Source organism: Melanerpes formicivorus, unplaced genomic scaffold (assembly GCF_026170545.1).
Source record: "Melanerpes formicivorus ecotype bairdi unplaced genomic scaffold, bMelFor1.0.p_v2 SCAF_5, whole genome shotgun sequence".
NCBI lineage: Eukaryota > Metazoa > Chordata > Aves > Piciformes > Picidae > Melanerpes > Melanerpes formicivorus.
The window spans coordinates 26,203,670-26,314,875 of record NW_027142357.1 but is presented as its reverse complement, the minus strand read 5'-3'; the positions used below and the strand labels follow the sequence as shown (position 1 = coordinate 26,314,875).

General features: G+C 47.2%; 2 protein-coding genes and 1 long non-coding RNA gene across 5 annotated transcripts; all 3 read left to right on the top strand.

The window, feature by feature from the left end:
* Positions 1-4,498: 4,498 nt before the first annotated feature.
* On the top strand, positions 4,499-8,881 carry RPL37A (ribosomal protein L37a). Its single transcript, XM_068138911.1, has 4 exons — positions 4,499-4,605; positions 5,165-5,293; positions 6,865-6,947; positions 8,741-8,881. Exons 1-4 carry the CDS (start codon positions 4,603-4,605, stop codon positions 8,802-8,804), a joined length of 279 nt encoding a protein of 92 aa, XP_067995012.1. The 5' UTR covers positions 4,499-4,602; the 3' UTR covers positions 8,805-8,881.
* Positions 8,882-21,088: 12,207 nt separating this feature from the next.
* Positions 21,089-42,869, top strand: LOC137441029 (uncharacterized). 2 transcript variants are annotated; one of them, XR_010987295.1, is made up of 3 exons: positions 21,089-21,155; positions 30,349-30,486; positions 41,987-42,869. It is a non-coding gene; the product is annotated as an uncharacterized lncRNA (long non-coding RNA). The 2 variants fall into 2 exon arrangements; XR_010987296.1 differs by lacking the exon at positions 21,089-21,155 and adding an exon at positions 27,200-27,245.
* Positions 42,870-43,999: 1,130 nt separating this feature from the next.
* Positions 44,000-109,427, top strand: IGFBP2 (insulin like growth factor binding protein 2). Of its 2 annotated transcripts, none has more exons than XM_068138902.1 (4): positions 44,000-44,444; positions 103,138-103,361; positions 104,822-104,962; positions 107,993-109,427. In XM_068138902.1, the coding sequence occupies exons 1-4, from the start codon at positions 44,042-44,044 to the stop codon at positions 108,158-108,160; spliced, it is 936 nt and encodes a 311-aa protein (XP_067995003.1). In that variant the 5' UTR covers positions 44,000-44,041; the 3' UTR covers positions 108,161-109,427. The 2 variants fall into 2 exon arrangements, with proteins under 2 accessions (XP_067995003.1, XP_067995004.1); XM_068138903.1 differs by lacking the exon at positions 44,000-44,444 and adding an exon at positions 45,258-45,330.
* The last annotated feature ends 1,779 nt before the right edge of the window (positions 109,428-111,206 follow it).

The following is a 111,206-nucleotide window of genomic DNA, read 5'->3' as shown; positions in this document are numbered from 1 at the left end:
GCCTTGGCTAAGTCTAACTTCTCTGCTCCTTTCTCTTGTCCCTTTTGTACAGAGGGGTGAGGGGAAGGCAGGGAGGGAGAAGCTAGTAGCTCCCCCTGGTCCTTGGCCGGGGGGAGGGAGGAACTTCAAACCTACCACAGCCAATGATCAAATCGCAATAGGCAAGTAGCATGGTGCTTTGTTTCAGCATGTCAGCTTTCCTGGTTGCTTTGTTTAACAAGCAGATAATGGCTTCTGTCCACAAGGCAGAACTGTTGTGAAAACTAACTTCTTAGCAACGGAAGAGGGCTTTTAACAACCAGGTCAATCTCCAAGAATTTTAGTCTGTATTTATGATTCATTGGCAAATTTTGGCTTTTACTCGGGTCACTCACAAACCGTGTCTCTGGAATTCAGCTTGACAGTGGGGAGAAAAGATCCAGACAGACCTTGATGTTTTGTGAAGGAGAGCCCCGGAGTTTTTGTCTCTGCAGAGCAGTCAGTACCTTGAAACAAAGCAGTATAACTGCCTGCCAGGAGGTGTGCGCATGGTCTGCCTGAGCACACCGATCTCCGGCCTCAGCTGCTAAAAGCTTAGGACCTGCGCCATGGCACGTGCTGCCTGGGTCAGTGGAGAGCGAAGCTTGTGCTGACTGCAAAGGATGAAGCGCCTTTGCTCAGGAAGGAGGCGTGAGTGTGCTTTCTTCAAAACTTGAAACTGATTTCCACAGATGAGTGAAGAAAGGGGGTCACGTGCTGGCTCCTGCCCTTGTTTTGTACGAAACCGCTTCTGGACCGAGCCATTTAAAAGCTGTTTTAAGTCCTAGCTCTCAAGGGGAGTTTTGGGCAGTTTTTTTTTCAATTTAGAATTGCATCTCCCATTTGGATCTTAAGCTTGAGAAATAAGTGATGCAGTGGAAATATTAGCATTAAAAAACAAACCCAAAACCTCACAACATTTATTGGCTGAAAAACAGGGTTTTTTGGGGACGCTTCCTTTTGTACTTTCTAAAAGCCTCAGCTTTCCAAAGGGAAACTCCCACGATACTTTGCTTTTAGATGAATCAACAGCTACTTCCATAACACATTTAGGCTAGCGCCTTAGGACATGTTATCTGTTCCCATTACAGCTCTGTGCAGGTTACAGTGAGAATGCCAAAAGTAGCACTGTTACTTGATGCAGTAATTAAAATGCCTGGTTTTGATTTGTGAAGCCTCTTATCATGCTTTCAGCCCTGTGAACTGGGAGACCTTAACTCCCAGCCTTGGTGCTGCCTGAGGAAACCTGCTTTTTGGTTCCTTTCAGGAGATCGTGACGCAGTTGCTGTCCCTTGGACATGGCTTGATTCCATTTCACAGTTGTGATGTCTCTGCAGTAACTCTGGAGGCTACTTTTGCTGTGGTTTTGATGTGAAGGCAAATGGCTGTTTGTCACAACTGGTCCTCTCATGCATCTCTGTATGGTTGTCTTTAATTTGTTTCTGTGTTATTGCCAGTGTGATATAGTGTAGTCATAGGTTAATGTCTTTCGTGCTTCTGGTCTTAGTACTAAAAGATACTTGGAGGTTAGCTGGTGTTAAGCAAATGTGACTAGGCAGTTCAGGAAAACATACAATTTCACAAAGGCACCAGTTATTTAAGTTTTACAACCATAATCTGTAGAGAAGAATGAGGGAAAAGTAGGCTGAAGGCTTGCATTTAGTTTCTGGAGGCCAGGAGCTAACGTGCTATGTTTGGTGGTGTGTAGATACCACAGACGCTGGAAAAGACCCCTCTTTGACAGTGAAGAAGGAAAAGATTTGTCCCCAAAGATCAACCTGATAGTAACTGGGATATTTTTTCCTTCATCAAAGGGTTCGATTATCCTACTTCCAGCAAGTGCCATCATGGAGATGCCCTGCAGGCTGTGTGTGCAATTGTGCTTTTCATTCCTGACTGCAGAAGGTGTGTTGCTGCGTGTGCACAAGTGAAGGGCAGTAAGACTGAGGGTTGTGTGCCTGGCCAACTGGAGGAAATGCTTTTATCTCTGGATTTGAGTCAGAGAGTTACTTGCTCCAACAATTTTACAGGAGATAAATACAGCCTTTTCAACATTTTTTGATGTCTGTCTTCTTGAGCATGGAGCATTTAATCTGTTCCTAGGAGACGTCATCTTTCTACTTGCAGAGAGGACTGTTCTGAGTAAGGGGTGAGAAATGTTGCTGTCTGCCTAACTGAAACAGACATTATTTGTGTACTCATTGTCTTCTCCTGTAGGAGTAATTATCTTCCTCCTTGTAAAACTGCAGCTACCTGAAAAGAATATTTTTCTAAAATCTGCTGAAATTACCCTTGGGGAATTCTGTTTCTCAAACTCAATTTATCTTATACATAAATTGATAAACCCCAGCCCTGCAGAGGAATGCAAGGTGCGCTCTCTTTCCTTGTTAGGACCCATAAATTCTCAGCTGGTTTGCTGCAGTTATACAGAGGCTCTTCAAGTACACTTGAAGTTCACTTTATCCTTGCTAGAGGTACAAGGGGAGAACAATCTTGCAGGAAAGTGCTTTTAGTTGTTACATCAAGGGACTGGAAAGACTGTCCAGGCCTTAGCTGAATTACGCCATTAGTCTGTCGTTAATATGGTGAGGAGGTGGCTGGGAAGCTGCCAGCAGACTCAGATCTCCAAGGCTTGCTGATGAGAATTTGTGCAAGGTAGTGTGCAGGTTGGCAGTGAGACCCACAGGCAAGCTGAGGAGCACAGAGTGTTCTTGCAATAACATGGGGCAATTTGAAATGCATCTGCAAAGCATGAAGCAGACCAACCTGAGGCATGCAGGAAAGAGTTCAAGGTGATGGACTGTTGAAGCCAGGCTTTTGGAGCTGTGCTGGTCTGGCTGCATCCATCCATCTTCTAGTCACTTGTAAACATATGTTTATTTTGGCAGTGCTGGCAATGGCTGTTGTCTGAGGAGGCTGGATTTAGTTGCTGGCAGAGTTCTCTGTCATAGGTGAAGGGTATGACCATGTGCTGTACTGTCACAGTGAACTTTGTAGATACAGAGTGGAAAATAGCAGTAGCTGATCTGCCCCTGATGTATTGTCTGGCAAGTTTTATTGTATTTTATTGTATTTTAATTTACCAAATAGTCACAAAGCAGCCAAAGAAACGATTTCCTTCCTTCCTTTTTCTGTGTTGTTGGTTGGTTGGTTGGTTTGTGGGGTGGGGTTGGTTTTGTTTTGTGGCTTTTTTCTTGTTTTTTATTTTTTTCTTAAATTTCAGTACATTGGTATCAAAGATGTGTCCTGTGAGTCACCATTCTGATGAGGATATGAAAAGGGCAATATGTTCCTAGAATATAGCAAATAAGACTTTGACTCAACAGAGGGAGGTAAAAATACCTTTGCCTAAAGCCCTGCTAAGCCCTCATCTGGAACGAGGCTCTGGCCCACCAGCTCCTGGGAGGACTTGCTGTAGGGGAGAGCTTGCAGAGATGCTTGAGGAATAGCACAAAAGAGGGCATTAAAAATCTTGAGTATTCAAAGCAGTGTGTGTTCCTGAGCATCTCTAAAAGTATGGACCTTAGCCAGGGAACAGCTAACATACGGGCAGAGTACACTCTAGTTGTAATTCCCTATTAATTAAATAGACTGCAAATGAAGGGCGGGGCTGCCATGGATAAAGGTAGCTGGGGTGGATATGGGGCTGTTAAAGGAGAAAAAGCACCTGCAGAAAGTAGCCAGGGATGGTTTCTCCAGGTGGGCTGGGCAGCCCTGGCTCCTGCCTGGCGGGAAGGAGGGAATGAGCCGCAACCTGCTTTGCACATTAAACCTTCTCATGCTAACCGGATTACATTGCATAATGGAGGTTAATGGATTGTTAATCCCATTATGAGCACTGCAGCTCAGCACTGTTGGGACGTGTTTCACTTGCCCACACCAGGTCTGAGCGGAGTGGGAGCCCTCCTGGCTGCCAGCCCCACACTCCAGTGCTGGTGACAGTCAGCTCAGGTGTCTGGGCATCTGGGGACACCATCTGGGTACTAGTCCCCTTCTCTGGTAGCACAGGAAGGCGTTTATGGCTGGTTGTCTCAATCGGGGGATGACCCCCACAAAATCATGTAGCTGCCATAGTTGGACCTTTCTTTGAACCTTTTAAGGCTCGTATGTTTAATGATGGTAATTCATCCTCCTTTATTTATACTTATATATACACATACACTTTTAATGGTTTGCTGACCGGTTTTAAACTGTGGCATCTGCTTACTACTATTCTCTTTAAAAACGAGGTAAATGGGTGTAACTGCTCCATTTCTTCTCCGTGGGTGGAAAGGCAGGACTCTTGAGCTCCCGTAGGCGCTGCCGGGGTTGAGGTACCGCTCAGGCTCCATATCAATAGGTGCTGTTTGGTAAGCGATACATCTTCTGCCATCACGCTGCCCCTGCGTTCCGGGGTGCCTGCTCCAGGCTGCGGATGACGCTCCTCCCGCCACGGCACAGACGCACAGCGCCGCGCGGGCACACGCGCTGCCATCACATCCGCTGCGCGCTCCGTCGCCTCTGTCGTCGCTTCCGGCGGCGCCGCCTCACCCTGCGCCTGCGCACTCAGGACTTCCTTTCTCAGCGCCGGCGCCGGGCAGGAAGATGGTGAGTGGGACTGGGGCGCCGTGGCGCATCCGCCGGCATCCGCCTTGAGGCCGCCGCACCGGGGCTGTGGGGCGACGCAGTGAGGGGAGGACAGTGCGGAGACGGCTGCGGGCGCGGCACGGAACGGGAGAGCCTGTGGGCCCTGTCCCAGGGGCGAAGGTGCTGGACGAGCTGTTTTCCGCCTGGACGGCCTCTGGGCAGTCGTCCGAGAGCGAGGAATGGCAGGTCGAGGTGGGGTGGGGGTGAGACGCTGCAAGACCAGACAGTAAGCGGGTGGCAGTGCTTAGTAGCTGTGCCGGCAAAAGGAGGGTCCCGTGCGGGATCGGGCTGGCCTTGAGGAGGAACCTGTCCGTGCTGGGGCTCGACTGCCGGGCTGCGGCCCGCTCTACCTGAGCCTTGCCGTTTCATAGCTGACACTCTGTGTACAATGTCAGGGAGAGGCGTCGGTCAGCTACAGCAGCGCTGCTGAGTGCTCTGCTGTGGTGTCAGGAGAGGGGAGCAGCTGAGGGGACAGCGATGCCAGGAAATTTGAAGCTTCTTCTCTCTTGTTTCCCAACAGGCGAAGCGTACCAAGAAGGTTGGGATTGTGGGTAAATATGGTACCCGTTATGGTGCATCCCTTAGGAAGATGGTGAAGAAGATCGAAATTAGCCAGCATGCCAAGTATACCTGCTCCTTCTGTGGCAAGGTGAGATAGACCTGCTTCCCTAGCCCTTAAAAAAGACTTTACTATTGATGATTGAAACACAGTTTGATGCTTCAGAAATTTTTCTGTTGAAGAGAACTCAACTCATTTTGAGACAGTGATTCGTTTATTGTGAGCTTTAGGCTACTGCCAAAGTCTCTTACAAAACAAAAAGACTTAGTGGGCATTTCATGTGGATGTTTAATGGTAGTGTAGTGAAAACGAACATAAATTACATTTCATTACCCAAAACAGCAAGAATGTTCCTACACTGTACATTTTAGGTATCAAATAAAAAGACTTGACAAAAAGAGTGATTGGCCATTGGAATGGGCTGCCCAGGGAGGTGGTGGAGTCACCATCACTGGGGGTGTTTAGGAAGAGACTGGATGGTGGGGTGCTTGGTGCCATGGTTTAGTGGAATGGAATGGGAATGGAATGGAATGGACAACCCATCACCCAGCACCATCTAATCAACTAAACCATGGCACCAAGCACCCCATCAAGTTGGACTCGATGATCTCAAAGGTCTCTTCCAGCCTGGTTTATTCTATTCTAATTAAAGCACACTTGTTGCCCTGATAATTAAGGCATGACTTGGGATTTTAATTTTTTTTTTCCTTGCAGTAGCTTTACAACACACCTGGAGGAGGTGGAAACTTGCTTTTCCCACTTTTTGATTGCAGTTAGATGTATAACTTTGGGTAGGGAAGGATTTCTGATAAGTAATCTTGCCTGCTCATGTACATGATCACAATTCACATATAGATCATAGAATCAGTGAGGTTGGAAAAGACTTCAAGGATCATCAAGTCCAACTTGTCACCCAAGACCTCATGACCACTAAACCGTGGCACCAAATGCTATGTCCAGTCCCCTCTTGAACACTTTCAGGGATGGTGACTCCACCACTTAAAGATATATTTTGTGAGAGAGAGGCCTGGGAGCTTGTGCTGTATCCAGTTAATGGTTGCTGGTACCTGTCAAGTAGGTATCTTTCAGTGGCTGGGAATTAAGGAAAAAAAAAGCCAAACAAATTGTTAATACATAGTATCTTGTGCACTGAGAATGTTAATAACCACATTGCAGATCTACTTAAATCCAACTTGGGTCTAGGCAAACGCGTTGTCCCCTTTGCAAGGTGGTAGGGTCAGTGCTCATTACTTGCTCTTAGGATGCCCTCCAAAGAAGAAGCAGTTCAAAGCAATTTTGGGATGTCCAGGGAGCACCAGTAAGATCAGTGCTACACTGGTCATCCATCCATGGGGGAATATCACGTACTATGATGGATGTAACTCCTTACAGTTTTTCTTGTTCCAAGTGAGCTGAATTTTTGATGATGTGCCTAGAAATGACCCACTTTCTATCTGAATGAAAAACTGGCTGTGAAGAATCTGAATAAACACATTCCCCAGTCTTTGCCTGAATTAACTATGGCTGTAGCTATGTAGCTATTCAGCTATGGCTGAATTAACTATGCTGAATCTTTAGCCTGAAGTTTGTTTGACTTTTTCAGTTGATGGAGAATGCTTTTTTCCTCTTCTTTTTCCCTTTTTTTACCCCTCCTGTTACAGACCAAAATGAAGAGGAAGGCTGTGGGTATCTGGCACTGTGGATCCTGCATGAAGACAGTTGCTGGTGGTGCCTGGACTTACAAGTAAGGGAATGAAGAGGCTTCTGTCACTGTTTATTCTCACATAGTTGAGGCTTTTTATTTTAATTTTCTAATTTATTTTAATCTATTAGGTTAATTTATTTTATTCTATCGTAGTGTCATCATAGTATTAGTCAGGGTTGGAAGGGACCACAAGGATCATCTAGTTCCAACCCCCCTGCCATGGGCAGGGACACCCCACACTAGATCAGGCTGGACAGAGCCTCATCCAGCCTGCTCTTAAACATCTCCAGGGACGAGGGCCTCAACCACCTCACTGGACAACCCATTCCAGGGCTTCACTACTCTCATGGTGAAGAACTTCCTCCTCACATCCAGCCTGAATCTCTCCAGCTTCATTCCATTCCCCCTAGTCCTATCACTGCCTGAGATCCTGAGAAGTCCCTCCCCAGCCTTCTTGTAGGCCCCCTTCAGGTACTGGAAGGCCACAATTAGGTCACCTCGGAGCCTTCTCTTCTCCAGCCTGAACAGCCCCAACTCCTTCAGTCTGTCCTCATAGGAGAGGTGCTCCAGCCCTCTGATCATCCTTGTGGCCCTTCTCTGGACACTCTCCAGCACCTCCACATCCCTCTTGTTATAGGGGCTCCGGAACTGGAGGAAGTACTCCAGGTGGGGTCTCACCAGAGCTGAGTAGAGGGAGAGAATCACCTCCCTTGACCTGATGGCCACACTTCTCTTGATGCAGCCCAGGATGTGATTGGCTTTGCAGGCTGCAAGTGCACATTGAGAGCTCACATTGAGCTTCTCGTCCACCAGCACCCCCAAGTCTCTCTCCTCCGGGCTGCTTTCCAGCCAGTCACTGCCCAGCCTGTATTCTATTCTAATTTATTTTACTCTACTAATCATTAAGTTGGTCTGTCTCAGGTCAGTGATACATGGTGGGGGGGAAGTTTTGCCTGCATTGTTAAAATTCAGTTGAAATGGATCAAACTGGATTTGATTGCTATTCTTTGCAGTAGCTGTCGTGCAGCTCTGTGGATTTTGTACCACCTGCATTTTATACATCATACTAATTAGAGTTGTTGTTTATACAAGGTGTTATGTTTGGGCCAGTTTTTCGGTCATGTTGGAATAAAATGAACAGAGAAAATGGCTGTTTCATCCAGCCATCTCAGGATGGAATCAGCTCTAGGCATGACACCTGACAGTTGTCCCTCTGACCTATTCTAAGAAGAGCTTTGACAGCTTTTAATAAATATGCCTGTGACCTGGGGAATATTTTTTTCCTGCTTTAACTGTACAAAAATCTTCATAATGTGAGGGGACTCTTAGCCCTTTCTAAGCCTAAGCAGCGGGGGTTTTTTGTGGTTGCTATCCTAGCCTTTTCCAGCTCATAGATGCAGATTCAATAGGTGAAAGCAGGTTTACTCCCAATAAAAAAACACCTCCATGTGTTGCTTTTGTTCTAAAAGCGCTGAATCCCTGCAGTCATCACTGTGACGGTGCCCTCGCTTGCTCCCTCCCTTTACTCTCCTTCCCCCGCAATTCTGGTAGGAGACGCTGCTGCCCCACGCGTCACAGTCGCTAGGAGCCTGAGCCCACGCGCTCGCGCATCTGGTGGGTGCGTGACTGGGTACTTGGGGTTGAGATGCAGCTTGTGGAGTTGGGTGTGCTGCTGCAGACAGGCCCACGCTTTGTCATGAAAACCAAAGGAATCGGCCCCCTGCTGACGGTGCAGTCAGACGACAGCTATTGGAAATGTGTGCTTTCTCAAAAAAGTAACTGGCATGGGCTGCTCTCTTGCCTCATGGAAATGTCTCTGCTTCTTCTTCCAGCACCACCTCTGCAGTGACAGTCAAATCTGCCATTAGAAGACTGAAGGAATTGAAAGATCAGTAGAAGCCACACTGCTGCAAAACTTTTTTTCCCCCCACTGTCAAGACCTGTCCTTTTAACAATAAAAAGGTGATAATGGAGTGGAGTCGTGTTTCTCTTTCTGCAAAAAGCTCTGTCTTGCTGTGCTGTATTTATAGTTATGACTGTGGAGATACTAATACAGAATTAACCAGGTTGGAGAAGACCTTCGAGGTCATCAAGTACAAGTTATCACCCAACACCATCTAATCAGCTAAATTATGGCACTAAGTGCCTCATCCAGTCTCTTTTAAAAAACACCTCCAGTGATGGTGACTCCACCACCTCCCTGGGCAACACATTCCAGTGACCAGTCACTCTGAAGAATTTCTTCCTAACATCCAGCCTAAACCTCCCCTGGTGCATCTTGAGACTGTGTCCTCTTGTTCTGGTGCTGGTTGCCTGGGAGAAGAGACCAACCCTGACCTGGCTACAACCTCCCTTCAGGTAGTTGTAGACAGCAATAAGGTCTCTCCTGAGCTGCCTCCAGGCTAAACACCCCCAGCTCCCTCAGCCACTTCTCACAGGGCTTGTGCTCCAGACCCCTCACCAGCCTTGTTGCCTTTGTCTGGACACATTCAAGCAACTCAACATCTTTCCTAAACTGAGGGGCCCAGAACTGGACACAGTATTCCAGGTGTGGTCTAACCAGTGCTGAGTACAGGGTCAGAATGACTTCCTTGCTCCTGCTGGCCACACCATTGCTGATACAGGCCAGGATGCCATTGGTGTTCTTGGCCACCTGGGCACACTGCTGGCTCATGTTCAGCCTATTAGTAGTGCTGTCCAGTAGTTAAGTGGCTTTCTTTTTTCATTCTCCTTTGTAGTTAATTGTGTATTTTGTGGTTTGATTGTGCTGAGGTGAGCCTGAGGAAAGCTTACATACAGCTCATGGGCTCATCTTCATACATCCTTCGTGTCTGTGCCTTGAATAATGTGTCCTGTTACCAGCAGACCTTGAGGTTAGTCCACCTGAATGTGCTGTATGGCTTGCTCCTAGGTCTGGTAGCAGGCTCCCATGTCTGTATGTTGCTTAATCTGTACTGAGTTGCAAGAACAAATTGTGCTGAGCCAACTTGTGGGACATTCAGTCTTGGGAGGGGAAAAGCCTTCAGACTGTCAAGATGCTGAAACTTGGGTTTGGGTGTGGTTTTTAAAAAGGTGAGTTCCAAGTTGTTTTCACATTGGTTTTTGTCTGGGTAACTAGCACCTCTTAACCATAGAAGTGAGAAAACATGAGTCTTGGAAACAACTGACAGCTGCTGGAGGAAAAATAATAAGCAGGTAGCTCCAGCTTCAGCTTTAAATGGATTTGGGTGGTGATGGGCTATGGCAATACCATTGGTGAGCTTGACATCTTTGAAAGACTCAGAACTGGACCTGAGTAGGAGCCTTTTCCCAGGGTACAAGGGGTGTGTGTCTCACAAGTTTTCCGTGTCCCTGAACTCGTTTCCTAAACTTTGTTGTTTCTCTGTGGTGGTCTTGGGTTTGAGGTTTTGTTTGTTTGGGGGTTTTTTGTTCAGTGCTCTAAATTTCCTTTACTAAAATCATGTGTTCAGCTATCCAGTGTCATTCATACTAACGTGTGTCCTTCAGGCCCTACCCCAGCAGAGATGATGCTCATTCCTTGGGACAATCTGCTTTCTGGGAGAGACATCACTGTGTTTCTCTGTTGGCACACCTTGTTCTGCCTCTAGTGCAGGGTGAGAGATGGGCAGCAGGCTTGAAGTGGAGGTGGCGGTGGATGACTCCTTACAGCTAAAGGCTCTTTTGTCTGCGTAGGTAAACGTCATCATAATCTTCTGCATGTGTCTTATGGCAGGGTTATGAAAGAAATCTTTGATTTCAAGAAACTTAGCTCATTTTTCAAGAAAATGTTTGCTGCTGCTCTTCTTACATGACATGCCTACAGCAGCTTTCTCTAGGTATTTGTCAGACCTCCCAGCTTAGTCCTGGGTGCTGCCCTTGCTACTCCTGGTTGGTGCTAACCAGCCTTCCTGGAATGCTTTCTCCAAGCTGCCTTGAACTTCCAGTTAAGATATTTCTTCTCTGGTGATGCATTGCATACTGGTGTGTAGATAGCTGGAACAGCTTAAGGAGCCAGATTTTCTCTTGCTGGCTGCTCCTACCACTGAAGATGGGGTGAAGGGTGCAAGAGGATGGCTTTTGCTACTGTGAGATCTCTGCTGCCTGAAAAACATCTGCTGACCTGCCTCAGTCAGTTTAAGAGGCAATGACCCTAACTTTGGCTTACCTTCATATGTAGGTTTATGAAGTACTGTGTTCCAGGAGCTGCTTTGCAGGTAACTCAGCAGTCCTTTAGGGAAACTGAGAAGGAAGAGTTGGGGAGCTGGTATAGACTGGATGTCCAGAAACAGCTGTGTCCTAATTAGACCGCCAGGAAAAATGGGTGAAGCAGATGAAGGGAGCCACTCCAGTTGACAGCTTTACATGGAGGTTAGTGAGTTCAGGAGATGGCACACATCAGTGCATTGCCTTGGGAGAGTGCTTTTGAGGTGGTTTCTGAGCAATGACAACCCTTAAACTGCAGCAAAATAAAGACAACTTCCATCACACTAAAGGTGTCTTCATATGAGTCCTGTTGGGAAATTGTGATGAATCCAAGTGAGCACTGATGGCTTTGCTTGCTGCTTCATTGTGTGAAAGCTTTTGTTGCTAAAACATTTGGTATGTTGGTTTTGGTGGGGTTTTGGGGGTGGGGGAAGGTTCCTCTGGTGATATGACCATACAGCTTTGCTTCCAGAAGGGACGCTGAGAGGCTGTATTGCTCTGGAGGTCCACATTTCTACAATGAGACACCATGAAGCCACTTGAAGCAGGAGAAGCCTGACAGCTTGGAAACAGCAGACCATCTTCCTGTGTACTGGTGGGCTTTGAGGATGGGAGAAGGAAATCCTGTTTTCATTTAAACTGCAGAAGCACCACTTGCATGAGGTGTTCCTACTCAAGCAAACCTTCACAGAGAACTGCAGTGATACAGGGGCTGGGGATGTGGCTCATTTGCCACAGGAATGTCACTGCTATGGCTCACCGATCCTTCAGAGAAAAAAGTACTGCTCAGTCCTTGGAACACCTGCAGGTGTCCCTTGGTTAATCATGTCCCGTTTCCTGAAGTTTTTGCGCCACTAAAACCAGATGAAAGTGGCAAGCTGGAGAGTGTGATCCTGGCAAATTAGGATTTAGCTGCTGTCCCAAAGGCTGGCAGCTGGCTGTGACAGCTGCTGCGTGGAGGTGGGTGTTGCCAGCTCTTACTGCCCCTGAAAGCAGGGTAGTGGTGTTCCATATGTTGCCTTTTCTTCTGGACTCAGTGTGCTTGGGTCACATTTCTGTGTCACTTTCCCCTCCCAGTTCAGGGTGCTGAGACATGACTGTACACTTCTGTGCTTCCTTCATTAGAATAGAATAGAATTAACCAGGTTGGAAGAGACCTTTGAGATCATTGAGTCCAACCTATCATCCAACACTATCCAATCAACTAAACCGTGGCAACAAGCACCCCATCCAGTCTCTTCCTAAACACCTCCAGTGATGGTGACTCCACCACCTCCCTGGGCAGCACATTCCAATGGCCAGTCACTCTTTCTGGGAAGAACTTCTTCCTAACTTCCAGCCTAAAGCTCCCCTGGTGCAGCTTGAGACTGTGTCCTCTTGTTCTGGTGCTGGTTGCCTGGGAGAAGAGACCAACCCCTACCTGGCATTAAGGCAGAGCTAGTCATTAAAGTGCAGGTTTCTGATTAAAGCCCACTTAGCTGCTATGGAGTAGCCATTCATTAACAGGTGATTGCACAGGTATCTTATCTAAGGTGACTTGTATTCCTGACTTCTATTCCTGATTAACAAATTATTGATTACCTTTCGGATTAGTAGTAGCAGAGAGTGGAAAGTTGGACCGGGTGGAACTAGGAATAGAAGGTAAGGATGTGAGATGATCTTTTGGTCTGGGCTGTGTGGTCTTACTTGCATCCCTGCAGAGCTCCTGGGCTTGTGCTCTCCAGAGAGCACCGTGGCATCCTGTCCTGCTCCTGAGCAGAGGCGTTTTGTTCTGGTGAACCTTCAGGGTTGCCAATCTCGCACGTTTCCCCAAAGGGAGAGAAGGGTGGAAGGTGGGAGGAGGCAGGATGCCGTGGTCAGGGCACCGTCACCTGGCAATGCTGCGAGTGGCCAGCGGGCGGCGCTGCCGCTCTGCTGCTCTGCTAGGCTCCATCCTCTGCGCGTCCCTTCCCATCCAGGCTTTGCTTGCCTCTGCGCCCATTATAGCTTCCTAGCTCCGCGTTTCCTGCTTCCCTCCAAAACAGACCGTGACGATGATTTTTAGACTGAAGCAGGAGTCAGTAAAAAAAAGAGATCAGGAGGTAAAAATAGGAACAGGGAAGTTGGAGTTGGGGGGCTTGTGGTCACTTGTCACCTCTAACAGAGCTGAATATGTGCCCTTGCTCTGTCCAACCCCTGAATACAGGGTATCCTAGGAGAATTTCTTGTGTCAACCACTTGTGATTTAGCCCAGGTAATCCTCAAAATGTGTTGTTTCCCCTAGGTTGAAACTTAGGGTGAAAACAGGAATTCTTAACAATTTTACTTACTGGTTTCAGTATTTTTGCTGTTATCTTAGTCAAGAACTTGTACTGGGATGTCTAAAATGCTGTAGAAGCAAAGTGCTGGCACCTGTCTTGGAGGATGTGAGCTTACAGCAGTGTCTAGCCCATCTGGAATGCTATAGCTATGGAAAGTGGAGGAGGGTTTGATAGAAACGGAGTCTTCAAATCTGAGTGAATATTCTGTAGGTGTTGCTGAGCAGGTTGGTTGATCTTGGCTGCTTTTGAAGAGCAAGTGAGGAGGGGACCTCTTTCTCAGAGCAATCTGTCAGTTTCACAGCATTTTTTATTTTTTTTTCCCCCAGGATCCTAAGGCAAAGGTAGCTGTAACCAAAGTGATACTTCAAGGGCCCAAAGGTGTTTTAGCAGTGCAAAGGAACTCAGAAACCGAAAAGTGAAAGAGCTCAGGGCTCTGTCCTCATTCTGATTTCTCTGTTAAGCATTTGTCTGTTTACAAAAGAAAAGGATTGCCCTAGCTTCACCTTATTTGTGCTTCCTGCTCCCTCCTGCTCCCTGACAGCCCGTTTGGCCTTCAGGGGATCATGATACTAAGCCTTGGGGTCACCATTTGTTTGTGTTATGCCACATATTGAAGATTGATGTGGCTTAGGGCTCATGGTGGTAAGAATCCTCTGCCACAGGCAGTTGTTGTGCCTTCTGTGTGTCCTGAATTAAAAGCAGTGTGAACTCAGCCTGTGTGCAGGTGCTCCCTTCTGGATTTGTGTCTGTCTTAGGGATTTGACTGTAATATCACCTGACAGTTGTTAAGTGATGGGCACGATGTTTTAAGGAGCATATCCCAGGGTGATTTCTAACTTCCATGAACAGCAAATGTCTTGGCCTTACTGTATGGTCAGCCTGCCTTCATTTTAGTGCACAATCAAAGGCTGCATATTGCTTTTCTGAGCTCCTTCATGTTGCATCCCAAGGAGATTTCAAATGGCAATTCAGAAACAAGAGAGAGTGGCACAGCTGAATCACATTCCTGGGACAACTGTACCCTGTCCTGGGATCATTTTAAAAGTCTCTCCCTGGGAAGAAAGGATGCTGGCTTTTGCACCTCAGAGTGTTGGACAATGAGGAAATCAGCCAGAGTTGGTGTATGATGTGAGCACCACTAACAGGCTGCAAGTCACCATCTAATTTTACACACTGTCCTAGCTTCCACCTGCTGCTCATCTCACCTGGATGTTCAGTAGCTCCACTTAGGAAAATGTAACTGCAGAGCTGGCAGTCCAGCTCCCACCAAAGAAGTGGGAAGGCAACACATCTCTGCTTCCCGGCTGTGCAGCGTGGTTCACAGCTTTTCTTGGAGAAGTAATTCCTTCAAGGATGCTACAAAGTGATACACAGTGACATGAGGCTGTGTGATCCTGCTTGAAACTGGCCTCAGTGCTCTGGAAGTGGGAAGTTGCCACCAGGAACCTATTGCTACTCCAAGCATTCGATCCTTAGCGGATGTCTTTTGAGGGCAGGGAGTGTGGCAAAGATGTGGACATGCCTCAGGTGCCCTTATTAGATGCCTGGGTGCATTTTGAAAATGGCTGCTTAGAAAATGTCTAATTGCTATTCTACATACTCAAAATGTGTTGTGTTTTTTTCCTTTCTTTCTCCCCCCCCCCCCCCCCCCCCCCCTTCTTCTCTTGACAAGGCTTTGGCATGCCTCAGATTGCTAAATATACTTTCCTGTTGCAAATTCTTGGCAAGGTTCTGTGCAAGGAATCACGCCAAGCAGTCTCTTCAAATGTTAACAAGCTCATTGGTGTGGCTTTCCCAGTGCAGGGTTTGTGCTCTTTTTTTTTCTTCTTTTTTTTTTTGCCACCTCTCTTCCCAAAAAGTCCCAACCCTTCTCCTTTCCCTACACTGTTGCTCTGAGCACATGAACTATGGCAGCACTGCAAGAAAGGATCTTTCTAACCAGAGCTGGGAAACGTGCTTGTTTTGTGTTCAATGGTTTGGTGTCGCTGCTCTGCTCAGCCTCCTGGGTCTCCTGTTGAGTTGGAAGTGTGGATCTTGGGGTGTTTCTGGAAAACCTAACCCATTTCCTCTCCTCTTGCACTACTTTGCTTTTTCCTGTGCTTTCAGCAAGTCAGACTGTGTCCTTGCATGGCAGTCATAGATTTGATGTCTTTCTTTGGGTAGTCTATTAGCAAGTGAATGAGGCAGTAGTACTCCCCTTTTGTTTCCTTCCACCAGCGCATCAAGCGGTTCTGAAGCTGGTGCCTACAATCAGGCAGGGACCTGCAGGCCCTTTCTCCTTAGGAGAGAAACCTTGCCCCAGGTCAAGAGCTGTGATGCTCTGGCATCTGAAAGTGTCAAAAGAAAGAAAGGTGGAAGAAGATAAAGCAGCATCACAAAGCCCCCAATGACTCCTAAAAGAAACCTTCTGTTAGGCTTCTGACATTGGTATTTCAGACTGCAAACCTCCCCAGGCTTCACTGGAGACAACCTTACCTAAGGAGAACCAAAGGGATGGCTTCCCTTGGCTTTTGCCCACCTCTATTTCTTCTCTTGCTCTCTCTCACTCACTTCCTGACTCAGAGTGTAAGCAGTGTCACTGTGGGAAAGTATTCAAGCTTCCTGGTGCCCCACCAGCAGAAAAGCATGGTCAGCCCCACAGGACTGCATACCTCAGGCACCTCCACCCAATTTCTCAGAAGACAAAATGGGCTGGAGCTCTGCTGTGGTGCGCATGGTCATGGCTGGCCCCTGCCCCTGCGGCAGCAGAGGTATAGTTGACCTGAGCTTCTTATTTTTGTGCAATTACAAGCACAGCTGCCCAGTTACACCAGATGAGGCTTTGGGCTGTGCTTTTAAAATGTCAGTTGTGCAAATGATTTCTTGGGTTTTGCCACTGATGTGTTCTCCTGGCCTTCAGTCATCGAGACACACCTTGGGAACAAGTGTTCGTGTTGGGACGTTAGATTCCCTGTGCTCAGAGTCCTACCTGCTCTTCACAGAAAGAGCTCAGTAAGGGATGCAGGGAAGCTACTGCACAGGAAATCTGGTTCTGGGGCCATAGAGCCTGCCTTCAGAACATTATAACCTGGGATGTGCAGAGGCCTGGAAAGTAATGGGCAGACCTTGGCACAGAAGAGGCCATACTTGAGACAACTGGAAGGGTAACCCAGGCAAAGTGATGACTCCCCATCTTGCCATTAAAATGCTTCTTGTTCACACTTTCTCTGCACAGTGTTGTGACTTTGGCCTGCTTCTGTGAAGTAGGCTCATTAACGTGGGCAGCACAGAACTGCTTCTCCTGAACCTGGTAGTTCTCCCATCAATGGTGACTTCTTTTGTGTATTTTATTCACCAAAATGGGATCTTTTCAACCTTGATTCAGTGGGCTTTTCCAAAGGCACCTCTGCCCACACCAGAGAGTATTTATTCATAACTCATGAGTTTGGTTTTGGGAATTTGCTCTGTGACCTCTCTTCACCTTTATAATTAAATCTCATGTCATAAGAGGAACATTTTTTCTTGCTCTGCAGTCCTTGCCTACCCTGAGAAATATCTTCTACAAGTTTCTGCTTTTCTCACCCAATCAGGCGGTGCTGGATCAGCTGCAGGTCTTTGCAAGGGTGGAGAGATGACCCAATTCCTCCAAATAAATATTATGTAATGGTAAATGCTAAGTGCTAGGCACTACTTGCCTCTTTACACTGACTATAGTTCTTAGAAGTACTCACCTTTGGAGGGAGAAGTTTTGATGCAAAGCAAGATTGTCTCCAATACCCCAGATGTGAGGCCAAATTGATTGCTTGAAGATAAGATCTTAGTCTCTATCAATCATATCTGGTCCATTCAAGCTGTTGATTTGAGATTAGAGGGCAAATCTGTAAAGGAAATAAGGAGAATAAAATAAATCATCTAGGCATTAAACAACTAACTTTTAACCTTAGTCAGCGGAAGATGTGTTCTCTGTAGTGCTTGAAGAGCAAGAAAGAAATAAATGCACCTTCTTCTTGTAGCAAGCAGAGATTTATTCCAAAGTAGGTCTACCTCTGACAAAAATATTGGTTATGCTGATAGTCCTCATGAGCTTCAGTACCTCTCAAAGTGAAGAAGCAAGCACTCAAAGGTGATAACCAATCAGACAGGTATGCAATCTTAAACTGGTTTGTGATCTCCATCAGTAGCTTGGCCATTGCCAAAAGCTTTGCTTTGGATTATTGTTACTGAATCAGTGCTTAGCATCTTAAGACAGAAATGTTTGTAACGACATGGACCATGAGCACTGTTAAGTCATTGCACATTGCTCACTTGGAGAATCCAAGGCATTAGATATTGCAACAGAGCTGACAGTTCACAGGATCACAGGATGTTAGGGGTTAGAAGGGACCTCTGGAGTTCATCAAGTCAGCAGGAGCAGGGAAGTCATTCTTCCCCTATACTCAACATTGGTTAGACCACACCTTGAATGCTGTGTCCAGTTCTGGGCTCTTCAATTGAAGAAGGACATTGAGATACTTGAACGTGTCCAGAGCAGGGCAACAAGGCTGGTGAGAGGTCTTGGGCACAAGCCCTATGAGGAGAGACTGAGGGAGCTGGGGTTGCTTAGCCTGGAGAAGAGGAGGCTCAGGGGAGACCTTATTGCTCTCTACAACTACCTGAAGGGAGGTTGTAGCCGGGGGGTGGGTTGGTCTCTTCTCCCAGGCAACCAGCACCAGAACAAGAGGACACAGTCTCAAGCTGCACCAGGGGAGGTTTAGGCTCAAGGTGAGAAGAAAGTTCTTCCCAGAAAGAGTAATTGGCCATTGGAATGTGCTGCCCAGGGAGGTGGTGGAGTCACTGTCCCTGGAGGTGCTCAAAAAAGGATTGGATGTGGCACTTGAAGCCATGGTTTAGTTGTCATGAGGTGTTAGGTAATAGGTAATAGGTTGGACTTGATGATCTCTGAGGTCTTTTCCAACCTGGTTGATTCTGTGATTCTGTGAGTCCACCCCCCCTGCCAAAGCAGGAGCATAATATCTAGTGCAGGTCGCACAGGAATGCATCCAGATGGGTCTTGAAAGTCTCCAGAGAAAGACTCCACAATCTTTCCAGAGAACCTGTTCCAGTGCTCCTTGACCCTTACAGTAAAGTTCTTCCTCATGTTGAGATGGAACTTCCTGTGCTGTACTTTACATCCATTGCCCCTTATCTTATCACAGGGCACAAGTGAGAAGAGGCTGTCCTTTCCATCTTGACACCCAGCCCTCAGATATTTATATACATTTATCAGATCCCCTCTTAGTCTTCTACTTTCTACACTAAATAGCTCCAGGTCTCTCAGCCTTTTCTCATAAGGCTTAGTCATCCTTGTAGCCCTCTGTTGTACTCTCTCAAGTAGATCCCTGTCCCTCTTGAATTGGGGATCCCAGAATTGGATGCAGCTATATTACTTCTTTTATTTCCAAAGGGCGGAGGTAAGTCATCAGAGTGGTTATATGTGACGTTCAGGCTACTTCATATGGCCAATATGCTGTTCTTCCCTTTCCCACTGTTTCCATTCTTTTTTGATACGTTCTCACTTTACATGCATCCTCCTGGATGATGTGAGTTCCCTGAGATGGAATATCTTCTTGTTTTGTCCACCTGTGGAGAGCTGAGCACACAGGATCCTGTATGTGTTGCCTTTTACCTCAGCTGCTCATCTGTAGGATGGAGATCATCCAAGCCTTTGAAAACACGTTTCAGGAACACTCCCTGCAGAAAGATGGTGCCTTTGTCAAAGGGAGAACTTGCTATCACTTGCAGAAAAAGGGTTTGCATGGGAATGAGAGAAGCTCTGGCCTGTGGTCATGCTCTAAAGCAGCTGTATTTTTAACATTCAGAAGCCAGCAAAGATGAAAGATTTCTGGTTAACCTCTTTACTCCCTTGGAAAAAAAAAATCTACAAAGACTTGATAAATATTTTGCATTAATAAATTCCATTTGTCTTATAAAACATAGTTTGCCAACTACCAAAGCAGGGAAAATATTTTACATAACTCTTCAGTGAAATGTCTAAAAGGTTGCTACAAGCCTGGTTTGAACAACTCTTTCCACAGCCCAGAATGTGAAGGAATGCTAATCTTTACCCAGGCTAGGACCAAGAGGTGGGTTGACTCTGGTTGGAGGCCAGGTGCTCATTAAAGCCACTCTTTCACTCCGCTCCTCAGCTGGACAGGAGAGAAAAAGGTATAACAAAAGGCTCACGGGTTGAGATAAGGACAGGAAGAGATCTCTTAACACCTGCTGTCACATGCAAAACAGACTTGGTTTGGGGAAATTGGTTTAGTTTTATTACCGATCAAATACGAGTAGGATGATGCCTTCCCCACACCTCTCCCTTCTTCCCAGGCTCAGCTCCACTCCCGATTTCTGTCTTCTCCACTCCAATGGTGCAGAGGGACAGGGAATGGGGCTTGTGGTCAGTTCATCACATGTCTTCGCTGCTCCTTCCTCATCGGTGGGGAGGACTCCCCACACCTTTTCTCTGCTCCAGTGTAGGATCCCTTCCACCAGAGGCAGTTCTCCATGAACTTCTCCAGTATGAGTCCTTCCCATGTCCTTGAATGGATCCACTTGATGCTTTGCATCATCCTGTGCTGGTTTAGCATCAAGCTGTGAGGATGGCAGGGATCAAGCACAGCATCCAGGGAAGCTGTAGAAGGTTCATCTTGCCACTTGCAAGCCCACATCCTTGACACTGGTTAGTACTTCCCAGCACAGAGAAATATGAATTTTTAGGGTTGGTAGAGGGAAGGAACACCCTGAGATGAGCAGGGTGCAGACGAGGTCAGGTGACGTTCCCAAGACTACTCAGGCTTTGGCACTTGGAGCACTCCAAGCCAAGCATGGTTTTTTAGTTTTGTAGGATGCATGTCATCACTGCTGATAAGCCTCCCTTCACCTTTTCTGTCAGGCCTCTTCTAGCCTATTCCTGGGTTATCAACTTGGCCTGCAGGAGCTGGGGTAATTTCTCTGTTTAGTTTAAGTCTATCTCTTGGCCACCCATGCCTTCCTCATTGTTGATGATCTATCTGCAGATTTTCACATGCTTATGCTTCTTGAGCCTTGCTTTGCCCTAGGCCATCTGCCACCAGGTAACCTCTTGGAGATGAGGATGCAGCAACCAAAGGCTTCCAAGTCTCTGTCAGGGCCAGGGCCAGGCAATGCTGGGAGTTAAACCATGCAGAAAATGAGGGATGCAGCAACTCCAGGTGCACAAGCATGGTCTGGAGCTCAACCCCTGCAAGTATGAAAGCCCCTCAGGTCCCTGCCTGGCATATGCATGCCAGGAAGATACACCATGGTTAGAGACACATGGGAAGTGGCAGTTCCCTCTTGGGAAAGCATCTGAAACAATTGACTGAAGAATTTATCCTGAATTGGGGTGGAAATTTATTTATGAAGCCCAAACAATGTCTCTTGTGGAGCTGTGGAAATGTTGCTATAAAAGGCATGAAAGGCCCAGCTGTCTACAATTATTGTTTTGTTGTTAACTTTTAACAATGAGGGTAATTACCCATTGGAACAGTTTCCCCCCTGGGATGTTTGTTGGTCTCAAGTATTTAAACTATGAGGTCCTCTGTGCAGAGATATGTCTAGGGCAAAGTGTAGCACTGAAAACCTTAGAGCCTTCAGCCACAGCCTGTGCAAACCTCCCTTCAGTTGTGCTGCAGCAGGCTGGGAGGACACCACGTGTGGCCAGACATACTGACTCATCACAGAAGCCTCAGCTCCTGCCTGGGTGGTGGTAAGTCTTAGGAAACCCTGGAGAGGTGGGTAGCTCTGAGCACCTGAAGTTTTTCTCAATTTCATCAGACTGGTATTTTAGAGCAGGATCTCTTCAGTCAGACTATTTATAACCAGCACCTAGGTAAGAACAATTAGTATTTTGCTTTAGCAGTGGTTGACGCTCTTAAGGAAGAGTTTCAACAGCTGAAGTATCAGCCCTTGGACATCCAGAGTGGGTTGTGAGTTTGTTATTTTCCCTCTCCTTCTCTCCCTCCATATACTCTGCAAGTACCTTCTCTTTTAAGAATTGGTTCTGGAGCAAATGGTGATGCACCACTAAATTATATGTCTGGGCAGAAGAGCAATGCCAGGCCAGCGCATTCGTTTTGTAACGCAGGACACAGCCCCTTTGCCCTGCGTGCCGTCATGCACAGACTCCTTGGCATCTAATTAATAATTTGCAGTTGAGCAGCAGCTACTTTCTTGCATCATTTTGAAGCGGTTGCCAAGTGGAAAATTGAAAAGCAAGAGAGAGCCAAGGAAACAACGACGACAGCAACAACAACAATAACAAAGGTTTAAAGTTCTAGGAAGTTTCACTATGTGAGGTCAAAATTCCTTGTGTGTTCAGGGGCTGGGCTGTCGGCTGGCAGGCGCCCCCAGTTAACATGGCAAGGCTCTTTCTTTTCAGGGCCCTGTTCTCCTAAAGCACCTCCTGTTTGACTGCAGTTTCTCAGCCCTTAAATACATGTGTGTTTGGAGAGGAAGGGTGGACGTGGGGAGGATGCAGGACTAGGGCAGGTTGAAGAAAAGTAGATGAGGGTTTTTCCTCATGGCTAGAAGGTGACAAACGTTCTGGGGAATGGGCACAGGCAAGGGTGGCAAAGCAGAGCTCCCAGGACAGGACCATGAAGGGGCTGGGGTGACACAGTTAAGGGATTTGCAAAGTAGAGGATGCCTACAGCCAAGAAAGACCTTGTCCTAATGTTTCTTGAGGAACATCTATGCATTTTGAGGAACACATCTTTACTGTATTCCTCTCCTCCCAGTCTCCTGGTCAGCAGTAGGACTGTTTGGCCTGTTCATGGAATAAAAGAGCTTTCCTCTGGGTGGAGGGGTTTGTAACACTGTTCTATTATAAAATACTAACTGAAACGTCTCTTCAGTTAGGTTTTCCACACTTCTATGCTGTGAGCCTGGGGGAAAAGCTGCAGCATGCAACTTTGTTGGCACAGCAAGAAGTACCACAGCTATCAACAGCTGAACTAAGCACTTGGGGGGGTTATGTGTCTTCATGCTCTGATGTTGTTGATGTGAGGAGAAGGGGCCTGAGGGAAGGCTGGTGTATAGAGCATCTGATGAGCTGTTTCTGATTTGCCTGCCTTTCTTCTGTCTTCTCCTCTCCATGGAGGAAGCCTGAGGCACATGCTTCTAACTCTTCCCATTTATGGCCACAGTAATCTTCATGAGGTCGGCAACTCCAGGATCAGTGTGACTGAAGACTAGATATTATCTGTGGGTATCTCATCTGTTTCCTGTTCCTATTGCAGACCTGAGAAGAAGTGATGGTTGAAACTGCAGCAAGAAAGACACAGGTTAGGTGTGGTTGGGCAGCATCTGGCCAAGTTGATCTTGTTGGCCTTACTTTGAGTTTGGGTTGGAGCAGAGACTTCCAGAGGTCCTTTCCAGTTACAAAATACAGCAATTCTGTGATAGAAACAATTTCCCTGCAATAAGGAATGTGACATAGATATGAAGTGAGGTGCTAGTAATGTCACCTCTGTAAGTTACAAGTTGGAGATTAGGCAAACATTTGTCTAAAATGGCTCAGGGCGAGCTGGCACTGTTTGGAGGACTGAGAGTGTTCTTGATATCCCTCTGTCTTTGATTTGAAAAGCAGCAGTTCCTACCTTTCAAGTGCTGTCTGAGGGCATCAGGCTATGCATTCTCCACTTCTGCTTGAAGGAGCTTGAGGCTTACAGATACCTAGCATGAGAAAAGATAGGGGAACCTGGGAGGCTAAATAGTTTTATCAAGAAAGATGCCGTTCCCCCATGTTCACCCTCCCGAGTTGGGGGCTTTCCAGAGAGGGAAAGAACCAATGGCAGGGATGACTCATGGCCTGCTTCTAAAAGACCCCATAACACTGGGTTGAATCACAGAGCAAACATGGTCAGAGCTGCAAACAATACACAAGAAGTCTTGGCCTCCTTCCTCTGCTCTCATTTCATGACTTTATTACTACATCTAAACCCGAGGCTCAGAGTCCTTCCCTGGGAGGTGTGTTTAACAGCACGCACGTATCATTAGCTAGATCTCTCCATCTTTGCCCTGAGCCTCTGCACATGAAGTGATGATAGCGGGGCTTGCAGCTTCTTGCAGCTTCTTGCTTCTGTGGGATTCTCGTGGGCTGAGTGTGACTGAATGGCCGCAGTCCTGTGGAGGAGAAATGCCTCACACCCTGCTGGCATCGAAAAAGGATTACTGCTCCCCTGCTTAATGCCTTTGTTTAATGCCCGTTCCATGAGGCTGTTTCTCAGGCTGTTTTCTGTGCAGGATATGTCTCTCTGTGTGCAATTAGCTAAGAGCCATTAGCTTAATGACCTGTGTGTGTCTGAGCTAGGCTTGGCCCCATCTTGGATTGCTGCCTTTTCCCTCACCTTTCTTCTGTCTGGAGACTTTTAATTCTCTGCAGCACAAACTGCTCTGTCATGCTCATCAAGGGGGTTGGATGAAGACACTGTTTCTTGCTGGTCCTCAGCCAAAGAAACCCTGCTATCACATATAAATACCTCCTTGACTCATCATGACTTTTATTGCCTTTCCATTTTTTTTGTTTGTTTCATAAGTCTGATTAGCTCTTTCAAAGCTATTGTTTCCAGCCCTGTATTCCAGTGGCTCTGGAGCACTGCAGTGTATTCATGCAGGAATTACTGGAGCAGTCTGTGGTCTGTTTTGTGCAAGAGCTCAGACTGAGTGATTGTTTTGGGCTCTTTTGGATGATTTCTGAATTGATATGTTAGGTAAAGGGAGAGAAATATTTGGCCAGCAAACTGCATTGTTCATGAGAGTGGCATTGAAGCTGAGTCCCTCATGTTACACTTCCAGATTTGAAGTTACATCTCTGAACCTGTCCTTCCCCTCCATCATTCCTTCTCAGTAATTTTGCTTTCCTGTACAGGCCCAGCTCCAAAACAGACCAAAAAATGCCAGTGAGGTAGATGACAGGCTCCTCTTTCTCTATTCCTGGCTGGATTGAAGCTTGTGTGCTGGCTCAGCTAGCCAGCTTCTCCTCTAGGCACAAATGGATGAAGTTTCAAAGTCCAGTAGTGTGGAACTGTTTGCAGTGATCTGGCCTGCACAGCAGCATTTGTGGGAAGAAAGACAAGCAGGTCTGGTATCTTATGGGTTTCCTGATGTTAAAAGTAGAGTCACATAGTTTTTTGAACCCGACATTTTCTGTCTAATGCAGCCTCTAGTCCTTTTCTTAAATGTGGGGACAGGGTGGATTCTGTATATTTTGGACATCAATAAATCACGTTATTGGCATCACTGGCCCTGTGAAAGGTTTCATTTGGCCTGCAGAAGTGTCAATATCCTTCCCAGTTCCCCTTTTCTTGCTCCTACCCATAGGTAAGATTCTTAAAGTCATCACCTTCAGCTCACACTCAGAAGAGACCTATATTGACACTCTTGAAGGGAGCTGAAGATAAAAGGGGTGTTTGGGTGAAGACTTTCTTCAAGGATTTCTCTCTGGGTAGCAAGCACATGCCACAGAGCCAGCTGCTCTGGAGAAGGTAGTTTGAGATCCTGTCTGGAGCAACAGAGAAGTACACCACATGAACCTATCTTTCACTGCATTTCCTCACCAATTTGCACTTCTGTAGTAGATTTGGCAAAGCAGCAGCGTCAGACTTGGCAACAGAAGGAACAATCCAGATTAATTTACTTTATCCCTGCTTTATAAACTCCCAGATCTACCAGTTTATTGTTATCCTAGAAAGCACTGCAGCATTTCTCCTGTTGCTGAATACATTGCTCCTATTACAACATGTTGCTGACCATTTTTCACGTAGATGGATGTAAATCAAGTGCATTCCTTTCATTGATGCAATTAATGAGGAGAAGGCATGGGGGAATTGTTAAGGTGTTGAATACTGCAAATTAAGGCTTTCAAGAGCAACAAGAAATCCCTGTTTATAACAAAAAGAGCAAAGACGTGTCAATCTTCTTGAGTTACCTGCTTATAGGATGTAGGCTCCTTTACTGACAGCTTCAGGAAGAGTGTGGCAGAATACCAGATCCAGTAGCTCCCAGTGAATCAAACCATGTCTCATTGGTCACACTAATTTTCTTACAGAAACTGGTTTTTTTTCTTCTACAACGAAAATCAGTCCTTTTTGTATAACTGAGCATTTCAACAGAGCACATCTCTCTCTGAGGATTTTTTTCCCTAGACTTTTCATGGGAAACTGACCAAATAATAACCCCAAATCTGAGGTTATTTTCTTTTAAAACAAATTTATGGGCTCTTGCTGAAAGCCTTGGAGATTTTGTTTCTTCATTTTAAACCTGAGAAACATGTTAAGAAGAGGTCAAGGATAATCACATTTTTTAGCAGGGAACAGTAACAACATTTTAACAGCCTTTCTCCCTGACCAGCTTGGCTAATTGTTCATTAAACTATGATTAAAAATCTTTGTACAGAGGAACAAAACCTCCCTGCTTAGGTGTCACCAATGTGTGGTCACTCTCAAAGAGCCTGATGACAGTGCCACAACTTTCCCAGTCCAAATTTGCCATCCTAATTCATTTAGTTGCCAACTCCCTTGACGCAAACCTTGGGGTTTTGGCCCCAGTGGGATTGATTTGCACTGAGGTGAGAAACCTCAGGTTGCACATTTTTGTGCACCTGGGAAAGGGTGTGAGTACAGCTAACCTGGGAGGTGCGAAGGGAAGCCACCAGCAACGGGAACTAGACTGATCCTCATCTGCTTTGTGCATCTTCCTCTTGTGGAAGGCATTGAAGGCCATCACCATGCCCACTTCTCAAGGCTTGTTTTATTGTTGAGCACATGGACTTGGATTTTCTATGTCTGGGTCTGGTTGCAGGCTCTCCCTGACCCCTGGACCAAACAATTTCCACAATGAAAAATCCAGAAAAATCCCATGACTCAGGCCTTGAAGACAAAGCTTCATTTGAGCCTGTGGCCATCTTTAAACAATTAGAGCTGTGTCAAAAGCTGGGTTTATCTCTTCGTTTATTGGGCAAAACAGACTGATCTCTCTGTTTTTCAGGTCTTGTAGTAAAGCTTCCCAAGCCTTGGACATGGCTAGCTGAGCTGACATTGTGCCTGGCCTCATTGCTGCTGTGATGTTTTGAGTTATCAGTGAAGAACTGAGAACATTAGATGCACAGAGATGAACTTGTGCACAGGTGTTTCTGGTCTAGCAAACACCCCAGGCCAGGTCACCCTGCTGCCTCTGGGTTTTCTCTGTCAGGCTCAGAGTGATGGAAAGGGGAAAAGGGCTGTAGCAAGCCAGGAATAGAGTCCAGCTGACCCAGGCACAGGCCTCCAGGGCTTTAACCTTCAGACCATAGTGCTGAGCTCCTTCTGAAAAAGGACAAAGCCGCTCAGCAGAATTGTGGAACTGGGAGGCTTGCAGGCTGAAATGAGTCCAAAAGACATATTAACAGGCATGAGAGGCCTGTGATGAAATAGCTAAGGTATTAATGCAGCCAGAGGCTGGTAATGGATACAAGAAATACCCTCATTTACCCAAGAGGTTTACCCAAAGGTCTTTTGGCCAGAACATTGTGATCCTTGAAGGAATATTAAGAAAGATAAACCACAGGGTTAGGGTTCCAAGAACAAAATCTGGGCTAGTATGGTCTCCTAGCTGCTCTGACCTCTTGGCTGATGAGACTCTGTTTAGGAGTTTTATGCATTTTAAAGAGCATGGGTATTATCCTCTGGGGCTTGTCACCCACACATGTGAGTGAGTCTCCCACTGTGCCCTGTGGCTATAATGGGGGTAACCAAGTTTGGTTCTTGTTTTTCAGATGAGGCTCTGTCACCTCGTGGCAAGTGAAGTCCTGAATGCTGAGGTATTACCTGGTGATGCACAAAATGCTCTTCTTGTGCTTTACTGCTTTTCTCTATCTCTCAGCTGCTGGATGAAACCTATGAAGTGCACGGGCATAGGCCAGTGCAGGCTAAACTGCTATCATCAAAACATGACCTTTGCTTCTCTTTGTTGACTTGTCTCATTACTTCTCTAATACATGGAGGGCCTGGAAATGGTCCATCAGTACTGTGAAGAACTGGGCTGGAAGGAGAAGATGGGAGCTGTAGATTGATGAGAGCAGACATTTGTTGGGTGGTTGAGCATCCCTAGGGCTGGATATGATGCAAAGAGCATGGTAGTGAGGAAACCTAAGCAGGTTTTGTGGATCTTCCTCTAAAGCTAATTCCAAACCAGCATGCATTTGGCTGGGTTTTTGGAGGGGATGAATCCACCTTTCAGGAGTCATTCACTGGAGTCAGGCACCTTTTTGACCCATACAAGGGAGACAGTCTTACTGCTGCTGTGGGCGAGTTCTGCCTGTCCTCAGGGCTATACCCACGCTGCTCATCCCATGTCTGGGTGTTCTTTAGCATCTCTGTCCCTGATAATTTTTTCCTCTTTTCTGTGGAGTTTTTCCCATTCAGTATACTTCAATAAGGAAGGGCTGGTGAGTGGAGGTCTCGTTGTGTGGTACTGAGCCTCTTGGCATGAAAACACCACCATGTGTCGTTGTTTTCTGCACCTGATGTGCACAGCCATTCTTCACTTCCACCAGGCCTGATTTTAGTCCAAAACAAGCTTCCTTGAAATAAAATAGTCATTCTCCAGTCTTCCTGTAGAAGCCAAAAGTATTTTAAGTTGGACTAGACTGGCTTAAAGACAGGGTGGGGAGGGAGTCAGTAGGTTGGGGACATTTTAATAATGAAAAGAAGAATGTGAAAGGAAGGATTAAACACGGTGTTTTATGTGTATTTATGGAGCCAATTTATAAGGTGCCTTTTGCAAAAATATCTTGACCACTGCATGAAAAACCACAAAGCAAAATATTTGAAAAATTTGGACATAAAGCCAATGTGTCCCAGCATACAGTCAGGCAGTGGAGGAGAACCTGGCCCTGGGAGCAGCTCTCTAATCACCAGGCACCAACAAAAGGAGATCTGTGTCTGAAGGGCAAGGTGAGCTGCCATGAGAAGAATCTGTAGGCCAGCTAGACACTGGTGGGTTTCTCTGGGCAGCCTTGAAGATGGAGTAGCTCAGCTGATCAGATCTCCTCCAAGCAGAGAGTCCTGGGGTAAAGAAACTTGTTGGGGATGGGATGACCCTGGTTGATTTGGAAGGTCTGAAGTAATCCACAGACCCCAAGGACCCCAGGAATCAGGCTGGATGGGGACCATGTAAGGGAGTGCAACCACTGCTCCTCCTGTACTTCACAATCCCCACTACTGCTGCCCCTGGAGCAGTTTCAGGGAGATGACAATTAGCATCCCATTACAGCAATTTCACCTGGCCCTGATGAAAGCACAGATGTTTGTGGTATGGTCTCTGTTATGGGATTTTCTTGCTTGCAATTGAAGGTCAGCACAAGTGTTGACTCTGGCACACTGCCACATTGATGATGTGATCCCATGAGAGGTGTAGACCTTTGCTCTCCAGCTGTGGGGCTTTGTTCAGCCGTGCTGAGGGGATACCAAGTGCTGCTATAGGATGACTGCCTCCCTGAAACCCTTGGGAAGCACTCTGGGCACCCGTGGGGTGAGGAACACCACAAAGAAAGCAGTTAGGAGTGCTTTGAAATCACAAGTAGCTGGGTGAGCTTTTGAATGGTGGACTGCTTTTGAACAGGCATGTGCAAAACACTCTGTCAGGATTTAGCTGAGTGAAAGAGGGGGTGAAGAGCTCAAGACAGAATTGCAGCACCTCTATTATGTACCTTTTTAAGGGTGGCAAGAAGCTGAAAATGAGCAGAACAGAAAAATGACCATGCTGATTGCTTCCAGCCATGCAAGACACATTTTTAGCATCTGTAGTGCAGTTCATTTCCTGATGCAGTATTTTTTCTGAAAATATTTTGCTATCATAAAAATGGAGAAACACCATGCCTAGGGAACAGGGATTAATTTGCTGTACATAAGGACATTTCTTCAGGGGAGGAAACATAACCTGCAGGAGAAGGCTCGCTGCAGAAAATACCAAAATGAGCAGTGAATAAAAGAATACTAAATACAAAAAGAGGTGGTTTCATCTTACAAATCTAACTTGTGCAGTATCTGATGTGGCTCAGGCTGGGGGAAGTGAGTGAGATCAACATAAGTGAGGTGAGCTTCATCAAGTCCCTACAGTCAACCACTTGCCTCTCTTCCAAGGAGGAGGAGATGAAAATATTTTAAAACCCAAGAAAACTGGCTCATAAAACTATGTCTGTTGGCAGATAGGATTTTCATCTGGTCTTAGGTCTTGCTTTTGTCACCAAATCACAGAACCACAGAACCAGGTTGGAATAGAGCCTCAGGATCACCAAGTCCATCTGGGAACCCTACTCTACAAGGTTCACCCCTAAACCATATCCCCAAGCACCACATCCAAACAACCTTCAAATACACCCAGGGTTGGTGACTCAACCACCTCCCTGGGCAGCACATTCCAATGCCTGACCACTCTTGCTGTGAAACGTTTTTTCCTAATGTCCATTCTAAACCTATCCAGTTCTAGCTAGAGGCCATTCCCTCTTGTTCTGTCACTTATTACCTGTAAGAAGAGACCAGCACCAGCCTCTCCACAACATCCTTTCAGGTAGTTTTAAGAGAGCAATGAGGTATCCTCTCAGCCTCCCCTTTTCCAAACTAAACAGCCCCAGCTCCTTCAGTCACCACTCATAAGATTTATTCTCCAATGTCAACTGACTGGAGCCCCATCCACAAAGCAGGCCTTTGATTGGTTGGGACAATTACTGCAAATAAAAAGGCTTTGGCCAGTCTCTGTTGCAAAAGTGGGTTTGGATAGGTGTCCCTTCAGAGTGGTCCAGGGTCTTTTGGGCTGGCTTCCCAGTGGGCAAAGCCATGGTGAAGAGTCAGAGGTGATGTAAATGTGATCCATCTTACTGAAGTATGGTACACTTGTCTTACTTACTCATCTGTCTGCTCCAGGCTTGGAAGAGAGTCCTCACAAGAATCATGAAGCTCAAAACTTCCACTGAGATCCTGAATAAGAGGCATGAGCTGATGTACCTACATCTCCATGTGTGAAAGACAGCATCACCCTGCTTTCTGTCACATAGTTTTCAGGTATTATTTGCACACTTTCCTTACCTTGAGGACTTCACCAGGTTAGAGAGGAACTGATTTACAGACTTGTATTTTCCAGAAATATGTCTGTGCCCAAAGCAGAGAGATACTTATGTGGGAGATGTTAGAATAGGGGCTGATACTTGGCACTGCTGCAAAGCATTGCCAGAGGAGCTGGTTTGCATGCAGGAGGATTTGACCTTGAACTTTCTTCTGCAGTTCAAGCCAACATCTTCTACCCCCTAGGCCTGAAAAATGTTCCTCCCCCTTGTTTTAAAAATACATTTGTTATGTCTAATGTTCCTGGCCAGGGCAATGCTACAGACTTTTGCCTGCAGAGCTATGCGGGTCAGGGGTGGGAAGTGATTTGTGAGTGGCTTTAGCAGGGCTCACTGAAGTCCCCAGTGTAGTTACACCAGCCGAGCTGTTCTTTTCTGAGGACAGTTTATTACTGCCTCAGAGGATGGTGGCCTTATTGCCCCAGTGTGAAGTACTAGACTTTCTGGGCTGACACTAGGCTTTGGCAGCCACAAGGTAGCTGTCATACTCATGTTGCTGGTTCAAGAGTAGGACTGAAAGCAGATACTGAGAGCTCTGACCCCCCCATGTTCAAAGGACCTGCCAAAGAGCTCCGGCTCTGAGTGTGTGTCCAGGACCAGAACAGTGTCTCTCATCATTCAGAGCACATGAACCAAGTTTTGGATCTTGGCTACAGGGTTTCAGGTCTCACATGGGGCATATGCTCATGTGTGAGTAGTGTGACTAGCAGATGAGTCCTGTTCTGGCAACAAGCTCAGGTAGAGTAGTCATGTTCCCATGATCCCACAAGTTAGATACAGAACAGGACATTGACAGAAGCAGTGATGGTGTGGGTTTGTCTGCCTGAACTCTCAATGCTGGGTGCAGAGGTTGCAGCTGGTTTACCTGGTCCTCAGCTGCAGCATCTTAGCCCCCTGACCTAGCTGCCGACTGGACTGGCTCTCCTCAGAATAATGCACAAAACCCTCCTCCACCCCAGCTTCTGGGTTTTGCAGGGGAGAGCAGAGGCCACTGCCATGCTATCAGGTACCTAGAGCGAGTCATGGACTGCAACAACCTTTCTTCCCCAAGTCAGTCTAGACACAGGGGAAGTCCAGCTGCCTGCAAATACCCCATCCCATCAGCTTCCTGGCCAAGCTGTGCTGTCCTGGCTGGCTTGGGTAATCTGGAAGGACTCCAGTGGAGGATTTGGCAGGCTGATCTCTCACAGCCCTTCCCAGTTCAGACCAATGTGGTGAAATGGTTTACCAAGTACCTCATGCTGTTCACTGTGCTTTTGCCCTTTTTTGAGTAATGACTCTGTTTACTGGGAAAAAGGCAATGCACTTGCTGTGACACCTTTTGTCTTCACATCAGAAGTTGCTCCTGTGCTGAAGTGGGAGAAAAGTGGGTGTAGAGGCCAACCATGCTGGTTTTTTGCATGTTTGTTGTTGGGTATAGGAAGTCACATGGTTGGATGTCATCTCTGCCATACCAGGGTAGGTTTGCCAGTGGATTTCCAGCAGTGAGGGGATCTGAATATTGTCTGGAAGGATGCAGGTGAAGGAGTGGATATCATAGTGCCATGTGGATCATGCTGAACTTGTTATCAAACCTCTCCAGGTGCTTTTCACTACTGTGGTCTTTTTGTTTGTTTGTTTGGTTGTTTTGTTTTGTTTTGTTTTGTTTTGTTTAAATGTGAACAGTTTGTCTAGAGAAGCTGACTTTTCCCCATGATTGTGATTTAAACCTTATAGGAGCTCATGTGCAGGTGGAGTGCATATACAGGAACCCTGCCTGACTCCCATGGTTCTCCCTGTCCTGACCTGTCCCATGAAATTAAGAGATGCAGAAGCTGTTTCCTAGGAGATCTTTTGTATGTGTGCTCTGCTGGGTTGGGCTGGCCCGGCCCACAAAATGTGTTGGGATGGGGATTGTTTCTGCAGTGGCTAAGTGGCTGGAGGCATTTGAAAGCTGGATGTCTTTTCATAGTGCTAGTCATGCCCCTATCCCCTCTCTGTGGGGCAGGGCAGTTCTGCTTGGACAGAAGGATAGCAGTACCCTCCTGACATCCACCTCTTGCTTTCACAGGCGCATTAATGCAGCACTAGAAAGCAGTGCTAATCTCTGTCAGGCAGACAGACACCCAAATCTCGAGAACCTGAACTAGAAAAAAACTGGATTCATTGAGATGTTGGGCAATTCAGACAGGAACAAGCAGCACAAGGAATATGTTTAGTTCTTTTAAAACTCACTCTTTCTGTATCCATTGCAGTTTCTAGCTCTGCTATACCTTGTGTTCAGCTTTTCCCCTAACCCCTCCCCTTGAAGTTCCCAGAGGATGCAGCCCTGTAGAAATGCAGCACTGGGCTGTAAAAGAGCCAGCTTTAACTTCTGGGGATGAATCTGGGCTCATCAAACTCCTGCATCCGGCAGAGGGCAAGAGAGCTGAGAGCCATCCTGTCCCAGCGCTTCTCTCTGGGCTGATCATATCAGGCCCAGAGCAGCAGACACCGAAAATTGCTGAGTACAGATCTTTGGGATTATTTTGGGCTCTCCAGCAGACAAGTTCACATTATCCAACCCCTTTTTCCCCTCTACACCTGGCTACATCTTGCCATAATCTTTTGGCCAGGAACATAATGTGTCCTGGTTGGTACTGGGATGATCTTCTATTAACAATGTTTAGCTATTTTCACCCTTAGTAATGTGGCTAGATGCAAGAATTATTTTTTGTATGGGTTGGTTTTATTTCCTATGTCTCTTTCCTGCTGCTTTTGGAAGACATCCTCCTCTTTATTTTTTTTAGGCCTCTTTGGAGCATGAGTCCTGGGGTCTCAAAAGCTGATTCCTTGGAAGAGCTGCTGTACCTCAGCCTGCCTGCCATAAGCAAGGCACAGTTCTGCCCAAGGTGTGCACGAGCATTGCTCAGCTTGTGTATGCTGCTCCTTTACAGCCATCCATGCTGTTCCAGCTGGCAGATAGAACAACCCCACATGCTGCAGGACAGAATTTTCTTAATCATGTCCCCTTTTTTCCTAGGGATGTGCACTGTTTACCCTTATACCTGGCTGAGATTTAAGATTTAACCAGCAATTTAATTTTTTTTTTTCAAGTTTGAAGTGAAGCAGGTAATTATTTGTTACTTTTTTTCCCCAGGGGGGATGGGGGTATGCTCTCTCTTTGTTTTCAGGACAAATCAGTGTGTGTTCATCATTAAAGAGATTTAAAGGATAGTTCAGCTCTCAAAAGACACCGTGGAATACCAGCACTAGTTGTACATTTGCTTCCTCTAAAGGGTCAGAACTGGGTTGTGCTTGCTGCTCTAAGAAATCATGTATTCATCTGCTTTTGAATGCCTGTAGTGCACAAGCTCCTGATTCTCTTAGGCTCTTCTGAAAATCCCTAGCAATGAAGGTAAGCAGGCTTTACTCCAGCTGCTCTGGTAGGTAAACAAGTGAGTAACTGCTTTATTGCCTAAGAGCTGTGCTTGCTCTTGACTGCTCTCCATACCCCTTTGCAGCCACACCAGCACTGCCCACTGGGACAGTGGATGCTGGAAGAGAAGGTTCCAGCACAGAGCAAGAAAGCAAATTAGCAGGTTCTGGTTGTTGTGGCTATTGCAAAAGCCAGACTGTTACATATGATTTGGAGAGCTAGATTTGGAACCTCGTTTTAGAGCTGATGGGTGAGTGAGAAGAACCTGAGTTTGCAGAAGGCACATCAGAAAACAGCTCTCTCTGTTTGGTGGGATGGATTTCATCTGGAATCTGTGAAAGACAATAAACAGGAAGTCCCACAATGACATTTTTATAGAGCTGCTTTGTAGAGTGGGGCTGCACTTAAAATCCAAATTTAGTTTATTTGAGTAGGAGCGTCCTCAGCCCTAATGTCCACTTGCTTTCAAAACAACATGATAGAGCTTGGCTCATGCAGCTCTGATGTTCAGGCAAACCCGTGATCTGAATTCCTCCTGTTATCTTCCTAACAGCCCTCTGCCCTGTCTTTGGGCTACACTGGTGCTCATGCTTTGAGACCTTAGCTGCAGTGTTTTTGTGAAGGGTTAATTAGCAAGCTGTATTCTGCAGCAGAGGTGACTTCATTCTAAGGTTTTAGTAACTTTGTACATCAGGCCAGTAAAGTATTCTTGGAAATAGACACAAAGCTATAAACTGAAAATCATGCTCTACTGCTGAGTGAGACACCAGAATCTCTAATAGAAGTCTGATTAATAACCAGCATGTGATAGCAAGGGATGAGGAGAGGTTGTGTGCTGGGTTTGTTCAACCCGAAGAAGAGAGGGAAAGAGTTAATTGCTGTATTTGACTATCCAAAGGGAGACTTCAGAAAGGATGGGGCAGATCTCTTCTCAGCGGGGCACCACAAAAGAGACAAGAAGGAACAGGAGCCAGTTGCTGAGAGGGAAGATCTGACTCATTACAAAAAATAAGCTTCTTGGGGTGAATGGTTTCACCTAGAGAAGCTGTGAGATCTCCATCCTTGGAGATATTTAAAACTGGACTGGAACAGACCCTGAGCCACCTTTTGCAGCTCTGAAGAAAACTTCTGGAGGTCTCTAGTCAAACCATCTGCTTTGCATAGCATGTTTGCTTGGGCAGAGGTTGGGGGATGACTCCAGGAGTTACTGGTTTATGGGGTCACATGGGGACCTTTTCTTGGCATGGAAGGAATATACAGCCTTGGGCAGTTGTGGACCATCCCTGTTACTTTTGTCATGCATTTTCAGTAGCAGGGTGTCCCTGTGAGCAAGGAAGAGGAGAGCTTGTTAGTCTAGCTCCAGCTCCTTTTGTATAACAGGAATCACTGAGGGTCCAGAGGGGTAAGCCAGAAACAAGCAGTGATGTTTGGGCAGAAGGTCAGGGAAGAGGTCTTGCCTGTGGGCTGCATGTCAGTGCTTATGTTCTGAGGCTGGTACATGTAAACACACTGAAGAAATGAAAAAACTTGCTGCCATGGATGTGTCCTGCAAGGGAAAACCCACCTGCCAGGTTGCCTGGCTCTCTCTGCAGGACTGGCCCTGTGCAGGAGGGCTTATTGTGTTATCATGGAGTAGGATCACCCAGACCACCCCATTTCTTGACAGGTAGTGTGCTTTAAAGCAGATGCTAAATATTCTGAGTTGAGGCCCTGTGTTTTTCTGCTGGCTTCTTGGTTAAGTACTGACAGTGGTCAAGCAGATGTGATGCTCACAAGATCTGCTCATGTGGTGCTGTTGGCAGAAAAAAGACACTTTTATACATGGTCTTCTCCTGTGCTGAGGACAGCAAGAAAGTTTGTCTGAAGGCAGAAAAGCAGAGTTAGTGTTGCTCCATGATGCCCTATGAGTGGTTTCTGCCTTTACCAATAGGCAGGGACAGAGGTGGGACAGAACCTGTCTGAGACCAGGAATACTGTGGGTACAAGGACCTGTTTCTGCAAGATGCTCTGTCCCCTCACCTCTTGGCTCTGTCTCCCCATCTCAGCCACATGCAGAAATGAGTCAGACTCAAGAGAGGCATAGACACAGAACCGGGGACTAGGGAAACTCTTGGCTTAGGAGTTGGTAGGAGGTCAAAGGCAGCACAGTCTTGCATGCTCCCTAGTCCTGGAGTAGCTTCTGTTCCTCAACAGCCAGGAGATTGCAAAGGCCTGGGGTTTCTTTTTTATTAGAGGTAAGTATCAGTGTACCTTCAAATACTTACCTTGCTGGAGGAGAGCTATGTGCTCTGGGTTAAGATTTGAATGGTCTGTCTTGTCCCCAGCCAACACAAGACTGTTCCTTGTTTTTTCCTGTATTTAATTATCCCAGGAGATGAATTAAGTTTCTTCCCCAAGAAGGCTTTGACATAGACAGCTAGAGACCAGCAGCTGGAGTCTTTTCTTGATATGTAGTTGCACCACACTTTCCTTTTCTTCATCCTGTTTCATCCAAGCATTTCCCATGGGCTCATGTAAGGAATCTCTGCTCCTCCGGGGGCTGCAGCCCCCTTACACTCTGTTCCTGCAAGCAATGTTGTTACTCAAAGCAGCATCCCAGCATGATGCCTAGAAAAGGGCTATTTTTCTCCTGAGTAGGTTCTCCAAAGCTGTTATTACTTTTCCAACAGTAAATACAAAGCAAATGGAAGTGTTGGCTGGTGCTGCTAATAAAATTCTTATGCATCTATGTGTGCTTTGAAATGCTTTCATCCCGCTGCCCTGCTCAAGGGGTACCAGGCACCAAGGGAAAGCCTGTCAATGCAAATGTCAGAGGGATCTTTGGATTCTCATATTTGTCTGGGGTACTATTCTCACTATGTCACAGGGCTGGGAGGCTGTTCCAGCCCTCTTCAAGTATCTGGACTTACTGAAACAAAGGGATTTTGAATCTGATTTTTATCTGCAGATATAAATCCCCATGGAAACCAAGGCACACACTGGAATACTCAGTAGGTATAAGCAATGTGGTGGCTCTTAATGCCCAGGCTTGTGAGTTTGCAGGATCACCTCTACCACTGAAGGGAAATCAGAGTGGAGTGACCCAAAAGCCAATCACAACCTGGGCTTCATCAAGAGAAGCATAGCCAGCAGGTCGAGGGAGGTGATTCTCTCCTGCTACTCCACTTTGGTGAGACCCCACCTGGAGTACTGTGTCCAGTACTAGACCCCCTATTACATGAAGGATCTGGATGTGCTGGAATGTGTCCAGAGAAGGAACATGAGGATGATCAGAAGGCTGGAGCACCTCTCCTGTGGAGACAGACTGAGAGAACTGGGACTATTCAGTCTGGAGAAGAGAAGGCTCTGAGGAGACCTTATTGTGGCCTTCCAGGATCTGTAGGGGGCCTACAAGAAAGCTGGTGAAGGACTTTTTAGGATGTCAGGTAGTGATAGGATCAGGGGGAATGGAGCAAAAATGGAAATGGGTAGATTCAGATTGGATATTAGGAAGATGTTCTTCACCATAAGGGAACACCACTGGAATAGGTTGCCCAGGGAGGTGGTAGAAGCCCCATCCCTGGAGGTTTTTAAGGCCAGGTTGGATGTGGCTCTGAGCAACCTGACCTAGTGTGAGGTGTCCCTGCCCTCAGGGGACAGGGGAGTGGCAGAGGGGGTGGAACTAGATGATCCTTGAGGTCCTTTCCAACCCTGACAATTCTGTGATTCTATGACCTGGAGAGCAAAGGTCTCTGAGGCCAGAGGAGCAGGTCCTCAGGCAAGAAACTAGGGCTGTTGGCCTCTAAATAGAGAGAGTATTAATCCCCATTCCCTATAGGAATTTTGTAGCATCTCAAAAGGTGATGAAATTTTAGAGTCTTTGCAGAGAGGTCACCTTCTGCTGATGCCCTCAGGACTGCAACTGGGAAACTGTAATAAAGAAGCCGTGAGTAGTACCAGTCCTTTAGCCACTCTGCAAAGATGTGCTGCTAGCTTGGACTGAAATAAAGGCTCTTCCCTCCCCTCCCTCAGCCACATCTCCCTCATCCTGAATAGGTTATCTTCCAACAGCATTTAATCCTGGTACCAGCTGAAGTCAAGGACAATCTCCACATGAATTCTCTGTGGCCTCGTTTTATCATCCCTCTAAGCTGAACCACTGTGTCTGACCAACCTATGTCAATATTTAACTCTTTTTACACCTCCTCCTCCAGGTCAGCTACTTGGTTTCAGATTGCTTTGTACACCTGAGACTAATGTAGGCATCTTTGAGGGATACCTAGGGACAAGTTTGGCTACCTGGGTGTGCAAGTCCAGAAGTCTCTGCTATGCATGTCAACTGCAGACCAGGCAAAGCTGCAGCATACTGCCTCCCTCCCCTGCATCTTTGCTGGATTCCTGCCATGCCTGGGAGATGGGCAGGTATTGAAGCACCTGGCCCCTGAGCCTGAAAACCACCACTGTTTTATGCCTTCCAGCTAATATGTAGTTTTAGAGATTAGCAGAGCTCTGCTAATCTCCAATCAGTCCTGAAGAAACCTAAACAAACTAGGCTGGACCACTCCGAAAGCATTTGTAATTACTGGATCAGGCTCATAGATAATGCTTTTAGAGCCTCACTAAAAACATCTCAGATTCAGTAAATGTAAAGAAAGTGGCCTATAATTGACCCTTCTGCTGAATCTGAACTCTGGCTGGCCTGAGGCACCTGGAGAAAACAATCTGAGGACAGAGAGGGGGGGGTCTAGGGCATTAAGTAAGTTCAGACCTACCTCTGAGTGTGACCTGTGGAGCAGCAGAGCTAAGACTGCAGCTGCAGGAGCTCACAGGGTATCTCTGCTCCTCACACTGGAGCCGACCAAGCTCCAGAGAGCAAGTGCTGAGGGAAGTATAAAACGTGCTGGATGAGTTTTGGTGGGGGAGGACAAGAGGCTGAGTTGTAACTGCAGGGCAAACAGAAGTGAGTCACCACCAGGAGCGAAGGCTGGAGGGCAGGGACAGGCAGAGGGTGTGCTGGGAAGACACGCAACAACCCAGGTGGTGCTGCTCTGACCTTGTCTTGTGTAGGGGAAGTGCTCAGAGTGTGCTCATTTCTCCAAGTGAGAAATCATGAGCTTCATTTCAGATAAGAGCCCTTCCTGTTTCCATATTCAATCACCTCTGCTAACCAAGCCTAGCAGGTGGGCAAAATCTGTTTTTGTACTACTCAAAACTTTGCTCCCTTCTGCAGGCTCTGGCAATACAGGTAAGGTTTGCAGCAAACATCTAGGCACCTAACCCAGAGGAGTTATTGGCAGCTTATTCTATTACCTTGAAAGTCTGCAATTTTCATCATGATTGTCTTGGGGAGCAGCTAGTGCTGTGGGCAGACTAGACCAAGTGGGCCTTACAGTACCTCACTCCTCCTGCAGTGCCCTGATAAAATAATTCTCCCACCCCAATTCAGTGGGTGAATGTGGGTGTCTGGAGCTAGGTTAAGTTTTGCTCTCCATGCTCCTGTAGTGGGGGAGCAAGGCAGCATAGGGCTGGAGCATCAGGGACCTGCAGTCTTATGGAGCATGTACTGGGGTCCAGGGAGCCATTTACCCACTGCCAGCATAAGGAAAGGGAGCTGAGCTCTTAGGTGAAGTGGGATTTCTCTCCAAGAGTGAGGATCTGACCCCCAAAGCTTCAGCAACATGCTTGACCTGCTGCTGAAGGGATAAATGTGCTGGCCAGCAAAGGCAGGGCATCACCTGAGACTGTGAACAGACACATGCCTCGTGACAAGACTTGGCATCTCTGTAATAGGATTTGTAAGGGTATTTTGTTCCTTTTGATGGAGAGGTGGGTTCCTCCTTGCAGAGGACAGAGATCAGAGCAGAGCTCCTCCTGACCCCACTATTGACTCACTCTAACCTCCCTTACACCTCTGGGAGGGACCAGGGCAAGGGAAGGCAGACCCTTCACTGCCCCATCCTGATGCACTTTGCCATGAGGCAATTCCTAGGCACCAGTCCTTCAGCAAACCTTTACTCATGGCTGAAGTTGGCCATATCTCCAGGAGGAAAGCAAGATCCTGGCCACCAAATACTGACATCAGGCCCAGCTTGCACCCTCACAGCCTTCCTCCTTGAAGCCTTCTCTTCCTCACCACCTGCCCCTCACTGTGCCAGCTCTGGGACATGGGAGGCTTTCTCTAGCATTCACCATAAAGCACTTTGTGTCAGTCTATTGAAAAGGAGGCCTTTAAAAGTAGTAAGCCTGGTTTATTCTTCTTTCTTCTTCTTCTTCTTTTATATTTTTTTTTCTCCCTATTACCCATCAAGCTAAAAATGAGGGAAAGAAAAACACAGGAGGACACATTGTTTCTCACCCCCCACAACCAGAGCTGTAAAATACTTCTTAATCATTGGAAGCAAGAAGATCTCTGTGCTGGGCCTCCACTTTTTGTTTGTGAGTTTATTTTTCCTAATTCATCCTTGACAAAGGACAGAGCCATAAAAGAATCGACCAGCACGTCTGTGGGAAAAAACTGCCCTGAAAAGGGTCGGAGGAATACTGTAGCATTTCCAAACAATTCCAAGGGCTAAAGCCTCTGTGAGATGCAGCTTCAGCTATAACTTGCCTTTCTAGGAACAAGCCTACATCTGTTTGGCAATGCCATATTTTGTAGGGTAAAATAAACCCTTGAGAACAAACAGGCCAGCTTATCCAGAGGGGTAAATGCCTGGGAACAGAGCTCACTTGTTAATCCTAAAACTGTCAGCAAAGACCCACTGGAAAAATTACAGCTGGCCACGGGCACTCAAGCTGTTTTCCCTCTGCCTCCCCGCCTCCCCCCATCCCCACAACAGCTGTAAAATCTTCTTTATTGTTCTGCTGGAGTTGGAGAGCAGCACAGAGAGGTCTCCCGGCTGAGGGCTGCAGCAGCAGGGGCAGGGAGAACGTCTGATCCATTGTATCTGCACCAGCATTATTGCTTTGGTGGCAGACAAAGAAAATGACAGCGATAAAAGAAGGAGAACAGCTCGAGCACCTACTAAAGAGGCATATGAACAGGAAATCCTGGCTCGTTCCCACATCTGAACTGCGTACGGTTCCTTTCCCTCCAGGATCATTATGTTTTATGTCCTCCTGCAATTCAGGCAGCTGAGCTGAAGGAGCCCCCTTCCTCCCCCTCCTCTCTCCCTTCCCTTCTCTCATCAGATTTTGAGCCCTCCCTGTGGAAAAATGATTTGTGCACAGGCAGCCTACACGATGGTGCTCGTACAGAATTTGCCCTGCCAGGAGTTATTAATGGCACCCCAATAAATGCCCCCAGCAAAATGGGCCACTGCAAGCATCAAGTGCGTGCTGAAAAATTGGGTTTAAATTGTCCTTTGGGGAATGACCTATTGGCCACCTGAAAAAAAAGAGCAGGACTGGTTAGCTGCATAATTAAGTTCAGGCCATCTCTTGTGCTTACACATGCAGAAACCCAGATGTCAGCTTGGTACGAGTCAAAGCATTGGGCTGCTTTTAAAGCACCAGGAGAAGACAGACGGTAGGGGCATAACATTTGCCACAGGAAGAAAACCTGCTTTGAAAATTTGCAGTATTTAACTAAACGCAACAGATAATTAGACAGACCCTCTTATGCCTCCAAGTATAGATTCATTAGTCATACGAAAATATCTCATTGGAACCAAATGTGAATCATTAGTGAAGTCAACGTCAGATCATAAAAAAAGGTACTGAGAGCCTCCTCCCCACCCCCCGTCCCCAAGAAGTTGTGAGTGTGTGGTGAAACTAACGTGCTCCATTTTCTATTGAACATCTGCTGGCAAATCTGTTTTGAGGGGAGGCTTTCGAGGGGCTGCTTGTGTGTGGGGCTGTGCATCCCTTCTTCTCACTGTGCAGTTTGTGGGACTAACGAATGCAGAGCCTGTACTGGGATTTTTTCTTCATAGGTTGGTTTTCTTTCTTTTTTTTTTTTTTTCTGTTTTCCTTGAGTCAGGCTAAAATTTGGGTTCTGCAATGAAAAGAGGAATTTTCTAATGTGAAGTGGAATAAAAAGACCTTTGTTATTTGATTCTACTTTCAGGGGAACATTTTGTTTGGCTTGGAGTTTTGGAGTCCCCCTCCGCTCAGAGCAATGTGTGCTGCGACCATCAATGAATACTGCTGCCGGAGGGACCCCAAAAGGAACTGTATCCCTTCAGAAGTGAAACAGGGACTGTGAAATCACCACCCAGCTTAAGCAAGAAGCAATGTTACTCCTCAAAAAAAAACCCAAAACACCCCAGCCAAAACCCACCACCAAATGGGCAGCTTTTACGTGAAGTATCATCTCCAGCATGATGGACAGCCATCAAAAGGGACCCCAGTTGATTAAACTCTTATAAACCCCTAGTTAATGCTTGGGAAAACCCAGGGACCAGGACAAGACTGTGTGCTTCGTCCCATGATGTATCACAGGGATTTCATGGAGTGTGCTGAATGCTGCATCCCCTTATCCCACCCTGCATTTGTTGATCCCACAAAGAAACAAAGACGTTGTATAACTCCAGGGTCATGAGTAATCCTGTGCCAAAAATGATGCCACATGAGTCCAGCAGCATTTCGCCTTAAAAAAACCCCAAACCCCCCAAAACCCACCCACCAACAAAAAAAACCCAAACAACAAACAAACCAAAAAAACCACAAAAAACACCAAACAACAACAAAACAACCCACAACCAAAAAACCACAAAAAACCCACACCAAAAAACAAACAGCCAACCCAACCCAACCCAAAGCTACAGCACCGAATGTTAACTTTGTGTCCCAAAGCTGACATTCCCACAACTGTGGGAACTCAAGCCTGCCTCAGTACCTAACTTTAACCATAAACCCCCACAATGATATTAACCAAGTTTCCCAGCTTCATTAGTTTGTTTACATCCCCTTGGCTTTGTTATTTTTTATTGGTAAAAAATTTTTCTTTCCTGTGATATCCTTTGTACTTAAAATCCTCTGGGTAGTCTGTGACACTTGGACAGGGTTTGAAATGAGTGTTTTGCACCAAAACCCCTAAGCCTGAAGAGCTTTACCTCTGCACCCCTGATTGTGCTGTGTCCTCACAGGGCAGTGCTACAGGGACGGCATTGACCCTGCTTCAGATGGCTTCAGTCTGGCAGTGTAAATGCCATATGGGTAGCCAGGCTGGAGACATGGGCAGCCCTATGGGCGTGGAGCCCTGAGTGTCCAAGTGGGCCCACCTGACTTTGAAGTCCTGCTCTTATGGAGGCATGGTGGCTCCCAGGCCCAGTGTTTGGTGTGGGGGCTGGATGCTGAGCCTGTCCCTGTGCCCAGGTTTTGCCCCTCCATCCCCATGATGGGAGCGGATTTCAAATGTAGATGCCTGTGCCTGGCCTAGCCCTTCTGGAGCAGTGTGGGAAGAGTAGGCTCAGCCCCTGTTGTCTCTGTGGATGTGGCGATCACGCAGTCCCCTTTCCCAGCACAGTGTCCCTGTGACACAGGACCCAAACCCTCTTGTGGGTTGGATATCCACCCCTTTCTGTACTATGGGAGGGGCAGGCCCCAATGCCTTGCTCCCGTGGGTCAGACCTCCATTCCCTGTGCCTATGGCCTTGCTGTATGCATTGGGGCAGGCCTCAGCCTACTTTCGAGGCAGATCACTGTCCCCTGGGGGGCAGACCCTGACTTCTGCTGCAGCAGGCCCTTGCCCCGTCTTGGTCAGACCACCATTTCGTCTTTGAGTCAATCCTACACCTCATGTGTGGCAGCCCCAGTCTCCCTCTGTGTCTCATTCCCTCTCTCCTTCGGGGTATCCCCTCTCTTCTCCGGGGCACCCCCAAACCCCTCTGGGTCTGACCAGTTTCCCCTTTGTGATACACCCCTCTCCCTTCCAGGGCAGCCTCCAACACCCTCTGGCGCTCGCACACTCTCCCCTCCGGGGCATCCCCGACCCCTTCTGGGTGGGGCAGGCGCGGGGGCGGCTCTAGGACCCGGCGTCGCCGCGGCGCGCCCGGCCCCGCTCCGCGCCGTGCCGTGCCGCGCCGTGCCGTGCCGCTCGGCTCCGCTCCTCTCCGCGCCGCGCCGCCGGGGGGCCGAGCAGCGTGTCCACCTGCCGACCTCGCCGCCCGTCAGTCCCGCCATGGCGCTCGGCGGGGTCGGTCGCGGCGGCGCGGCGCGAGCCGCCTGGCCGCGGCTGCTGGTGGTGGCGGCGGCGGCGGCGCTGGCGCTGGCGGGGCCGGCGCTGCCCGAGGTGCTGTTCCGTTGCCCGCCTTGCACGGCGGAGCGCCTGGCCGCCTGCCCCCCGGCCGCCCGCCCGCCCTGCCCCGAACTGGTCCGGGAGCCGGGCTGCGGCTGCTGCCCGGTGTGCGCCCGCCTGGAGGCCGAGGCGTGCGGCGTCTACACGCCGCGCTGCGCCGCCGGCTTGCGCTGCTACCCTGACCCCGGCGCCGAGCTGCCCCTTCAAGCCCTGGTGCAGGGGCAGGGCACCTGCGCCCGCCGCCGCGACACGGCCGAGTACGGCGCCAGCGCCGAGCGCCCCGCAGGTGAGCAGCGCCCGGCACCGCGCAGCCGACAGCGGGGACCGCGGGTCGGGCTGGGAGCACCGAGAGCCGCGCACCGAGGACGGGGCACTAGCGCCGGCGACCTGATGCTGGGCACCGGGCAACGCAAACCGGGCGCCGGTAACTTGGTGCTGGGCACTGGGCGCTGGCGTTATGCACCGCGCACCGGGCACCACACACCGGGAGCCGGCGACCTGGTGCTGGGCACCAGGCATTGTGCAGCGGCACTGGGTATCATGCACCCCAGACGGAGCGCCGGGGTAGCAGAGGGGCAGCGGGGCACTGGCGCGTCCAGGAGACAAAGTGATCCTAAAGAGTGGCCTAAAGAGGGTCCTGCTGGGGCAGAAGGATCCCTCGGGGGAGGGCAGGGAAGGGGGATCCTTGCGAGATAGTCCAGGAAGCGACAAAGGGCAGGAATGAGGGGAGATGGAGGGGGAGAAGGAGCGCGAATGCACCCCTTGGGGGATGGGGAAAATGGGTATTTGAGGGGTGCAGCTGTCCCAGGGGTGAGAGAGGTGTCCATGGCACGGGGCAGGAACAGTAGGGGTGAGGTGTAACGGGGAAAGGGTCTGGCCTCAGGGGCAAGACGGAGATTAAGTTCTTCTGGAGAAGAAAACTCATGGAGGCAGATAAGGGTGAAGTTCGGGAAGATGCAGCTGTGGGAGGCGGAGGTTCAGACTTGGATTTGGTGGGGGAGTAAAGTAACCCTGGAGAGTGATGGATGCCCCAAAGATACGGGGAGAGGCAGTGTGGGAGGATCATGGGGCTGAGGGGCTACGGGGTCTCTGTTATGTAGGGACCGTGTTCCCTATGGCCTCCTTCCCAGCAGAGCTCGCTGTTACCGTCTCCCGTGGGTGCCCCGGCTTCGGTATGTATTCCTGATCCAGGCACTGGGTGCCGGGGGAGCAGGAGTGTTCCTCGAGGGCACAGCCCCAAGGATGGGGACATCAACAGGCTCCTGACCTGTTGCTGCAATTGCCGTGGGAGGGAGCGCTTCTGGGCATGCCGATACAGCAGAGCTTGGTATTATTAATGCCTCCTTTCCCCTGCTATCGCCCGCAAGCTTTTTCCCTTGGCGTGGAATGTTGAAAATTGCCGAATCAGGTCTGGGAGTAGAAACCGGCATTTTCTCCTTTGAAATCACCCCTTCTTGACTTCTCCCTTCTTGCTTGTTTTTTTGTTCCTCCGGCTACGACTGGGGCTCTGACCCTGTTTGCATAACTAGTTCAGCAATACGACTTTAGATTCCCTCTCTTCTCTCTTGTTGAGGCTTTATTTAAAAGCTCTCTGAAACGGGTTGTACCTCCCGGCTTTGTTCGCCGGGAGGATGGGAGCGCAGCTGAGTACCCACGAACGCTGCACCGCTTGATGGGGAGAGGAGGAGAGAGAGGAGGGAAGGAAAACCAGCAGCAGGGAAGACTGCACATTGCAAACTGCTGTTTCCAAGCACCTAGGCTACGACTGCTGCGGTCCCACTCCTTGGCCCCACTCCTGTTCTCCCTCCTTTGCCCAGCTGCGACGGACTGGGGAGAGCTAGGAGTCTGGAGTACATGCTGATGTGAAATTTCGCATCACTACAGAACGTGAGTGTCAAGGGAGTGAATTTTACACCCCCCAGAAGAAGCAAGGGCATTTAGATTTAAGGATGCTGGCGCTGACTTCCAGGCTTATGCTCTTACAAGAAGTTGGAGGGATGGCAGAGAGCATTGCAGTGATGGGTTGAGCGGTGATTTTCTGAGTTAATGCTGCTCATTTTGCTTTTATGGGCTTTATTTCAGGATCATGTTGCTTCATTGGGTATTTTGCTTGATTTTTTTATCTTCACTGCAGTACAACGGATATGATATATCTGTGTGCAGGTAAACAGCAGTTTAAGAACACTTTAATGTGTATGCTCTGTAGTGTCCATAGGTGGTGACTAATAAAAATACTGGTGCATCTTTATCAGCATGACATGAAACATACAGCTGGAATATTCAGTCTAGCATAGCTTGGCAGGGGAGCTTGGCCATGCAGAAAAGGGTTTGCTCTTTTCAGATTACTAAACCTTTAACAGGTTGTTGTAACGATTGAAAAAAAAACCCCAAACAGCAAACTACAAACCAAAGTCCAACAAAATCAAACCCCAAATCTGCCAGCTTCACTTGATACTCTTCTGTTCAGAACCATGTCCTCTCTTCCATCTGCAGTGTGCCTGCAAATTATATAGGAGGGAGAGATTGCTTTTGGTTTAATGTGGTGTCAGGGAAGGCAGTCTGGCACCCCCCAAGAGCAGGGATTGGAATTCCCTTTCAAATCCTGATGTCAAGCTAGTTTCAAGAGTGCCCCAAGAGCAAGTTTTTGCCTGCAAAAGGCAGGTGTGTGGTTTTTTTTTTTTTTTTTTTCCTTTTTTCCTTTTTACTGTGCTTGAAGGTATTTGCCCTTTCCCCCTTTCCAGCTTGAAAAGACTCCTTTGGCTGATTCAGGATTGGAATGCAGAGCTCGTGCTATTCCTAAATTAAGAGGTTGGCAAGTTGGGTTTTTTTGTCCCTGATGAGAGGCAGAAGGATTGCCCAAATGAAACATGGATTAAAACTGCAGATTCTCTTACTGTGGGTCCAGCATTGTTTAGTCTTCCACTTAGGTCTGTAAAGCCAACCCTGAAATCGTTGTAGGCGGAAAGTAACACAAACTGCCATGTAGCTAGGAAGCAGAGGATGTTGCTCGTTGCACAAGAGGCTTTGGGTATTTTGAAGATGTTGGGAATGTTGGAACAAAACAGCAGCAGTCTGTGGAAATCAGGCTGAGAACTTCAACCCGCCCTGGGGAGGCAAGTGCATGAACTCCCACCAATGGTGGGAGTGATATGGAGGTTCAGCACCTCCAGGGATCAGGGCCTCTGGAATAGTTTAGATGTTAGTGTACCACACTCTTTTACAGTTTATTTCAGGTCATCGTGTAACAAACCTTACGTGCTGCTGACTAGAACTGCCTGAACTGGGGACAGAGGGTTGTTACTGTGTGTGTGTAGCTGGCAGAGGTCATGCCAGTCTCAAGTGTGTTTATTCTTTCAGCACCTCAGTGAGATTGGCATGCTGTTTTGCAGGTGGACTAAATGATGTGCCTGAGGACACAGAGAGCAGAGTGAGTGCTGTCTGTACTTTATGTTAACAGTCTGTGTGCTGGCAGATAATGTCCCAGTCCTTGATAGCCATCTTCTCTCCAAGCAGTTCTAGGGTGGTCCAGGACCAAATGGGTCTTTGAAACACAATGTGCTTTGAGAGGTGATTCAGGCACCATTAGCGGGTCTCAGGCTCTCCAGTCTCAGCTGGAGGGTGGGGATGCTGCTTTGTGCTTTGGCCATCATGAACAAATCAGGCTTGTGTGGTCTTGTCCGGCTCTCAGCTGCAATGTTCTGCCTTCCTTCTGCTGAGTTTAGTTCTCACCTTATGCCAGAGCGGGCTGGTTCACTGGAGTTAATCCTGCAGAAAGGCAGCTCCAGGAAACAAACCAATGTTTTTTATTTTGTCAGATCAATGACATGAACTGCCTTCAGAGGCATCAGGGTGCCAGTGCTGCTCTACGGGGTGAGAACTTGTGCTAGAAGTGGAGCAGGGCTGATCTTAGCCATGTCAGTAAATATCCTAAATTGTCTTGCCCGGGTTATCAGAAAAGCTGAAGAACACCTATTTTCTCCTGATGGAGACAAGGTCCTAGGGATAAAACTTGTTCCCCTTAGAAAAAAAAATGTTCCTGAGCCACTGTTCAAAGCTGACTAGTTAAGGGTATTTTTATGTCCCTTTGCCAGTGAGGATCAATGGGGTTTGTGGAATTGTTTTATTTTGTTGTTGGGATGTGTGTACTAATTCAGTGGGATCTGCCTCAGAATCTGCTGCTGGCTATCGAGTCCTGCTTTGGAATCTCACTTCTTTATTAAAACAGATGTGGGTTTTTTTTTTTTTTTCCAGTCCATGCCAGTGCAGAGTATCCTTTCCAAATGGGAACAGAGCTGTGCAAAGAATGCAGCCCCAGGCAGCCTTGAACTTGCACAGCTGAGGTTGCCTCATTCACCTGGTCAAGGATTCCACTTTGAACTCCCATGATGCAAAACCAGTGCCAAAATGGTTAACTGTTAAAAATGCAGCTTGTTTTAGCATCCAGCTAAAATCCTTATTTGAGTAGCCCCAAATGCCACACATCCTTCCTTACAGGTCAAATGTCAAAACCTCCCATTTCCCCTTGGCAGTCAGCTGCTAATAGACAGCTTAATGTATTGCTCCAAAACACAGATGACTCTGAGGTTGGAGATAGCATAATATAAGTGGAATTTTAACAGCAACTTGAAAACCATGCCAGTAATGCTATGAGTGCATTTTTCATGTCCACTGAATTGCCAAGGAAGACTTCTGCTTTTCTCCTGCTTTTATAAGGAAATGAAGCATCTGTCATGATTTGCATGTGCATGTGTGTAATCAGTCCTTCTGTCGGTCCAGTTGGCCAGATCTAACACAGCAGTGCTCACTGGAAGGCACTGTCTTGCTAAAAAGTGAGTGAGGGGTAGAGTAGAGCCAGGCTATGAGTATCCTCCTTGTGCTGTGTAAGTGCCTTTTGAGCACCAGAATAAGAAGGAGGATAGCAACAAATTCAAGGCCAGGTTGGATGGGGCCTTGAATACGCTGGTCTAGTTGAGAGGTGTCCCTGCCCATGGGAGGTCAGCTTGGCTTGTGGAAGTTTGGACATTACTAGACACCAAGGAAGCCAACTGCAAGAATCAAATCCACAAAGTGTGTTAATATGTCCACTGCAATGGCTCTGCCCAGGATAAACCAAACATCTACAGAGCTCCTTGCCTTGGAGGTAAAATGCAGTTAACAGCTCTAAAGATGGATTATGGGGGTGAAAAAGCACACAGCTGCCTCTGGGGCTTTACCACTTGGTGGACTGTGTCTCTAAGAGCCTTTGTGGCACCTGTGTCTTGTCAAGAGCTAACCTGGTGTGCTCCTGAGCTAGATGTCATCTTAAGTAATCAGACAATAAATAACACCTTGTAGAGCAGCTTCTTGAAAATAATGCTCTTCCCTGCCCCAGTCCCCCTAGAGTTTGCTATGTTTGTAGGGATGGTGGTATGAAAATGGTGGCTGAGAGGGAGTGGAAAGCCTGGGAAGATATTAAGGCTCAGGCCCAAAGGAGAAATGTGTTTTCATGCTGTCCCTTGGCAAACGATCTGTTTCCTTCTTGCCCTTTGCAGTTGTTTCCTTTCCTCTGGGTTTCAGGCTCACACTTGCTGAGCATGGTATTTGTCAAGAGAACAGCAAGAAGCCCTGTCTGTGAGAAAGTCCATGTCGTTTGTTTTATCCACATCCAGGAATTGAGCCGAGATAAACAATTTGGGAGGCAAAACAGTGAAAACTGGAATGCAAGAGGTGTGTTTGTGTACGGCTCTGTACTAGACCTGGCTGCAGTAATATCTGGAGCTAATTTATCTGCCCGCCAGACAGCTGTTGCTGTAACCCACAAACACAACCAGGTTTGTGAAGACAGGGTTTCATCCTGGTGGCCAGCAGCATTCCTGTACCTGCTTTTCCTGGTCCTGCATTCAGCACTAAGGAGCTGGGAGGAGCAGATGTTTCCCTGGTGGATTCTTTGTGTTTCTGCTTGGACTGGGCAATTCTAGCTTTCTGAGCGTGGTCACTGTCTGCCTTCTTTGTTGAGGCTGTGATTACTTCAGGGAGGATCTTTTGTTCTAGGCAGACAGAATAAGAAGGTGGTCAAGCTAAAACCTAAGAGATGCTTGTAAAGCATTTCTGTTACAGGAGGAGGGCTGGGCTTGGTGGTGTACTGAATTTCCATATGTAAGAAATCCTGCTTTCTTTCCTTGAACCAGGGTGAAACACATGACTTTGATCCAGTGGCTGCTTAGCAGACCCCTTACATATCAGAGGGATGCAAAGCCATTGTCTTTGCCTCTGCTTCCACCCGTCTTCACCCCTGGCCTTTCCTTGGGGAGGTGCTTCCTGAATCGATGCGTGTGACTGCTTTCAAAGGTGTCCTTAGCAACACATACTGAACACATTTGGCTTGGCTTTCCATCTTGGCTTTGCTGACTGTTTGCATCTGCCAGAAGAAGCAGGTTTGTCCTCAGTGGAAGAGAAAGGCTTCACCTGATGGCGTTAGCCTTGTAGGGAAAGCTGCGTTAGTGCCTCATGTCTGCCTGCAGGGAGGGAGTTAGGTTACTTGCCCCTTTGCTGTGTGCCATGCAACAGCATGCTGCCTCATAGGTGCTTAGTGTGCAATGGTATTTGGAGGCTAATGGTCTTGGTATGGACTGGGGAGAGAAGGAAAAATCCTTGTGTGGGGCCCAAACACACCGTGCAGGTTATTCTGCACTGCTTTTCATCTCTGCTGAGCTGATCTCATGGTAGTTGTGCCCCACTCCCTCACTGTCCTGTTGCACATCCTTTTGTTCTGTAATATAGGTCTTGGTCTTTGTCTGGGCTGTGGATGAGCCATGATAGGGAGTTAACCCAACCCAATCTTCACTTCCTTTGAAGGATGAGTTTTCTGCCAGTTTAGCTGATTGAAATCTAGGCTTATTATTCTTTCTGCAAAGATAAACTACCTTTATCAGACTCAGTGTGACTGAAACATCTTTGCCTGCTTTCAGCAGTTGCTGCCAGCAAGCTGAGAGATGTTGCTCACTCACAAACTGGCCAAGCATGACCTCATTAAACGTGTGAGTTGCCATCTAATTACAAGTGGACGTGATGTGGTGGCTATCCTAAGAACAGGCTTAATAGAAAGGGGTTAGTGCCAAGTTATCAGAGCTCTGCTGCAGCCCAGCATTTGACAGCTTGTTGTAACTGCATTATTGTCTTCTGTTCAGTGTTTTGCCCCTCACATAATTTAGCTAGATACCAGTAAGAAGATAACATCTCTTGCTATGTCAGTTTATGGTGGAAATAGATTGCTCTAGAAAGGAAAGGGTCAGTCATCATGTGGACCGGAATACTGGGAAACATCAGGTCACTTTTATAAGCCTTAAACTATCCTTTGACGTAGCAGCTTTTATTTTGAAGGAAGCTGCACTGTGCCTCTTGGCTGGTAAGGGAACAAGTTTGCTGCTTGGTGCTCTCTGTAGTCAAAGATCCCATTAATTCTGCCGGCTGTGAGGAACGATTTCTTAGTATTTCATTCTGGGCTGTAATTGAGAGTGACACAAATCACTGGTGGGAATTGGACAGTGTTGAAATCCCTGCTTTTCCTTAAATATTTTTTTGCAGATAAACTAGCTCAGGTGGGATGAGGGGATTTCTGATGCTTTGCCCTTGAAATTAATAATGTCTCAAATATCTTATTGGCTGGAGGCAATTTTAGCAATCAGGTTTTGTGCCTCCTTGCAGCTTGTCCTCATAGCCTGGTGATGCAAGATGCCTACAGTAAGTGATGTCCTGTTGCAGTCACTTGTGTCATGTGGTGTTGTCTGTCCTATAATGTGAGGAAAATTCATGAAGCTTTGCTCAGTGTTCCTGCTCAAGATTACAGCAAAAGATACTGCTTTTCAGCCAGAGCAGTCTGTTCTCATCTCTTCTGGCTGGTTGTGGAAGACCCAGTTCATGCTAACAAGCTTCTCTTGGCTTGGTGAGGAGGTTGTCTGATAACTGTCCCATCTCTTTCTCTTGCTGTTTTAAACTAGAAAGGGGTGGGCATCTGTTGTCCACATCTCAGGGCTGCTTGCTGTTCAGTCTGGAGATACTGCAGTCATTTCTTAAAGGTGCTTGTGTGGGTTTGAGTGTCCTCCAAGACCTTTTTCATACTTCCAAAGATCAGGTGTGTGTCCTCCAGTGTGACCTGGCTCCTTCCTGTAGGGTACAGAGTGCCAAAATTTTCTTTTGAGACGAGCAGGACAAATCCTGAGTGGCCCCAGTGAAGGCAGAAGAGCAAAAGCAGTGAAACTGACCAGAATCTGACTGTTTTTTGCATCTGGAAAGTTGCTTGGGGCTAATTTTATGTTTGAATCCAGGAGGTTTAGTCCGTGGTACTCGGCACACCGTTCAGCTGTGCTCTGAACCGGGGGCAGGTGCAAGATGGGCACCCGGCACAGTGGTCACTGTCCTGCACAGCCCATGTGGAAACACTCCTGCTGCTTGCAGCAGGTGAGTGGCTCACAGCCATCTGCTGCTCTTTCATCTGGCACTTCAAAGTCAAGCAGAAATAGGGAGAGGAACTCACGTTTAGTGAAGAGGAGTGGCGTGAGGAGGAGGAGCAGGAGGTAGTGGCTGGCATGCAGCTGCATCTTCCCATGCCGTTGGAGCCCAGAGCAGGTGCTGGGGCTCTGCTCCATAGTCTGCACAGGGATGTGTAGCTACCGAGGCTGTGGATAATCCAAGGTGGCTGGCTGGTTTGTGTCCTTTATGTCCTGGCTGCCAGGACAGTTTGGCATGGAGATTGTAGGGTCAGAGTGGTTTGCCACCATAATGTTTCTGTTCTCAGTGAGGCTAACACAACAGTCTTGGGGCTTTCTGTGGCTGTTTTTTGTTCCTCCTGGTCCTCGTTGTTCACCCTGCAGTGCCTGTGCTAAAACCAAATTCCATTTATCTTGGTGAATTGTGTCTTGTTTCTTGGGAACATTTGTCAGGGGTGCTGCAATCCATCCTGTACATGGTAGCTGCTTCACTCTTCTAGGTTTGCAGCTGAACCAGTGTGAGGAAAATGCTGAGTAATAACAATATTACAAGTCTTACCACTGCTTTCTGAAGGTTGGAAGAGTTGCTCTAGGCTCCATCCCAGGTTCTTGACCCAGCTGGTCAAGGACAATGATCCTGTTGTGGAATGTTTGCTCTCTGCACTACTGGACTCCAGCAGCCATTATTTTTCTAGCTTAGTACCTACCACTAACCAAGGGCCAGAAGTCCAATGTGATCCCTGATATGCAGAGTGCTTTCTTCTGAGCATCATATTAAGTGGCTTGATATAATGGTGGAAAAAGAACTGCTATGCTGTCTTGATCTGACTTTGGTGTGAATGGACAGGTTAGTCATCTGCCATGATGGAAACTGAGATGAAGAGGCCTAAAGAAATGGCTGGCCATGGTAGAGGACCTCTTCCTTTAGCCATGGTGAACAGTGCTGCCTCCATGGCTTCTGCAGAGGTGATTTTGGGAGGATTTTGTTTAGATTGTTAGAAGTCCACATTGTTACAGATAGTCCATTACAGGACACTTTTGGGCAGAAGGTCTAGTGGAATATTGCCATTTCTGGGACTGGATGATGGGACAGCACTAGAGGTACCATTTAGAGGTTAACTTTCTAATCCATCACTGAATTTAAAGAGCAGTCCAAACCTGGGAGAGGAAAACAAGAGTATGGCAAAATGGTGGCGTCTTACACAACAGGTCAGCTCCCTGTCAGTATTCTGAGTCATTTCTTGTTGCTGGCTTTTAGTGACTAAAAATAATTTTATTCCATGCTTTTTTCTTCCTGCTAGGCCCCACAGACCCTGTCACCCTCAGCTCGCTTGGGGTGAGACAGATTCCATTAATTCTTCTGCATTGTTGAGGGATTTCAGCTGATGAGATTCTTGCCTGGAATTTCTCTGTGGGGGAGCCCAGTTTCCCACTGCTTGCGTATGGGACCCAAAAATCTCAGCCTGCTTGCATGCCCAGCTTGGTGGTGGGAATATGACTTCTGACATCTCCAGGATGAATTTGGTACCCTGCTCCCTTCAGGGCACCTGTCAATTGAAAGCATGGCCAAGCCTGGGAAGGTGGAAATGGTCGGTCTGCAGAGTTAGAATAATGCCAAAAGACCTGACTCAGGCTAATTTTGGAGGGTTAGGAAAGTCTAGACCTCTGTGCACATGACTGGGGCATGCTTGGTCTGGGGGCACTAGAAGGAATTTGCATCAAGCCTTCTGAGGCAACTCTCTTGTTTAGTAAAACTTGGGCTGTGGGAGTTGGTGTGAGGAAATGACATCCACTTTGGTTTCTGCAGTCTCTGCCCCAGGGGCCATTTGGGTGTTGCAGGAGGCCACAGGAATCCTGCTTGTGACCACAGCCAGATTAAGCCATTTTGGCAGCTTTTCAGGACTGAAGAATTTGGCCACTTTCACAATAATGGCTAGATATTCCACTTGAATTAATTAGTTTTATTACAGGACATGTCCTTCTTGCTCCTCTAGGGCTGCCTGAAACACTGAACTCATTACACAAAGAAATGAAAATAATACTAAAAATAAGAGCTGGTATCCCAAGCCTTTGTATGGAAACACACACAGTGTACTGACATCCTCCATTAGACATAGTTCCCGAGCTGTGGCTTTTGGCCAGATGAGATCTAAACCCAAGTTTTAGATCAATTGCAGCTAGTAAAATGCAGCACCAGAACAAGAGGACACAGTCTCAAGCTGCGCCAGGGGAAGTTTAGGCTAGATGTTAGGAAGAAGTTCTTCATAGAAAGAGTGATTGGCCATTGGAATGGGCTGCCCAGGGAGGTGGTGGAGTCACCATCACTGGAAGTGTTTAGGAAGAGACTTGATGGGGTGCTTGGTGCCATAATTTAGTTGATTAGATAGTGTTGGATGATGGGTTGGACTCGAGGATCTCAAAGGTCTCTTCCAATTCTATTCTATTCTATTCAATTCTATAAGGGTGTCTTCTCTCAGCCTCTTGTCCCCTGCTTGGCCTAAGTGATTCTAGGCTTCTTAATTAATCCCACAGTTTAGTTTGATGCACTGTTCAGATCTGACCCTTGGATGTTGCACAGTGGAGGCTACACACCTTCAGCCTTTTCTCCCCATTGGATAGGTTTCCATATTGCTGTTCCTACTCTGCAAGGACACTGTTTGCTTCTATGGTAGTAAAGCGGAGAAAGGGTGTTCTGCATTTGAACTTTGATCAAGCATATGCCATAAAAGTGACGGTATGGGTCTTTGGAAAGGTCTGCTCCAGAGTAGTCAGAATAATGTGAGATTGAGTAAATATTTTGGGAGGCCAGAGTTGATAACTTTCCCTTGCTTATGTTTGTGGAGAGTCAGCCTGTCGAAACTTACTGCCTCTGGTGTAGATTTTAAACAAAGGCTGTCCATGGACTCAGTGTGTTTTTATTTTAGTCCCTTTTTAGAAGCACTGAAGCATTGATGTTGTTTTGAGATTTGCTATCTGGTAAGGGGCATAATGCAGCCTGCTTGCTAGTTGTTCCAGCATTTGCTTTATGAATATTGCTTCAGGTACCTGGATTTGGGCAGAGAGTTCTCCTTTTGAGTCTAACTCCTCCTTTCTGCTCAACCCTACCTTTGTGACCAGGGCTCAATTTGTTTGCTTTTTATTGCTTTTTTTTGGGATGAAGTCCAAAACATGGTAAAGGGCTGATACACAAAGTTTTCAGTATTAACAAAATGTACCTAGTAAAAAAGAGGGAAAAAAATGAAAATGAAGACATTGAAGACATAGATTCTTCTAGTATCAGACAGGTAAAAAGCTTCTGTCTTTCTAGTAATGTTTGTTTTGATGACAGTCATTGCTTTCCTCAGTTTTTCTGTTTATTCTTTTTATCAGCTTGGAATCAAGGATTTGTTACGTTAACCCTTGACCATTAGGCTGGTCCTGCAGGTGTTGACACTGACCTTTCCAAATTCAAACCGTGCTGAAAGTGCTTGGATTGTGCAGGTATGTCCAGGCAGCAGACCAGCCTGGCTGAAGGTCCTTCAAGCCCGTAATCCTGCCGTTATGAAGAGCATGGAGTCAGCCTTGTGAGGTGGGAACAGTGCTATGGAAACCCATCACACTGCCAACACCACTCAGCCTGTGGTTTTGGGGATTTCCAAAGCACAGCCTGGCTTGCTGGCTGCTCACAGAGGTACCTTCTTGGTTGGGTGAGCTGCCCTCCTGACTTCTAGCAGTGGAGCTTCAAGTACTGGGGGAGGAAAGCAAAGCTTCAGCTCTATGCATCACTGGAGTGTCTTGAGGCTTTGGGATAGGAAGATTTCCATGTACAAGACTGGTTTAGGATTTCTCTTACAAATCCACTTGCTACCTGTTCCCTTCTCCTGATGCCTTGTGTCCAGGAGCAATGGCCAAGGCAAGAAGGGAGGTCTACTTGGGCTGTGCCCAGTAGAAACACAGCCTTGCCCAGGTCTGTTTTTCTCTTGAGATACATGCTAGGAGAGTTCAACCTCTGGGTTGTAGTTCTCAGCAGTCCTGTTGCTTGAAACCCATCTACCCTAGCAGAGCTGAAATGTCCCAGATGACTGAAAAAACTGCTTGTAATTGAAATGTTCCCCTATAAATATTTAATTGAGTCCATGTTTGTTTGTTAGAGGGTTTTCCCCCCAGTTCTTCTATATTCCCTCCCTGTGCAGAGATAGTCAAATGAATGTATATCTCCTCCATGGCATCCTGTAATGAAGCTGATCTTCAGCAGTTAAATTATGCATTTGTCTCCTGTCATCATTTCGTGTGGTCCAGACTGATATTGAACTCAGTGTCAAGTGTGTGAACACCCTTCTGGGAGTGTTTACTGCCCACTGTGGGCTGTCCACAGACCTATAAACTGCATCCTGAGAAACTCTGCAAAGTCTGCAGTATCACACTATCACAGTACATTAGAGGTTGGAAGGCACCTCAAGAGATCATTGGGTCTTCTCTTGAAGCAGTGGACTCACATCAGATTTGCAGTAATGGGGGAATTTCCCAAAATGTTGCCCAAGAAGGAGCTGTGAATGGGTGGGACTTTGGGCTGTGTGTCAGAAAGTGTCTGCAATGCAAAGCTGCAATTACTGTGGTAGCACAACAAAAAAGGTACCTCCAAGAGCAGCTCAGGCTGGGCTTTGGAAATCCCTGAAATCACAGATCGAGTGGTGTCAGCAGCATGACCTGATCTGGGCTGGCTGCCTGATGCTGCTACCTGGGGCTTGTTGTGCAAAGTGTGCAGTCTGCCTTGTACTGCAGTCACCCTGAGCTGAATTGCTGTTGTCTCTCTCTGTGCCACCGTGGAAGAGCGCACCGTGCCTGGAGGGCATGTAGCCACAGCTTGGCAGGGACAGGAGGTGTCCTGGTTCAATACCATTACCGTGATGGAGCTGGGGAGTTCGTCTGGGAGTGCTGGCCTTGTTGTAGGAGCAATGCCGTGATGTAGGGTCACTCACTGTTACAGCTCTATGTGGAGCAGATGCAGTTTCCCTATTGTGACAGTGTGAGTGGCTGTTTTCAGAGCTAGGGACACTCCAAACCTGACCTTGCACAGGGCAGGGGCTGGTGCAGTGCAGTGGTGCTGTCGTGTCCTGGCTTGCATGCCATGGGGAGATTGGGGATTTGCTGTTATCAGCTGGTGAGTCAGACCCTGAGCCAAGGCTTGCAGGTTTGCTCTTTTTCCAGCTAGACACATGCATCTGTTTTAAGGCTGCCAAGGTGCAGAGCAAGTGAGACTGAACCTCCCAGAAAAGCTCACAGCTCCCTAAGGAGCCAGCACCGGGACCTTGGAACAGGTTTAGACACTAAAGTTTGAGCAAACACATGTTGCACTGCTGCTGGAAGAGACTTCTATCCAGGGGCTTTCCTGTAGAGACATAAACCCAGGAAGCAGAAATTGCAAGTGACTAAACATTCCTGCCATCTGAAAAGAGCTCCCTATTTTCTTTTGGCTGTGAAAATTAACTTCCCTTTTCTCCTCCCCAAGCAAGAGAGCTGGCTCCCGGCAGCCGTGCCCTTGTGGCGGATGCACAGGACAGCCCAGGTCAGGCTGAAAGAAAACTCTCCTACTGGAGGCTTTCCACTGTTGTGCTCCTTTCTAAAGAAAATGTGCAGGGCTTTTCCTGGCCCCTGTGGAGGCCAAGATGCAGATCCATAGCTGGAATAGCCTCATTTGGGAGCTCATCTGGGTTTTGAGCTGCTGCTTCCCTCCCACAACTCCTGTGCTGTGTGTGGGGGAGGCGGTTGGTATCCGGCTGTTTGTTATTCATGTAATTCATCTCATCCTTCCCCAACCATGGCTCTGGGCCCCCAAGCACAGACTGGCTGTGAGCACCTCTGTTTGGCCTCTGCTACATTGTGAAAGCTCCACCTGGAAGTATAGGAAGCTGATGCAGGTACTGCTGTGTGTGTTATTCTTAGGAATACTTAGTCTTTGGTCCTGGGAGACTTGGTGATAGCATTGTGCCTCATGAGAGCAACTTTCTTAGACTGAACAGCTTGCTAGTTGCTCCATTGCAGAATCCATGATGATGCCACGTGTCACCTAGATGAAAATACCAGGGTAAGACTGAAGGGTTTGAATGCAAAATCCCCTGGGATTTGAGTTTATTTTACTATTCTTTCCAAAAGCAGAAGACTGGACTTTTGTGGGATGAGAGTCCGATGGGTAAGGAATGATCCAGCAGCTTCTGCACTGAGGATAAGTGAGGAACTTGGTCTTGAATTGTAAAAGGCTTTTGGGGGTCTTCTAGGATCAGCTTGGTGCTGAGAAGAAAATCTGCATCGTTATACCCATGCTGACCATGTGCATTCAGATCAGCATGTTCATCCCAGCACCCTCTTGCCTTCTTCCTTTGCTGATATTTTTTTCCCTAGAGCCCTGTTCCTTTTTCCCATTGTGGTATTTTGGTCAGCAGGTTATTTTTTCCCCCTGTTATAAAGTGCTGTGCTCTCTTTCTTTCTCTTGTCTTTTGCTGCATTTCTGACAAGCCTCACCTCCTGTCCTCATGGCTGCTCTCAGATTTACTTGGCACATTTTCAGGAGGGTGCAAGCAGGCTCATTTTAACCTGTCGGGCTCAGTGAAGACCTGCAGAAACTTGCTGTTGCTCCAGAGAAAGAAGATGTTAGGAGCTATCCTGCCAGGGTGGGACTGTCAGGTGCAGACCTCTGAGTGAACATGGCTGGGAGTGGTGGAGATGACATGCTCTGGGTTTGGTGTATGATGGAGTCTACATATTGGTTTGTGCTTGGGGCTGATAATTTAATGCCAAACAAACCAAACAAACAAACCCCAACAAAATCTAAGGTTTTATTTAGGTAATATTGAAATATGGTGTTTTTCCTTGGGAGCACGAAGAAACATCAAAACAAGATTTAAAGCTGTTGAGGGAGACCAGCAACAAAAAAAAAGTTTACCATTTAAGCAAATTGACCATTTATTATAAAGGAATGAGCAGCTCGACTCTCAGGAGTTGCCCCTAAGAGCATGCCACCAGTTTAGCTGGTGGCCCAGGATGAACAGAAAGTGGCTCTAAACACTTCCTTTTCCTGAGATATCAACAGAGGCTGTCTGGGCTCCTGCACTGCAACACTTGGGTCTTGTAAAAGGATGACATTTCCGTTGGTGTAATAGACTCACAGGATCATAGAATGGTTTGGGTTGGAAAGAGCTTAAAGATCATCCAGTTCCAGCCCTGCTGCCATGCCTGGTGACACTTTCCATTAGACCAGGTTGGTCAGGGCCCCATCTGACCTGGCCTTGAACACTTCCAGGGACGGCACATCCACAGCTTCCCTGGGCAACCTGTCCCAGTGTCTCATCACCCTCACTGCAAAATATTTCTTCCTAATATCCAGTCTAAATAAGCATGTGCTGTTTGGGGGAGAGCCTGGGTGAGTGCAGTGATCCTGCTTGACTTGTTGAGCCTCCTAAGTAGTAGCTGTAGGAGTCCTAGCATCTCCAGCTCAGTGGATATGGAGAGTTTAGTCCCAAATGGCCAATGGTTCTTGCTGAAATTGTGCCACAAATGTACCTCCTCAGCAGAGCTGCTGGCATGCAGGCTCCCCTCCACCCAGCCAGCTACAGTATTGACCACAATCCTCTATTTCTTCTCCTTCTAAAATGACCAACACAAAGCCTTGGGTTTGACCATGGGCAGACCTTTTTGACTCAGTTGCTGTTATGGCTCTGCTTGAACACAAACCAACCCAAAACATGGGACATTTTCTAAATGTCCAGTTTTATATCCTTGTTTTTTGGGTTGTTTTTTTTTTGACCCCAGGTGTTTGCATTGTCCTGTTTTTCACACTTGTTTTATAAAGATGTGTGCAAGAATTTGAACTGCTTTTGGGGTTTTGCTGCTTGCTCTCTTTCTCATGGGTATTTGGAGAAAGCTTCTCCTTTCTGTTGCAGCTATACTAAGATGTGTTAGTCTTCGTGTTCTCCCTCTGAGATGGTGTAAAGGAGAGGCTATCAAGAAGCTGTGAAGAAAGCAGTGTGATTGTGAACCCACGTGGGCTTTGGAGCAAAGCTCTAAAATGATGTTTTCCTGCAGATGTCATTGATAGCCAGATAGGTTAAATGTCTGCCTCTGTAGCCACCCCTTTTCCCTTCGACAAACTGAACAGGGCTTTCCTGGAAGCCCATTACAAAGGTGGGGATGATTGCTTGCTGTCACACAGAACAGTGCAAATCCAGCACCTGGACTGCACTTGGATCAGTGCCTGTCCAGTTTCTAGAGAGGGAGAGGGGTAACTGCAAGGAAAGTGTTCCCAGGTTTCAGTGACTCGAGTGACCATCAGGGCACATGGGCTGAGACATTTGCAGACCTTCATCGCTTAGCTCTGTTTTTTCCTGGTTACCTGAGGTGCTGTCTGTCTCTGCAGCATGCTAATTCCTCTCTGCTTTGCCTCTTGTAATTTAAAACGGTGCAAATTGCTTTCCTCCACTGCCGATATCCGTTTTCTGACTTAGCATTTCTGCTGTCATTGAGTTTTGGCCTTCACCCTTTGGGGGCTGGCACCCACTGAACCCATCTGAGAATGTGGCCCTTTGTGCTGGAGCTCTTTGCTGGAGCTGGGGAGCTTTGCCTTCCCTGCTGCGAGCCTTTTTGGCTGGCGGACGCATGCCCTTTTCTGGTGGGGAGGGATTTAGGGGTGAGGGGGAGGTGAGAGCGCTCCTTGTGCTGGAAGAAAAATGATGAATGACTCTCTTGTGCTTCTGAACAAAACCAGGAAATCAGGGGGGGGAAAAAAAAGCAAAAAAGGAGGAAATGAGAAACAGTAAAGAGGCCTCCTCTGCCTTCATATAAGCAATCACTCCACAGCATCTGGAGTCCAGTAAAAGAGCTGTTCCCAGGAGACCTCGCACTTGCCAGACACACAGATCTCCTTTATTGCAACTCCTGGGGTTTGCACCCCCACCTCCTTTACGCTGGCTCAGAGAGCAGACCTGCACCCAAAACCGGCTTAATGAGGGCAACCCAAAACTCGGTTGCTGTGGCTGTTGGCACTGGACATATGCATGTCCAGCTCACCTGGCAGGCTGTGGTCTAGATCCAGCCTGAGGATATGGTTGTGTTGGTGTTAAACCATCTGGAGAAGCCGGCATGATGCTTGTGCTGGCACGCTCCCTTGCAGCGGCAGGGCAGGCAGTACCTTGTTGGCATCACGTTACAGCAGCGCAGACTATGCCAGACTCTATCTGCTGTGAAATCTTCTGGCGAAAAGTTGCCTCCACAGTCCTCTCACCCCAAATATTTTGGATGTAGTGGAGTCTGATTTTAAGCACCCTCAGGATGGAGTTAGCATCTCAAGAATCCCTGACAGGCTATTTAGTAAAAATGATGTGGGAATACATTACTGTCGTGGGGCTGGAGGTGATGGCACTTGAGCACGAGCAATGGCTGATGAGATCTCCATGGTCCAGCAAAGCTCTGCTGTGGCTTGTTCTGCCGTAGCCATATCCACAGCCACCCCTGTAAGGTGTTTGAAGCACGCTGTGTTTTGGTGGCTCAGTTTGAAGAGGTTCCTTCACTGTGTGTTAAAAAAAGTGTATAGGCCAAACTCTTCCTCAGTATACCCTTAGTGGTTACTAGTTTACCCAGTGTGGGCTTGTCAGCTGTGGGGAGACTGTTCCTGAGCTCAGCTTTGAAATCACAACACAGGTTTTAGAGAGACCCTGCAAAGGAAGTGTCTCTCACCTATTTCCATTGGGAGATAATCTCAGTTGAAGCAGCCGAACATCTTCATCATCCCAGACAAAACACCAGCTACTAATTTGTGTGTAGCTTTTTATGATTATGTTGTCTCCATCAAGTCCCACCTGAATATAAATGTAAGACAGAAGTGAGGCTGGCTGTTTCTTCTTCCCAGGCTGAGAGGAGCTCTTCTTCCCTTGGATGTAAATCTGTTAGTGTGGTTTATCTGACTGTTGTCCTCCAGTCTGAGGGTGGTTGTGTCTTGTTTGGGAATTTTCAGCGTCCACAGCTCTGTAGGAGAATTATGAGTAAGAGTAGCAATGCAGATAGAGTAGACCCTCTGTACAGATGTGTAGTTTTATTTCTTATGCCCAGAGATTGTATTTTCAGCCAGGATTTAGCCCAGTCCTCTTTCACCTGTTTGTCTGACCCAAATCTGTAGGATCAAGTGCTTTTCTGAAAAATGCATTTGCTCTTCTGTGTGGGCATGGGAAGAGAAAGTTTTCTCTTGTGAAAAGATCAGTCTAAATCACTACCTTGGATATTTGAAGCTGCTTTTGAAGTCTTCTCATATCACCTTGTGAGTGATTGCACGAACACAGTGTTCTCAATGTCTGTCTCTCTGTGGCATGTTCCCAAAGGAGTTTGCTCTTGTGGTGCTGCAGATATGGATGGCTAGACTTGAGGAAGGGTTTGTCAGTGCTCACACAGAGAAAAATCAAAACCACCCTAATTATAGAGGTGTCATAGATACCTCACTGTTGTGCAGAGAGATGGTGAATTAAATTAGGCTACATCTTTGCAAAGTGCTATCTTTATGTCTTCCCTACCTTGTTAATGGTGGGATTGGCTGTGATGCTGGGGATTTGGGCTGTTCAGCTGGGGCAGCCTCCACTTAAGTCAGCTGGGCTCAAGAGGAAAAGTAACACTGCTTTTGAGTTTAGAGTAGCTTCCAGGGTTCCTTAGTTGCCAGAGGGGTTTGTTAGGTGGGACAGTATTATAAAACCACCTTAATTGCACAAGTTTAGGGGCAGTGATCAGAAAAGGCACTCTTCAGTCCTGCCTGCAAGGTCTGATCTGTGCTGATGTGAGCTTCATAGCTGGAGAGTACTGGTGTGTGTGGCAGGTGGCAAGGCTAAGTTTTATGTTTTGTTTGGTCAGGGACTGGGCTGGAAGCTGGGCTTTTCTTTTAAGAGAAGTTATGCTAAAATATATGGGGGAAATGTAGCTCTTTCCCCTTGTGCTGGCAGTGCCCATGAGTCTGGTGAGGAGTGTCCCTAAAGGAGGACAGTTTGTTATTCATTCCATGCCTCCTTTTCGTTTTAGACCAGTGCTACTTTAAGGTAGGGTTGATGGGGGGGTGGGGGCATGCTGATTCAGCACCTGTTGCTGCTTTATCAGACCTTGGGCAGGAGTGTGAAGTTTTGAGGAAGCTTCAGAGCATCACAGCCTCCTCTGCTGCCTGCCTCGGTGTGAGGGGGACTTTTGTGCCCTCATTACCACATATATGTGGCATTTGAGCCTGGTGAGTTTGCTTTGGAAGTTGCTTTGTTGGAAACCCTGTGCTGATTGGCTGGATGACTGTTGTGTTTAGGTCCCGAGACCTTCCAGTTAGCTGGGTCCACTTGAAAGGAGAGCAATCTTTGGGCTTGTCTTCATTGGGATGAGCTCTTGAGTGAAACCTTGACTCCTCTGTGGTTTCCATAACATCACACTGAGGTGTCTGCACATCCTGATTTGCCAGTGATGATTTTTTGGAGTTATTTTTAACAGGCGTGTTGTGTAACTAATGGGCTTTTAATTGGTGGTAAACAAGCCCAGCTAGGCAGGACTGCTGCTGGACTGGCAGGCTTATCTCTAAGTGCTGTAGAAATAACTTGTTCACTTTGTTTATTTAAAAAAAGAAAGAAAGAAGAAAAAAAAAAGAAAGAAAGGGGAAAAAAAAAAAAAGAGAGAAATCCTGTGGTTCTCCTGCAGGCTAGTGTTACTGCTTGCACCAGCCTCCCTCATGAAGTGCATTCCCTGCCATCTCATAGCCTGATTTCTGGATCTAAAACTGCTCACTGCTTTGGTTTAAGGGGTTGTAACCTCTGATGGGGAAGTAATGGCTTTGTCCATCTTAGGTGGATTGTGCAGGGCTGAGTCCTGCCCTGGCACAAAGAGCTGATCTCTGCTAGACTGTTATTGGAATGCTTGGGTCTGAATGCATTGAACTCCTGGGTGTTGGTCAGGGCTGTAGGAACTCCTCTCTATCTTACACTTCTTGCTTGCTAAGCAGGCTGTGGACATCTTGCTTTTCAGAATGGGGGTGAGTTTGTATTGGAAACACATACAGTCGGGGGAAGTGCAGGTATCATTGCAAAGTTCATAGGCATTGCCTTGAGTTTGACTGGTGGTGCTTGGTGTATGAGTCCCAATCCATCACCACAGAGCCATGCTTGGGCCACTGGGGCTTGCACCAAGCTGGGAGTTGCCCATGGACCCAGCCTCCATCACTGTAGTGTGTGCCACCGCTGTCTGAGCTAACCTCAGTTGAAAAGTATCAAACTTCAGTGGCCAAGAAAAGAGAGCTGACCTATTTTGGACACTTATTTATATTCAAGCTGCTTCTCTCTGTCTCTGTTAAAAAACTGTTGTGACTCCAATACTTTCACCAAGTTTTTTTCCCCTTCTATGGCTTTTGTTTTTAACAGGATATAATCTAGGACTAACATCTGTATTTTTTTCAGTAATTGGAATAAAAGTCTTCTTTTTCTTTCAGTTTTCTTGCAGAAACAACACTTCTGCACAGCAAAGCCAGCTCTATAATACAGCTAAGCCTTTGGTTGTGTTGTCTCCATTTTTACAGGTTCTCTTTTTATTTAAAGGCTTTGCTACAATTTGATGTTTTCAGACCAAAATGGAAAAAACCATTGAGAATATGCCACTGATCATAAGCCACAATGAAAAGTTTAATGTACTGCCACAAAAAGTATGGAAAGATGGATTTAGCTTTTGATTTTGTTGTTTGGTGGTGGTGTTCTACTTCTTTTTTTCAGCACAGTTTCCTTCTATCACTTAATGGCTGTATCACTTTGCTGTAGTCTTGATCTTCTGAAAGGTCTTATTGGTGAAGATGTGTTTGTTTGTTTGTTTTCCTTGCTTTTACAGCTAGCTATTCTCTAGCTTTATAAGCTGCAGTTCACAGTTTATTTCTGATGGCTTTTAAATTGAAACCATAGTGTCAATTACAAAATTCTGTCATTGGAATAATCATAAAACTTGAACAGCTCAGTCTGTGCAGCTGTGTGCACCAAACCAAGGCAGACACGTGTCATCCTGTGTATTTTAGGACTTGCATTTCTTACTGTCAACAGTAGAAATGGTAGATATTTAACTACCAAGAAAAAAATAAGTAATGAGTAATGGTTGTTTTAGGCCATTGTATTCCATGATTTTTTCTTACTTTAATGAAGGAGATTTTTGTATGTATCTGTTTTCCTTTTTGTCTTTAAGACCTGAAAGAGCAAGGCTGAAAAAAACCCAGGAGTAGCTTGGTACGTGGACATTGTAATCCCATTGTATTCACTAGCGAAGCTTGCAGATTCACTGGACATACCAGCCTTACACTTAACTATAGCTGTGCCCTATGCAAGTGCATCTACATGAAGATGATATCCAACTCCTGGGAGGTCAGTGGGAGCCTTCCCATTAACCTTGCCTGCAGCTGGATTTGACCAAAAGGGTATCTGAGAAGGACTAGGGAAATTTTTGTTACACAGATCTGGGACTTTTTCCATGTCATATCTCTGTTCCTGTTCTCAAAGCATCTGACATGAAATTACCAGTGTCACACGTCCAGACAGCCACCTCTACCCCCATGTGCATTGAGATGTCTCTCTGCATCACTGTGACTGGATTTGGCACGGTCCCATTGCACTAGGCAGAAGGGCTGTGCTGGCCCTGAGGGCTCCCAAAGCTGATGACTTTGTGGTTGCCATCAAACACAGCTGCAAATTTAGTGTGGCCAGGTTGGGTTTGTCCCTGGCTTGTGATACTGGTCCTGTGCAAGATTCTGGAGAGGAGGACGGGAGTCTATCTTGGCCCTATATGTCTGTCATAGGTTTTTCCCAGTCTTCCTCACTGGACAGCCACATGCTGTGATGGAGCCTGGGGATGCTGAGTCTGTGGATGGTTTTCATCCAGAGTCATCAAGGAGTGGAGATCTAGAGGCAGAGCACTCATGATATATCAAGGAAGAGTTTTCAGCCTCTTTCAAAGAGGAATGGTAGTTGAGATCTGTAGCCTCTGATTCAGGACTGTGTACTGATGCAAAACTGTCCCGAGAATCTGAGCATCACCCTTAGTAGGAGCGGAATACAGCCTGACCAAATGAAGGCCTCCAGGCTTGTGTTTGAAATGCCAAATGTTCTTTGAACTACCAGAGATTCACGCTGTTTGAAATTGTGACCCCTGTGTGTTAAAAGCAGATGTGAAACTGATCTGGAAGGAGGTAGTTCTGAAGGTGAAACTAGTTCTGTTGCTGCTGGGATGAGAGATATGTAACATCTCTGTCTTGAGTGGTGTGTTGCATTGTGGGATGTGGTGGAGTCACCATCCCTGGAGGTGTTCAGGAGGGGATTGGACATGGCACTTGAAGCCATGGTTTAATTAGTCATGAGGTGTTGGGTGATAGGTTGGATTTGATGATCTCTGAGGTTTTTTCCAACCTTATTGATTCTATGATTCTATGATTGAAGATTGCATGGGTTTGCTTGGCCATAGAGAGACCAGATTACAACCCCTGCAATGTGAAAGAAATAATCTAAAAATATTTTACATGTGTATCAATGATTTTAATGGACAACATTCTTTTTTTTTCAGTAGAGCAATTTTTTTTAGGTGACTAATCATCCTAAAAAAGAACATATCTTAAGGAAATTATGGGCTCCAGAACAGATGCTTGTTTTGTCTCCTTAGTACCCTTCATAGGCTGCTGCAGAAGAACAATGGTGTTACTTCCTAGTCAAACCTTTGGGGGTGTTTTCATATCAGCAAGGAAATCCATCTGGGAACTACTGGATTAGGCGTGATGGGAGGCTGCTGAGTCTGGATTCCCAGGGACTCTCAGGAATTAATGATGTGCATATAGTCTGGATTAGTTTTATCTGTAGAAGGTTTAATATAATAACACTAACTGAGAGTTGATGTGCTCCTTATTCAAAGCAGGCAGAACTCTCAAGAGGAGGGATTCAGAATTCTAAGGAAGCAAACAAGGTGGGATGCTCCATATTGAACCGGCATGTTTAACACAGTTTACCTACTCTAATGTGAAAGTGAATTCAGATTAAGCTTGTTCTGTGTAAACAAACCAGCTGAGCGATTTTGTGTGATAAATTGATGTGGTGAGGTGAAAGCTATAAAGGACATCTGTCCCTGAGCACAGGGAATGTCTGTGGAGATGGCATTAACTGCCACTGACTGGCAACATTGGCAGAGCTGGGGATGGAGAACACTTTGGGAATGCGTTAGACCCTACACGGGAATGCGTTAGACCCTACACGTAAGCGTTTAGCCCTCATATACCCTTCCTATACATCATCTATCAGGTCTGAAGCCACAATCTTCCTATACTGGAAGCTCATGGATAGGGTTTTTTTCATCTTCCTCGAGTTCCTCAAAATGCAATCCCTTGTCCTTCGGCTTAGTTTTCTTCGCAGTGCTGGTGGTCCTGTACAGGTGCGTTGGCTGCATACCTTACCCACCAGATTGTCAACAGGGTAAATCTTTGATAAAGTTACGGGGGAAAATTTCTGGTATTCTGTATTGTCAGTTTCTTGGAGAGATTTGGATCCACATCTGAGGCTTGGGTGGTGTTCTTTCCCTGTCTTGCTGCCACTATATTTGTCTCTTAAGCAGAAAGACTGATTGAATTACAGTGCACCTCTGTTAATGTGCAATTATGACAGTTCCCTTAAGTTTCGTATTAGCTTTTATTTTTCATGTGGTGAGTAATTGTGCTCACACATCCAAAGGGTTGAGGAAAGAGCAGTGCACAGCAGTTGTTGCATATGCATTTCAAAATTCCCCATGGAAGACTGTCTAATTAGATTTAATGAGTTGGCTGATGAGCATGCACGTGTGTGTGTGTGTGTGCGCGCTTTCATCACCTCTCTCTCGCTAACAGGATGAGAAGTGCTCATGTGTGTCTAAGGCAAACTGGATGAGTGTGTGGGAGAGATGTTTTTGCACTTGCAGAGTGCAGGTTTGAAGCAGACTTTTACCTGTGTTTCTCATGTCTGTGCTGTAGAGACTTCCGTTGTGCGTTTGATTGTGCAGGTGGCAAATTGAAAGTGAGGTCTGCTGTGGTTTGAGCTGCTTATGTGAGGAGGAGTGGGAGGAGAGCATCTTTGATAGTTAATATCTTATCCTCTGTAATATAGTCCCAGGAGTCATTGGTGCAGGGGCGTCATAGAGCTACAGTAGATCACGGTCTGTGTGCCACCAAGCTACCAGGGGAAGGTTTTAATTTAACTGGAGTCAAATGGTCAGTGAGGCTGGGATTTTAGTGGGTGAAGTGGATAACAACCATCAAGTGTGCACCTTTTTGTGTCTCGGGTCCACTCTGCTGGCTGGTTTCCCATCTCTGCATCACTGGAGATGGCCCTGAGTTGGCTGTGTGTAATTTGGCTTTTTTGCAGGGGTCATGGCCACGGGTCAGTGCTCTGTTTCCAGGAACGACCAGTCGTGAGTAGAGAGCTGTACTGAGAGGGTGGCCATTTTAATGAGGAGTTTCTCTGTGTTTTTTCTTTTTCTTTTATTAATTAACCTTTGTTTTCTGTCAAGAAAGCTGTCCCGAGGCACGACTTAGCAAGGCAAACATGCCTGGACAAAGGGAGCATTAAGTCTGCACAGAGGGAGGGGAGAGGGTTACACCTCTAATTACTTTGTGTGCATGTAATTTATTTTTTTTTCCCTCTGGTGACTGATGGGTCTTGAAAGGACTTGCCAGGGTGGTTGTGTGATTCACCGGGGCAGAGCATGTTCTGGGCTGAAGCTGCAGGCTGTCTGGGCCCTGGATGCTGAGGGCAGGCGATGCCCTCACGCTGGTGTTGCTCATGCCTGAGTTGGTGCTTGTGCAGCACAGCTGCTGCTGAGCTGTGGGTGAGGCTGTGGGGTTTGCTGCTCACACTCTAGCTGAGCTGGACAGGAGGATGGAGAGGCTTGGTTGTTCTACTTGAGCACTCTCTTGAGTGTGTTAAGGTGAGAGTACATAGAGCAGCATCTCCTGATAGCAGTGTGAGTGCTCAGAGCATTTCTGAGGAGAAGCAAAGCATGAGGCTGCAAAACTGCTTCTGCCAACCAAGGAGTTAGAGAAGAAGGCAGCCCTGAACCCCTTTCATGCATCCCTACACCCTAATATGGACACAAGCAGGGAAACAGCGATTTCCCAACCTCCTAATGAAGAGCAGCCTCCAAACCAACCAACCTGCTATCCTGTTCCTTTCTCTAGGCTTCATGCATAGTCCTGGAGCTGGTGATAAACACACAGTCTTTCCTGAACAAAATAGGAACCAAATTTGGCTGGGAGGAGACTTATGGCTCATTATGTTCATGTGGGAAGCAAAAATAGGAAGTAAGGGGAACTGGGGTGGAGGTGGAAAATGGTGAATAAGCAGTTGTGGGGCTGGTATTCAGGGAAGAGGAGGAAAAGCTGAGTCTGCCCAGGAGAGGGGAGGAGGAACTTGTGGAGTGAGCTGCGGTCCTGGCCTCAAAGCCAATGGATTAGGAGGTCTTGGCAGGGAGTTGGAGATCTGGTTTTAAGCAAACAGTGTAAAATATGATGTGGAATTCATATTGGAGTCGGCTCCAAAAGCAGTGGGCTTGGGTTCTGAAGATCCTACTGGAGGGAATGCTTTTTATCCTGATTCCTATGTTCTTCCCTTTCCCACTAGTTTTTGGATCCATTGACCAACTCCCTGCAGGTGGGGTTGTGCAGAGGTCTGACCAAGGATTTCCTGCCTGAAAATTCAGTGAAAATCACTGGTCGGGTAGAGAAGGAAAGGCCCTGTAAGTGTCTGCTTGGAGAGGAAGGCTGCAGTGTGGGTTCAACTACCATGCAGACAAGGGGGCATCTCCCTGGATGCTAGTGCCCAAGATGCACTGCTTCTGAGACGGCTTGTTCTCCCTTTGGGAAACAATGAACTTTCTGTGTCAAAATAATGAAATCATTTGGGTTGGAAAAGACCCTTAAGATCATTGAGTTCACTGTAAACCTAACCCTGCCAAGTCCACCACTAAATCATGTCCTTAAGTGCCACATGTAGATGTCTTTTAAATACCTCCAGGGATGGTGACTCAGCCACTTCCCTGGACAGTCTGTTCCAATGCTTGACAACCCTTTGGTGAAAAAAATGAAAACATTTTACTTTATCCAATCTAAACTGCCCCTGGCACAATTTGAAGCTGTTTCCTCTCATCCTATCACTTCTTGCTTGGGAGAAAAGACCAATGCCAACCATGCAAAAACTTCTCATCCCAGTTTCCTATTCTCACCAGCTGAAATGCTTTGAATACCCCTCCTCCCTTCTTGGGGACTACTGCCTTTGAGAAAAAGCCATTTTGGCTGTTGCTGAGTGGATACTATCAGCCCCAGGGATTTGGCATCACTGTTGGTCCTGCAGGGTTTGAACACCCTCCTCTGCATTTCAGCTGGCCCTGGTAAGAGACAGGATGAAGGGCAGAAATGAGCTGCTTGTAGGGCTGTGTGGGAATACAGTGAGACCAGTATTTCTTGGGGGTGATATGGCCAGAAACAGTTCTTGCAGGATTAGATTTTGCCTATGGGAAAAGTCTCACTCTGCTGTGGCACCCAGGAAATGGGGTGTGTGTGTGTGTGTCTGTCCTCATGCTGGATGGTTCTGGGTTTGCATCCTAGAATTTAAGAGATGGAGTTTCTTTGCTTCTGAGCATGCCACTCAGTAACTTGAGTAGATGTTACAGTTGGGACTTTTTTTTCCTCCTTGCTTTTTCTCCTTGCTTCCTTGTTTCACCAATTCTTCTTTCCTCCTGGGAGGTGATCCTATGCTTTAATAAATCTCAGTGTTTTGGAGGAAATATTTGCCACCAGAACTCTCCTTCCCCCTCTCCCTCTCCCTTTCCCCTTATATTGTTTTCCTTAATGAAAAACTCTCTTCAGCAAGAGGGAATGATTGACTTTGTCATTTTGAGTAAACTTCTCATGCAGGTGGGGGTGAGGAAAACCGTCTCTGGTGTGGCTTGTTTGGTTGGTTCCCCGGTTCTTCTCTGCTGATGGTCGATCAGTTGTATCTTACAGCTTTCAAAAGTGTTACACACACTTCTTTTGGTTGTGGTTTTTTTTTGTTTTTTTTTTTTTTTTTAAATAACCCAAAACCCCCAAACCAACAAACCAACCTAGCCAGCAAAAAAAAACCCAACTGAACCACAAAGCCACCTGTCTAGGGGTTCTTTCATTAAGCGGAGCTGAGGGACTGAAGCAAACTCACTCTTTTGCAGGAATCCCTTTTGGCTTGAATGGAATTATTCATGCAGTTACACAATCCATGCTGAATTTTCAATTTGTCACAGTTTTCCCCTGCCCCCTCCCTTTTGTCCACCAGCCTAACTAGGCTCCTGCTGAGTCTCTTCATTGACTGAGATATTTTATAAAACGTCCTAATGTGTAGGAGCAGTCCTGATCCCATAACCCTCCATGCTCTGAGAGCTCTATTTGGAGCAAGTGGCTACAGTGCAGAATGTGGGTCTAGAGACTCTCCCAATTTGAGGTTACCCCTGCCAGGATGGAGAGCCATCATTTTTCATCACAAATTCTTCTCTGAGAGGCTGCGGTTGCCTGGTGTCTCAGCTTCCCTCCCTGCATCTGTGTGGGAAAGCCGTTAGCATTTCCAAGCAGTTCACATTCCTTGCAGGAAGAAATCTCAGAAGCAGAGGACTTCATGATCCTCAGCAGCTGTAGCCTGAATACGGTCCCAGTGCAAAGGTATTGGGAAAGGCTTCAGTAGCATGGGTGCAGATGGGTGGTGGCTGATCTCAACGTTTTGTTTTGATCAAACAATTTCAGATGCAGAACAGAGGTGTTCACTGATTATTCTGATGTAGGAGAGCTCTGCCTTTTGCATTAGGAACCTGAGCTGCTGCTCACACCTGTTAAGTGTCAAAGAGGAACCTACCTGTGCTATGTATCAGTTTAAAAACATAGTTTGGCATAGATTATTGCTTCTTTGGCTCTATGTCAAAATAATCCTCCACTTCTAGAGGACCTGCATGAGGGCTGAACATGTGTAGGCATGAGCATCAGCATCTTTCAGGGCAGAGGTTTCTCCTGTTGGCAGAAACAGAGCCATTGAGCACATGCCTGCTCTTCCTCCTCTCCAGCTGGGAAACGAAGTGGCTTAGCCTAAATCACCCCAGATGCTTGATTTTTTTTGTGAACCAACTAAAGTGGAAATGAGTGGCTGAATATATTGTGACTCCTGGAAACAGTGCATGCAGGTGGCTGCCATGGCTCAGCTGGTGGCCTAGAAGGGTGTGAGTGTCCTGTGCTACCCCAAATGCACCCAAAGTGTCGCTCTCAGATCAGGAGGATCTCAGGCATGTGCACCCTGACAGGATTGTGGGGCAGCCTCCTCCTGCACCCTTGCGTCTGCTGTGGGGCCCAGTGTTGCAGAGTATCTACAAAAGGGCTATGGGGATGCTGAGGTTGTTTTGAGAAAAAGGTGAGTGTGACTCCTGAGCACCTTCATGCTCAAGTCTGAGCTGTGGGGTAGCCTTGTGGTGAAAGAGCCATGCAGATGGGGATTCCGGAACACACATTGGCTCTGATTCACTCACAGCAGTGATGCAGATGTTGATTGGGTGCAGGCTGGAGCTGAACTGCTGCAAGACAGGGTGATGTGGATTTTTAATGATTTTTTTTTTTCTCTCTTCATTTTCTGATCCCATTCAATACTTACACGGATCGGTGGAAAGGACTGCAGATAGCACAGCTGTTGCTGTTCACAGAAATGTTTGGTTTAGGCTCCCTAAAAGCTCCAGCAGAGAAAATAATAAGAAATTCACTTGCTGTTCTTGTTTCCAGGGTGTTCATGCCTTGAAGACGCACTGAGGTGGTGGAATAGGACAATCGCCAGGGGAGGGTGTATGTCTCCTGGAGTTGTGGTCAGGAGTCTGAAGAACTATTTAAAAATAGAGAAACTGAAAACAGCAAAGCAAATCAAACCTTCCCTAAAGGCCACTTTTGCTGCTCTCCTTTAGAGCGGCACAGGCCTCGAACATGACACCCTCATCTTTCCCTGTACTGATTTCTGTCATTGATTTCTCTTGTTGCAATGAGTGTTAAGATCTCAGCTGCTAAGCAGCAGTCCTGGGCTGCGTTTCAACCCCCCTCCCTTCTCACTTCCCCTTTCTCAGGGGCTGTTGATGCACCTGTACTTACATCTTTTGTGCTGTGTCCTCCATCCTGACAGAACCTTTTCCTTTCTCTTTCTCTTACTTTCTCATTGTTGAAGGGTTCAGCCTGGGGGTGTATTGTGTGGTGGGCTTTTTCAAGGGAATGTCAGCCTTGACAGTATTCCTTGAAAACTCTTCCAACCTGGGGAGAGCAGAAAACTTGAGAATGTCTGACCAGTTTTATGGCCTCTTGGGTGATGTAGCACAGGGGCAAATGCTGCTCCTTCCAGATGCAGAAGCTGTGAGGTCTTTCACTTGCAGAAGGTGCCCCTGAATTTCTCAGTTGCAGTGTGGCCAGCCCAGACAGCTGGCAGAGCCCTCCAAACTGCTGCTGTGTTTCGGTTGGGCCCTAAAGTTGCTTTCAGTGAATTCAGACTTAATTCCTACTGCCTGATTCAGCTCTCTCCCTGGGTTTCCTCCAGATGGGATCTGCTGGAGTCATGGGCACATGGGAACACCTCCAGGGCTGGATGGTGTTGGCAGTAAAACATCCCATTCCTCTGCGTAGGGCTGCCTGTTTCTGCCCCTTCCCTGGGGTGCTGCCCTGCAAGCGTTGTGCATGCAGGAACCAGGTCTCCTTGCAGCAGCTGGTGGGGGCAGGTGGTGAGCAAGCCTCACCTGCAGGCTTTCTGAGGTGAGTGACTGGCTTTCTGCTTCCCTGTGCTGCTCCTCAACATGTCTGTCCCCGCTTGTTCATGCTGCTGCCTGAGCCCCAGGCATGGGGAGGGCAGGCAGGATCCCCTGTGTTTCTCCAGGACCTGACAGCGAAGCTCTCTACATCTTTGTTTAGTGCAGACAAGTGCATGCATGTGTTTTACGAGGTTGGATTCACTGTGCCCATTCTTTGTCTGTTCTCCACCCGTAAAAATGCCCAAATCTTAACACTTCTGATCCATGTCACAAGCATGCAAGGAAGCATCATGTATCCAGAGCATCCAGTTACAGTCAAAGTGCAGATCTTTCCCCCTTAACATCTCTGTCATATGCCATGAAATATTAACGCTGTTGTGATAAAATGCAGTCATGGTCCTTGTTTAGCCCATGCACTCAGTAGACTTTCTTGTTTTAAAGCAATGCATTGGCTGTCCCATTTTGCACCTGGCTTTCTTCCAAATGAGCCTTGTGTGTGGGCACGTGTGGATTATCTTTGTCTCTATGGCTACCCGGAAAACTTTTCAAGCGGAAAATTCACTGGAGGGATTGTGCTCTAAGATACAATTTCCCTACAGCTTTTATGAAAGTAGTTGGTGGGTGGTGGGACTGCACCTTGTTCGTGTCTTCTGTAGCAGAAACTTGTTATTGAACATCAGAAAACCAACAAGCAACGCTCAAACAGAGCCTCGGGAAAGAGCTACATTTGAAAAAAAACCCAACTTAACAATCCAGCTTTGTTTTATCACTCCAGTGTATTAATATTAATTAGGTCATTTTCCTAATTACCCCTTGGGCTGTATGTAAAGGGCAGTTGATAGCTTGCTGATGGGTCCCAGCTGGAGGCTGTAGAGCATGGTAAAACAGACCTTGAGAGTCAAGGGTGGGCAAGAGAGAGTTGATTATTACCTTCAAGAGCTCTTATTTGTTATGGTTTTAAATCATTTTGGCAATCACTAAGGTTACATGCAAAATGCAGAGGTGCTCTCCCTGAGGAGGGTTAAACATGTGCTTTAAGAGAGAATTACTGCATGTGAGCTGTTCACTGCTGTATGCTTGCTAAGAGCTGCTGTTAACATTTTCAGAAGATAACAAATAACAGCAGTTACAAATATCATCATCATCATCATAGTTATTGTGTTTTGGCTTTTTCAGACACCTCCTCAGTTGGGGGTTTAAAGATGTTTCTAATTAGTCACTGTTTCTGGTTCTGAGAGATGACTTGCTGAGACTCCAGCTGCAGGAATATCTGTCTCCTGAGCCCCTGTGGATCTTATCCTGGGGTGGGCATCACCTCATAAAGGTCACCTCATGAAGGTTACATACTCTGCAGTGAGCATGAGGAGACTGGAAGGGGAACCTTGCAGACTGCCTTGTGTTAGTATATTTCTTGTGGGCATTAGGACTCATAGAAGGGAGACTTTCATAGGCTTGTTTGCACCGTCAATTGGATGTGCCATATCCTTCTTTCTCTGTCTTGTCCAGCTGCAGTGGCACACAGCTACTGTCTGGCACCAGCAGTTTTTCCAAACCCACCTTGATTCTGGGTGCTTCCATGCTAGGCTGGACTTTGGGGATGTGTAGTGCTTTGACAGGAAAGATTTGGTGGTAAGCAAAAGCATGAGTTTCCTGTCAGCCTTTCTAAGCTGGCTATGGGAGTCACTGCAGGGTGATTTGTTTCAGCATGTTTTTAAACGTAAGCATTGACGTTCCCTGTGTTTCAGATCATAGAATCAGCAAGGTTGGAAAAGACCTCAAAGACCATCAAGTCCAATGTATCACCCAACACCTGATGACTAACCAAACCATGGCTTCAAGTGCCACATCCAGTCCTTTTTTGAACACCTCCCGGGACGGTGACTCCACCACCTCCCTGGGCAGTACATTCCAATGGCCAGTTACTCGCTCTGTGAAAAACTTCTCCTCACCTCAATTCAAAGCTTCCCCTGGTGCAGCTTGAGACTGTGTCCTCTTGTTCTGGTGCTGGTTGCCTGGGAGAAGAGACCACCCCTCACCTGGCTACAACCTCCCTTCAGGTAGTTGTAGAGAGCAATAAGGTCTCCCCTGAGCCTCCTCTTCTCCAGGCTAAACAACCCCAGCTCCCTCAGCCTCTCCTCATAGGGCTTGTGCTTGAGACCTCTCACCAGCCTTGTTGCCCTTCTCTGAACATGTTCTAGTATCTCAATAGCCTTCCTAAACTGAGGGGCCCAGAACTGGACACAGTACTCAAGGTGTGGCCTAACCAGTGCCGAATATAGGGTCAGAATGACTTCCCTGCTCCTGCTGGCCACACTATTTCTGATGCAGGCCAGGATGCCCTTGGCCTTCTTGGCCACCTGGGCACACTGCTGGCTCATGTTCATCCAGCTGTCAACCAGTATCCCTAGGTCCCTTTCTGCCTGGCTGCTCTCCAGCCACTCTGACCCAGGTCTGTAGCACTGCATGGGGGGGTTGTGACCACGTCTGGCACTTGGACTTGTTAAATGCCATCCTGTTGGATTCAGTCCATCTGTCCAGACTGTCAAGGTCCCTCTGGAGAGCCCTTCTACCCTCTAACAGATCTACACCTGCCCCCAACTTGGTGTCACCTGCAAACTTACTAATGGTAGACCAGATCCCCTCATCTAGAATCATCAATTAAGATATTGAATAGGATGGGGCCCAGCACTGATCCCTGGGGCACACCACTAGTGACTGGCTGCCAGCTGGATGTGGCACCATTCACCACCACTCTCTGGGCTGAGCCCTCCAGCCAGTTCCTAACCCAGCACAGAGTGCTTCTGTCCAAGCCATGGGCTGACAGCTTGGCCAGGAGTTTGCTGTGGGGGATGGAGTCAAAGGCCTTGCTGAAGTCCAGATAGACTACATCCACAGCCTTGCCCACATCCACCAGGCAGTCACCTGATCATAGAAGGAAATCACATTAGTCAGGCAGGACCTCCCCTTCCTAAATTCATGCTGGCTAGGCCTGATCCCTTGGCTGTCCTGCAGGTGCACTGTGATTGCCCCCAGGATGATCTCTTCCATAATCTTTCCTGGCACTGAGGTCAGGCTGACAGGCCTGTACTTTGGAGGTTCATCCATCTGGCCCTTCTTGTGGATGAGCATCACATTGGGCAGTTTCCAGTCATCTGGGACTTCTCCTGTGAGCCAGGACTGGTGGTAAATGATGGAGAGTGGCTTGGCCAGCTCATCTGCCAGCTCTCTCAGCACCCTAGGATGGATCCCATCTGGTCTCATGGACTTGTGAGTATCCAAGTGGCTCAACAAGTCCCTAATTATTTCCTCATGGATTTCAGAGAGATTATACTGCTCCCTGACCCCATCTGCCAGTTCAGGAGGCCAGTTATCCTGAAGTCCTCCTGCCTTACTGTTGAAAATGGAGGCAAAGAAGGTATTTAGTACCTCAGCCTTTTCCTCATCTTTAGTTACAATGACTGGATCTCATCAGGCAGGTGAAATTAAGTTTGGGGGGGGGTTGTTTTTAAATTGTTTGGTTTTAAATATATATATTCCACCTGACTCCCATATTCTACACAAGCTACCACAGAGGCTTCTGCACTCTGTCGGCTGAGCCAGCATGCGCCGCTCACTGCAATCCAGCCCGGAGGCTCTCTTGTCACATGGCACCGCGCGGCTTGGCTCTGCCGCGTTTAAATGTCCCGCGGCTGGCGTCACCCTCCCCAGCAGGCACGCGAGCAGGTGACCCTGCTCCCGCCCCAAAAAGCCTCAAAAAGAAACCAAAATAGAGCACCTCTTCGCTCGAGCACACCAGCCCCGGTGCTGGTCCCGAGCAGCTCTCTTGCCAAACGTTCCGTTGCGTGCCCAGGGGAACAGCCTTTGAAGCCATGCAAACTATTTGTTATTAATTTTGTAAAAACTGGCAAAGACAAAACCCTTCTAATCCTCCAAATTTGATCTCAGAGAACTGCATGAAAAACACTGATCTGCGCCAGTCCCTTGAACAGCCAGCCTCCTTGGTTCTGTTCCTGCAGGACCCACCAGTTCACTGTAATTTTGGGCAGAAAGATACCAAAACTGGCCTCGTCTCCCCTACTTCCAAGAGTATTCTGGTAGAAATCTGGATCTTTTTCTGGCTTGTCAAACCTTTTCTTGCCCATTCTCTGCATTCTCCTGAGAGCTGCTGCTGCTTCTTCCACCCCTGCTGATGGCAGGTTGGTGTCTCAGACTTTCTTGGTTCCTTCCTCAGCTCCTTGCTACCAATTCCCTTTCTCTAAGTGTTTCTTGATCATGCAGCATAGCACAGCCCTCATGTTCAGGATGTGCTGCTAAAGAATCTGCAGTAGTTCCCAGAGGTTCATCCGGGTGGGACTCTTCATTATGGAATGGGTTTCAACTAGTGCTTGTTTGGCATCAGAGCAGAAGGAAGGAAAGGGTCACAGCCAATGTTGCTCTCAGAAGAGATACAGGGAAGGCTTTGTGTGAGATGTGGAAGGGAAACAAAAGAGGGGCGAGTGTCCTTCCCTGAAATGGGCTGTTGCTGCTTAAAGCAGGAAGTAAAATAATGTTAGATATAACTGATGTTGTGGCATAAGTGGTAGGGACAAGGCAACAGAAACACGAAGGTAGCTGCCTCTGGACATGTTAGTGAATTCATGTCAGGAAGAAATTCATTTGCCCTGTGAAGAAATTACTTTGGATGGGAACTGGTTAGGGCAGGTTTACTTCAGCACAAGGTTGCATCATGCAGCCTTTTTTACCCTCCCCTTAGGCCATCTGGGGATTTCTCACCTGATCCTGTTGGTGCTGCTTTCCCTGGGTGCCTGAGATGCCTCCAATATGTGCTTGTGAACAGCTGTGGTGGAATAAGGTATAGCTGGTCTAGCTCATTAAGTGAAAATGGCTTCAGAGCAACTAAGATTTGACAGATACTGATCAGTGGAATGTAAAGGTTGGGTGTTTTCTTTTTGTTGCAGCAACCTACTTGAAGGCATGATGGGATCTGCTGAGAACAGTTAAATGGCTACTGTATTCATGGAAGCAATGAAAAAAGATTCTGTACTGCCCTTAGCAAGGGTCCTTTACCCTTCTTTGTTGGCAAGGCCCTTGTGTTCAAGTCATTACCCATCTTGTTATTTCATTTTGTGGAAGAGATTATAAACAGCTGAAGAGATAGGGCAACGTGAGAGACCAGGTTGTCATCTTATACCACTGCATTGTTCCTTTGTCTTTTCTTTGTCCTCCTTCCAAACCCATGGCCATAGAATGGACAGCAGGCAAGAGCATTCTTAATGGTGGGAAGAGCAACCAGTGCAGACTTGCATAAGACAAGTTGCCTAACCCTGGAGTTACACTATCGCTGTGGAAAAAACAAGGGCTGGAGTCTGGAGATTTGAACTCTGTTCTCAGCTCTGCCACTGGTGATTTTAAGCATCATCCTCAGTTTCTCCAGCTTGCCTGTTCGCTGTATGTAAGCATTTTGATTAATGTGGTATTGATTTCAGAAAACTTACAAACCTTGAATTCAGGGAGAGTGAAGGCTCTGATCTGGAGGGCTTCTTTGTTAATGTGGCTGCTTATTGCAGCATTTGAATCAGCCAGGCCCTAGAAAGTTCGTCAGGAGCAGGTGGATTTGAAGGAGCTCAGCTTCAGGACCAGAACGTGAAGATCCATAATTAGCTAATCCAATAATGAAGCAAAGTGAGCCCTTCCTTTAAAGCCTGACTGTTTTCCTTTGGTGAAGAAGACTTTAGGAGACAAGATTATCTCTAAATGAGTTTGTTCAGCAAATTGTATGCTGGGACTTTGTTGTCCTGAAGGGACCCCAGGTCAACACATTAATCTTAAGTGATAACAATAGCATTTGATGAAGTGGCCCAGGTGTAGAATTATATTTCTTTCTTCTAGGAGGCAAAGTCTAGCCTTTGCTCCTGGGGTCTTACAGTTCTTTCAGGACCAAATCTTGCTACCTCTGAAGCTGTTTGTTGTCTGGAAGCAACTTTCTCCCCGTGAATAAATAGCTCATTACAGCCTGACTTTTCTCAAGGGCAAGTTGGAGACTACTGTTACCTCTTACGTGCCTAGGCTCATGTGTGTTTTGGCACGTACACCTTTTTGATATGAAAAAAGACTGGGTTGAGAAAATGCAAATTAATTCTGTAAAACTGCTGATTCTTGTTATATGGGCAGGGGGAAGACACACCCAAATCTTTCCTGAAAGTCCTGAGTTTGAGGAGTGTCCAGCCTCTGAAACACTTGGTAATTAGCAATACCTCGTGCCGAACAAAAGTGAGTTTTTCATCAGGTAACAAAGTGTTATGGTTTGGTGCTGTGGGGAAACAGCTGCTTTTCTCCTCCCCTGCTAGGTGGTTTGGGGTAGGAGCCATATCAGGGTAAGCATCTAGGAACTGCTGTCTCTTCTGGGTTTCTGCATGGGGTCATCTTTGCCCAATCTGCATAGTCTGAGCAAAAAATCAAGTCACATGTACAGCTCAGTGTTAATGTCTGGGGTTGTCTCAGTTTGAGCAGCTACAGTGCACGAGTTTTGGTTGATTTGGGTTGGTTTCTGTTGGGGTTTTTTTGTTTGTTTGTTTTTGTTGTGAAGAGGTAATCTTTGGAGTGAGGCAGATGAGGTTATTGCCACAACCCTTTTCCTTTCAAATTTCACTGAATAGCTCTGGCCTTTGCAGGGCTGCAGAAAGAAACCTGACTCTTTTTGCCCCTGTGTTTCACTTTAACCCATATATGCAGAGAGAACAGCATGCCAAAACAAAGTGCAATTATTTATGTGGCACTAAAAGCATAGCCACTGTCAGAGCAAGGGACTTACACCTAAGTATCTATTCAGTGTGCCTATGTGGCTGTCCTTGCCATAGTTACAAGGACTTCCTTCTATCTGCTGGCTTGATGCTAACAGCCATTCTGTCAAGGATGAGATTTTTATGATCCCCTTTTATAGATACGCATGGCTGGGCAAAGTGATAAAATTACTTCTTCAAGGTCTCTTGAGGAGAGGGAAGCAGGGCAGGAGGGCTTGAATCCAACTCTTCTGAGTCCCAGTTCATGACCTTGGCCCTGAGACTGTTTATGGGACCTTCTTGGTGTCAGGATTGACTTCCCTGAAGTCAGCTATATTACACCAGCATAAACTGCCTTAAGCAGATTATGGACAGGGCCACATGAGCTGCTTTCAAGGACTTTACTGTAAAACACAGTGCACAAAAACTGGAATGGGAGCAGGAACAAAGCACATCTACTAGAATTAATTTTTATCTTAGTCGAATTCATCCTCTTTCATTTGTGTTTCCCCTTTTTTGGATGACATCAGTTTTGATGAAGAAGCATGCCAGAGCTTGTGAGTTCCACTCGTGGTCCTTCACATTGAGACAGCACTCCTGACTTAATCTCAGACAGACCAAAGATAAGGGCATCAGTAGCAAAGACTTCAGTGATCTTCAGTGAAGGGGTCTTATGTAGTGATTTGTTTTAATAATGTCCTCAGAAAGAAGGAGGGGTCTGGGTTGCTGTCATCAGAAGCCAAAGGCTCCACAGTTGGTAATACCACAAGCACTAGCATGTAGACTTTGTAGACTGGTAGTGCTATTGTCCCAACTGTAGCAGTCTAAAGACAGAAGCAAAGCAAGCTTTGTGGGGAAGTATAGTTTTATAGTTTTTATTATTAGGCTGGTGATCAAGCTTTCAGGTACACAAATCAAAGTCTGGAACAGAGACAACAATGTTCAGAAGTACATTCAGTCTAAGAGGAGATACTCGAAGCTTAGTGAGGTAGGTTGGTCAGGTAAGTTGGAGAAAAAGGTAGTTCATCTCTACATATGATATGGGTAATAGCAAAAGCCCTACAAATTAAGGAAATTTCCTGCTGTGGGGCAGAAAGAGAGAATTTACCATCTGTTGAACCTGGAATTAACTAAGAGGAAGCAGGACAGAAGTGCAACTGATAATAACGCCAATCTTGTGGTGGAAACTAGGATTTCTAGTCCAGGCTTGCCTTTTGAAGGTGTTTCACGGGTCTCTTCTGAGGACGACCGCTGAGAGGTCAGAGGCTTCCCGAATGCAAGGATGTACACTTTCACAACATCGGTAGTGGAGTTGTGAAGCTGCTTTCTAGAGGATGATGAACACTCAGGGGGAGACTGGGGAAACTAAAATCCTCACAAACAGTCCCACTTTTGTCTACTGTAGGAGATGAGACCATGGACACCATGGTCTGAGCTGGTGCAGTTGTTTCTTTAACGGGCTAGTTGTTGTTTTGAGAGACAACCTGGTGATAGGACTACTTGAAGGTATTCAGAAAACACCTCACAAGAATGCAGTTCATCTTGGTACCTTGGGAAGGAACCATGGGAGGATAGATAGAGCTGCAGATTGTGGAATGAGCGATGGCAGGGGTTGCGTGGATGGATCTCTCTGTAACGTTATTAGAAAGATAAATGTTACCAAAATAACATTGCTGTGGGAATTTAAGAACATACCTTAGTATCTAGGAACACACATTGGCAAAGACATTGTATTAATAAGGTAAAACAGATATTCCTGGATATGATAGCCCAGATTTTACTTTTTTTTGTTCATTAAATAGTAACAGCATGAGCAAGCGGAGGTGCTATTTTAGGTTTTGTTTTGGTAACTAGTGTTGATGTTACAGGAGGGCCTGTTTGTACAGAGGAATCTTGGACTTAGAGCTCATAAAATGGATTCCTTTTAAATTAAATGGAAGCCTAAACAAAAGTAGGTCTGGAGCTAGGATACTTGTCTTTGAAAGGGCAGACTCTGAAAACTGAAAAAACCTAGTGGGTGAAGTCATCTGGGCAGAGAAGCATGAAAACTTGAATGCAGAAAATGTGGAGCCTCTTTCTAATCCAGAGGTGGAGCAACTATCTGGACCAGGGATCACAAGCGAAGGAGGAAAGCGGGACAGGAAAGGGCTCTTTGCTGAATCTGGTGAATAGCCACCTTAAAAAGGATAGTTCTCCTGTAGTTAATCCTTAAAAAGGATAGTCGTCTGTGAGGAATGGAAAAAAAAGACTAATCGGCAAAAAAGCAGTGTTTCAGAGGTCAGGAGGGGTAGGGATAAAATGAGAATTGCCAAAAGTCAAGCTGTGTTAGGCCTGGCAAAGGAAATTAAAACAAATAGCAACAGGTTTCTCAGCTATATAAATAAAAAGAGACTTGAAGCTGCTGTGCAGTGAGGAGCAACTGGAGATTAAAGATAAGGTGGGTATGTCTCTAGTATTAACTGAACTTTTCTTCAGTGGTTGGTACAGTTGGAGGGGATGAGAACATGGAAGCCTTGAAAACTGAAGGGAAAACCCCAAAGTCACAGAACTAAATTGACTGAAAAGGGTTGGAGAGCAGAGGCCAGGAACACCATCCCCAGTTTCTGAAGGGACGAGGACAAAAGAAATAAATCACTGAGTCATGTATGAAGACTTTTCTGTCATAGTGGTGAATAGGAGACAGATCCAGTATTTCAGATCATCAAAGGTTGGGGAGTGATTCAGATCCTGTAATCCAATCTCAGCTGTGGATGACACTTGAGGACAGAGTAATAAATGACTTGAAGGTAAATACCAATCAGATGAAGCAAAGGTGATTCATGCCAGGCTGAGCTGACACTTTTGTCTGATACGCTGCCCTTTTCTGAAAAATCAGTTGTTTGGTTTGTGTGACCTCCCATGGAGCAGTGGACAAATGCATGCAAGGAAACTATTCCTTAAAATAGGGACAAGGGAAGTCATTCTGAGAAGTTGTGAAGGAGTGACGGAGACTTGTGTGAGGATGGTGGGATTTGGTTGCAGCGGCCTCCAGGGATAAGAAGTGAGATATATCTGACAGTGGGTTTGCGTTGAGGGCTGTGGCAGAAACCGCAGATGTGAATGTGCCGAATAGTTGTTTTTGTAATTGTGCTGAGTTGGGTTCGTTGTTATGGAGAGAGGAAGCTCAGGAAAACTCTTAAGGGTAAGTGATGTGGAGGGGTGACAGAGTCAGGACTGAGATAAAACTGAATAATATGGATTGTTGGGATGGGCAGTGAAAGACCAGGCTGGAGATTTTGAGCAACAGCTAGCAAAATCTGCCAGTGGACAACTAAGACCTGTGTATTTTAATTGATTCCAGGGTAAGGGTGGATTAGTGCCCAGGTCCTGCTTTGCAAAATCTACCCAGGCTTACCCTATATCCAGAGAGAATCATCCCAAGGGTGAGGGAAGTGTTAACCCCTCTGAAAGCAGCTGGCAAGCCCTTGGCTGCAGTCATGAGCTTGAAAAAATGGATGTGGGCAGGTGCAAGGGATGAGCTCCAGGGGAGCAGGAGCATGTGTCACAAGGAGGGCTTGGCAGGGGAAAACTTGGCCGCTCCCTCGAGATACAGGAAAGAAACAAAGCTGGGGAGGGGAAAGAGCACCATGAGCTAGAGAAGAGTGCTGGCAGGAGGACAACATACCATAACTATTGTATTCTGTCTAGAAAACACAGCATCTTCTGCTGGCTGGAGTACTGTCCTTCTAGGACATCTTCTCCACGTGAAACCTCAGGGATAGGGCAGATGATTTTCTGCTCCCAAGGAAGGACATGGCAAGTCTCATGTCCAGGGAGGACTTAATTTTTTCCTTAAACAAGAATGTTTAGAATTTTTTTTTTTTCCTGTTCATGGGCCAAGCAGAATTTGTCAGTGCACAGGGAAATGTTGTGCTGACCTTGCCATGTTAATGTTCTTTCAGCTTGGCAAAGAAGAAGTTTGGTCATGGGAGAGTGGTTGTTAAACATCAATATTTACCCACCAAATTAAAAAAATAAAATTCAAAATAGAATTTGGGGTCTGGTTCAAAGTGCAATTGGATCTACAGTAGAGCAGTGCTCCTGTTTCACAGTAAGTTACTGTACTGAATTTTCAAAGGGAATGCAGATAGTGATTTTTTCCCCTCTGTTTATACTGTTTTCTAGGTGCAGGACTCCAGTCTGCCCATCTGATTTTTATTTATTTTTTTAATAGATTTTATTTTCAGTTGTAGCAAACCAGGCAGCATGACATATTCTGACCTAAAGTGAGTTTCCATGTGTTTATTTACTGAGATTTTATTGCTCAGCATTTTAGGGTAACAGAAGTGTCCTATGTGTTTGTTTTCTTTAGGCTCTAGAGTTTGCCCTGCAGCCAAGCCAAAGCACTCCAGCTTTGAGGGGAGCCGAAATGAGGAAATCTGGACTTTGTGACCTTAAACGTTCATTGAAAGGGGATTTGGGAATGGAGGAATGGCAAGTGCTCATAAAATGAGTATTTGCAATGAGGGAATGGGGGAAGACTTTAAAACAAAGCCCTTGTACAGTGCCAATACCTAGATAACATAGTAAAATTTGGAACCTCTTGATACATAATGGCTTGCTCAAGGGAAGGAATCAGGTACATTGTCTGAGGCCAACAGACTCAGCTAAACCAGAAAAGGATAGCTGGCCTCTCTGATACTTTAATTGCTGATGGAATAAAAGCTGGCAGGAGAGAAACTGAGAAGCCTCACTTGCCTTTAAGTTCGCCAGGAGTCTCTTCCCCAGCTTGTAGTGGTCCTTTGTAAGTTGCTGTACAGCGATTTATTCCTGTGACTCTGTGAAAGCTGGATTTTAGACAGTTTCTTCTCTCTACCTCCAAGCTCCCCCAGCATGGCTGTGCTGCCTTTGGGGCAAAGAAGCAAGATACACTTCAGATTATTTTGTAGCTCATTCTACAGTTTCATTCTGGGAACATCCCAGGGAGGCTGATGGTTGTTTCAACGCCAAATATTCATCAGCATTCTGCCATTTTCCAGTTCATTTGTCTACATGACTTCTCTGACTTCTCACATTTTCCACCACCTGATGCTCTACTAAGAATTTGTTCCTTTGTCTGGCTCTTGGGCTGTTTCGTATCAATGCTGTCTAGTTTTGTGTCTGATTTATGGATTTGTGTTAACCTCATCAGTTATGGAACTTGATCAGGGCTGTTTTGTTAAGAGATGATCACCTGGAGGCTTCTGTCCAGTGCTCACCAATTCTGCAGTGGTAGGTTGGATCTGAGTACTGCCCTTTGATAGAGGGTACTTTGTATAGTGGTCAGCCCATGCAATGTCACTTCTTCCCCTAGGTGCATCCGTCTTTGGTGCTCCCAGGTTTGTTTTTCACAGCTTTAAGGCCAGAAGGACGGTGTTCCATCCTGAAGCCTGACACCTAGTCTAGTTCAGACAACAGATTTTTTGCTGTGTGAACTGCTGTTTTGACTAGAGTGCTGCAAAACAACATTGTTTTGTATTTAAAATCACTCCCAACAGGAGATGCTATAACAGTGCTTTTTTGTAAACTCTGCCAGTGGCCAATTATTTGGATTGTCCATTTTTGTCTCATCCAGTAAATAGTCACCTCAGTAGCAGTTGAGTATTTGCAAGTGTCATTAATTCCTTTTTGGTCATCTTCATATACTTAACTATAGGTGACATACAATTTTCCCTGATGATGCTTTTCCCCTTCTGATATTTTATCTGACTATTTGTCTTGCTTTCTTCTGTACCACTCCATTATAGTTGTGTTTTTTAGGAATGAGTGAGAAGCTTGTGGGCAATTTTCTTTACAGGTTTTCTCGACTTTTGCTTTTCATTATTGATTAGCAGTTTCCAGTCTCCTCTTAAACTTTCCTCATAATAAATATTTATGCTGAGCCATCAATTTATATAGTGTTCCACAGACCTCAAAATAGGTGCAGTCCTGCCCCCCTGATCTCTAGTCTTCCCATGCATCTCCCATGCTGCTATGAGGGCATTTGAAGCAGGGATGATACAGCTGTGCTGGAAAGGTCTGGATGTGCTGGGTACATTTGGAATGGAAGAGGTTCCTACTTTTTCAAGGAAAAGGGAGAGCATACGCTCTGGTGATATTTCATGCAGAGACAGTGGAAGTACTTTGATAGTTCTTTTGGCATGTCTAGAAGAAATGGCCCATGCAGTGCATTATGCAGCCTGGCCTGTGTATGGAAACAGGAATTACAGTTAAAACCTCACTGATCTCTTTTGTTCTCTGCATGCTGGGCTGTTGCATGATTAGACCCACTGATAAACTTCACAGGGCTCACTCTGCCAGCTGCATGGGGTCCTCCTCTGCTGGGATGAGGACTCCAGCCTGCTTCTGGTGAAACTGGGCCTGCTGGTTTTGCTGTCTTGGCTGTTGTAACAAATCCTATCTTTGAATGCTCTCTCCTTGCAGAATTTGTGTTACTGTTCTTGTGAGGTGTTAAACATCCCCAGTAACTCTGCACTGCTTCCTACAAACCCTTTCTTCCAGGGCTACCCATTTGCTGCTCCTCCAGACACACTTTCTAAGGGATGTAGGAGGAAGTTGTAGTGAAACGAGTTTGTAACTCCTATGTCGCAGCTTTAGGGATGTCTCTGGTGTGGGAGAACTTGATGGTGAACAGATCTGTGGCTGCGTAGGCACCAACACAGTGAAGTCAATAGAAGTGAGAGCAGGCCAATGATTTTCTTACCCTGGTATTCAACAGGAAGAGTCAAACGCAAGTGCATGTAGCTGTCCGTTGCGAGGCCTGTTCAGCGAAGATTTGGTTTGTGTTTGCCAAGAGAGGCACACTTTTAACCTGCAGCAGGCCTTCCAGCGTTAGCCTGACCGACACCATCATGGTTTATTTAGCAAGGCAAAGCATGGTGAGGCTGAGGGAGCGGAGTGAGAGAGGCCACAGCTGGGCTTTGTGAGAAGCAGGAATGGGGTGAGGGAGAAAACAATTACAAAAAAGCAAGTCTTTGCTGCAGAGTTTTAGAGTGCGACTTGTAATGTGCAGAGGTAAATAGCCAGTTAATCAATGCCAGATTGTCTCTTGGATGTCTTTCTAATTACATCAGCCTGTGCTAGACACTGATATCCTTGAAACCTGAAAAATCCCATTAGAAGGTGCTTTCATTGGGGCTCAGCCAACATGCTTCACAGGCTTTTGAGGAAGAGCAGCATGTGACAACAGTGAGTGCCGATGGGCTGGGGCTGTTGAGGCAGCAACAGGGGTGGCACTTGGCGGGGTCTCTCCCTCTGCTAGGGGCACCTTGTGGAGCTTGTCAGGAGCTTGCAGTGAATCCCTTGCTCTGGGGTGGCATCCTGGCTCTCAAATTAGACAGGCAGCAGTTAAGAACTGCTGCTGCTGTTTTCCATGTGCTTTGGCTTTGTTCCTGTGCCCTCAGCTTGTGCCAAGGCCTTCTGTATTTGTGAAAAGGCCGGACATTTTTCTTTCTCTTTAAAGAAGAGGTGTCCTGGCTTCCAGCCTGTCATGAGGGCTGCAGTTGATTTCAGAAGTGTGATAGAGGCGTGCATGCTACACAGCAGGTGCAGGTTGATTTCTGAAGGTCACCCCTTGATTAAGAGGTCTTCAGAATCCATTTCAATGGAGTATGGAGACCTGCACTGCGGTATTTAGGTCTTTGTTCGGACTTCTCCCTCTGGGCTGGGATGGAGAGGTGTAAAATAGTGAATAGGGGGAGGGATGAGAGAATCACTGTTTTTCAGTTTTGTTTGGCATCTTACAAAAAGATCAAGCAGCACATCTGGGGGAGTAGGGCAGAGAATTGAACAATGAAAGTAATTGGTGTAGGAAGTTGGAAATGTCCTCATAAATATCTTCTAAAAGTATTGAAATTCATAGATGAGGATGGCTAGCTATGAAGTATGAAGCCATGGTTTAGTAATCATGAGGTCTTGGGGGACAGGTTGGACTTTATGACCTTTGAGGTCTTTTCCTACCTCATTGATTCTATGATTCTAAGATCTATTTGTAGCTTCTGGCTTTGAAAATTCCTACACCACTGGCTTCCAGAAGCAGAGGAAAAGCACAGTCCTTATTTACCTCCTAGCATCTGCTGCTGACCACAGCCGTAGCTGCTGGTGGATCATGGAGATTGCAGCTAATGCTGCAAGAGCACACTGGTGCTTTGGCAGGGAGACATGAAGAAAAGTTATGTGGTGGGACCCCAAACAAGCCTCTGCATGCATGAACCTCTGCATCATGGTCACCTTATGTTTTGGACTTGTGACTGATTTAGTTTCCACATAAGGAACTGCCACAGCCCATTCTTTCTTTCACTGGCAAACATCCCTGCAGAACCCCTCCACTGCCCCCTCTCCATACCTCTCAGTTGAAGGGGGTTTAATGTGGGTTGTATGTGAGCCATACTCAGTTCCTGAGGTGCACAGCCCCTGAGCAAAGGACACACAGTCAGAGACTCCAGTTACAAGTTTTGCTTTTCTATACTACAGTATCTAAATTCTCTGTCTTTCCTAACAGTGGAGTATGGGGTGTCCTTGTGAGGATGACTTGGGTTGGTCATTCCTTGGGTAGAGCCCTTCTGTGTTCAGTTAAAGGCTGAAAGAGGTTTTTTTTTAATAGAGAAGGTGTCTCTGCTTTGTGCATGTATAAGCCTTGCTGGAGGAAGGAATGGGGACAGGGAGAGGTTTAGAAATTGTAATTTGCTTATTGCCTTCCTCTCGAGGAATCCAGAAGAGCTTATCTTACTACAAGCAGGACTGTTTCCCTGAAACAAGAGTGCCTGAGTAACTCTCAAACCCGCAGCAACACCCACTAACCGTTTGGGATAGGAAGTGCAGAGCTTAATTACATTTTGACCCTCTTTCACTTCACTATTGAGATGTTTTTTCTCCCGGGCTTGAAGTCTTGTTGGACTGTGGCAGAAAGGACCAGAGTAGCTCATTCAGCTGCTGCTAGTACGCCTTGCTTTTTGCTCGCTTCAAGGGTGGCTTTCGTGTTTGGACATCTAAGAAAAGATACCAGGCAGCAGGGATAAAAGACGGTTGGACTCAGCACTGCAGCATGAAATCAAACTGGAACACAGTATTGGGAAAACTGACAGTGCTTTGAATATCTTACTCTCGTAGGAAGAGGGACAGGCAGGACATCGACGCCTGCTTCCATCGGAAGAGTTGGAAGCTGGAGCTTACAAGAAGATGCTGGCTGAATAGGACACCCTTGTGGGTGGGAGCAGAAGAAGAAGTAGCTGGTGGTCAGGGCAGCACATTGGAGGGAGTGCTCATCTAGCCACTTACCCTGAAGCTGCAGTAGTCATGGTTTCAACAGGTTGTCCTGCTTTTAGCATATGTAAAGCTCTTGGTCTGCATGCATGGGTTGCATACTGTGTCAGCATCAGTTAGTATAATGCATCTGCTCTGCATTTGATACTCAGTGAAAGCCAGGTTGCCTGATGAGTTGTCCCAGCCTTAGTCTGCAGTGGGAGAAATACTATTTGGAGCAGTATCTTAAAGATAGGCTTTGGAGACACTGCTGGTACCTGCCCATGCCAGATCATGGCCTGAAAGCTGTGAAAAGATGCCGGGCACGGGGCCCTGGGAGGATGCTGCAGCCTAGCAATGGTTTCTCAACTCCTTCCTGCAAGAGGGACCAATTCTGTTGTTCTCCCAGGGGCTACAAAGCGCTTGGGATGGCTTAGTGGGAAAACTGCCAACTTTGCAGCCGGTACTTCTCTCTGTTCCCAGCTACTGTGTGCCTGGCTTCTTTCACAGGGAAACACAAGCATCTTCCAATACAGGAGGTGGCAAACTGACTTGCAGGTAACCTTTCCTCTGTGTGGGAGTGTGAAGGAACTTTGCACTTCCTGAAAGGGATTTCAACCACCCCATGCATCTGATGCATGCTTCCTGAGCTGAGCTTTTCTGTTGTTCAGGCCACCTGGAAGGATGTGCCAGAGGAGGCTAGCAGCATAATTGTTTGTGAGCAGTAGCTGGCACTAGTGCAGCTTTTGCTGGGTGGATGGAGGGGGACGTGGGGAATGTGTTTGGATTCTACTTTTCCTGTTTGTTGTAACTTGGCAGAGGCAGTTTCAGAGACTGCAGGGGCAGCAAGATCCTTTTTCTTTTCTTTCTCTTCTTCCTGGCATGTACTGCAACACCTTCCGCCAGTAACTGATTTTTTCCAAGAGGACAGAGGGAGAGTGGGAGGGAAGGATTGGTATGTTGAAGCGCTTCAGCTTTGGAGCACATAAACCAGAATATTAGGATGAAGTTCATTGTCTAGAGGGGAGAATTTACTAAAAGCAGCCCCCAGCATGTGAGCAGCTGTCACAGGGGCTAGTATTCCTGCATCAAGTGAGGTTTCAGTGGGAAAGTTCAAAAAGGAAGAAGGAAAAAAAAACCAAACCCCAAATGCACAAAATTCTCTCCCTGAGGCTTGTTCAGAAAATGGAGATAAAGCAGCAATGAAGTGCTCAATTAAGCCAGATGTACTTGCTTTAAAGCACTAATAGGTGTGGCAGCATCTAATGAAATGGGGTTTTATGGACCAACTGTGATGGAGATGAGCACATGTGCCTGTTGCTTCCCAAGAGGGAATGATGCAGCAGCATTTTCATTCCAAGGGCTAATGAAAGCCCTCAGGGAGTATGTGGGTGTTTGGGGATGATGTTTCCCTGCTGCCTCCTCCGCTCTTTCCCCCTTGCCCCTAGGATGACTGCAGTTACAGTGTTTTTCAGCTGTGGTGGTTTTTCTGTGAAGAGTAGGAGTGGATTAACTATAGCAGTCGAGGACAGTTCTTCTAATGACAGCCTCCCATCTTAGTGCTCCTGGAAGATTTCAGTGGCCCCCTTGATGTGCTTCTTCCCCAGACATTATGCCTGGGGAATTACATGCCCTTAAATGACTGCCACATTTTGTTCTGCAGCTTTGTGGAGGTTCAAAAATGCTACAGAAACCAGTGAGATGCTTTTTGTTGTAACAAGTCACATAAAGGCCAGATAAAACCTGTCATTCACATACCATACAACACCTGCAGCATAAGGCATGAGTGATACTTGCTGCAAGGCAACCAGCTGGTTTTGGTTGGGATGACTCACCTGGGCAGTATGCTACAAGCCAGCTAAAACTGTCCAGTGTTTTGGGGTGAGCTCCATACAAACACTAGCCCTTGAAGCCAGAGGATTCCTTGGTGTTTTCTTGCAGAAGCTGTTTTTTAGCCTCTTGGCTTGTTAACAGGCATGGGTGGTTTGCTCTAACTTAAGGACCATCCCACTATCCCATACAAGCAGCTCCCTCCTAAAGAACTCTGCCACAAGCCTGGGTATCTTCAAGCCCTTAGGTGGTAGCTAGATCCTTCCACCAGAGTGCTGTGTAGATCAGGTGCACAGCAAACACATCAGGGATCTTGGTGCTGAGTATGTTGGCTGGATGCACATTTAGTGCTTTCTGGAGCTGTTTAAGCAGAAACTGACTGCTGCACATATCAGCTTTGGTTGCAGCAGTTCAGCTGGCTTATCACGTCTGTCTCCAACACTATTGTGTTTTGTGGTGGTCTGGTTTTTAAGCTTTGCAATGCCTCTTTGGGAATGCAGCAGACTGATATTCCCCTTTCTTTTCTCCCTTCCTCTACCACAGTTTTATGACTCTCTTCCTGCCTTTTGCTCAGTGGGAGTCTGCATACTTCTGAGGTGGGAGCTTGGGCAGCAACATGGGTGGCCCAAAATACAGAGTGGTTTGCAAACAAAGTGAGATCCAGCCCCTTTTTTCTATAAAGGCAGAGACCTTTGCAGTGACAGCAGAATGAAGCAGCAGGCTGCCTTGCAGTGCTTCCCTCCCACCTGTGTTGGAGGAAACCTCCGCTTCTGAAGGCCAAGTGGCATTTATCTGGCCGTGCTGTAGGCTGCAGAGCTTGAAGGCCATTGAAGGACCATAAAAGTAATTTGCATTACTTGCATGTGCATGGCTGTTTTATGCCACAAACAGTTGTTAGAGATCAACCAGTCTGCAGTAAATTGCTACCTTCTGGTAGCCTGTCTGTGAGTCTGAACCCTTCATGGCATTACTGCATGTTACATGCATGCCGTCCAGCAGTGGGAAAAATCTGCAACTCTAAACTCCTGTTTATTTCAGTAGCAGTCTTGTATCTGTAAACGCTTCATGCCTAGGAAGTGGCAGTTGCCTTATTCCAGTGAATACACACAGTAAGATAAATGGTAAATATGCATAATAAATACACATGCAAGACCAGGTTCAGCCCCATCTCATGGGGGTTCAAATTCAGCTCTGCCCTTACCGGGGAGGAGGATAGAACATGGGTTAAAGAAATCCAGCAAAGTGACTGCAAAATTAAGTGACACATTGCCCCAAGAACAGATGAACAAAGTATTCACAAGCCCTATGAGGACAGGCTGAGGGAGCTGGGGTTGCTTAGCCTGGAGAAGAGGAGGCTCAGGGCAGACTTTATTGGTGTCTACAACTACCTGAAGGGAGGTTGTGGCCAGGTGGGGATTGGTCTCTTCTCCCAGGCAACCAGCACCAGAACTAGAGGACACAGTCTCAAGCTGCACCAGGGGAGGTTTAGGCTGGATGTCAGGAAGAAGTTCTTCACAGAAAGAGTGATTGGCCATTGGAATGGGCTGCCCAGGGAGGTGGTGGAGTCACCATCACTGGAGGTGTTTAAGAGGGGACTGGATGGGGCACTTGTTGCCATGGTTTAGTTGATTAGATAGTGTTGGATGATAGGTTGGACTCAATGATCTCAAAGGTCTCTTTCAACCTGGTTTATTCTATTCTATTCTAACATAGTCTGAAACAATTACAATGTTGTTTAGCTTGAACATCAAAGGAAGTTAACCACAATCTGTGAACAGATACAGGCTTGAATGTAGGCAACTTGGTACTCCCATGAGGAGGGAGTGTAGTGCTGGAGGCATCTGAAAGATGCTGGAGGCCAGAAGAGTCTCACAACTAAATTACAGCATATACTGCTTCGTTCCAACTACACTTCAATGCTCTGGTTTTATTTGGATGCACTTGTGCTTTGTTTCTGCAAGTTGTTGGGGGAAAAACAGATGTGAGGTTGGCTTTGAGAACTTGTGCTTGGCTAAGGGGCTGCATGGGGACAGTAGGTCCAGAAGACCTTGAGGTGGCCCTGGTGGTAACTGCTGTTGGTCTCTGGTAGGGTTTTTGAGGAGAGCATAGGAAGGAGTTACTGTAATAATAGTGCATTTGGGAAAAGGCAGACTTTGAGGAAACCTGCAATGAAATTTGGGTGAGTGGTGAGGGGAGCCCTGGACTGAGCTGCTGCCTGGAAAATTGACTCTGGAAAAGGGAGATGTTATTTAAAAACTTGCAAGACAAATGGCTGAATTTCATTCCATTTGCATGCAATAGCAGTAACCAGAGAAGCCAATGTGGCTGAGAAAGGAGTGGAGCAATACTGGAGATAAGCAAGAGTCACCTCCTGCAAACAGGGTGCGGTGCTGCTCTGACCTTTGGTGGTTTTTAAGTATTTTTAGCTTTACTTGTGTATTTTTTTTCAATTCATCCTGATTTTGAAGCTTTCCCACCTTTCTGCAGGGTAGAAGGTCATACTTTTGGTCACTCTGATTGAACTTCCTCAGAAGTCATGCTGAAATACTCTGTTACAGGTTTCTTTGGTCATGCCCTGTCCAGACCTGCTTCCTCACCAACTCTGGGGGAGAGGATTGTGAACAGGTACCCAAGGGCACAGCTGGGCTTCTGGAGCCAGAGGACATCTTTTTCATGAGCTAAGCTGTCCTTGAGGAGCCAAAACAGGCAGATAACATTGCCAGAAACAGACCCTAGACTATCTACACTAGCTTCTCATATGATAAAGAGCATAAAATTTCCCTCAGCCACCTCTTCATGGAGCAAAATATCTTGTATTTGACTAAAGCACCCTGTCCAGGAGACACACCGCATGAATTTGAGGATCTTGATGGACAGATGTGAGCACTTCCTCCAGTAGCATATCTTTCCTTGGTGCAGATTCAAATTGATTTTTGACAGTCCATCTCCAGCTAACTTGGTGTTTACTTGTCACTGCCTGCACCTAGAATGGTAATCACCTTAAAACAGGAGAAAAGTCTGAACAGGTCCTGTGTGTTACACTTTTTCCAACAATGTGTGAGTGAGGTAGAGAAGTTTATTGTGAACTTGGAGAAGAGTTTCTTGTTTGTGATGGTGTCTATCAGATCATCAATCCTTCATCAGCCCTTTCTGGTGGGCTACCTGTAACTCTGCTAGCCCCTGCAGCTCTCCTGCAGGAATGAGAGGTGCAGCATCTCAGTGCCAAGCAGAGCTCGTCAAAGTGATTAACATGCAGGCACCCTCCTAGAGGCTGTGGTAAGGAAAGCTCTTCTGTGCTTGTATAGCCTGAACTGTGGGATGCAGAAGCCCCAGTAGGCTTGGACTTGGAGTCAGAGATGAGCCTGTGTTTCCTAAAACAAACTGGGCAAATAAAGGTAATTCAAACACTGCAGTAAAACCTGCAGGAAATGAATGAGGTGGTTTTGCGGTGTCATTTCAGGCTGGAAATTCATAGGAACGGAGAATTTAGGAGCCAAGTTTATACTGGAAGTCTGGTGCACGGGTGCATGGAGTGACCAGGGAAGGAGAGCAGAGATTTAGTCTTAGTAAGGTTATCAGCTCATTTCATTCAAGCAGAAGGCTCTAATGACTAAGTAGCAGCTACTCTGGGGATTTTACAGATGGGGTCAAGGTCAAATCAGGAAGCTGCAGTGCAGTTAATTTAAGCTTGGAAGTTAATTCATTTGGTTCTGCTGGGAAGGTTGCAGCTTTGCAGAGCACTAATCAGAGAAGTGTGTTGAAAGGGCTGAGATACGCTTCACTAACAAGGGGGAATGCTTTTATGGCAGCAGCGAGCTTGGAGAGCTTCACTCAGCAAAACCTTCCGAACATGTTAAGGTCTTTCTCCTGAGTAAACTGCCTTCGCACGTGTTGAAGTTAAACACGTGTACAAAACCACTGTCATCAGCTGTGAGACAAGACCCTCTGGCTCCTCAGCTTTTAGGTGTAGAGCCACCGCTGCAACTGCATGCTGCAGAGGAAGAAATAGCTGAAAGTAAAGCAGGACTGCAAGTGGAAGTTGCGTAAATGAAGGGACTTGAAGTGTTCCCCTGCATTTTTGAGGGACCTGAACAGTGTTTTCCCTTATCGTTCTTGGCACGCGGTGAACGGCTGGTGCAGGAGGGAACAGGATGTTGCAAGCATCACTTGCAGGCTTGCTGTTGGCAGGAGGAGGGCTGGAGCAGGCCTTCCACAGGGGGATTTTGTGCTCTGCAGGGCCCACACAGAGCGGACTGGTGATTTGCTACACAGCCCATCAGTTGAAAGGTATGAAACGCTGAAAAAACAAATGCTGCTATTTTATCTGGTTCAGCCTGGCCACACATTTCCATGGAACGTTGGAAACTTACTATTTTTGAGAATTGTGTTCGTGTTTGAGATGTAGTTGGCATTTGCTGACGTGTTTGTAGATATATGTGGAGGTGGAGGGGGAGGAGGGCTAATAGGGAGATAGGCAGTCATGCAAACATATACATGTGCAGAAACACATGGAAGCAGGCTGTTTTATTGAACAAGTCCTGTGTCCTTGGGAAACTGGTCTACAAACATGGTTTTTGTAGTGGTTTGTTTTTTTTTTTGGGGGGGGGGTGGGTGTTGGTTTTTAATTTTTTTTTTTTTCCCCTGGCTCTGGGCATATGTGGATGGAGGAGGGAAAGTTGCTCTTGCCAGCTACCAGAGAATGGGCAGAGAAAAGAGAGCGAAGCAGGCTGCTGAAAGCCACACTGCTCAGAGTCAATGTCCCCAGCACTGTGGAGGAGCATAAAGCATTTCCTGCAGGATGCCTGAGCCAAAGGAAGGCACTGGGTGCCCCTTGGATCACCCCGTGGTGCCAGCTGCTCAGGGCAGGGAGAGGACCTTGCTAAGCAACCTGCAGCCAGAACATGCTGTTCCCTCACCACTCCTCCTCTCGCTCTTAGTAGATGTGGGCTGAAAAGATCTCAATGAAGGGTGTTTGCAGAGCTCTAGGGCTGTCAGCCCCTGGGGATCTCAGAGTGCTTTATGAACAGCTTATCACAGCGGTAAAACAATCTCATGGAGCCTGATGCAGGAATTTTTTGGCTGTGGAGTGCAGTTGCCTCACTGTTACTGAGCAAGCTGACATGACCCTGGGGAGGGCAGGTCCTGGAAACTCACCCTGAGAAGCTACTTGCCAGATGCTCCAAGCTGATCTCCATCTGTGTCTCATAAGAGCACATGGATCTGAGAGGTTTGAGAGGCAAACCTTCCTGCCGGCCCTCTCAAAAGGTGGGTAGCATAGGCAACCCTGGGCTGTCCTCTGCAATCAAATTAAGAGCTTAAACATCCACATGCCACCTGTGCAGAATCAGATGAGGCTAAGCAGATCATGCTGCTGGCTGGAGAGAGGGGACCAAGAGGAGGTGTCCAGTGATAACCAGGCGTTGAATCCAGAAAGGGATCTCTTAGGCCTGTCAGCAGCTATTAAACCCAGTCTAGATGCACCCTTTGGCTCCTGAACTATGGATTCCCACCAAGGAGAGCTAGGGAGGAATTGTTCAACTGTGTCCTTTCTTTTGCTCCTCCTGTATCATCTGTAATTGGCCACTGTGAGAGACGTACTGGGACAGGGCCTTCTCTACTCTAGATGCCTTCTGCATCCCTTCTCCTCTCCTTGTCCCCTTTCCTACACAACCCATTGCTTATGTTCTCTCTCTGGCATTTCCCAGACACACCTTTTTTCTTTTTGTGTGAAGCTGCTTTGGAGAGCTGCATCCAGCCTGGCTCCAGTATGCCTGGGGACAGACCAGGTACTGGTGCCCCTGCATTTTCCCTCTTCTGCCAGCTGAGCACTGCTGGACGCTGTACCATGGCTCAGTGCTTTGCAGTTTGTCAGGGGTAATCAGCAAACCTTGGGTCCTTTTTGGTGTAGGATGGGTCAGAGGGGCGGGGCGGGGGTGGGGGTTGGTGTGTGTGCGTTCTGTTCTTGGCAGCTTCTGCTGCGAGGAGCTTGCTATGCTGGTATAATCCCTGCTGGCAAGCGTTTTCTGAGGTATCTGAGCTCCAGGTCAGCAACACTCACACTAGAGAGCTGCTGCCCAGGAACCTTTGCCCAGGACTTCCCTAGAAATGTGTTGCAGATTCATGAGGCAGAGGTCACCGGGGCTGCAGTTGGGGTTGGTTTGCTCCTTCCCCACCTTTCTGCAAGTAATTCTCTGGCCATGGCTGTTGTCTATGTTAAAGGTCAGGTTTAAAGGCTCTGTCTGCTCTCAGGCTGCAATGGACAAGTTTCTGGCAGGCCAGGACAGGCAGCTCTGCTTCTTAAAATAAAAAGTGGCAACCAGAACTTGGAACAAGCACTTAAATTATCCTGAAATAATAGAATTTACAGCCACAGGAGGCTAAAAGTGTTGGAGGGGAAAATAAAAAGAAGCTGCATGAGACAGACAACACTGCTCAGGGTGAAAAGTCTGTCTGGATACTGCATTCCTGCAGCCCTGAGAGCATTTGCTGCTGTGCAGTGTGGTGCCAGGGCAGGAGTGCAGGCTCCTGGGTTTGCTCATTGATTGCCTGAATGGTTTTGGGCAACGCTCTCAAATTTTTTCATGCCTTTGTTTTTCACCATGTGCAACTCAGGATGAATACCTCTCTCTCCAGGGTAATTAATGAACTGCAAAGTGCCTTGATGACTTCAGAGAGAAAGTGCTGGCCATTGGAGACTGCAGTTGCTGTGAGAGGGACACAACCAGGACCTGCCTAGCAGGGCTCTAGGCAGGGTGTTGAAGGCCACTTGGGTGAAACTTTATGTGGGTCTGAGACTTTAATCAGTACATAAATGCTATGCAAACACCCCAGGCAGATAAGCAAATGCTTGTGAAACCCTCTGGGAAAGCTGTCGTCAAAGGAAAGCAAATGCAGAGAGAGAGCAGCACTGGAGAGGGTGGCTACGGTCCTTGGCAGGGTGCAGCTCCCTGTGATACAGGCTGGCTCTCTCTCACAAAGTGAGTGCCACTGGCTTGATCCTGTCCCTCAGCCCATATATACCTCAGGGCTCTTCAAAGGGATTCAGATGTATTTTTAACTTCAGGCGACTGCCTTTTTGTGTGTGTTGCTTTTTATTTCTTGACTCTGGAAGCAGCAGGTTGTTTTTAAGCCCTGTATTTCTCAACTGTCTCAGTGGAGGTGCCTAGACATCTCAAATCAGATTCCCAAAAATTCCAGCACTGGAAATTGGTAGTTGCTTTTCAAACTGTTGGTGAGACTATGCAGCTCCCTACAGACATTAGCTGATGGCCAGTTGAATGCGCTTTCACCACAGCCAAGTCCTCACCCCACTGAAGCCAGTGAGAATTTTCCTTGAAAAGGGCCATAAAGAAATCATTTTCTTGGCATGGAGAGAGGTGTTTCATGGACTCCACAATAGTGTTCAGGGGAACTTCAGCTATCTGCTTTGATTCCTGCCACGCTTGTCCCACCCTAGACAAAGCTCTCTACCTTTGATCCAAAATAGCACAGGAGATGTTTTCCACATGCCATAAGAAAATGGAAGAACTATAAAACATAATTGTTTTGGAGTTTGGCACCATGCTGTTCACTGAGGTATGTAGTATGAATTGAAATTGGTCAGCGAAAACAGCATTTTCCAGGATGACAAAGAGGATTAGGGTTGTATATCTGAGGCAATTGCATCCCTGTCCATCCCATGCCGGTAGGCTTGGTGGGTAACTTAACTCATTCATGGGTAGTCATGAGTAAGCATCCACAGCTCACTACTTTTGAGCGGTGTTAAAAAGCAGCATCTGGCTGCAAAAGTTATAGTTTGGCTTGTGGCCTGCTCTCTATTCTCCTTACCTTGAGTCTTGATGTCTCTGCTTTCATCATTGCTACCTGGACCATTTGCTTTTTGAAAAGTCCATCACACTTGATCCTCAGCTTTCTCCTGGGCCTGAAGGTTGTCCATGAAGGAAATGCCAATGTTTTGCACATGGGGCCAACCTCTTCTGTCCTAGCTCCCTTCCCCTGTGACTGAGCCCTGCAAGAGCTTCTCCTAGTAGCAGCACTAGATTTGGGAGAGAGAAAAACTGTGAAGGGGCACTAAGGTGGATCAGTCTAGCATTAGCAGCAGGCTGAAGGTATGGCTCACTGTAGCTGGGTTAACCTTGGATAGCAGAACTTTCAGTTGATAGCAGCTAGATCTTCCTGTGCTCCAGGGTTGCTCCTGTGATGGTGCCTGGTGAGCCAAGACCAGTCTCTCCTGTCACTGGGTGTGTTCAGGCACATGGGCTTGCACACTCTGCTTCCATCAGTGGTTTTCTTTGGGCTGGTACTGGTTAGCATTGGAAAGTGAGAGAAATGAGCAAAAATATTATCAGAAGCAGGTTTTGTGAATGAATCAGCCGACAAGAGGCTTACCAGCTTGCCTTCATTTACTCATGCAGTGCTTATTTGGGCAGATGTCTATATATTTTAGTTGGAGGCAGGAGGGAGCAAGAATTTTCTGTCAGTTTGTACCATCAATTTTCTGAAGGCAGCAGAGGAGTGCAAGCTGAGAAGCTGCCCTGCTGCTGCCCTTGTTCTTCTGTTCTTGTTGATGGCTTAGTGTGACACCAAGGAGAGGAGCACCAAAGGTGTCAGAAGGCTAAAGGCCTCCTAAGCAGTTTGTTGAAGGTCAGAGTTTGGCCAGCCTTGCCCATCTCTTGCACTGTGCTTTTCCATCTGATCCTGTCTGAAGGACGGTCTTGTGGCCTTCTCTCTTCTCACTATGTGTTTCTAATTAATGGGGAGACTGGTGTATAAACAGAATATTCCTGCTCATAATACTCCTTGTCCGGCTCCTAGGATGACGGCCAGATGACAATTGCCAGGCAGCAGCCCAGACTTTGAGCTTGCCCATCTGGCTATCAAACTTGGTCCCAGTTCTCATCTGGAACCGGTATCGAGGAAATTTGTGGACTTTGCCAGATTGGTTTTGCCCTGTATTTGCTTTTCACTTGCTACCTAGGCAGCTGAGAACCTGCAGACCAAATGCATTTAGTATTTCTGGGGAACTGGGAGATAGGAGCCAAAATGGTGAGGAAGTTCAGAAAGATCTAAATAAATCCGTTGAGGGATGGGTCTGATGGTGGCTTTTAAATCCTGTGGGTCAGATGCAGTCTCCAGGCATGAAAGTGCTTTTACTGCTGCTCTGCAGTCCAGATTGAGAACGAACCTTCTGATGTGTCCCCAAGCAGCTGCTGATGGTCTCTTGTGGATGGATGGCCTGGAGTAGCTCTTTGATCCAGTCCACTTGGGTTGTTCTCTTGCCATCAGTCTGCAGGCAGCTGCACATCTGCTGAGGAAGTTCAGGCAAAACTCTTCTTGTAGTTTCTCCTCTGTGAATCTGGGGTTGTAACACCTGAAAAGAGCTTGGGAAGCCATAGTAGAAATAAAGCACTTGCTGTTACTGTTTTTCACTCTCTGTCATGGCAGTAGAGCTATGCCCTGACAAAACATCATGATGCAGCTTCTGAAAAATAGAAAATGTTAAAAGGTTTAAATGCTCTCTGTGTTTGGTCTTCCAAGAAGCAGGAAAGATCCATGAATTAAATGTTGTTAAATGAGAATGCATTGCTTGCCCTCTTGTCATGCAGTTTAATGTGTTTTCTTTACTTCTGTATAAAGGCCTGTGTTCCAAAGTGCTCACAAGCTGAAATCAGAGGTGCTGGAGCATATGCTAAAAAACACTTCATGTTTGTCACCACTGTAGGGCCAGAATGACCTGGTCTGTCACTGGTGTGGAACCTGTGGAACTGCTGAAGAGCTCCTGTATAGAGAAATGTGCCTATGGGTCGAACCATAGTTTGGGCTGGAAAAGACCTCTGAAGGTCTCAGTCCAAGCCCCTGTTTAAAGCAGATGCAGCTTCAATGTTAGATTCAGCTACAGACTTCGATGTTAGACTGGGCACCAAGGAAGGGTCAGCTGTTACTTTCTGGGCTTCTGGGGCAAGCAGAAGGAATTGAGATCTGCTCTTACTGCTACTGCAAAGTCCAAGGGACTGATGCCTGCAGCATCGTGACTATCGTTGTGGCCTACTTTGGCAAGGACTGGTCTCAGAAATGGCACCTGGTGAACTGGCAAAATGCACAAAGCAGAGACCAGAAGTGGTGGAAAAAGTCCAGTGTTTATCATGGATTTCTACTAACTGATCCTGAAATGTCTGAATTAGTTGTGGCAGAGTTGGGCCCAGGACACAGGGGGCTGTTTCACAGTGAGCAGAAGTGGCCCAGTGAAAAAGCAGGCTTAAGCTAAACGAGTAATGCACTGTGTGACAAATGATGCAAAAGACAGTATGGGAAGGGCAGTCAGTGAAGTGGCAGGATCTCTGAGGGAAATTAGGGTGGCTGGAAAGCAGAGGGAAGGTACTTTTGAAAGCGGGCCTGAGAATTTATTTTAGCACATTAGTATTGTGTAAGTTTTCCTGGAGATACTCTGGGGGATGATAGATGGACTCAAGGTATTGTTACTAATCACTGTGGTTTTAAGTTTTGGAATCAAAGTGCTCTTGGCATCCCTAACCCAACTGGACTTCTGATGGGAAAATTACATTCTTCGGGAAGTAATTTGGAAGGTCAAAGAAAAAACAGAAGAAACTTCTCCAGCAGCGATTTCCCCTGTTCTCTAAACCGTCTTTTAGTGTGGTGGTAACTCCAGGATGAAAGGTTCTACTCTCACCTTTCAGATGAAAGGGCTAATGCAATTTAACATTTTTGCATGCAAAGAGTTTATGGCTTGGCAGCCAGCCATGCTTGAAGGCAACCGAGGATGAGGTGAGCATGTGAGAGAGCACCTGGCTGAGCCTGACCCTTGCCTTGTCTTCTCTCTCTCCTGCAGACAACGGCGACGACCGGTCCGAGAGTATCCTTGCCGAGAATCACGTGGATGGCACCCCAGGGATCCTGAGTGGAGCCAGTGGGAGGAAGCCCATGAAGACAGGCATGAAGGAACTGGCAGTTATGAGGGAGAAGGTGAACGAGCAGCAGCGGCAGATGGGCAAAGTCGGCAAGCCCCATCACAACCACGAGGACTCCAAGAAGTCACGGCTGTCTACAGGCAGGGTGAGAGGGCATGGGGAGCTAATGGAGGCAGCTGTGGGCTCGCCAAGAAGATGCTGAATGCAGAAGCCTTGGTGACAGCTGCAGCAAATTGTCTTAGGGAAAAAAAAAAAGGCAGGGAGAGGAGGAGAGGAAAAAAGGAAAAGCAAACATTTGTTTTGGCCTAAGCTAGGGCTGAACACACCATCAGATGAACTTTGATGTGCTGGAGAGGAGGTGTTATTTTCATTGCACCTTCACTCCCTGACAGCAGAACTGAAGAAGAGGGGTTCTGCTGGCTCTACACCTACCTCCACAGGGATGCAAGCATGCCCTTTGCCCACAGACCATCTTTCTCAAACCCTGTGTTCCTAAGCAAGTGCCATGGATGTCCCGGGGGATTTGGGAGGCAGGAGGGGTTAGGGATGTCTGCATGCTTGCATGCTGCAGGGCAGCCCCACCCCGGGTTCAGGGGAGGGGTGTGGTGTGAGTTCAGAGGTCCGAGGATGGGCTGTGGGACTATCACTTAGGAGGGAGGGTACCCGGAGTCCTCCCTGTTCTCCTTCCCGTCCCTGTGTCTCTGCTTTGCAGTCCTTGGTCGTGGTTTCCCTCTAGTGGACATCTTGGACAAGGCAACAAAGTGCGATGGGAATGGAAAGGCAATCCCAAAGGGACGTAGTAGTCTATAAACATATAGTGTATTTATATCTGGGAGTGCAGGTACAGAAAGGGGCTTCAAAAGAGAGCCCTCATCCTCTCCAAACAACAGGTAAAACAGAGGTTCAAAATAAGATGCAGGTGTTGTCAAACAGTGAACTGCCACACTCCTGCTGCTCCTTTGGAATAAAACCCAGCAACTGCAAAAGCAGAGTGGTGTGGACTCACTGACCACATGAGATGTAATTCAGCCAGACTGCCTTGGCTGGGCTGGGAGCCCTGGCTTGGGGCTATTATGGCGCAAGAGGGATGCCTCCAGAGGCTGACTTTGCTGGGTGCTCTCGTTCCCAGGGCTTCCTCTCCTCTTCTGTGGGGTCTCACATGCTTTGAGTTTCACTTGAGGGCCAAAAGTGCATCACAGGTGTGGGATTTGATCTATGTTCAGGAAAGCATACCTGATCTGTCTGGATTAGTCCTGCTTCCCATTACTTATCACCACCAATGGGACTCATGGGAGCATCTCTGAGGCTTCTCCTCCTATGTGTCTCTCCAGGGCCTAGCATCATGTTGGCTTTTGACCATGTGAGGCATATGGGAGACATGTGCATGGTTCCCTGTGTGAATCTCCACACACTGCAGAGCTGTGATTTTGGTTGCCTGCAGATGAAGTCTGCAGTGGGATCCAGCAGCACATCTGTATCATGAGGAGTTGCACACAGGTGTTCATCACTACTGGTGTTTCCATTGCCCAAAATGTTGAAATTGGATGGTCTTGCTGCCCTGACTTTTTTATTGATTTTGTTTGCTGCTTTCTGGTTTGTTTTCAGACACCTTGTCAGCAGGAGCTCGATCAGGTCCTGGAACGCATCTCCACTATGCGGCTGCCAGATGAGCGAGGTCCCCTGGAGCACCTCTACTCCCTCCACATCCCCAACTGTGACAAGCATGGCTTGTACAATCTCAAACAGGTAAGTGGGGAGAGCCAGAGCCCCATGCCTGGCTGCATTTGCAGCAGCAGCCCTCAGCTCCACATGCATCCCCACCATGCACAGCCATGGAGGATGTGCAGAGCTCAAGGCTGGCCTGATGTCACACACACATACACACATGGTGTGAGGTGTAGGGTGAGCAGCAAATATCTCACATGACAGGTTTAGTAACACCCAGATACATCTGCAGCCATGAGCTGGCATGTGGAAATGTGAGACCTGCATCTACTCATGTCTGCAGGCAGCCCAAAGGTGGAGAAACTGTTTAGCTCAGCCTCATCTTCCTCACGAGAGATGCTTGTTCTTATCTGTCCAGGTCTCTTTTTATGGGTCCTGCTACAGGGGAAAGTCAGAGAGGGGCTGAGTACTGTCCAGTCTTGCAAAAAAAGCAGAAAGCACTTCTCCTGGGGTCAGGATGGTTTATCTGAAATCCACTTTACTGGTTTTTGTCCACAAATTGAGACTGGTCACACAGTTCAAGGAGGGAACCCAAAAGAACTCAAACAATTTAATGTGTGTCTGAATTCTAACTTCTTGGCCTCATTCATGCAAAATCAGTAGGTGTCAGTGGCTGAGGCATGGGGGGGAAAATGCCAGGAAAAAATTATTGGGCAGCAAACATCAGTGTGTCCAAGGCTAATGGGCAACCATGTGTGAATTAGTACCTGAATATGAGCACTCTTCTAGCTATGTGCAACTGAACCTTTGGAGGGGACCCCACAAAACCTACTGTTTTCATGGGTAAGCCTTTTTCTCAGGGCTAATTCTATCCCTTGATCAGGAGCATTAAGAAAAGTGGGATGCTCTGATATAAGCTCCTTCTCTCCCTTCTTCTTAACCTTTCCCACTTGGACCCTCACCCTCTGCCTTCCCCTGAAGAGCCCCATGGGCTGGCTGGGTCCCCCAGCATGAGCACACGTGGAAGGAATGGACTGAGCAGAGTGGGCAGATTCCTGTAAGGAGATGAGGCGTGTCTGGGGAGTGAGCCTGGGCAGTGCAGCAATGCATGGGGTACCACGAAAGAAAAGACAGTTTCTGCTGCTCCTTGTGCCTGGGAACCATGGCAGCCTACACTGAAGGGTGCAGATGGGTTACACACTGGTTTTACACCGCTGCAGAAAAAGAGGGGGGACAAAATTACTTTTGCTTCTCCCTGCTACCCCGCCCTGGTTAAGGGCAAACAGAACAAATGTGAAGCAACACCTGTTTTCCTCCATTGGCATTTCCAGAGCTGAGCATCAGGTCCTTTTCATTTGCTGGCAAGTGGATGCCAACAAAAGCATTCCCAGTTGCTCCCACCTCCTGTGGGCCAGTGCTTGGGTGGAGGGTGCTGGGATGCACTCTCCTGCTGGGGAGGCTTTTTCTTCCTCTTTTTTTTGTGCTGCCTCTTGCATGAACAAATCTGCATTTTGACATTAGTCCAGCTGTGGAAAACTAGAATAGAATAGAATAAACCAGGTTGGAAGAGACCTTCAAGATCATCGCGTCCAACCTATCACCCAACACCACCCAATCAACTAACCCATGTAACCAAGCACCCTCTCAAGTCTCCTCCTGAACACCTCCAGTGACGGCGACTCCACCACCTCCCCGGGCAGTCCATTCCAATGGGCAATCACTCTCTCTGTGTAAAACTTCCTCCTGACCTCCAGCCTGAACTTCCCCTGGCGCAGCCTGAGACTGTGTCCTCTTGTTCTGGTGCTGGCTGCCTGGGAGAAGAGACCAACCTCTGCCTGTTTACAACCCCCCTTAAGGTAGTTGTAGAGAGCAATAAGGTCACCTCTGAGTCTCCTCCTCTCCAGGCTGAGCAACCCCAGCTCCCTCAGTCTCTCCTCATAGGGCTTGTGTTCCAAACCCCTCACTAACTTCGTTGCCCTTCTCTGGACTCGTTCCAGCAAGTCAACATCCTTCCTAAACTGAGGGGCCCAGAACTGGACACAGTACTCGAGGTGTGGCCTAACCAGTGCAGTGTACAGGGGCAGAATGACCTCCCTGCTCCTGCTGGCCATACTGTTCTTAATGCAGGCCAGGATGCCATTGGCCCTTCTGGCCACCTGGGCACACTGCAGGCTCATGTTCATCCTACCATCAACCAGCACCCCCAGGTCCCTCTCTGCCTGGCTGCTCTCCAGCCACTCTGACCCCAGCCTGTAGCACTGCATGGGGTTGTTGTGGCCAATGTGCAGAACCCGGCACTTGGATGTGTTAAATCTCATGCTGCTGGACTCTGCCCATCTGTCCAGCCTGTCGAGGTCTCTCTGCAAAGCCTCTCTACCCTCTAGCAGATCAACTCCTGTCCCCAGCTTGGTGTCATCAGCAAATTTACTGACTTGGATTCAGCTTTACAGAGTGCACACAGAAGTCTAGCCTGCTGGAGTAACCTGTTTTTCTCCCACTACACCTATTTCAGAGATGTATCTGCTGGGGATGGAGGGATGAGCATCAGGTTCAAAGTGCCTATGTTAAACTAGGATACCCAGGCAAAAAGTGGATGGTAATCATCAGGGCAAGAAACTTCTGTCTAATCAGACCAGAAACAGTGCAGGTCCAGATGCACCATTCTGAGATAGAGTGAAAGAGTGAAACCCTTTTTGGAGCCATGTTTACCTCTGGCTGTGGGGGTCTTGCTCTCATTGCTGTTTGTTTAGCCTAGTTTGCAGATAAGAAACTTACACAGCTCCTCTGTCAGGTCTGTCTTATCCTCTTCCCTCAGGGATGTTTTCATCCACAGTTGACAGCCATGCATCTCCGGACACTTGTCCTTGTGGTTCATTAAAATTGACTTCTTTGTCCCTGGCTCAGTCCCTGGAGGAAGAGGTCTGTTCCTCAGTGTGGACTGCTTGAGGCGTGACGGTGCTGCAGCACAGACCCTGGGGGGGTCTGAGTAGCATTCCTGAATCTTGCCTAAATCCAAACTGCTGCAGAAATTCCTGTCCTTAGACTTCAGACTGGTGGGGTTTTGTCCTCCTGTTTCCTCAGCTGACGCCTCCCCTGTCCCTTTCTGTGCAGTGCAAGATGTCGGTGAACGGGCAGCGTGGCGAGTGCTGGTGTGTGGACCCCATCCATGGGAAGGTGATCCAGGGTGCACCCACCATCCGCGGGGACCCCGAGTGCCACCTCTTCTACACAGCCCACGAGCAGGAGGACCGGGGAGCACACGCCCTGCGGAGCCAGTAGATGGACGTGACCCTGCTTGCTGGAGGCAGCTAACGGCGGCCCCAGTGCCGGATTTTACATGGGTTTCAGCATGTCTTTTTAGGCTCTGGAAGAGGCTGGGGTTGGGTCCTGCGTGCTGCCCTCCTTCCCCTGCTGCCCAACTCCTGGGGAGGGGAGGGGTGGTGGAGTTCTGCAAGGAGAAGGGACTGCTTTCCTATAGTCTTTCACCCAGCCTGAGTCAGAGAACCGGTCTTTTTTGCTCCTCACCCTGTGGCCCTGCCTTCCCTGCTGCTTTGCGGCATCTTCCCGCACCCTCCAGCACAAAGTGCCGTGTGCTCCCCAACACCTCCCAGGGGACGTAAACCCCATGCTGTGGGCAGGAGTGGGACAAAAAGCAAAGGAAAAACCTCACCCTTTCCCCCTCTTTCTCTCCCATCCCCAAGACCAAAGACTGTAAATACTGTGTCGCCTGCCTCTTGCATCCCACCAGTCCCCTGTGCCCCAGCCTAGCCATCAAGTCTTGGCATGGGATGCAGTGTGGGAGGGAGGGAAAGAGGAAAGTCCCCATCTTCCCAGCTAGAACATGCTGATGCAGTTGGGATGCATCCTCCAAGGAGGCAATAGTGAGAGAAAAGGCTAAGGATGAGAGAGCCCCTGCCAAACACTCCTGGGTGCTTTCCTTCCTGGTGTTGGGGCACAGTCAACCCCACAGGGACCTGGCTTCAGCCCCTTGTCTGGGGGGATGTGGCCTGTGGGTGACAACAAAGCTAAATGCTTGGTTTTCCAGGGAGTCTGAAGGGCTGTTGCCCAGTATTTCTTAGGACCAGCTTATGCTGAGGGAGCTAAAGTGAACTTGCTGGGGCTGGGTGGAAGGATGCCTGTGTAGATTTAGAATAACAAGCTAGGGAGTGTCTTTCCCTTTCTCTCTCTCTCTCTCATTTCTAGATAGGAAAAACCCATCTAAAATCTGCACTCCCAAGCAGCTGCCCTTGTCCCTCCATTTTTGCTGGGGACTGGAGTGAGCATCTGCTATTCTGCACACACTTTTTTGTAAGTAAATTACAGTATATATCTTGCTTTGGAAAGGCCCTTACACACATGCAGCCCTCTGCCACACACACATTTGTATAGATTAAATTCAAGTGATTCCAGGTGCTCTGACAGGTTATGTGCTGGACATGCTGCTCCAAGGAGAGATGTCTCTGCTGTTATTTCACCTGTTGATTTCTTTCTGTACAGAACACATTGATGCTGAGAATAAATAACTTCCCCATCACCTAAGCAAGAAGATTTTACTATTTTCTTTCCTTTTATTTTTTTTCTCCTTCTCCTTTTTAATATAGATACCATTTGCAAAGCAATTGCAAAGCTTCCTGTAAATGAAATCAGGGGAATGAATTATCTCAGTTTCTGGCAGATGCTTCTGAGCCTTGAGATCCCAGGTCTTCCACAGAGTTAGGTTGAATAAGGTGGTGGAGGGAGGTTCCTTGCTGAGTGTGCGTGTGCTGGCAGGGAGTACACTGTGTCTGCATGATGTGGGCCAGGCAGCAAAGCTACCTGACTCTGATAGCAACCTGCAGGGATGGGACCAGGCCCTGGTGACTCCTAGCATGCTCCAGAAACACCAGACAGTCCTGGAGAAATACCACATTGGGATCCCCACCACTGATACCCCTTTCTTGGCTCCACATTTCAGATCCTCAGTGCAAAGGGCTTAAATCATCTCAGCGAATTAAGCCCCTTGAGACTTTGCAGGGGGTTTGGATGTGGCAGTGGAGGAGACAGGGAAAAGAACCCTTTAGAAAGTTAGGAGGGGGGGGTATGTGCATGAGGGGATGTGTGCGAGAAGGAGTTGAGAGCACATGAGAGAGAAAGAAAACACACCTGCATGCAAAGCCAAGTAACTGTAAAAATGATGCTACCTGTTCCTGTTAACCTCGGAGGGCTTTCTGCTTTTTCGTGTAAGCCTTGCACACACTGGCTCTCAGCTGCAGTTTGTACTTTTTGTTTTGTTCAGCAATAAGGGATTTTTCATTTGTGTTTTTCTCTTTTGGAAAAGCTGAGCTGCATAAGGTTGGAATAAATTAAATGGGATGCCAGAAAACTGTCATCTTCTCCCCTCCCCCCACCCCCTCTTTTCATAGGACATGATTCCTTGTTTGATGCATCACACCCAAATTTGGGCCTCTTCAGCTTTTGTCCAGGGGGTGTTGTAAACACTGCGCCCAACAAGTGGCAGTGGGAGTTGGGCCTTTCATTGTTACTGTCCCAGTTGTACAAGCAGGGTGGAACTGGTGTCATTCATGTGCTGGCCCTATGGTCCTGCTCCACACATGGTACTTTATGAGTCTGCAAAATACAGCCATGCCCTCAAGTCCTCTTGAGTTGCCATCTGGCCAGCATATGTGTGCAGACCACTTCCCTGCCTGACAGGAGCTAGATTTGGTGGAAAAGACTGGTTGTGTCCCACTTTCCTGGGCAGAGGATGGCAGGGTGAATGCTCTGTCCGGGGTGGTGCTCACAAAGCTCCCTGAACTGCTGAGAGGCTGTAGGAGAGCAATAGTTCCCTGCTCCTTGAGCCGGGAAGCAGCTTAGCAAGTGAAGGTCCCTCTTACCCAGCACAGGGACTTCAGAGACTTTGGCAGATGCTTGGGCAAAGGCTCTTTCCAGCTTCCCAGCCTTACTATTTCAGGGGCACCTTGAGTTGGCAGTTGCATCCAAGTGTGCTGTTTATTAGCCAGCAGATGGACCTGTTCTCCGTGCATCATCCAGGCTTAAGCATCTTGCTGTGATTTGCATCTCCTCTGCATACCATGGCTTCCTTGGCTGTGTGGGACACTGCAGGGAGAAACTCTCCATGGGGGGGACCCTCCAAGGGCTCTCTCCTTTGCTTGCTCAAGGAAAGCAAAATTTGAGCCTGATAAAAAAATCCAGACTTAGTGCTTCCATATAAATTCTTGCTTAGGACAAGCTGCATGGGCTGCATGTGAGATTGAGCCTTGGCTGAGCTGCTCCTGGGACTGTGGAGACAAGTAGGTCCCTTGAAGGTCCTGCACATTCTTCCAGG

What these genes read in the sequence shown, in the direction of transcription:
- RPL37A (XM_068138911.1), top strand. An exon ending in CCTGCTCCTTCTGTGGCAAG is followed by an intron (nt 5,294 to 6,864) that starts GTGAGATAGACC and finishes CTCCTGTTACAG; the next exon opens with ACCAAAATGAAGAGGAAGGC. An exon ending in GGTGGTGCCTGGACTTACAA is followed by an intron (nt 6,948 to 8,740) that starts GTAAGGGAATGA and finishes TTCTTCTTCCAG; the next exon opens with CACCACCTCTGCAGTGACAG.
- IGFBP2 (XM_068138902.1), top strand. Translation starts at nt 44,042, where the DNA reads ATGGCGCTCGGCGGGGTCGGTCGCGGCGGCGCGGCGCGAGCCGCCTGG. An exon ending in CACGGCTGTCTACAGGCAGG is followed by an intron (nt 103,362 to 104,821) that starts GTGAGAGGGCAT and finishes GTTTGTTTTCAG; the next exon opens with ACACCTTGTCAGCAGGAGCT. An exon ending in GCTTGTACAATCTCAAACAG is followed by an intron (nt 104,963 to 107,992) that starts GTAAGTGGGGAG and finishes CTTTCTGTGCAG; the next exon opens with TGCAAGATGTCGGTGAACGG.